General features: G+C 35.7%; 13 protein-coding genes, 1 long non-coding RNA gene and 3 pseudogenes across 16 annotated transcripts; 2 read left to right on the forward strand and 15 right to left on the reverse strand.

Annotated features, from left to right (window-relative positions):
* Window positions 1–158: 158 nt before the first annotated feature.
* On the reverse strand, window positions 159–7,622 carry LOC109186039 (annotated as a pseudogene).
* A 1,011-nt stretch (window positions 7,623–8,633) lies between these two features.
* Window positions 8,634–9,629, reverse strand: LOC109186048 (receptor protein kinase CLAVATA1-like). Its single transcript, XM_019335963.1, has 2 exons — window positions 9,041–9,629; window positions 8,634–8,959 (listed from the first exon to the last, which is right to left on the reverse strand). Exons 1-2 carry the CDS (start codon window positions 9,627–9,629, stop codon window positions 8,634–8,636), a joined length of 915 nt encoding a protein of 304 aa, XP_019191508.1.
* Window positions 9,630–9,798: 169 nt separating this feature from the next.
* On the reverse strand, window positions 9,799–10,896 carry LOC109186058 (probable LRR receptor-like serine/threonine-protein kinase At4g36180). The gene has a single exon (XM_019335967.1). The coding sequence runs from the start codon at window positions 10,894–10,896 to the stop codon at window positions 9,799–9,801; it is 1,098 nt and encodes a 365-aa protein (XP_019191512.1).
* Window positions 10,897–19,457: 8,561 nt separating this feature from the next.
* Window positions 19,458–24,178, forward strand: LOC109179866. Of its 2 annotated transcripts, none has more exons than XR_002054000.1 (3): window positions 19,458–19,819; window positions 24,037–24,042; window positions 24,169–24,178. It is a non-coding gene; the product is annotated as an uncharacterized LOC109179866 (long non-coding RNA). The 2 variants fall into 2 exon arrangements; XR_002053999.1 differs by lacking the exons at window positions 24,037–24,042; window positions 24,169–24,178 and adding exons at window positions 20,241–20,333; window positions 20,418–20,495.
* On the reverse strand, window positions 20,076–43,581 carry LOC109179819 (systemin receptor SR160-like). Its single transcript, XM_019329302.1, has 5 exons — window positions 43,211–43,581; window positions 37,025–37,319; window positions 36,292–36,337; window positions 20,614–22,571; window positions 20,076–20,530 (listed from the first exon to the last, which is right to left on the reverse strand). The coding sequence occupies exons 1-5, from the start codon at window positions 43,466–43,468 to the stop codon at window positions 20,139–20,141; spliced, it is 2,949 nt and encodes a 982-aa protein (XP_019184847.1). The 5' UTR covers window positions 43,469–43,581; the 3' UTR covers window positions 20,076–20,138.
* On the reverse strand, window positions 27,288–28,294 carry LOC109179848 (receptor-like protein kinase HSL1). Its single transcript, XM_019329327.1, has 2 exons — window positions 27,453–28,294; window positions 27,288–27,337 (listed from the first exon to the last, which is right to left on the reverse strand). The coding sequence occupies exons 1-2, from the start codon at window positions 28,192–28,194 to the stop codon at window positions 27,306–27,308; spliced, it is 774 nt and encodes a 257-aa protein (XP_019184872.1). The 5' UTR covers window positions 28,195–28,294; the 3' UTR covers window positions 27,288–27,305.
* LOC109179833 (receptor protein kinase CLAVATA1-like) lies at window positions 33,971–35,512 on the reverse strand. The gene is made up of 3 exons (XM_019329314.1): window positions 35,415–35,512; window positions 34,484–35,341; window positions 33,971–34,402 (listed from the first exon to the last, which is right to left on the reverse strand). Coding segments are annotated over exons 1-3 (1,197 nt in total). The 5' UTR covers window positions 35,416–35,512; the 3' UTR covers window positions 33,971–34,064.
* Window positions 43,582–54,840: 11,259 nt separating the features above from the next.
* On the reverse strand, window positions 54,841–57,924 carry LOC109186066 (annotated as a pseudogene).
* A 2,598-nt stretch (window positions 57,925–60,522) lies between these two features.
* Window positions 60,523–61,401, reverse strand: LOC109186077 (receptor protein kinase CLAVATA1-like). The gene is made up of 2 exons (XM_019335978.1): window positions 60,945–61,401; window positions 60,523–60,860 (listed from the first exon to the last, which is right to left on the reverse strand). The coding sequence occupies exons 1-2, from the start codon at window positions 61,240–61,242 to the stop codon at window positions 60,523–60,525; spliced, it is 636 nt and encodes a 211-aa protein (XP_019191523.1). The 5' UTR covers window positions 61,243–61,401.
* Window positions 61,402–61,416: 15 nt separating this feature from the next.
* Window positions 61,417–62,052, reverse strand: LOC109186087 (probable LRR receptor-like serine/threonine-protein kinase At1g34110). Its single transcript, XM_019335989.1, has one exon. The coding sequence runs from the start codon at window positions 62,050–62,052 to the stop codon at window positions 61,417–61,419; it is 636 nt and encodes a 211-aa protein (XP_019191534.1).
* A 2,924-nt stretch (window positions 62,053–64,976) lies between these two features.
* On the reverse strand, window positions 64,977–66,600 carry LOC109186095 (zinc finger BED domain-containing protein RICESLEEPER 2-like). The gene is made up of 3 exons (XM_019336001.1): window positions 65,187–66,600; window positions 65,039–65,097; window positions 64,977–64,991 (listed from the first exon to the last, which is right to left on the reverse strand). The coding sequence occupies exons 1-3, from the start codon at window positions 66,598–66,600 to the stop codon at window positions 64,977–64,979; spliced, it is 1,488 nt and encodes a 495-aa protein (XP_019191546.1).
* Window positions 66,601–70,344: 3,744 nt separating this feature from the next.
* LOC109179838 (receptor protein kinase CLAVATA1-like) lies at window positions 70,345–76,739 on the reverse strand. 2 transcript variants are annotated; one of them, XM_019329318.1, is made up of 3 exons: window positions 76,238–76,739; window positions 70,793–71,044; window positions 70,345–70,710 (listed from the first exon to the last, which is right to left on the reverse strand). In XM_019329318.1, exons 1-3 carry the CDS (start codon window positions 76,713–76,715, stop codon window positions 70,373–70,375), a joined length of 1,068 nt encoding a protein of 355 aa, XP_019184863.1. In that variant the 5' UTR covers window positions 76,716–76,739; the 3' UTR covers window positions 70,345–70,372. The 2 variants fall into 2 exon arrangements, with proteins under 2 accessions (XP_019184863.1, XP_019184867.1); XM_019329322.1 differs by lacking the exon at window positions 76,238–76,739 and having other exon boundaries at window positions 70,793–71,211.
* Window positions 76,740–76,744: 5 nt separating this feature from the next.
* Window positions 76,745–79,072, reverse strand: LOC109186104 (annotated as a pseudogene).
* A 2,315-nt stretch (window positions 79,073–81,387) lies between these two features.
* On the reverse strand, window positions 81,388–84,066 carry LOC109186113 (systemin receptor SR160-like). Its single transcript, XM_019336025.1, has 2 exons — window positions 81,813–84,066; window positions 81,388–81,725 (listed from the first exon to the last, which is right to left on the reverse strand). Exons 1-2 carry the CDS (start codon window positions 84,064–84,066, stop codon window positions 81,388–81,390), a joined length of 2,592 nt encoding a protein of 863 aa, XP_019191570.1.
* A 7,118-nt stretch (window positions 84,067–91,184) lies between these two features.
* On the forward strand, window positions 91,185–92,142 carry LOC109186123 (zinc finger MYM-type protein 1-like). Its single transcript, XM_019336035.1, has 2 exons — window positions 91,185–91,524; window positions 91,628–92,142. The coding sequence occupies exons 1-2, from the start codon at window positions 91,185–91,187 to the stop codon at window positions 92,140–92,142; spliced, it is 855 nt and encodes a 284-aa protein (XP_019191580.1).
* Window positions 92,143–95,235: 3,093 nt separating this feature from the next.
* On the reverse strand, window positions 95,236–101,673 carry LOC109186130 (systemin receptor SR160-like). Its single transcript, XM_019336047.1, has 3 exons — window positions 101,389–101,673; window positions 95,796–98,034; window positions 95,236–95,711 (listed from the first exon to the last, which is right to left on the reverse strand). Exons 1-3 carry the CDS (start codon window positions 101,638–101,640, stop codon window positions 95,377–95,379), a joined length of 2,826 nt encoding a protein of 941 aa, XP_019191592.1. The 5' UTR covers window positions 101,641–101,673; the 3' UTR covers window positions 95,236–95,376.
* A 3,037-nt stretch (window positions 101,674–104,710) lies between these two features.
* LOC109186138 (systemin receptor SR160-like) lies at window positions 104,711–111,412 on the reverse strand. Its single transcript, XM_019336060.1, has 3 exons — window positions 110,866–111,412; window positions 108,861–110,753; window positions 104,711–105,145 (listed from the first exon to the last, which is right to left on the reverse strand). Exons 1-3 carry the CDS (start codon window positions 111,410–111,412, stop codon window positions 104,808–104,810), a joined length of 2,778 nt encoding a protein of 925 aa, XP_019191605.1. The 3' UTR covers window positions 104,711–104,807.
* Between the last annotated feature and the right edge of the window lie 13,781 nt (window positions 111,413–125,193).

Genomic DNA, 125,193 nt, shown 5'->3' on the forward strand with positions numbered 1-125,193 from the left:
TTTGGAACTCCAATATAATTACTAATGCGCACCAGAGAGTTTAATTTTTCTCTTAACATCTAAGAAAATCAAGGAAAGTGGAGTTGCATTATGAATTATGAATTTATGATGGATCCTGCATAATTGCACTGTGAGTACAATAGTCACTTTAAACAAACCATTGCTAAGAATTTGTAATGGGACAAGTCCATTCAAAAGTAAAGTGGAAATATTATAATGTCTATTGGCACTCTGAGGATATGATTGTTGTCGCTGCATCTTTGAAGAATCTGAAATATCTTTCATGGATGGCCTGCTTGATGGGGAACTCAAAGTGCACGCAAGGCCTAATTTGAAAACAGTGATCATTGCCTCCATATAACTTAGGTCCTTGATCTCCTCATCTAGGACATCTGCAGCTGGTTTTCCTTCTCTTTGGTGTTTGTGTGCCCATTGTGCCAGGTTCATATCCTCATTTCCAGTCACTGCTTCTCTTCCCGTTGTCAATTCCAAGAGAACTACGCCAAAGCTGTAAATGTCGCTCTTCGCATCCACTTTTCTTGTACTGCTGTATTCTGCATTCCCATGATAAATATGTGATTCTGGAAGTTTTAAAAATAGTGGGAATTGAAATGATGAAGATATAAATGAAAATGTACCCGGGGCAATGTAACAAAGGTTCCCACAATAGCAGATGCTGTTTCTGGATCTCCTTCCTCACCATCATCTTTGCCAGTCCAAAGTCTGCGATCTTGGCATTGAAGTCAGAGTCGACAAGTATGTTACTGGACTTGATATCTCTATGAACAATGGGTGGATTGCAACTGTGGTGCATATAGCAAAGCCCTTGTGAAGCTCCAATGGCAATTTTTAGCCTCCTCCCACAGCAAGACTTGAGTAGTTAAGCCTCTTTTTTTCCATGCAACCATTTGTGAACACATTGTTTGTCCATGTATTCATACACAAGAAGCTTTGTAGTCTTTCCTCTGATGCAGCATAACAATTTCACTATGTTGTTGTGCCAAATTACTAAATTACTAATCGTTATGTTGTGGTACGCAAGCTAAGGTAGACACTGTTCTATGTTCATAATTACTAAATTATATGTTTATAATTATAAAGCTATATATTCATATTTTTGAATTTTTGAATTTCATATTCATAATTATTCAACTCTATGTTCACAATTACTGAACTATATGTTCATAATTATAAAGTTATATATTCATAATTTTTTAACTTCATATTCACAATTATTGAATCTTTATAGTCATAATTGCAAAACTATGTGTTCATAATTATGTTCAATTCTATGTTCATAATTTTTGAACTTATATTCATAATTATAAACAGTTTTAAAACTGTGTCCACTTTGTAAAGCCTGCAATCTTAGTATTGAATTCAGACTCTGGGACTTTAAGACTATGTTGCTAGAGTTGATATCTTGATGCAATCATGGTGTATATAATTGATCGTACGAGCTTGAAGACACAAGCGAGGCATGTGAACAGGTAAACATGCTTCATTAATTCCTCCAATGGTTAATTTCCCTGTTTCAATTCCTGTGAATATTATTAATTTTGGAACTCCAATGCAGTTACTATTGCGCTCCAGAAAGTTTATTTGTCACTTTAACATCTAAGAAAATCAAGGAAACAATGTGGAGTTGCATTATGAATTATGAAGGATCCAGCATAATTGCAATGTGAGTGCAATAGTCAAATTAAACTAAACAAACCATTGCAAAATATTTTGCATTCAAAAGTAAAATGGAAATATTATATTGTCTATTGGCTCTCTAAAGACAGATGAGTGTTCTCGCTGTATCTTTGAAGAATCTGTGAAATATCTTTCATGGACGGCCTGCTTGATGGGGAATTCAAAGTGCATGCAAGGCCTAATTTGAAAACAGCGATCATTGCCTCCAGATAACGGGTCCTTGATCTCCTCATCTAGGGCATCTGCAGCTGAGTTCCCTTCTCTTTGGTGTTTGTGTGCCCATTGTGCCAGGTTCATATCCTCATTTGCAAGCACGGCTTCTCTTCCAGTTGTCATTCCAAGAGAACTACGCCAAAGCTGTAGATGTCGCTCTTCGCATCCACTTTTCTTTGTACTGCCATATTCTGCATTCTCATGATATATGTGACTATGCAAGTATAAAAATAAGTGGGAATTTGAAGTGATGAAGATATAAAAAAAAAATGTACCCGGGCAATGTAACCAAAGGTTCCCACAATAGCAGATGCTGTTTCTGGATCTCCTTCGCTTGCCATCAACTTGCCAGTCCAAAGTCTGCAATCTTGGCATTGAAGTCAGAATCGACGAGTATGTTACTGGACTTGATATCTCTATGAATATATGGGTGGATTGCAACTGTGATGCATATAGCAAAGCCCTTGTGAAGCTCCAATGGCAATTTTTAGCCTCCTCTCCACTGCAAGACTTGAGTAGTTAAGCCTCTTTTCTTTCCATGCAACCATTTGTGAACACATTGTTTGTCCATGTATTCATACACAAGAAGCTTTGTAGTCTTTCCTCTGATGCAGGCATAACAATTTCACTATGTTGTTGTGCCAAATTCCCCCCAAGGATCTTAACCTCTGCTATAAACTGCTTCTCCAAAATGTGGCCTTCGTTTCTTTCATGCCTTATACTTTTAACAGCAACTTTTTTGCCTTTCTTGTGATCACTCTATATACATTTCCTGACCCTCCATTTCCAACCAAATTTTGATCCGTCAAACCACCCAAAATATCCCATTTATTGAATCCCAATCTTTGAAATGAAACCATACTCCATTCTTCTCCATCATTTTCCATTCTCCCTTTCCCTGCAAGTCTGATCACGAGTAACTGAGTTACTAACCAAATGAGTACCCCTCCAATTACACCACAACCTATAATGATGTAATGCTTTTTCTTTGATCTACTAGACTTTGAAATTGAACTTGGACTTGATTCTTGGCCATAATGAGGATGATGGCAATCATAAAGGCCAGAATTATTGGCAAATGATTTTTCAGGAATTAATAAAAATTGAGCTGCACAAGGTATCGCTCCAGAAAGTTGGTTATTAGACAGATCAATACCTGTAAGAAATATGAGATTGGTCAAAGTTTGTGGAATTGAGCCATTGAGTCGGTTGTATGATAGATAAAGGCTTTCAACATACTCCAAGCCTCCAAGTTCTTGAGGTATTGGACCAGAGAGATCATTATGCCCTAAATTCAGAATATTGAGATACTGCATGGAACCTAATTCCTTTGAATACTGCCTTCCAACTTATTGTATGAAAGGTCAAGGAAAATCATGGATCCATTGTGGTGAAATATTGGTATTGAAAAACTGTACTTGTAATGTTTATACTGTTGCAGGGGTTCCTGGTTAAAATCCTGTCCAGGCGATCCTCTGTAATCCCATCAAATTCGAAAAAACTTGTACTTTGACAATATTCACTTCCATCATACCAAATAAACCTAAATTGCTTCACAGGTAATATTGCAATATTGCCAGATTGTTTGAACAGAGCAGGGGGAATAGACCCATTCAAGAAATTGGTGTTCATATCCAACCAAATAAGCTTCTGCAATTCCCCAACTCAACAGGAATGCTCCCAGAGAGGGAGTTTTTTGCCAGCTCCAGAATACTTAGATTAGACAAGAGCCCTAATGAAGCTGGTATAGCACCACTCAACAAATTATCCAACAAAGAAATGAATTTCAAATTAGTACAGTTGCTGAGACTTTCAGGATTGACCCTGACAAGCCATTGAAAGCAAGAAGCAGTCTTTCCAAAGACTGCAAGTACCTCAACTCCAATGGGATTTCCCCTCAAGCTCATTCAACCAAATCAAACAAATCCTTGAGCTTCAACAAGGACCCGAGGCTAGATGGTAAATTCCCTTTAACGTAATTAACGCTAAGATCAAGAGATTCCAATTGGGAACAGTTACTTAGACTCTCAGGTATTGGACCAGTAAACAGGTTATTTTGAAGGTACAACACTTTCAAGCTATTCTTAGGGTCTTTACAAATCCCAGAGGGTATCAAACCAGAGATGTTATTAGAACTCAAATCTAAGGTCTCTAAGTTTACCATGCTAGACAATGACTCAGACAAGCCTCCAACGAAATTATTGAATGATAAAACCAGTATCTTCAAGCTAGTCAAATTTAGTAGGGTTTCAACAGGCAACTTACCAGAGAATCTATTTTTGGATAGATCTAGAAGTTCCAAGGTTGAGCAATCACCAAGGGTCTCAGGAACCACACCTACTAATCCGTTGGAAGACAAGTCCAATTCCACAAGAGTTGTACATAAATCTCCTGGTATATTTCCTGACAAATAATTTGCAGATAGATCCAACTCTTCAAGCTTTGAGCAGCTGGAGAGGTTAGCTGGTATAGTTCCAAAGAGACTATTGTTACTGAAATTGATTGAAATAAGTTTGTTGAGCTGGCATATAATAGTTGAGGTCGGGAATGATCCTCGGATGTTCATTCCAGTGAGAGATATCCGTGTGACACTTCCATTGAAGTTGCATGAAATTCCAGGCCAGTCACATGGGGAGGAAGTGGAGTTCCACTGCTCAAGTGAAGATGGATTTCCCCAGTATTGTTGTTTTAGGCTAAGTAAAATACCCTTTTCATCATCACCATGAGTGGTTAAAGATTGTGAATAATTTAAGGAGGAGAAAAGGAGGATGATGATGAAGAACATCAAGGCATGATGATGAGGATGCAGCATTTTCAAACAATTATAAGCTAATTAATAAGACCAGGTGTGCTTCTAAGCTCTTAATGTAATATAATGGTGATGAGAATTAGGACCCTTAGCTTAGCTGAATTGGTCTTCCTATTCTATTCTATTGCTTGCTGCTCATCACTCACTTCCTTTACTACTGAAAGAGTCTGACTTGGTCTATTGTTGTTGACTTGGACTTGGACTTGGAGTTAATCATATCTGAACTAAATTTTGGATTATCCTAAATATAATAATATTTAGCAACTCCATCTGCCCAGTCCATATCTACACCAAAATTCACTTTGGATACTTTTAATTTAGGTGTCAAATATTTAGACCGGCCTGGAACAATTCAAACTGAGTTTAATTAAACATACCTGAAACTCCGACTTTTTTCTTATTATGTTCTTGTATATTCAAATGAGGTGGCCGTCCAAAGGTAATTAGAGCTAAGATCAAGAGATTCCAATTAAGAACAGGTACTTAGACTCTCAGGTATTGGACCAGTGAACATGTTGTTCTGAAGGTACAGCACTTTCAACCTATTCTTAGGGTCTTTACAAATCCCAGAGGGTATCAAACCAGAGTCATTATTAGAACTCAAATCTAAGGTCTCTAAGTTTACCAAGCTAGAAAATGAGTGAGATAAGCCACCAACAAAATTATTGAATGATAAAACTGTTAGACATTATATGGTAGAAGAATATTTGATATGATCTCAGTATAATATCTTAGGATAGTGTGTATAATATCTTAGGGATATTATTGATCCTTACCATAGTTAGTGTGCATAGCCTAGTATAAATATGTGTATCCTCTTGACTCAATTGTATGGAATACAGAGATTAGAACATGGTATCAAGAGCCACATAAAGAAAAAAAACACAGAATTTTTTTTTTTTTTCCTCTTTCTGCTTCTGCGCACGGTGGAGGTTTGGGTCGGAATTGTCGCCGGCCGTTTGTCGTCACCACCATCAGGAGCAGAGTCGCCGGTCGCCGATAGGCCGGACTGCTGAATTCGACGTGATTTCGCCCGGCGAGTGGCCCTCACGCGCCACCTTCGTCCCTTGCCGGCTGTCCACGCGCCGGCGCGTGTGCGTCACTCCGGCGCCGGAATCCACTCCGGTCTACTTTCCCGAGGTCGCCCGGTCTTCTACGTCGCTGCTCTAGGCTCGGTTTTGGCATTGGAGGTCCCGGTAATATCCCTCTTATTTTTTGCTTTGCTAGACAGTGAAGTTGTGTGGCTGTTTGTGTGTTTGTTGTGGCTTAGAGGTCTGATTCTGGAAGTTTGGTTGTCTGATTTGAGATATCTTCTTGTTGGATAGCCTAATGTCTGAGCCTAAGTCTATAGTTGTGTCCGATATTCTTCCAGTTAATGCAAGAATCACAGAACACAAATTAAATGGCTCAAATCATTTGGATTGGAAATGAACCATTAAAATATATCTGCTAGTATTGACAAAGATGCCCATATGACTGCCACCCCCACCCGAGGAAACCAATGTCTTCAAGCTAGTCAAATTTAGTAGGGTTTCTACAGGCAACTCACCAGAGAAATTAATGTTGGAAAGATCTAGAAGTTCCAAGGCTGAGCAATCAACAAGTGTCTCAGGGACCATACGTCCATACCTGAAAAGTTGTTGGAAGACAAGTCCAATTCCACAAGAGTTGTACATAAATATCCAATATGCCCTGGAAGCTCCCCCTGAAAATCATTTCCCCATAGGTACAAATACTGCAAACTCCCACTAGGCAGCTTAGCAACACTACCCCAGAACATATTGTTGGAGAGATTGAGGAAACTGAGGTTGGAGCATGAAGAAAGGAAGGCACCAATATTACCAATGAACTTGCTGGATGATAAATCAAGATGTTGTAAACTAGAGCAGTCTTGAAATGGAGGAAAATTTTCAGAGAAATTATTGGCAGAAAGGTCCAAATATGACAAATTCCTAAAAACTCAATTCCGGAATTTTTCCTGATAATTTATTACCCTTCAGAGACAACAAGTCAAGATCGGGAAAATCACTGGGGGACAGCATAACAAATATGTTCTGCCCTTAAATTTTGTTGTAAGAAAGATCAAGACTTTGAAGTCTAATGGTTGCTCCACCTGCAGCAACCTCCCTCCCAGGAGGGTCCATGGAGTTGCTGGAAAGGTTGAGGGACTTGAGATTATTGCACCGACGACCAAGGCTATAGATATCAGAAACAGGCCCTGAGATGAAGTTTTCAGCTAGATCTATGTAGCTAAGAGAAGCAGAGCATTGGGATTTTAAGGCAGAAGTGAGAGAGCCGCTGAGATTGGTGTTCTTCAACACAAGGTTCTGCAAGTTTTCAAGACTAAGCAAGTAAGTAGGAACCAAGCCAAAATCTACGCTGAGCATAGTGTCTGTGAGATGTATAGAAGAGACCCTTTGAGCCCTTGCATGTAATACCAGTGAAGCTACAGGGATTTTTAGAGGATACCCAGTTTGAAGTGGGCTTTGGTTAAAAATGCTAGCTTTGAAGGATAATAGCAACTGCGAGTCCCTGTAAAGCCCATTGAGAGCAGTTGGTGAATATGAGCAACATAAGTGGAAGAAGAAAGATGGAGATTGAGTGCTGGTGTAAATAGAGAAAGAAAGCATTGTAGGGAAAACTAGTGTAATTAGGCCTCATCTTTGGTTTCTGCAAGTATATTATATATGGGTTTCTCAATCTTTTCATGGTCCTAGTTTTAGGCCAAGTGAAATAGCCCTTTCAGTGGTTGAAGAATGTGAATTTGGCAAGGAGAAATGGAGGAAGAAGAATACAAGGCATGATGAAGAGGCTCAGCTGCAGCATTTTCAAACAATTAATTAAGCTAAAAGGACTGAAAACCAAATCTATTGCTTAATGTGACCCAGAAATTAATTGGAAAATTATTGTGTGGACCATGAATGCAATATACATTTTTAATATACTAAAAGTACATTATTTATGTACTGAATGTACATTATTTGATAATATATAAAAAATCATGTACTTTCAAATAATGTATTTTATGTATACTACTTTCAAATAGATAAAAATGAGTTAAGTACGTGCGCCTTGTTTATGTTAATTATCTATTTCTTTTATTCATTTTTCTTCCTCAATTTTTTGCTCTTTAATTTAGAGAATAGATCTATCAATACTTTTTTTTTTTTTTTTCTTTCTTTTCTTTACTTGAGTTTGGCTTGATTTCTTACACGGAGTGACATTTGTTTGGGTTTGTTGGGTGAAATATTATTTGGGTGAAATTCTATATAATTATTGGAGGACTTATAGATGTTGATATTCACATTCACTTTTCTTGTGTTGCCACACTCTGCAGTATAGTGCTATGTGATTCTACTAGGTGTAGAACACATCAAAAAAATTTAAGTGTTAATTGAAGATATGAAAAACATACTTGGGACAATGTAACAAAAGGTTCCCACACTAGCATGTTTTTTGGATTTGTTTCAATTGCTGACATATTTGTTAATCCAAAGTCTGATTGAATTCAGACTCTGGGACTTTAAGAGTATGTTGCTAGAGTTGATATCTTGATGCAATCGTGGTGTATATAATTGATCGTACGCATGTGAGGCCTGTGAACAGGTAAACATGCTTCATTAATTCCTCCAATGGTTAAGTTGCCTGTTTCAATTCCTGTGAATATTATTCATTTTGGAACTCCAATATAATTACTATTGCGCTCCAGAAAGTTTATTTATCACTTTAACATCTAAGAAAATCAAGGAAACAAAGTGGAGTTGCATTATGAAATATGAATTATGATGGATCCTGCATAATTGCACTGTCAATGCAATAGTCAAATTAAATTAAACAAACCATTGCAAAATGTTTTCTAATGGGACAAGTCCATTCAAAAGTAAAGTGGAATATTATATTGTCTATTGGCTCTCTAGAGACAGATGATTGTTTTCGCTGTATCTTTGAAGAATCTGTGAAATATCTTCATGGACGGCCTGCTTGATGGGGAATTCAAAGTGCATGCAAGGCCTAATTTGAAAACAACGATCATTGCCTCCAGATAACATGGGTCCTTGATCTCCTCATCTATGGCATCTGCAGCCGAGTTCCCTTCTCTTTGGTATTTGTGTGCCCATTGTGCCAGGTTCATATCCTCATTTCCTGTCACTGCTTCTCTTCCCGTTGTCAATTCCGAGAGTACTACGCCAAAACTGTAGATGTCGCTCTTCGCGTCCACTTTTCTTGTTCTGCTGTATTCTGCATTCCCATGATATATGTGATTCTGCAGGTATAAAAAGCAGTGGGAATTGAAGTGATGAAGATATAAAAAAAATGTACCCGGGGCAATGTAACCAAAGGTTCCCACAATAGCAGATGCTGTTTCTGGATCTCCTTCACTCGCCATCATCTTTGCCAGTCCAAAGTCTGCAATCTTGACATTGAAGTCAGAGTCGACGAGTATGTTACTGGATTTGATATCTCGATGAACAATGGGTGGACTGCAATCATGATGCATATAGCAGAGGCCTTGTGCAGCTCCAATGGCAATTTTTAGTCTTGTCTCCCAGTTCAAGACTTGAGTAGTTAAGCCTTTCTTCTTTCCATGCAACCATTTATGAAGGCATTGTTTGTCCATGTATTCATACACAAGAAGCTTTGTCGTCTTTCCTCTGATGCAGCATAGCAATTTCACTATGTTGTTGTGCCAAATTCCCCCAAGGATCTTAACCTCTGCTATGAACTGTTTCTCCATTAATCCATGCCCTTGCTTTTGTTCATGCCTTATACTTTTAACAGCAACTCTTTGGCCTTTCTTGGTAATCACTCTATATACTTTTCCTGACCCTCCATTTCCAATCAAATTTTCATCTATCAAACCACTCAAAATATCCCATTTATTGAATTCCAACCTTTGAAATGAAATCATACTCCATTCTTCTCCATCACTTTGTTTTCTCCTTCCCACCCTAGGTCTGAACACCAGTATCAGAATTCCTATCCCAATGATGAGTACTACTGCCGCTGCAATCACGACACAAGTTACAATCCTCGTATGATTTGGTTTCGAAGGTTGGGTTTTGTTTGATTTACTTAGCTCATTGGAACTTCTGCAGTTTATGTGCAGTGGAATTGTATAATCCCGAAAAGCTTTGGGAAGGGCATGTTGGGAGTTCCATAACCATTTGTTCAGAGCTAGAAAACAGCTGTTCTGAACATAAATTCACATGATCAAGGCATGTGTCCACAAATTTTAGCTTTACTAGCTCGTAAGGTATTCTCCCAGAAAAGTGGTTCTTGCACATCCTAAGGGTTAGTCTCGCATCCCACATATGGCTAACAGATTCACATATGTCTCCGGAAAATTTGTTATATGATACATCAATATTCTGCAATTGATGTAGTTCTCCAAAGCCTCTTGGAATACTTCCACTCAGATGATTATGAGAAAGATCTATGCTACTCAGACTAAGCAAGTCAAATAATCTAGCAGGAATTTCACCAGTCAAATTGTTTGAGGCAAGTGAAAGATGAGAGAGTTGATGCAACCGCAACAATGTAGCAGGTATTGGACCACTCAAAGTATTCATGGACAAATTTAAGTAGCTAAGGTTGTAAAAATTTCCTATATCATCTGGTATTGATCCATTCAAATGGTTACTTGAAAGATCAAGAGACTCCAAACTATAAGCCACCATGGGTGTTGATATCTCACCGGAAAACATGTTGTGTTGAAGATTTAAACTACGCAGGGTTTTCATGGAAAACAACTCACCTGCTATTTTTCCTGCCAAATGATTTGTGGATAGATCCAAGGTTTCAAGCTTTGAGCAGCTGGAGAGGTTAGCTGGTATAGTTCCCCAGAGACTATTGGAACTGAAATTGATTGAAACAAGGTTGTTGAGCTGGCATATAATAGTTGAGGCCGGGAATGATCCTGGGATGCTCATTCCAGAGAGAGATATCCGTGTGACACTTGCATTGAAGTTGCATGAAATTCCAGGCCAGTCACATGGGGAGGAAATGGAGTTCCACTGCTCAAATAGTGAAAATGGATACCCCCAGTGTTGTTTTAGGATAAGTAAAATAGCCCTTTCATCGTCCCCATGAGTGGTTAAAGATTGTGAATAATTTGGGAAGGAGAAAAGGAGCATGAAGAAGAAGAAGGCATGATGAATAGGGTGGTGCACCACCATTTTCAGCTAATAATAATAAGATGGTGAGGATCGAAGGAGCTAGCAATTGCTCTCGTCTATTATGTTCTTGTATATCAAAGAAGTTTACTGTCCAAAGTCCAACTTTGACTTGAGAGTTTTTGAACAAGTTAGTGGTAGATAGTTTCATTAAACTCACAATTAAAAACAATAATGTATTTTCACAATTTCTTTTTTGGGAGATTAAAATTTTTAATTTTGGATTCTTCATTGGGGTTTTTTTTTTCTTTATTTTATTTATTTATTAGTTTTGTATAGATGTTATATAATATTAGATGAATGAATATGGAGAAGTGTTAGACCGTCGAGAACATGAGCCTTAGGATTTGCTTCAACCAATCATACTGCCCTCCCTACTCCAACTCCGACTTTGGACAGCTGCCACATTTGAATGATTTGATTATTCCATATTTGAAAATTTAAACAGAGTCTAATTTTTGGCTATGTTTTTTTTTTTTTTTTTTCCTTAAAACCAAAGAACAGAATTTATATTAAATCACCAAACAAACTGGAAATACAACTAGGCAATCAAGTTTGGTATTGTTTTGTTCCGAATATGAAAAAACTTTGAACATAAAAGTTGCAGGACACTCTCTTAGCTTTCCATAGTCACTTGAATCACCTTGATTGGACTTTATATTAAGGAGATATGATCAAAACACTATCAACTTGTTGCAAGACAAATTCCTCAGGACGTGTCCGAATTGAATGTTATGATATTCTGGTATGAATGCATCCGGAATCTCTCAAAATGTTCAATATTAAAGTTGTTGAGGACTTCCTTATCTTTCCTTTGACACTTGAATCATCTCATTTGGACTCCCTATGAGGACTACTCTTCTTATACTACTATTGAATTGAAATCGTTCATAAATCTTAAAACTCACTACCATTTTTGTTCCCTTACTTTTGAACAATGGAATAAAAAATGATGAAGAAAAAAATAAAAGAAATCATTCTTTTTTATTTTTTATTTTTGAAAATAAAGAACTAATTCATTAATCATAAGTTGAAACAGTTACAATAAAAATCGATAAAATGATAAAACATTCTTTACAGTCAAACATAGAAACAACTTTCCTAGCAATGCTAAAAGAAACTTGAATCGCAAACTGTGTTACAAAATTGAAGCTGAATTCAATGGAGTAACTTGAAGCTTCTTTGATGTTGTTAATGATCTGGCTATCCAACACTGACTCTATTTGAGAAGTCTTGCATACCACCTGAGTAACTATTGCAGCTCATCTGTCCGTAGACAATATCTTTATTAATCTGAACTGCATATCATGGTTCAGATCTTGTTCGTTGCTCAAGATGAGATAAACATACGCCTTGATAAATTAAATCGTTTCACATTAATGAAAAAAGAACTTGCCAAAGAAATGAGAGAGAATAAGTCGCCAAAGAAGCGAGAGGAAATAACTTGTCAAAATAACTAATACACACACTCACATATGTGCGTGTATTATATATTTTTATATATATATTTATTTATTATTAATTAATTAATTAATTTGATGGCAATATAATTTGCTACCAAATAAAAAAATAAAAAAAATCTTCTACTTAATTACAAAGTATTTAAAATTCAATTATAATTCGTGTTCTTGTTTATAATTTGTCCCTAAAAAATTAGTCCTGACTATGAGAATGACTTGATTGGTGTATTGCTCGGCAAATTATGCTGTGCATCCGTATGGAGACGCGCGTTTTATTAAAACGACGTCGTTTTAATAAAACGCGCGTCTCCCCTTAAAAAAGAAAATCAGGTTCGATTCCCAGCAACAACATATGAACTAAAATTCCATAATCGATGAACTATAATTCCATAATCGATGAATTATAATTCCATAATCTAATCTATGAACTAAAAATTCCAGAATTAATGAACTAAAATTCCATAATCTATAAACTAAAATTTCAGAATCGATGAACTACAATTCCATAATCGATGAACTATAATTCCATAATCAATGAACTATAATTCCATAATCTATGAACTAAAATTCCAGAATGAATGAACAATATAATGTTGTTGCTGGGAATCGAACCTGAATTTTTTTTAAAGGGGAGACGCGCGTTTTTTAATAAAACGACGTCGTTTTGGCATCCGTATGCACCATGCATGGTGCATACGGATGCACAGCATAACTATCTGTATTGCTCGATTTGAACCATAAATTACGTTGGGTGGACTTGGACTACCAGGCAATTTATATCCTGCACCATGGCGCGCGTTGCATTGTGCGCCCAGATGCAAAACGACGTCGTTTCAATTTTTTTATTTTTTTTTTGAAAATTCCCGCCCCAGTGTTTGGCAGTTAATTTTTCTTTAAATGTTCAAAAATGTACATAATGTTATACTAGAATACACATAATTGTATACATGAATGTACATAATTATATAACAAAACATACATACTCTTTTTTAAGAGATAATACACATAATCTAACATAATACATAATAAATATAAACTTTTAACATAATACACATCAACTCTTAACATAATACACATAAATTTCCTTATTCGGATGTACATAATTGTATAAAAAGAATGCACATAATTATATGAACAAATGTACATAATTGTATGAACAAATATACATAATCATAGCAATTTTCTACCGCACCTCCCAAAACGACGTTGTTTTGGGAGGCGCGCGGCGCACCGTGCTACGCACACCGTGGTGTAGGGTATAACGATTGCTTGGAGTCTACATACTCTGCTAACGGATTTCTAAACCAAAATTCAATTTAAATACTTGGATTTTAGTGTAACATATTTGGACCAGAATACATAGAATTGAGTTAATGACCCGGCGTTTACTTCAATCAATCGTTATGCTATGGAACCGCCTTGCAAGGTAGACACTGTTCTATGTTCATAATTATTGAATTATATGTTCATAATTATAAAGCTATATATTCATATTTTTGAATTTCATATTCATAATTATTCAACTATATTCACAATTACTGAACTATATGTTCATAATTATAAAGCTATATATTCATAATTTTTGAACTTCATATTCACAATTATTGAATCTCTATAGTTATAATCTCAAAATTATATGTTCATAATTATAAAACTATATGTTTATAATTTTTGAACTTATATTCATAATTATGAACAGTTTTAGAACTGTGTCCACCTTGCAAAGCCTGCAATCTTAGTATTGAATTCAGACTCTGGGACTTTAAGACTATGTTGCTAGAGTTGATATCTTGATGCAATCATGGTGTATATAATTGATCGTACGAGCTTGAAGACGCAAGCGAGGCCTGTGAACAGGTAAACATGCTTCATTAATTCCTCCAAATTGTTAAGTTGCCTGTTTCAATTCCTGTGAATATTATTAATTTTGGAACTCCAATGCAATTACGATTGCGCTCCAGAAAGTTTATTTATCACTTTAACATCTAAGAAAATCAAGGAAACAAAGTGGAGTTGCATTATGAAATATGAATTATGATGGATCCTGCATAATTGCATTGTGAGTGCAATAGTCAAATTAAATTAAACAAACCATTGCAAAATATTTTGTAATGGAACAAGTCCATTCAAAAGTAAAGTGTCAATATTATATTGTCTATTGGCTCTCTAGAGACAAATGATTGTTTTCGCTGTATCTTTGAAGAATCTGTGAAATATCTTTCATGGACGTTCTGCTTGATGAGGAATTCAAAGTGCATGCAAGGCCTAATTTGAAAACATCGATCATTGCCTCTAGATACCGTGGGTCCTTGATCTCCTCATCTAAGGCATCTACAGCTGAGTTCCCTTCTCTTTGGTGTTTGTGTGCCCATTGTGCCAGGTTCATATCTTCATTTCCAGTCACCGCTTCTCTTCCCGTTGTCAATTCCAAGATATCAATTCCAAGAGAACTATGCCAAAACTGTAGTATTGGATTAATAATGAAAAGGAATAATACAAGAGATATATAACAAGGAATGAGATTAATGAAAAGGAATAATACAAGAGATATATAACAAGGAATGAGATTAGAATCCTAGTTTGACATGTACAAGAATAGAATCCTAGGGGGTGTATTCAATCATGACTTTTGTAGAGTTTTAAAGACTTTTAAAATGATAGATTTTAATAAACTTTGATTGATATTCATAGAGTCGTTCAAAATTTTTTAAAACTTTATAAGACTCTATAAAAGTCTATATGAAAAACATTCATAGACTTTTATCAACTTTTTCTTTTAAAAAGTCTACAAAAGTTATTGAAATTCTAAATTGAATACATCCTTACAAACTTTCAATGATTTTGATTCTTATCATTTATAATTTTCTTACAAAACATTTATAATATATCATAAAATTCTTCTTATTATATAGTTTTTCACCTATATCAACATTCTCAACATTATTATTTTTATCCATAGTATGCTGAGACTTATAAGCTAATTATTTATATATATACATTATTAATAAACATCAACAACAAAAAAACCATTTCATTAGAAATTTATAACAATATTGAACAATAAAATTTATAATAAAAGAATTGATCAAATTAAATATTTAAAAATATAATTACAAGTTGCATAAAATAAAAAAAATAAAAATATAATATTAATAATATATATATATATATATATATATATATAATTATACTTATATATTGCTAGGCATCACGCAAATAACTATTATTTGCAATAGCAATTTGAGACTGCGAACAACAACAAAGTGCTACTGTTTGCAACCCCAAATTGTTGTTACAAACAGTAGCTCGCCATTCATAGTAGCCTATTGTTAATATATATATATATATATATATATATATATATATATATATAAACATAAAAAGAATAAAAATCATAATATATAAGTATTTATATGAATATTATGAAACATATACTAAAATTTGACGATGAAAATTTTGTTTTGTTCATGTATTTAGGGAGAACTAGAGAAAGTTAGGGATAAAAAATTAATAAAAAAATAAAATCAATATAAACAAGCAATAATGAAGTAAAAAATAATATTATTTCGAATTTGTAGAAGAAGATTGTAATGTTTAGGAGAGAGAGAAAAATTGGTATAGGTTAGGCATGAGGAAAATATAGGATAATGAAGAAAAAATAATTTTATTAAATTTAGATAGGTTTATAAAGTTTAAATAGGGAGAAAAAATAGAGTTTAAATAGAGAGAGAAAATATTCAAAGTTGTTAGAAAGAAAATTTTGAAATCTTGGAGTTGATGGTTGGATTTCAATACAAAAGTCCTAAAATTAAAAAGTCTACAAAAGTTCATAACTTTTTGAATACCACATGACTTTTAAAAACTCTTTAAAAGTCTTAATCGAATACCACACGACTTTTAAAAACTCTTTAAAAATCTTGATTGAATACCGCTTGACTTTTAAAAACTATCTAAAAGTTTGAATTGAATACCTCCAAACTTTTTATGTTCATAAAAGTCTTTAAAACTCTATGAAAGTCATGATTGAATACACCCCCTCTAGTCTACCACAAATAAAGAGTCCTAATAAGAGCCACTTAGGCCAACCCCGTTAGTGATTTTTGAGATTTTTCGCAAACTAAAAATACTTGAGGTGGTTTTTTGGCTAATAAGAGTGGATTTTTTAAAAAGTTTTTTTCTTGCAAATAATAGTTTTTTTGTGGGATCCACTAAGCAAGGTTGCAAAACTCGGCCGTCTAACCGCCTAGGCGCTAGGCGGCACCGAGCCTTAGAGTTTTGGCCTAAAGGCGGCCAAAACTCGGCCGGCCGCCTAGGCGGCCTGGGCGGCCAAACTCGGCCAATTCGGTCGAGTCGACCGATTTTGACCGATTTTGTCTGATTTTGATCGATTTTGTTCGATTTTGACCGATGTCGTCTTTCATTAATTATTGATTTTAATATTATTATGACATTATGACTTATAAATTATCATTATTTCATTTATTTAGATGTGTTATTTGAGTGAACGTTGAAAACAATCTCATTAAAATTGCCGAACTACAAGTCTGTCACTATTTTTTTTAATTTTTTTGGTGCCCGCCTAGCGACGCCTAGGCGCTGCCCGGCCGCCCGACTACTGCAACCTTGCCACTAAGTAGGGTAAATAGAAGCAACTATGGCCTAGGCGCTGCCCGGCCGCCCGACTACTGCAACCTAATTTTCTCTCTTCCTCTCTCTCCTAATTTTTTTTTTTTTTTTTTTTGAAAGTTACTGGTCCTATTACATTGTAGTATCTGTTCATATACTTTCTCAACCTGCTGAAACACAAAGAACCAATAACGCCTGCTGAAACACAAAGAACCAATAACGCCTCCACTGAGGCTCGAACTCATAATCTTCCAAATGGAAGTCCAACCCGGGTACCATTAGACCACATAGTCCTCTCTCTCCTAATTAGTTTGTTAAAATTACACAAAAAAACTAATATTATTGAGATTGCTCTTAAACCTTTCTCAATAGTCATTATCATCTGAGTGCAACTATTCCAAGAGAATTTGGAGCAGTACAACAATTGAGAATATATATGAAGAAGTGTTAGCCAGTTGAGGGAAAATTGAGCCTTATGATTTGCTTCAATCAATCATACTCCTCCCTAGTCCAACTCAGCCGCCTCATTTGATTCCATATTTCAAAATTAAAATCAAAGTCTGATGTTTATGTTTAGCAATTTAAGTTGATGTGTTTGTTAATGACAGGGTCAAATAGGCCACCAACTACACACCAAAATATAATTAGACAACTTAACTGCACACCAAAATGTAATTAGGTTATCAAACTCAAATTAAAAATAATGCAATTAGGTTCCTGAACATCACAAAATCATGCAATTAGATCCAAAATGACCTGTTTACCTGAAATGACGTTTACAAATTTTAAAAATAATATTTAAAAATAATTGTAAATAAAATAATTAATTAAAAAAAACTAAAACAGACCGACCGTCTTCGTCTCTGGCGACCACCGACCATAGAGGAGACGAAGAGACCATCGTCTTCATGGTCATGGAAACGAAGGAACTCTTGACGTTTGGTTAAGGAAGGATGAGTCCCTTTCACCCAACCACACACCTAAATTATTAGCGCAATCTCTATTTCAATCAAAGTGTGAACCTATAACTTTTCACATGAATATGTTTCTTATACTAAATAGAAAAATTAATTTCAGATTTCTTAACTATTAATATTTATCAATTTTTACATCGACTTTCAATTAGACCATAAATGATTCCTTTTTTTTTTTTTTTTTTGAAGGTCAATCAATGTGGTTGTATTTATAGATCAATTGAAATAGAGTCTAGTAGGACATCGTCCCAGTACATAGTTGTAGTCGAATTTAAAGCTAAAGTAGCTAAAGTATGTGCTAATAAATTCTGTAGTCTAGGAACAAAATTGACTGAGCAAAAACTTAAAGTATACATAAAATTCCTGCAACTATCGATAGCATATCCAACATATGACCTGGACGGGTATTCGGTGCGCATAGGTAGCGTTGTAGCGTTCGCAACAAATCAACTAAAGGCATGTATGTCTAATCACATCTTATTTATTTATCTTGCAGGAAATAGTTACAAAAAGCTTATCGGAAAGGAAGAATCACTTGAGATTCAGCCAGAAGGAGTTAATGACATGAAAGAAGACTCTTTATAGCCCTAAAGATTGCACTCATAGTTGTACTCTTTTCTCCTTAGTTAAGTTTTTTCCTACTGGATTTTTCATAGTCTAAGATTTTTAACGAGGCAACTAGTGTAATTTGGGCCCCCTACACTCAGCTCTGGCTTAGGGGCTTACCATGACCAGCGCAGTTTAACGGTTGCATTCAAAAGGACCACAACCTAAGGACCACAACCTAGAAGACTTGACTTTTAGAAGCAGAGAACAGATCAGAGAATATTTTTTAGATACTTTCCTGAGACATCGACTTCGCGAAATCTCAAGAAAGTGGGGGACTAGATGATTAGTTCTCAATAATAATTATAATTACAATTATAATTTTTATAATAATAATAATAAATAATTAATTAAAATATAGTTAATTTGAAAAGGTGGATCCATACAAAACTTATAAATAAAATAAAATTATTCCAAAGAATGATTTTTGAGATTGAGTGAGATAGTGAATGATGAAATGAATATTGGGGTCACAAAAAAACTGAAGAAAAAATCTCAATTATTGAGATTGGTCTAGTATCATCCTACCCAATTAAATCATTCATCCTAGGAAAATTTATAATTTATGTCTTTCCATAATATGCCAATTATCAATGTCATCCCTAAATTATTAGTGGTGTAAATGTTGCCCCTCAATTTTAAAACGGTACATATATTGCCTCTCACGTACGGTATGTGAGAGCAATATATGTACCGATTTAAAAATTAAGGGGCAATATTTATACTATTGAGGGGCAATATATATACCGTTTTGAAAATTAAATGGCAACATTTACACCACTAATAATTCATAAATAACATTAATAATTGAAATATTATGAATGAGCATAAATTACAATTTTCCCATCATCTTAGTCATAAATTACAATTTTCCCTTCATCTTAGTCCTAAATTACGAGGAAAAAACTAACCAATAAAAAGCCCTATTTTTCAAATTCTCCCACGAAGTGGTTGCCCAAACCATTTCCTTCACTACTCCCTCCACTAACACAAATTGCTGCCAACTCCGAGTAATACCAATTCAGGACAATCACATCCAATACACTTTTTAAGGATTTCTGGCCAATTAGCAGCTGGTGCAGCCTGAGTTACTGAAATTGGTGGTGACGGAGGAGGTGGTACAGTTGCCGGAATCGGTGCCGGAGGTGGACCATGACCACCACCTACTCCCCGAGTTGTCACAGCAGCAATGTGTAGAAGAGGTTTGAGATGAGGACATGATCGTACGAGCTTGAAGATGCAATCGAGGGCTGTGAACAGGTAAACATGCTTCATTAATTCATCCACTGCTTAAGTTGCCTGTTTCCTGTGAATATTTTTAATTTTGGAACTCCAATATACTTACTTAACATCAAAGAAAATCAAGGAAACAAATTGGAGGTTCATTATATATGATTATATTTAGGGGTTGAAGAGTTACGTAATACTAATTCAGGATAAGTTAATTGAATATTATTTATGAGGAAATCGTAATAATTACGAGGAAAATCAAATTGGCCATATTAAGTACAAAATTCACATTAAACATAGGATTTTGCAATGGGATAAGTCCATTCTAAAGGAAAAAGGGAAATATTGTCTATCCACTCCTTGAAGACAAATGGTTGTTCTCACTGTTGATTTGAGTTTCAGTCGCCCCATTCGGAACAGCTCTCTCAAAGGCATTGTTGCATCTTTGAAGAATCTGCAAAACATCTTTCATGGATGGCCTATTTGAAGGAGAACGCAAAGTACACGCAAGGCCTAATTTGAAAACAATGGTCGCGGCTTCCAGGTAACATGGATCCTTGATCTCTTCATCCAGGGCATCTACAGCCGAGTTTCCTTCTCTTTGGTGTTTATGTGCCCATTGTGCCAGGTTCATATCCTCATTTCCAGTCACTGCTTCTCTTCCCGTTGTCAATTCCAAGAGTACTACGCCAAAGCTGTAGATGTCGCTCTTCGCATCCACTTTTCTTGTGCTGCTGTATTCTGCATTCCCGTGCTATAAACATGTGATTCTGCGACAATAAAGCATTGCAGGAATTGAAGTGTTGAAGATATAAAAAACATACCTGGGGCAATGTAACCAAAAGTTCCCACAATAGCGGATGCTGTTTCTGGATCTCCTTCACTCGCCATCATCTTTGCCAGTCCAAAGTCTGCAATCTTGGCATTGAAGTCAGAGTCGACGAGTATGTTACTAGACTTGATATCTCTATGAACAATGGGTGGATTGCAACTGTGGTGCATATAGCAAAGCCCTTGTGAAGCTCCAATGGCAATTTTTAGCCTCCTCTCCCACTGCAAGACTTGAGTAGTTAAGCCTCTTTTCTTTCCATGCAACCATTTGTGAACACATTGTTTGTCCATGTATTCATACACAAGAAGCTTTGTAGTCTTTCCTCTGATGCAGCATAACAATTTCACTATGTTGTTGTGCCAAATTCCCCCAAGGATCTTAACCTCTGCTATAAACTGCTTCTCCAAAATGTGGCCTTCATTTCGTTCATGCCTTATACTTTTAAGAGCAACTTTTTTGCCTTTCTTTGTGATCACTCTATATACTTTTCCTGACCCTCCATCTCCAACCAAATTTTGATCGGTCAAACCACCCAAAATATCCCATTTATTGAATCCCAATCTTTGAAATGAAACCATACTCCATTCTTCTCCATCATTTTCCATTCTCCCTTTCCCTGCAAGTCTTATCACGAGTAACTGAGTTACTAACCAAATTAGTAGCCCTGCAATTACACCACACCCTATAATGATATAATGCTTTTTCTTTGATCTGCTAGACTTAGAAATTGAACTTAAACTTGGACTTGGTTCTAGGCCATCCTGAGGATGATAGCAATCATAAAGGCCAGAATTATTCGCAAATGATTCTCCAGTTAATGTTGCAAATTGACCTGAACAAGGTATCATTCCAGAAAGTTGGTTATTAGACAGATCAAGAACTGAAAGAGATATGAGATTTTTCAAAGTTTGTGGAATTGAGCCATTGAGTCGGTTGTGTGATATATAAAGGCGTTCAACATACTTCAAGCCTTCAAGTTCTTGGGGTATTGGTCCAGAGAGATCATTATGCCCTAAACTCAGAAAATTGAGATACCGCATGGAACCTAATTCCTTTGGAATACTGCCTTCCAACTTATTGTATGAAAGGTCAAGGAAAAAGATGGATCCGTTGTGGTGAAATGTTGGTTGTGCAATGCCCCAGTAGACTGCATTAATATTGCAGGGATACCTCATTGAAATCCTGTCAAGGCGATCCTGTGTAATCCCACCAAATTCGAGTATATTTCCTGCTCCGTGGCATTCACATCCATCATTCTTTATATACACATATTGCTTCTCAGTAAGTAATGGCGTTGCAATATTGCCAGATTGTAAGAACAGAGCAGGTGGGATAGTACCGTTCAAGAAATTGGTGTTGAGATCCAACCATAACAAGCTGCGGCAATTCCCCAACTCAGCAGGTATGCTCCCAGAGATGGTGTTGTTTCCCAACTTCAGAATGGATAGACTAGACAACTGCCCTAATGAAGCAAGTATAGCACCACTCAACAAATTATTCGACAAAGAAATCCAATTCAAATGAGTACAGTTGCTGAGACTTTCAGGCATTGACCCTGACAATTCATTGAAATCAAGAATCAGATTTTCCAAAGACTGCAAGTACATTAGCTCCCTCGGGATTTCCCCTTCAAGCCAATTCATCCAAATGATCAAATCCTTGAGCTTCAACAAGGACCTGAGGCTAGATGGTATCTTCCCTTTAAGGTAATTAAAGCTAAGATCAAGAGATTCCAATTGGGAACAGTTGCTTATACTCTCAGGTATTGGACCAGTAAACAGGTTATTCTGAAGGTACAACACTTTCAAGCTATTCTTAGGGTCTTTACAAATTTCAGAGGGAATCAAACCAGAGATGTTATTTGAACTCAAATCTAAAGTCTCTAAGCTTACCAAGCTAGACAATGACTCAGACAAGCCACCCACAAAATTATTGAATGATAAAACCAGTGTCTTCAAGCTAGTCAAACTAATTGACTCAGGCAACTCACCAGAGAATTTATTGTTGGATAGATCTAGAAGTTCCAAGGTTGAGCAATCACCAAGGGTCTCAGGGACCACACCTGATAATATGTTGGAAGACAAGTCCAATTCCACAAGAGTTGTACATAAATCTCCTGGTATTTTTCCTGTGAAATAATTTGCAGATAGATCCAACTCTTCAAGCTTTGAGCAGCTGGAGAGGTTAGCTGGTATAGTTCCCCAAAGATTATTGGAACTGAAATTGATTGAAACAAGGTTGTTGAGCTGGCATATAATAGTTGAGGCCGGGAATGATCCTGGGATGTTCATTCCGGAGAGAGATATCCGTGTGACACTTCCATTGAAGTTGCATGAAATTCCAGGCCAGTCACATGGGGAGGAAGTGGAGTTCCACTGCTCAAATAGTGAAAATGGATATCGCCAGTGTTGTTTTAGGATAAGTAAAATAGCCCTTTCATCATCCTCATAAGTGGTTAAAGATTGTGAATAATTTGGGAAGGAGAAAAGGAGCATGAAGAAGATGAAGACATGATGAATAGGGTGGTGCAACAGCATCGTCAAACAATTAATTAATTAAGCTAATAATAATAATAAGATGGTGAGGAGTGAGTGAGGATCATATCGGAGGAGCTAATAATAAGACCAGATGTGCTTCTAAGCTCTTAATGTAATATAATGGTGATGAGAATTAGGATCCTTAGCTTATTAGCTGAATTGGTCTTCCTATTCTATTATATTGCTTGCTGCTCATCACTCACTTCCTTTACTACTGAAAGAGGCTGACTTGGTCTATTGTTGCTTAATGTGAACCAGAAATTAAGTCGGGTGGACTTGGACTTGGAGTTAATCATATCTGAACTAAATTTTGGATTATCCTAAATATAATAATATTTAGAAACTCCATCTGCCCAATCCATATCTACACTAAAATTGACTTTGGATACTTTTAATTTAGGCGTCAAATATTTAGACTGGCCTGGAACAATTCAAACTGAGTTGAATTAAACATACATGAAAATCCGACTATATTCTTTTTATGTTCTTGTATATTCAAAGGAGGCGGCGGTCCAAAGGTAATTAAAGCTAAGATCAAGAGATTCCAATTGGGAACAGTTAAACTCTCAGGTATTGGACCAGTGAACATGTTGTTCTGAAGGTACAACACTTTCAAGCTATTCTTAGGGTCTTTACAAATCCTAGAGGGTATCAAATCAGAGACATTATTAGAACTCAAATCTAAGGTCTCTAAGTTTACCAAGCTAGAAAATGACTGAGATAAGCCACCAACAAAATTATTGAATGATAAAACCATAGAAATTATTGTTGGAAAGATCTGAAGTTCCAAGTGTCTCAGGGACCATTCCTGAAAAGTTGTTGGAAGACAAGTCCAATTCCACAAGAGTTGTACATAAATCTCCAATATGCCCTGGAAGCTCCCCGTGAAAATTATTCTCCCCAAGGTACAAATATGACAAATTCCTAAAACTCAATTTGGGAATTTTTCCTGATAATTTATTACCCTTCAGAGACAACAACTCAAGATCAGGAAAATCACTGGGGGACAGGATAACAAATATGTTCTGCCCTGAAATTTCGTTATAAGAAAGATCAAGACTTCGAAGTCTAATGGTTGCTCCACCCGCAGCAACCTCTCGCCCAGGACGGTCCATGGAGTTGCTGGAAAGGAGATTATAGCACCGACGACCAAGGCTATAGATATCAGAAACAGGCCCTAAGATGTAGTTTTCAGCTAGATCTATGTACCTCAAAGAAGCAGCGCATTGGGATTTTTTGGCAGAAGCGAGTGAGCCTTCGAGATCGGCATTCTTCAACACAAGGCTCTCCAGGTTTTCAAGACTGAGCAAGTAAGAAGAAACCATGCGAAAATCTATGATGAGCCTAGTGTCTGTGAGATTTATAGAAGAGACCCTTGATCCTTTGCATGTAATACCAGTGAAGCTACAGGGATTTTTGGAGGATACCCAGTTTTGAAGTGAGCTTTGGTTATCAATGGTAGCTTTGAAGGATAATAGCAACTGTGAGTCCTTGTAAAGTCCATTGAGAGGAGTTGGTGAAGATGGATGAAGAAAGAAGATGAGCAACATAAATGGAAGAAGAAAAACAGAGATTGAGTGCTGGTGGAAATAGGGAAAGAAAGCATTGTAGGGAAAACTAGTGTAATTAGGCATCATCTTTGGTTTCTGCAAGTATATTATGGGTTTCTCTATCTTTTCGTAGTCCTAGTTTTAGGCCAAGTGAAATAGCCCTTTCAGTGGTTGAAGATTGTGAATTTGTCAAGGAGAATTGGAGGAAGAAGAATACAAGGCATGATGAAGAGGCTCAACTGCAGCATTTTCAAACAATTAATTAAGCTAAGAAGACTTAAAACCAAAATGCATGGATGATCCATATATATAAAGATTGTGAGGAGCATTTTAGGATGACTTAATTGGTCTATTGCTTAATGTGACCCAAAAATTAAGTTGGGTGGACTTGGACTTGGACTCAATAATAATATCTGAATTATCAACTCAGCTACCTTATTTCTAAACCAAATTACAATTTTTATACTTTTAATTTGGGTGTAAAATATGTGGACCAGAATAGATAGAAATGAGATAAGTACGTGCACGTTGTTTATTTTAATTATCTGTTTTCTTTTATTTATTTTTCTTCCTCTATTTTTTGTTGTTTAATTTAGAGAATACATCTATCAATACCTGTTTTTCTTTTCTTTCTTTAGAACTTGAGAGTTTGGCTTGATTTCTTACAGGGGGTGACGTTTGTTTGGGTTTGTTGTGTGAAATATGTTTATGTTGAAATTCTATATAATTATTGGAAGGACTTAATTTATATATGGAGAGACCAATCAAGAAAAAGAAATTATTGGCATCTTTGAAGAATCTATAATATATCTTACATGGATGACTTGTTTGAAGAAGAGCTCAAAGTACATGTAGGGGCTAATTTAAAAATGGAGGTCACGACCTCCAAATAACGTGGATAGGGCGGTTAACGAACCGAACATAAACGAACGGAGGTTGTTCGTGTTCGTTTGTTAAGGAATTTGGACTGTTCGTGTTCGTGTTCGTTTGTTAAGGTTTTTGAAAATCCTGTTCGTGTTCGTTTGTTAAGCGTTCGTTAGTGTTTGTTAACGTTCGCGAACATGTTCACGAACGTGTTCGTTAACGTTAACGAACATGTTCGCGAACGTGTTTGTTAACGTTCGTGAACACGTTCGCAAACGTGTTCGTTAATGTTAACAAACACGTTCACAAACATGTTCATTAACAAGCACGTTCACAAACATATTCATTTACGTTCACGAATACTTAATAAACAAACACCTGCACATGTTCATGATCACAATTCGTTTGTGAATAATAAATAATATACGTTCACGAAGAATAATCAAACAAACAACACAACTAAAAAACTAATATAATATAATATAATATATGTTTGTGAACATGTTTGCGAACATTATTAAATGAACACAAACGAGCTTGTTCACGAACATTATTAAATGAACATAAACAAGCTTGTTCATGAACATTAGTAAACGAACACAAACGAGCTTGTTCACGATCTCTTAGCAAACGAGCTTACAACTGTTCAAGCTCTGTTCGTTTATTAACCGAGCTCTAAATTTTGTTTGTTAATGTTCGTTTACCTTAACAAACGAACATAAACGAACGCTTACCGAACACGAACACGAGTAGTTTGCCGAAAGCTCTGTTCGCTAACACCCCTAAACGTGGATCCTTATCTCCTCATCTAGGGTATTTATAGCTAAGTTTCTTTATATTTAGTATTTGTATGCTCATTTTGCTAGGTTCATCTCCTCATCTACATTCTCAACTTCTCTTCAAGTTGCCAATTTCAAGAATGCTATGCCAAAGCTGTAGATTGATGTTGATATCCACATTCACTTTTCTTGTGTTGCTACACTCTGCAGTATAGTGCTATGCATGTGATTCTACTAGGTGTAAAACACATCAAAAAAAATTGAAGTGTTAATTGAAGATATGAAAAACATACTTGGGACAATGTAACCAATTCAAAGGTTCCCACACAAGATGTTTTTGGATTTGCTTCAATTGCTGGCATATTTGTTAGTCCAAAGTCGTCTGCAATCTTAGTATTGAATTCAGACTCTAGGACTTTAAGAGTATGTTGCTAGAGTTGATATCTTGATGCAATCATGGTGTATATAATTGATTGTACGAGGTTGAAGATGCAAGCGAGGGCTGTGAACAGGTAAACATGCTTCATTAATTCCTTTAATGTTTAAGTTGCCTGTTTCCTGTGAATATGATTAAATTAAACAAACCATTGCAAAATATTTTGTAATGGGACAAGTCCATTCAAAAGTAAAGTGGAAATATTATATTGTCTATTGGCTCTCTAGAGACAGATGATTGTTTTTGCTGTATTTTTGAAGAATCTGTGAAATATCTTTCATGGACGGTCTGCTTGATGGGGAATTCAAAGTGCATGCAAGGCCTAATTTGAAAACAGCGATCATTGCCTCCAGATACCGTGGGTCCTTGATCTCCTCATCTAGGGCATTTGCAGCCGAGTTCCCTTCTCTTTGGTGTTTGTGTGCCCATTGTGCCAGGTTTATATCCTCATTTCTAGTCACTGCTTCTCTTCCCGTTGTCAATTCCAATAGAACTACGCGAGATGTCGCTCTTCGCATTCACTTTTCTTGTACTGCCGTATTCTGCATTCCTATGATATATATATATATATATATATATATATATATATATATATATATATATATGTGATTCTGCAAGTATAAAAAACAATGGGAATTGAAATGATGAAGACATAAAAAATGTACCCGGGGCAATGTAACCAAAGGTTCCCACAATAGCAGATGCTGTTTCTGGATCTTCTTCACTCTTCATCATCTTTGCCAGTCCAAAGTCTGCAATCTTGGCATTGAAGTCAGAGTCAACGAGTATGTTACTAGACTTGATATCTCTATGAATAATGGGTGGATTGCAACTGTGATGCATATAGCAAAGCCCTTGTGAAGCTCCAATGGCAATTCTTAGCCTCCTCTCCCACTGCAAGACTTGAGTAGTTAAGCCTCTCTTCTTTCCATGCAACCATTTATGAAGGCATTGTTTGTCCATGTATTCATACACAAGAAGCTTTGTTGTCTTTCCTCTGATGCAACATAACAATTTCACTATGTTGTTGTGCCAAATTCCCCCGAGGATCTTAACTTCTGCTAGGAACTGTTTCTCCATTAATCCCTGCCCTTGCTTTTGTTCATGCCTTATACTTTTGACAGCAACTCTTTGACCTTTCTTGGTGATCACTCTGTATACTTTTCCTGACCCTCCATTTCCAATCAAATTTTCATCTATCAAACCGCCCAAAATATCCCATTTATTGAATCCCAACCTTTGAAATGAAATCATACTCCATTCTTCTCCATCACTTTCTTTTCTGAGTTTTCTCCTTCCAACCCTAGGTCTGAACACCAGAATTCCTATCCCAATGATGACTACTGCTGCCGCTACAATCACGACACAAGTTACAATTGTTGCAAGGGTTAGTCTCGCATCCCACATATGGCTAACAGTTTCGCTTTTTTCTCCGGAAAATTTGTTGTATGATTCATCAATATTCTTCAATTGATGTAGTTCTCCAAAGCCTCTTGGAATGCTTCCACTCAGATGATTATGAGAAATATCTATGTTACTCAGACTAAGTAAGTCAAATAATCTAGCAGGAATTTCACCAGTCAAATTGTTAGAGACAAGTGAAAGATCAGACAGTTGATGCAACCGCATCAATGTAGCAGGTATTGGACCACTCAAACAATTCATGGACAAATTTAAGTAGCTAAGGTTGTAAAAATTTCCTATATCATCTGGTATTGATCCATTCAAATGGTTACTTGAAAGATCAAGAAACTCCAAACTATAAGCCACCATGGGTGTCGGTATCTCACCGAACAACATGTTGCTTCGAAGATTTAAACTACGCAGGGTTTTCATGGAAAAAAACTCACCTGCTATTTTTCCTGTCAAATCATTTGTGGATAGATCCAAGGTTTCAAGCTTTGAGCAGCTGGAGAGGTTAGCTGGTATAGTTCCCCAAAGACTATTGCAACTGAAATTGATTGAAACAAGGTTGTTGAGATGGCATATAATAGTTGAGGCCGGGAATGATCCTCGGATGCTCATTCTAGAGAGAGATATCCGTGTGACACTTGCATTGAAGTTGCATGAAATTCCAGGCCAGTCACATGGGGAGGAAGTGGAGTTCCACTGCTCAAATAGTGAAAATGGATACCCCCAGTGTTGTTTTAGGATAAGTAAAATAGCCCTTTCATCATCCCCATAAGTGGTTAAAGATTGTGAATAATTTGGGAAGGAGAAAAGGAGCATGAAGAAGAAGAAGGCATGATGAATAGGGTGGTGCACCACCATTTTCAGCTAATAATAATAAGATGGTGAGGATCGAAGGAGCTAGCAATTGCTCTCATCTATTATGTTCTTGTATATCAAAGAAGTTTACTGTCCAAAGTCCAACTTTGACTTGAGAGTTTTTGAACAAGTTAGTGGTAGATAGTTTCATTAAACTGACAATTAAAAACAATAATGTATTTTCACAATTTCTTTTTTGGGAGTTTAAAACTTTTTAATTTTGGATTCTTCATTGGGGTTTTTATTTATTTATTTATTTATTTATTAGTTTTGTATAGATGTAATATAATATTAGATGAATGAATATGGAGAAGTGTTAGACCATCGAGAGCAAAATTGAGCCTTAGGATTTGCTTCAACCAATCATACTTCCCTCCCTACTCCAACTCCGACTTTGGACAGCTGCCACATTTGAATGATTTGATTATTCCATATTTGAAAATTTAAACAGAGTCTAATTTTTGACTATGTTTTTTTTTTCCTTAAAACCAAAGAACATAATTTATATTAAATCACCAAACAAACTAGAAATACAACTAGGCAATCAAGTTTGGTATTGTTTTGTTCCGAATATGAAAAAACTTTGAACATAAAAGTTGTAGGACACTCTCTTAGCTTTCCATAGTCACTTGAATCACCTTGATTGGACTTTATATTAAGGAGATATGATCAAAACACTATCAACTTGTTGCAAGACAAATTCCCCAGGACGTGTCCGAATTGAATGTTCTGATATTCTGGTATGAATGCATCTGGAATCTCTCAAAATGTTCAATATTAAAGTTGTTGAGGACTTCCTTATCTTTCCTTTGACACTTGAATCATCTCATTTGGACTCCCTATGAGGACTACTCTTCTTATACTACTATTGAATTGAAATCGTTCATAAATGTTAAAACTCACTACCATTTTTGTTCCCTTACTTTTGAACAATGGAATAAAAAATGATGAAGAAAAAAATAAAAGAAATCATTATTTTTTTTTTTTTGAAAATAAAGAGCTAATTCATTAATCATAAGTTGAAACAGTTACAATAAAAATCGATAGAAGGGTGAATCAACGATTTGGTCCCTCACTTATTCGCGACTTGTCAATGTTGCCCCTGAATCACGTATTCATCGATTTAGTCCCTGAAAATAATTGTTTTTCGTCAAATCAGTCCCTATGGCCGTACTCCGTCAAGTCTCAGGCGAGAGCTCCGATTTGCCCTGGGTATTTTGGTCTTTTCACGCCTTCTTCTTCATTATATCTGACCAAGCTTCGCCGGAGAAGCTCAAGCTCGCCGGAGGGAGCTCCATCTCTTCTCTTCCCCACCCCAAAGCCTCCGGTGACCAAGTCTCACAACATGGGAGCTATGAACCTCTCCGCCGAGAAAATAGTCTATGGGTCCTCTCTATATTTTGTCTCCATTTGCCGTTCTTTTGATTTGAGGTTTCTGGGTGGGTTGCGTTTAACCATTTCGGGTTCTCCGCAATAATCAATCTCCTCGAGGTTATCTTTCTTGTCTGTCAAGTGTTAATGGAGAATCTTTGAACTTCTCTTCAAACGGTGCGTTTCAATACTTTTTCCGCAAAGGTATTTTGATTCGTTTCGAACATTGTTAAAAAGACTGGCTTTTGCTTTTTTTTTTTTTTTTTTTTTTTTCTCTGTTTCATCTTCTCTTCTGTTCATAGTAAGGCTTGATCAAATTCGTCGATCTAGAGTGAGTTAAGAGAGCAGTGGGTTAGCTAAGCTCAGGGTACTCTAGGGTTTAGCCTGCCTTTGATCATGGCAATGGTGGAGAATGCTTCTCAGGAAACGGTGGTTAACGGCGGTGGAGCTAACGGTGATCAGCCGAAGAGTAACAGCGGTAACAATCTGATGTCGGACTCCAATGGCTTGTACATGAAGGTCCATCCTTTCCAGGCGCATGATAGCAACAACCAGCTGCACAAGGAGCGGTTGGATGATCAGCCGCCGGTGAACGATGGCAGCAGCGGCGGAGAGGTCGAAGTGAACGGTAGTGAGACTTGGTCACCGGAGGCTTTGGGGTGGGGAAGAGAAGAGATAGAGCTCCCTCCGGCGAGCTTGAGCTTCTCCGGCGAAGCTTGGTCAGAATTAATGAAGAAGAAGGCGTGAAAAGACCAAAATGCCCATGGCAAATCGGAGCTCTCGCCTGAGACTTGACGGAATACGGCCATAGGGACTGATTTGACGAAAAACAATTATTTTCAGGGACTAAACCGATGAATACGTGATTCAGGGGCAACATTGACAAGTCGCGAATAAGTGAGGGACCAAATCGTTGATTCACCCTCGATAGAATGATAAAACATTCTTTACAGTCAAACATAGAAACAACTTTACTAGCAATGCTAAAAGAAACTTGAATCACAAAATGTGTTACAAAATTGAAGCTGAATTCAATGGAGGACCTGAAGCTTCTTTGATGTTGTTAATGATCTGGCTATCCAACATTGACTCTATTTGAGAAGTCTTGCATACCACCTGAGTAACTATTGCAGCTCTTCTGTCCGTAGACAATATCTTCATTAATCTGAACCGCATATCATGGTTCAGATTTTGTTCGTTGCTCAGGATGAGATAAACATACGCCATGATAAATTAAATCGTTTCACATTAATGGAAAAAGAACTCGCCAAAGAAATGAGATGGAATAACTCGCCAAAGAAGCGAGATGAAATAACTTGTCAAAATAACTAATACACACACTCACATATGTGCGTGTATTATATATTTTTATATATTTATTTATTTATTATTAATTAATTAATTTGATGGCAATATAATTTGCTACCAAAAAAAAAAAAGAAGATATTTCTTCTACTTAATTACAAAGTATTTAAAATTCAATTATAATTCGTGTTCTTGTTTATAATTTGTCCCTCAAAAATTAGTCCTGACTATGAGAATGACTTGATTGGTGTATTGCTCGATTTGAACCATAAATTACGTTGGGTGGACTTGGACTTGGAGTCTACATACTCTGCTAACGGATTTCTAAACCAAAATTCAATTTAAATACTTTTCTTTTAGTGTAACATATTTGGACCAGAATACCTAGAATTGAGTTAATGACCCGGCGTTTACTTCAATCAATCGTTATGCTGTGAAACCGCCTTGCAAAGTAGACAATGTTCTATGTTCATAATTACTGAATTATATGTTCATAATTATAAAGTTATATATTCATATTTTTGAATTTCATATTCATAATTATTCAACTCTATATTCACAATTACTGAACTATATGTTCATAATTATAAAACTATAATTCCCTCGCTTCCGAACTAGCCGACGAGGGCTAGGTTCAAGGGCGTGGGAGAGCCCCTTATTCTTTTGGCTTGATTGCTTTCACCAGGTCTAATTGACTTAATCCCGCCGATAAGGCCGAGTTCCTGACTCTTTACTTTAGAATTTTGAAGTAGGGCTTAGTTTAAGAGTTTGATTCAAGGCCATTTTCGACCGCTTAGGGAATGTGCTTTTCTCAAATCCTCTGCTCAATTCATCTGCTATTCCGAAAGCGGTATCGGCAGCATTCACAGCTGATTCGTGAACAGGGAATAGCAAATCCAAATCCAACTCTATCCTTTTCTCCGATTATAAGTTCTCGTTGACCACGACCTATAGGAACCAGGCTATCTACCGCTTTTAACCCTGTTTGCATAGGCTCGTGCACAGATTTACGTTCAATAATCCCAGGGGCTTTCACTTCGACACGTCTTCGCTCGTGATCGCTTAGACACTAACCCAATCTTTCAAGAAATCAAGCTAATCAAGGATCTTCATCACACGGGGACCGGCTTCGCGAGACCATTTCGGTCTACTCTTGGCTAAGCTCTACTGGGCGCAGATTACTCGATCGACTATCAGAAAATTCATAATTTTTGAACTTCATATTCACAATTATTGAATCTCTATAGTCATAATTGCAGAACTATATGTTCATAATTATGTTCACAATTCTATGTTCATAAGTATAGAACTATATGTTCATAATTTTTGAACTTATATTCATAATTATGAACAGTTTTAGAACTGTGTCCACCTTGCAAAGTCTGCAATCTTAGTATTGAATTCAAACTCTGGGACTTTAAGAGTATGTTGCTAGAGTTGATATCTTGATGCAATCATGGTGTATATAATTGATCGTACGAGCTTGAAGACGCAAGCGAGGCCTGTGAACTGGTAAACATGCTTCATTAATTCCTCCAAATAGTTAAGTTGTAGAGTGAATTCCATTTTTGGTCCTACTGTTATAGGGGCTTTTCCAATTTAAGTCCACTTTAATTTTTTTTGCCACTTTACAATCACTGTTATTGAATGTGTTCCACTTTTAGTCTACCGTTAATATTTCCGTCAAGAGGCCGTATAATCAAATGATATTTTGGTCTTTTTATGTTTGTCTCTTCTCTTTTAATCCAGACACTTCGTCCTCCTCCTCCAATATTCGAAGATGGTTCTTCGAACAACTAGAATGGGAAGCCAAAGCTACATTGTTTTGTTCGTTCCAACATGGGCCGGCGATGTTTCTTAGGTTTTAGGTTTAATGTTCTCATTTCTTTAGTCAAACATAGTCTTGGATGAGAAGAAAAGTCAAAATACCCCTAGATTACACGGCCTCTTGATGGAAATACTAACGGTGGGACTAAAAGTGGAACACATTCAATAATAGTGGTTATAAAGTGACAAAAAAAGATTAAGGTGAACTAAAATTGGAAACGCCCTATAACAATAGGATCAAAAATGGAATTCACTCTTAAGTTGCATGCATGTTTCAATTCCTGTGAATATTATTAATTTTGGAATTCCAATGCAATTACTATTGAGCTCCAAAAAGTTTATTTATCACTTTAACATCTAAGAAAATCAAGGAAACAAAGTGGAGTTGCATTATGAATTATAAAGGATCCAGCATAACTGCACTGTGAGTGCAATAGTGAAATTAAACTAAACAAACCATTGCAAAATATTTTGCATTCAAAAGTAAAGTGGAAATATTATATTGTCTATTGGTTCTCTAAAGACAGATGAGTGTTTTCGCTGTATCTTTGAAGAATCTGTGAAATATCTTTCATGGACGGCCTGCTTGATGGGGAATTCAAAGTGCATGCAAGGCCTAATTTGAAAACAGCGATCATTGCCTCCAGATAACGTGGGTCCTTGATCTCCTCATCTAGGGCATCTGCAGCTGAGTTCCCTTCTCTTTGGTGTTTGTGTGCCCATTGTGCCAGGTTCATATCCTCATTTGCAGGCACGGCTTCTCTTCCAGTTGTCAATTCCAAGAGAACTACACCAAAGCTGTAGATGTCGCTCTTCGCATCAACTTTTCTTGTACTGCCATATTCTGCATTCTCATGATATATGTGACTATGCAAGTATAAAAATAAGTGGGAATTGAAGTGATGAAGATATAAAAAAAATGTACCCGGGGCAATGTAACCAAAGGTTCCCACAATAGCAGATGCTGTTTCTGGATCTCCTTCACTCGCCATCAACTTTGCCAGTCCAAAGTCTGCAATCTTGACATTGAAGTCAGAGTCGACGAGTATGTTACTGGACTTGATATCCCTATGAAGAATGGGTGGATTGCAACCGTGATGCATATAGCAAAGCCCTTGTGAAGCTCCAATGGCAATTTTTAGCCTCCTCTCCCACTGCAAGACTTGAGTAGTTAAGCCTCTTTTCTTTCCATGCAACCATTTGTGAACACATTGTTTGTCCATGTATTCATACACAATAAGCTTTGTAGTGTTTCCTCTGATGCAGCATAACAATTTCACTATGTTGTTGTGCCAAATTCCCCCAAGAATCTTAACCTCTGCTAGGAACTGTTTCTCCATTAATCCCTGCCCTTGCTTTTGTTCATGCAATATGCTTTTAACAGCAACACTCTGACCCTTCTTGGTGATCACTCTATATACTTTTCCTGACCCTCCATTTCCAATCAAATTTTCCTCCTTCAGACCACCCAAAATTTCCCATTTATTGAAATCCAACCTTTGAAGTGAAATGATACTCCATTCTTCTCCATCATTTTCCCTTCTCCCTTTCCCTGCTAGTCTGATCACGAGTAACTGAGTTACTAACCAAATAAGTACCCCTGCAATTACACCACAACCTATAATGATGTAATGCTTTTTCTTTGATCTGCTAGACTTAGAAATTGAACTTAAACTTGGACTTGGTTCTTGGCAATCCTGAGGATGACGGCATTGAGAAAGGCCAGAATTATTCGCAAACGATTCTCTAGTAAATCTTGCAAATTGACATGAACAAGGTATCACTCCAGAAAGTTGGTTATTAGACAGATCAAGTTTCCAAAGAAATCCGAGATTGGTCAAATTTTGTGGAATCACTCCAGAAAGTTGGTTATTAGACAGATCAAGAACCGAAAGATATGTGAGATTGGTCAAAGTTTGTGGAATTGAGCCATTGAGTCGGTTGTGTGATAAATAAAGGCTGTCAGCATTCTCCAAGCCTCCAAGTTCTTGAGGTATTGGACCAGAGAGATGATTATGCCCTAAATTCAGAATATTGAGATACTGCATGGAACCTAATTCCTTTGGAATACTGCCTTCCAACTTATTGTATGAAAGGTTAAGGAAACTCAAGGATCCGATGTGGTGAAATATTGGTATTGCAATAGACCCATTCAAGAAATTGGTGTTCATACCCAACTCAGCAGGAATGCTCCCAGAGAGGGAGTTGTTTGCGAGCTCCAGAATAATTAGATTAGACAAGATCCCTAATGAAGCTGGTATAGCACCACTCAACAAATTATCCGACAAAGAAATCCATTTCAAATTAGTACAGTTGCTGAGAGTTTCAGGGATTGACCCTGACAAGTCATTGAAATCAAGAATCAGATTTTCCAAAGACTGCATGTACCTTAACTCCAATGGGATTTCCCCCTCAAGCTCATTCAACCAAATCATCAAATCCTTGAGCTTCAACAAGGACCCCAGGCTAGATGGTATCTTCCCTTTAAGGTAATTAAAGCTAAGATCAAGAGATTCCAATTGGGAACAGTTACTTAGACTCTCAGGTATTGGACCAGTAAATAGGTTATTCTGAAGGTACAACACTTTCAAGCTATTCTTAGGGTCTTTACAAATCCCAGAGGGTATCAAACCAGAGATGTTATTAGAACTCAAATCTAAGGTCTTTAAGTTTACCAAGCTAGAAAATGACTCAGACAAGCCACCAACAAAATAATTGAATGATAAAACCAATGTCTTCAAGCTAGTCAAATTTAGTAGGGTTTCAACAGGCAACTCACCAGAAAATTTATTGTTGGAGAGATGTAGAAGTTCCAAGGCTGAGCAATCACCAAGGGTCTCAGACCATAACAAGCTGCGGCAATTCCCCAACTCAGCAGGTATGCTCCCAGAGATGGTGTTGTTTCCCAACTTCAGAATGGATAGACTAGACAACTGCCCTAATGAAGCAAGTATAGCACCACTCAACAAATTATTCGACAAAGAAATCCAATTCAAATGAGTACAGTTGCTGAGACTTTCAGGCATTGACCCTGACAATTCATTGAAATCAAGAATCAGATTTTCCAAAGACTGCAAGTACATTAGCTCCCTCGGGATTTCCCCTTCAAGCCAATTCATCCAAATGATCAAATCCTTGAGCTTCAACAAGGACCTGAGGCTAGATGGTATCTTCCCTTTAAGGTAATTAAAGCTAAGATCAAGAGATTCCAATTGGGAACAGTTGCTTATACTCTCAGGTATTGGACCAGTAAACAGGTTATTCTGAAGGTACAACACTTTCAAGCTATTCTTAGGGTCTTTACAAATTTCAGAGGGAATCAAACCAGAGATGTTATTTGAACTCAAATCTAAAGTCTCTAAGCTTACCAAGCTAGACAATGACTCAGACAAGCCACCCACAAAATTATTGAATGATAAAACCAGTGTCTTCAAGCTAGTCAAACTAATTGACTCAGGCAACTCACCAGAGAATTTATTGTTGGATAGATCTAGAAGTTCCAAGGTTGAGCAATCACCAAGGGTCTCAGGGACCACACCTGATAATATGTTGGAAGACAAGTCCAATTCCACAAGAGTTGTACATAAATCTCCTGGTATTTTTCCTGTGAAATAATTTGCAGATAGATCCAACTCTTCAAGCTTTGAGCAGCTGGAGAGGTTAGCTGGTATAGTTCCCCAAAGATTATTGGAACTGAAATTGATTGAAACAAGGTTGTTGAGCTGGCATATAATAGTTGAGGCCGGGAATGATCCTGGGATGTTCATTCCGGAGAGAGATATCCGTGTGACACTTCCATTGAAGTTGCATGAAATTCCAGGCCAGTCACATGGGGAGGAAGTGGAGTTCCACTGCTCAAATAGTGAAAATGGATATCGCCAGTGTTGTTTTAGGATAAGTAAAATAGCCCTTTCATCATCCTCATAAGTGGTTAAAGATTGTGAATAATTTGGGAAGGAGAAAAGGAGCATGAAGAAGATGAAGACATGATGAATAGGGTGGTGCAACAGCATCGTCAAACAATTAATTAATTAAGCTAATAATAATAATAAGATGGTGAGGAGTGAGTGAGGATCATATCGGAGGAGCTAATAATAAGACCAGATGTGCTTCTAAGCTCTTAATGTAATATAATGGTGATGAGAATTAGGATCCTTAGCTTATTAGCTGAATTGGTCTTCCTATTCTATTATATTGCTTGCTGCTCATCACTCACTTCCTTTACTACTGAAAGAGGCTGACTTGGTCTATTGTTGCTTAATGTGAACCAGAAATTAAGTCGGGTGGACTTGGACTTGGAGTTAATCATATCTGAACTAAATTTTGGATTATCCTAAATATAATAATATTTAGAAACTCCATCTGCCCAATCCATATCTACACTAAAATTGACTTTGGATACTTTTAATTTAGGCGTCAAATATTTAGACTGGCCTGGAACAATTCAAACTGAGTTGAATTAAACATACATGAAAATCCGACTATATTCTTTTTATGTTCTTGTATATTCAAAGGAGGCGGCGGTCCAAAGGTAATTAAAGCTAAGATCAAGAGATTCCAATTGGGAACAGTTAAACTCTCAGGTATTGGACCAGTGAACATGTTGTTCTGAAGGTACAACACTTTCAAGCTATTCTTAGGGTCTTTACAAATCCTAGAGGGTATCAAATCAGAGACATTATTAGAACTCAAATCTAAGGTCTCTAAGTTTACCAAGCTAGAAAATGACTGAGATAAGCCACCAACAAAATTATTGAATGATAAAACCATAGAAATTATTGTTGGAAAGATCTGAAGTTCCAAGTGTCTCAGGGACCATTCCTGAAAAGTTGTTGGAAGACAAGTCCAATTCCACAAGAGTTGTACATAAATCTCCAATATGCCCTGGAAGCTCCCCGTGAAAATTATTTTCCCCAAGGTACAAATATGACAAATTCCTAAAACTCAATTTGGGAATTTTTCCTGATAATTCATTACCCTTCAGAGACAACAACTCAAGATCAGGAAAATCACTGGGGGGCAGCATAACAAATATGTTCTCCCCTGAAATTTTGTTGTAAGAAAGATCAAGACTTCGAAGTCTAATGGTTGCTCCACCCGCAGCAACCTCCCGCCCAGGAGGGTCCATGGAGTTGCCGGAAAGGTTGAGGGCCTTGAGATTATAGCACCGACGAGCAAGGCTATAGATATCAGAAACAGGCCCTGAGATGGAGTTTTCAGCTAGATCTATGTACCTCAAAGAAGCAGCGCATTGGGATTTTTTGGCAGAAACGAGTGAGCCTTCGAGATTGTCGTTCTTCAACACAAGGCTCTCCAGGTTTTCAAGACTGAGCAAGTAAGAAGAAACCATGCGAAAATCTATGATGAGCCTAGTGTCTGTGAGATTTATAGAAGAGACCCTTGATCCTTTGCATGTAATACCAGTGAAGCTACAGGGATTTTTGGAGGATACCCAGTTTTGAAGTGAGCTTCGGTTATAAATGGTAGCTTTGAAGGATAATAGCAACTGTGAGTCCTTGTAAAGCCCATTGAGAGGAGTTGGTGAAGATGGATGAAGAAAGAAGATGAGCAACATAAATGGAAGAAGAAAAACGGAGATTGAGTGGTGGTGGAAATAGAGAAAGAAAGCATTGTAGGGAAAACTAGTGTAGTTAGGCTTCATCTTTGGTTTCCGCAAGTATATTGTATATGGGGTTCTCAATCTTTTCATGGTCCTAGTTTTAGGCCAAGTGAAATAGCCCTTTCAGTGGTTGAAGAATGTGAATTTGGCAAGGAGAAATGGAGGAAGAAGAATACAAGGCATGATGAAGAGGCTCAACTGCAGCATTTTCAAACAATTAATTAAGCTAAAAAGACTGAAAACCAAAATGCATGGATGATCCATGTATATAAAGATGGTGAGGAGCATTTTAGGATGACTTAATTGGTCTATTGCTTAATGTGACCCAAAAATTAAGTTGGGTGGACTTGGACTTAATAGTAATATCTGAATTATCAACTCAGCTACCTTATTTCTAAACCAAATTTCAATTTTAATACTTTTAATTTGGGTGTAAAATATGTGGACCAGAATAGATAGAACTGAGTTAAGTACGTGACTACGTGTATGTTGTTTATTTTAATTATCTGTTTTCTTTTATTTATTTTTCTTCCTCTTTCTTTTTTTTTTTTTTTTTTTTTTCTTTATAACTTGAGAGTTTGGCTTGATTTCTAACACGGAGTGACATTTGTTTGGGTTTGTTGTGTGAAATATGTTTTGGGTGAAATTCTATATAATTATTGGAAGGACTTAATTTATATATGGAGAGACCAATCAAGAAAAAGAAATTATTGGCATCTTTGAAGAATCTATAATATATCTTACATGGATGACTTATTTGAAGAAGAGCTCAAAGTACATGCATGTAGGGGCTAATTTAAAAATGGAGGTCACGACCTCCAAATAAGGTGGATCCTTATCTCCTCATCTAGGGTATTAATAGTTAAGTTTCTTTATATTTAGTATTTGTATGCTCATTTTGCTAGGTTCATCTCCTCATCTACATTCTCAACTTCTCTTCTAGTTGCAAATTTCAAGAATGCTATTGCCAAAGCTGTAGATTGATGTTGATATCCACATTCACTTTTCTTGTGTTGCTACACTCTGCAGTATAGTGCTATGCATGTGATTCTACTAGGTGTAAAACACATCAAAAAAATTTTAAGTGTTAATTGAAGATATGAAAAACATACTTGGAGCAATGTATCCAAAGGTTCCCACACAAGCATGTTTTTGGATTTGCTTCAATTGCTGGCATATTTGTTAGTCCAAAGTCGTCTGCAATCTTAGTACTGAATTCAGATTCTAGGACTTTAAGAGTATGTTGCTAGAGTTGATATCTTGATGCAATCATGGTGTATATAATTGATTGTACGAGCTTGAAGACGCAAGCGAGGGCTGTGAACACTGAACAGGTAAACATGCTTCATTAATTCCTCCAATGGTTAAGTTGCCTGTTTCAATTCCTGTGAATATTATTAATTTTGGAACTCCAATGCAATTACTATTGCGCTCCAGAAAGTTTATTTATCACTTTAACATCTACGAAAATCAAGGAAACAAAGTGGAGTTGCATTGTGAAATATGAATTATGATGGATTCTGCATAATTGCACTGTGAGTGCAATAGTCAAATTAAACTAAACAAACCACTGCAAAATATTTTGTAATGGGACAAGTCCATTCAAAAGTAAAGTGGAAATATTATATTATCTATTGGCTCTCTAGGGATAGATGATTGTTTTCGCTGTATCTTTGAAGAATCTGTGAAATATCTTTCATGGATGGCCTGCTTGATGGGGAATTCAAAGTGCATGCAAGACCTAATTTGAAAACAGCGATCATTGCCTCCAGATAGCGTGGGTCCTTGATCTCCTCATCTAGGGCATTTGCAGCTGAGTTCCCTTCTCTTTGGTGTTTGTGTGCCCATTGTGCCAGGTTCATATCCTCATTTCCAGTCACTGCTTCTCTTCCCGTTGTCAATTCCAAGAGAACTACGCCAAAACTGTAGATGTCGCTCTTCGCATCCACTTTTCTTGTACTGCCGTATTCTGCATTCTCATGATATATGTGATTATGCAAGTATAAATATCAGTGGGAATTGAAATGATGAAGATATAAAAAATGTACCGGGGGCAATGTAACCAAAGGTTCCCACAATAGCAGATGCTGTTTCTGGATCTCCTTCACTCGCCATCATCTTTGCCAGTCCAAAATCTGCAATCTTGGCATTGAAATCTGAGTCGACGAGTATGTTACTGGACTTGATATCTCTATGAACAATGGGCGGACTGCAACTGTGATGCATATAGCATAGCCCTTGTGAAGCTCCAATTGCAATTTTTAGCCTCCTCTCCCACTGCAAGACTTGAGTAGTTAAGCCTCTCTTCTTTCCATGCAACCATTTATAGAGGCATTGTTTGTCCATGTATTCGTACACAAGAAGCTTTGTTGTCTTTCCTCTGATGCAGCATAGCAATTTCACTATGTTGTTGTGCCAAATTCTCCCAAGGATCTTAACCTCTGCTAGGAACTGTTTCTCCATTAATCCAAGCCCTTGCTTTTGTTCATGCCGTATACTTTTAACGGCAACACTCTGGCCTTTCTTGGTGATCACCCTATATACTTTTCCTGACCCTCCATTTCCAATCAAATTTTCATCAATCAAACCACCCAAAATATCCCATTTATTGAATTCCAACCTTTGAAATGAAATCATACTCCATTCTTCTCCATCACTTTCCTTTCTCCTTCCCACCCTAGGTCTGAACACCAGTATCAGAATTCCTAACCCAATAAGTACCCCTGCAATTGCACTGCAAGTAGTTATAATTTTGTATTTACTCTTTTTCTTTGATTTACTACTAGGCTTGGAACTGCAGTCTATGTAATCAGAACACCCGTCTGTAGAGCATGCTGGCAATCCATTTTCCTTTACATCTGAGCATAAATTGGGTCCATCAAAGCAGCTATGTTCAAACCTTTCCTTCAGTTGCTTATAAGGGATTCTCCCAGAAAGGTTGTTCGAACAAATATCAAGGATCAGTGCAATACTCAGATGGCTAGCACTCAGAGGGATAAAATTTACCCATATGTCTCCAGATAAGTGGTTATGAGATACATTGACGTACTCCAATTGCAGTAAATCTCCAAAACCTTTTGGAATAGTTCCACTTAGATGATTATGAGACAGATCAATGACATTCAATCTAAATAATTCCAGTTTTTCAGGTATTTCACCGGTCAATTTGTTAAAAGAAAGCGAAAGATGAGACAATTGATGCAACTGTGACAATCTATCAGGTATTGGACCAGTAAAAGAATTATTGGACAAATCTAAAGAGCTAAGGTGGTATAAATTTCCTATATCTTCTGGTATTGATCCATTCAAATGGTTATTTGAAAGATCAAGATCCTCCAAACTCTGAGCCACCATGGGTATCGTCGGTATCTCACCGGACAACATGTTGTATTGAAGATATAAACTGCGCAACCTTTTCATGGAAAACAATTCACTTGGTATTGATCCATTCAATAGGTTATATGCAAGATCAAGAGACTCCAAACTGGGAGCCACCATGGGTGTCGGTATCTCACCAGACAACATGTTTTGTTGAAGATATAAACTGCGCAACCTTTTCATGGAAAACAATTCACTTGGTATTGATCCATTCAATAGGTTATATGCAAGATCAAGAGACTCCAAACTGGGAGCCACCATGGGTGTCGGTATCTCACCAGACAACATGTTTTGTTGAAGATATAAACTGCGCAACCTTTTCATGGAAAACAATTCACTTGGTATTGATCCATTCAATAGGTTATATGCAAGATCAAGAGACTCCAAACTGGGAGCCACCATGGGTGTCGGTATCTCACCAGACAACATGTTTTGTTGAAGATTTAAACTCCGCAGTCTTTTCATAGAGAACAACTCACCTGGTATTTTTCTTGTGAAATAATTTCCGGATAGATCCAACACTTCAAGCTTTGAGCAAGTGGAGAGGCCAACTGGAATAGTTCCCCAGAGACGATTGAAACTGAAATCGATTGAAGAAAGGTTGTTGAGCTGGCATATAATAGCTGAGGCAGGGAATGATCCTCCCATGATCATTTCGGAGAGAGATATCCGTGTGACACTTCCATTGGAGTTGCATGAAATTCCAGGCCAGTCACATGGGGAGGAAGTGGAGTTCCATTGCTCAAGTGAAGATGGATTTCCCCAGTACTCTTGTTTTATGCGAAGTAAAATACCCCTTTCATCATCCTCATGAGTGGTTAAAGATTGTGAATAATTTGGTAAGGAGAAAAGGAGGATGATGATGATGAAGAAGAAGGAGGAGGCATGATGAAAAGGGTGGTGCAGCAGCATTTTCTAACAATTAATAAACTAATTAAGCTAATAATAATAATAAGATGGTGAGGAGTGATTGAGGATTGGAGGAGCTAGCAATTGCTCTTCCAGCTGCTCTAATCTATTATTGTATTGCTTAATGTGAAGTGTGAACAACAAAGTTACACGTTGTTGGGTGGACTTGGAGTCATAGTCAATGGATGTTATCAAATTAATTAAATATAGCTACATGTAATACGTTTCTTACTAGGACTATGTGGTCTAATGGTATTCAGGTTGGATTTTCATTTGGAAGGTTGTGAGTTCGAGCTTCAATGGAGGCGTTATTGGTTCTTTGTGTTTCAGTGTTCCAGTAGTACTTGGGAAAGTTTATGATACTACAATGTAATAGAGCCAGTAACATTCAACCGAAACATGAAAAATCAGGCTTTCTTCTTTCTATGTTCTTGTATATCAAAGAAGTTTTACTATCCAAAGTCCAACTTTGATATATCAAAGAAGTTTTACTATCCAAAGTCCAACTTTGACATAAGAGTTTTTTAACAAATTAGTCGTAGATAGTTTCATTAAACTGGCAATTAAAAACAATAATATTACATGTATTTTCATAATTTCTTTTTTTGTGAGTTTAAAATTTTAAATTTTGGATTCTCCATTGGGGTTTTTTTTTATTAGTTTTGTATAGATGTAATATAATATTAGATGAATGAATATAAAATATGGATATGGAGAAGTGTTAGACAGTTGATGCCAAAATTGAGCTTTAGGATTTGCTTCAACCAATCACACTCCCCTCCCTACTCCAACTCCTACTTTGGACAGCTGCCGCATTTGAATGATTTGATTATTCCATATTTGAAAATTTAAACAGAGTCTAATTTTTGACTATGTTTTTTTTTTTTTTTCTTAAAACCAAAGAAACAAATTTATATTAAATAACCAAACAAACTGGAAATACAACTAGGCAATTTTGGTATTGTTTTGTTCCGAATATGAAAAAATTTTGAATATAAAAGTTGTAGGACACTCTCTTAGCTTTCCATAGTCACTTGAATCACCTTGATTGGGCTTCATATTAAGGAGATATGATCAAAACACTATCAACTTGTTGCAGGACAAATTCCTCAGGACGTGTCCGAATGTTCTGATATGAATGCATATGGAATCTCTCAAAATGTTCAATATTAAAGTTGTTGAGGAATTCTTTATCTTTCCTTTGACACTTAAATCATCTCATTTGGACTCTCTATGAAGACTACTCTTTTTATATTACTATTGAATTCAAATCGTTTATAAATCTTAAAACTCACTACCATTTTTCCTCCCTATTCAAAAAATGATGAAGAAAAAAAATAAAAGAAATCCTTGTTTTTTTTTTTTGTTTTTTTTTTTTGTTTTGGAAAAAGAAATTATTGTTTATTCACTCAATATAGAACTTTAATACACACATATGTGCGTGTATTATATATTTTTATATATTTATATATTAATGAAATAATTAATTTGATGGCAATTATAATTTGCTACCTAGGAAAGAAATTTCTTTTACTTAAATCTATTACAATTACAAAGTATTTAAAATTCAATTAAGATTTTGATTCCAATATTTAAATCAAACGCTCCCTAGTTGTTACTGATTAACTAAAAATATATATTGATCTTATTAGGGCTGGAACCGATCAATTTTTTTTTTTTTAATTTTTTATAATGTATAATATATTAAATGTACAAGTTAAGATTTGAATCCTTGATCATCAAGTTACAAATCAAAAATTTTACCCATTAAGCTATACGCACATTTATGTTACTATTTACATTTGTATGCTAATAAAGGTATACATTTTTCAATAAATGTTGTACACTTCAATTATAATGGACAAAATTGTCCATACTACATTCTTGTTAAACAAAAATACCCTTACATCGTTATAACACCGTTACTATTTAATTCTAACTTTCATAGCTCTATCATTATTATCATACACCTATATCTATGATATTTTTTTCTATTCTTTAATTATTATTTTATTAAAATCATTATATAATTATTGTTGATTATATTTTAATTAATTTTTTATGAATGGTAAATTATATATGTGTGTGTATCTATATATATAGGCACACACAACGCACCAATATATGTGACCGGGTAGTCGGGTACTAGATTAGTATTATAAATATTTTATTTATTTATTGTAAAAATAAAGTATATATCATATCAAAATTGTTCACATTATTAATAAACAAAATATAATTTTTGTTCATCTCTGTAGTTTTCAATTACGATGATTAAAATTTACTACTTTAAGGAATTACGAAATATAATTTGAACTATAACTTGTAATTATTTGTATTTATCAATTTTTTTAATATTGGGCATAAATTTTCGCGCATCGTGCGTACAAAATGTTAGTATTATATATAAATATTATAATAATTAATAATTAATAATTTCTACTTCACAAGTCCTTAGACCTCAACTCTAAATCGTAAGTCCCAACATTTGGTGTTTTAATAATTCTTATTTTTCAAATATTAACTATGTAGATGGATGATTCTTCATATTGTCATCAACAAAACACTTCAAGTGGCACTCCAAGTGAGCAAACTGAACAATCGATCAGGCAAAAAAGAAAACGTTCAAATAGTTGATTTTTACCAAAACCGAACTTTTTCAAACTAAACCGAACTCTATTGTTAAACTGAATGGTTTAAATTTTAAAAAAAAAAAAAAAAAAAAAAAAAAAAAAAAAAAAAAACGAATCGAAACTCGAAAACCCACCCCTAGATTTTATAGTAAAAAATTAATTAATTATATAATAATTATTTAATAAATAATAAATATTTTATAATAATTCATGTGTTCTTCTTCATAATTTGTTACGCAAAAATTAACAAAACTGCATGTTACTTTATTGGTCCGACTATATTCACTAAAAGAGGATGACTTCATTGGCGTATTGCTTGGTTTAAACCATAAATTAAGTTGGGTGACTTGGACTTGGAGTCTACTCTGCTAACGGATTTCTAAACCAAAATTCAATTTAAATACTTTTATTTTAGTGTAAACATATTTTGACCGAAGAACATAGAATTGAGTTAAAGACCCGGCGTTTACTTCAATTAACGATTTTCCTTTATCTATTTTTCATTTTCAGTTAAGAGAATACAATTATCAACACTTATTTTTCAATAGTTATTGCGTGAAATGTACTTTACACAGCTGTGTGGATCTCGATCCAAAACACAACGTCACAATTTAAATGTTATTTTTTTGTGCACTTAATGTAATATATATTTTTATAACTCATAATGTACATTATTTTAAAAGCATAATGTATATTATTCTAACACGTAATGTATATTATTCTAATATATAATGTACATTATTTTTACTCATAATATTCACTGCGATATTTTAGACTGTGATCTACACAACTGTGTCAACCGTCACAATAATTTGGCCTTTTTTTTTGTTTCAGAAAATTTATTCAATTAGTAAACATATCAACATAAATTCTTAAACATGAAAATTTATAACCATGAAATTTCTTTGGGAAAAGGGTCAAATAGGCTATTGAACTTTACCTAAAAATCAATTAGTCTTTTAAACTTTTTAAAGTAGCAATTAAACTCATCAACATTGTATTTTGATGCAATGAGGTCCAAATACCTGTTAGTGACCTGCTATCAAAGGTCATTAGGATTCCGGTCAACTCCGGCAATATTTCCGACCAACTACGATCGCTAGTGAATCAACGGAGGAGAAGGCAACTTTATTGATTCACGGGTTGCCTTCTCCACTGCAAATGGCAGATCAGATCCAAGAATGTGAGACTTTTCAAGGCAGATGGAGCCTATATATCATCACAGGAGAGAGGTAAACTCCTTTGCATCATTATTGCTTAAACTCCATTCTTGTCTTATTCTTTGCTTGCTTAAAGATGGCAAAAATACGAACAACGTCACAGTCACCGTTTCGGACATCGCTGAGGTATCTGCTAACGTTGTTCCGGTGACGGAACAGAAAAATGCAATTCACGGCTACAGGATACCGGCTAACGACAGCTTTGTGCACTTGGAAGTGCAGTTCAAATTCTTCAGTTTGTCGCCTAAGGTTAACGGGATTCTCAGGCGGACTTACTAGTCGGATTTAATTTCCAAAATCCGGCCAAGCTTGGATTCGAAATGCCAGTTGTTGACGGCGAAGATAAGTTTATTGATTCACGGGTTGCCTTCTCCTCTATTGATTCACTGCGCGACCGTAGTTGGCCGAAAATATCATCGGAGTTGATCGGAATCCTAATGACCTGTGATGGCAGGTCAATAACAGGTTTTTGTACTTTATTGCATCAAAATACAATGTTGATAGGCTTAATTGTTACTTTAAAAAGTTTAGAAACCTAATTGACTTCTTAAGTAAAGTTTGACGACCTATTTGACCCTTTTCCCAATTTATTTTTGACACAATATCATTATTATGAAATTTATAACCATGTAAATTAATATATATTTTGTTCAAATTGGACACAATATCATTATGACCCAATTCCCAGCCCAAATATGAGCTAAACTTTGGACTAGCAAACTTAATTATGGACTTATGTAATCAATCAGCCCAATTAGTTTTTTTTTTTTTTTTGGAAGAGCCCAATTAGGGTTAAATTGACTACAACTCAACTCAACTCCAAATTAATAGTTTTTCACCGTTATTTATGTACACTTTTCTTTAGTGTGCAAAGTGCAAACTCATGTCCGACAAAAGATTTTTACAAGTCTGAAAGTTTAAATGGATACACTTTAAAAATTAATTTATCATCATTTAACTCATTATTTATTTTGTGTGCATATATATCAAATTAAATTTCTTACTTAAAATAATTTGAATTAACTTTGACATGACCCAAATTAAAAATTAACCCCACTAAAAATTATACCACAAAACACTCATTTTGAATGTCAATTTAAACTAATTTTTCTAATAATATATTCGACATACAAAATAAAAATTCAGTAAAAATGCAAATAATGCAACCAATATAATTGGTGGTTACGACTATCCAGAAGGCATATATTTTTTAGGGAAAATGATAAATGTATTACATAGAACATAATTTTCATAAAGTGCACAAGTTTATTTGATGAAAAAAATAAAAATAAAAATCATGAATCATCCCTTTTACATTAAGCAATCAAAGTATGACACATTATAAGGATATGATTAGTAAATAAGAATAGGAAATGTGAGTATATATAGAATTATTCATTTTTTAGAAGCTGAAAGATGAAGCCAAGAAGAAGATATGAAAAGGGATAAAGATGTATCAATCACATGGATGTTAATACTAAGTAATTTTTTCACTTTTGGTTCTACTATTATAAGAACATTTTCACATTTGATCCTCATGCCTAATTTTCGATCACTAATTATTAAATGTTTTAGTAAAAAATTATCAAAGAAAATGTCAATGTTATCATTAAGATAAATCACTTGACTATTATGCATTCATGGTCAATAACATAGCAATACAAATTTGGTTATCAATGATTGAAAATTTGGTCGGATGACCAAATGTAATAATATTTTTAAAATTATGGTTTTTTTTTTTTTAATAAAATCATGGAATTAGATGTGTAAAATTTAACCATCAAAAATTAGATATAACAATAACTAAAAGACTAATCTCTGAAGATTGAACCCTCAATCACTTATCCCAAAAAGACTGAATCCCCAACCCTAAGGGTCCCCACACTCCGACCCGACAGAGTATGTGGGAGGATGTAAAATGTCGGAACGCACAAAAAATCTGTCCACTTTAAACATAATTCCCACGGGTGCTGAACCACCACGCCAATATCGTATTATAAAAGTGAAAAAAGAAAAAAAAAAACTCAAATATTAAAGATTTATCTTCATCAATCAAGATAAGGATCAGAGAAGAAGCAACAATTATTGAAGAATGACGTCATGATAGATACAATAATGAGTAAATACCCAAAATGGTCCCTCGACTATAGCTAAGGGTGTGTTTGGAAACCCGGAAAATGACTTCTGGAAGTCATTTTCCGGGTTTTTGGTGTTTGGTTACATTGGAAAATGACTGGTCAAAGGAAAATGGGGTGGAAGTCAATGGAAAAGGAAGGCAATTTTATGGAAAATGACTTCCCCTTTTTTTTGGGGGAAGTCATTTTCCAACTTTTACACCAACATCATCAACATCATACCACCACCACCACCACTACCAACATACCACCATCGCCGCCATCACCACCATACCACCGCCACCACCACCACCATACCACCGTTGCCACACCACCACCATCACACCACCTTCGCCGCCGCCGCCACCACTACCACCATACCACCGCAACCACCGTCGCCACCACTATCGTCGCCGCCACTACCACCATACCACCGCAACCACCGTCGCCGCCATCACCACCATACCACCGCCACCACCACCACCATACCACCGCAACCACCGTCGCCGCCACCACTACCGTCATACCACCGCCGCCGCCACCACCACCATACCACCGCAACCACCGTCGCCGCCACCACTACCGTCATACCACCGCCGCCGCCACCACCACCACCGCCACCACCACCACACCACCGCCGCCACCGCCACCACCACCATACCACCGCCACCACCACTACACCACCGCCGCCACCACCACCATACCACCGCAACCACCACCACCAGTACCACCACCATACCACCGCAACCACCGCCGCCGCCACCACTACCACCATACCACCGCCGCCGCCACCACCATACCACCGTCGCCGCCACCACCACCACCACCACCACCACCAATTATTATTATTATTATTATTATTATTATTATTATTATTATTATTATTATTATTATATAACGAATAACACCACTACCACTACACCACCACCACCACCATAATATTTTTGATATATTATTAGTTTTTTTTTGTTGAAAAACTTAGCTATTTTTTATTATATTTAAAATTAATATTATATTATATTATTATATATTATTATACATGTTGTAATATTCTAAATAAAATAATTAAAATGTTTAATTATACAATTCTACTCATTTTCCAGAAAATGAACCAAACACACAAAAACAGTTTTCCAGAATGCAACCAAACACCGGAAAGGAAAATGTTTTCCGGAAAATGACTCATTTTCCAGAAAACATTTTCCAGAAGTCATTTTCCTGGGTTCCAAACGGACCCTAAATTCACAAATTGGTCTTCGACTTTCAATTTCTACCAATTAAGTCTTTAACTTTGTAATTTTAACACAATTTGGTTCTCTGTCTATTTGACCGTTTGTTGACTGTGATTTTTGAGGATATATATGTAATTTCATGGTCCATTGTCAATTTTTTAAGGTTCTGGTTGCATTTTCAGACCGCACTGTTACATTCGAATCCACTGTCGAAAGCAATCTACCAAATCCGGTCGCCTTTCTTTATCCTCCCTTTCGATTCAATGTAGTTGAGTTCGTACTAAAGCGAAGAAGACGACGTGTTTCCGAATCGGTGCAACGTCATCCTGGAGGCCTCCACGTGCTTCGACGAGAGCTGAAGATTCTTCTAGAGATCGTCGATCACAGTCACAAACAGTCAAATAGATGGAGGACCAAATCGTGTCAAAATTGTAAAGTTGAAGACTTAATTGGTTGAAATTGAAAATCGAAGACCAATTTGTAAATTTAGCTATAGTCGAGACCTCGAGGGACATTTTGAGTATTTACTCTACAATAATTGAATCAAGGCGTAAGCGATACGCCAAAATGAAAACATAGGGCCCTAGCAAGTGGGTTGAGTCATATCTCACAATCATAATGTGACGCGTGGATGAGAGAAAGCACAACCTACCTCTTTAAATATTTCAGTTTCAATAATACACCCACAAAGGCACAACCATAGTTTGAGTTACAAAAAAAGCTTTGAGGTTTGAAAGACAAATTCCTTACTTTAACGTCAACTTTTTTTCCAGTAAATTTAGATCGAATATGATATTAAGGAGGGAGTACGAGGTGGGTGGGATTCAAAGTCTTCGGACTTAAATTTCATTCAAAACTTCAGACTTGGAAGCCTTCCACTTCAGGTATTCATATGCTCTGCATCTCATCTTCTAAACATCAATACTTATTTGCAATTTCATATTCTAGAGTCTTGTTGAAAAGCAGGAAAATAACTTCTGAAAAATAAATTATTTTTCAGGAAATGTTTTCCTTTCCGTGTTTAGTTGCATTTTAGAAAATTTGGTGTGTTTAGTTTATTTTCTGAAAAAATGAGTAAAATTATATGTTTAAATATTTTGGCGGAAGTCATTTTCTACCAAAATGGTTTCATTTTTTCTCATCAACGAAAAATGTTTTTCGTTGACTAAATTTTCCTGTTGCATCCAAACATTTAAAACTAAAAAAATATTTTCTGAAGTCATTTTTCGGGTTTCCAAATAGACTTTAGTTAGGACTCATAAATACAAAACATGGTGCATGCTAATATAAGTGTTGTAAACTTAATCTAGGCGGCCGCTAGACACCCTTAGGCTATAGTGATTTCTCCAGACGGCACCTAACTCTGCCATGTTGGCGACGAATTTGGCCTTAACATAACTCTGCTATGTTGGCAACGAATTCGGCCGAGTTAGCCTAGTTAACTCGACCTCACACGTGCACTGCTTTTCTTTTGTTAGTCGCCTAAGTCGTACAGTCTAATTAGCGCCTAGCACCTACTGCAATCATACTAATGATGACTATGTTTTTAACCTTTGCAGGAAGCTTCAAACATCAAATTTCAGACATTTATCACAATTGGAAGACTAAACAACATTGGATCATGGCAAAAACATTCAGGTTTGACAAAACAAAATTGAAGACATCACCTGAAAATTATCAATTCAAAACTCCTCTAAAGGAAAAACTCCAAAAAGAGGAGCAATGTATTATTGACAATTCAAGAAAATTGTCCACTACTCCCCAGGCAAATGCTATCAAGGAGCATGCATCAATGCTCTTGTAAGCTACTTTCATGGGGGACAATCATTTGACTAGAAACCAAACACTTTTTATGTTTTGTATACTGGTCCCAAAGCGGGAGTATACTTAACATGTGAAGAAATTAAAACATCTCCGAGACATGAACAATTCTCATATAAGGGATTCCATGAAATCGGTAAAGCCATCGACTTCGCATTTGAAAAATGCCAAGGAGATATCATAATCTCTTCTGGTGTGGCCAAATATTTAAAGAAAACTGGAAATTCATCCAGTAATACACTTGTTTTAACACCTTCTTCCTCTATTCAAAAGGGGAATTTAGAAGAGAAGCCTTTATTGGTCAAAACTGAGAAACATGAAACTCCACAAACTTCTTCTTCAAAGGGGAAAGGAGTATTGGTTTTAGAAAAACCAAAACTTTCTACTATCATTCCTGGAAATACTCCTCCTGGGAATGAGACAACATTTCAGACATTTTGTCTTCTCCAAGAATTTCTATCCCAAGTTACTAACACTCAAGGGATTTCCACTTCCTGGGAATTTGAATTCTCTTACAACCCTTTCAAAACTTGTTCAAGGCAGTTTGAGAATTGCCCAGAAAACAAGGAAGGGCAGTGTTACTGTAAATTGGATTCTGCAATTAGAAAGGCCAATATTCTCATTCCTTCATTCAAGCCCTTCAAGTTCAGAGACTACCCAGTAACCATTGAGACTCTAATCCAATATGGATTAATTGAATCTATTTTCTACCCACCATCAATCCCTGATTTCTCAGAACATTTCCCAGAATTTTTAGCTGAGACATTAGAACAACTAGTCCTTGAAACCCAAAGAAACACCCAATTAAAATTTGTGTCTCTTTACCCAGATTTTGAACAAAACATTCCTTCATTCCATCTGATAGATGCCTCCTTCAAAGGCATAGATGATGAATATACAGACTTTCCAGTCCAAAACATTGGACCAAACACTATTAAAATTGAAGAACCATTACAGACACAATTGGATCTGGCTCGAGCTAAGATCATTGCCAATGAGTTTGGATGGACAGGAAACAAATTTGCTACTAAAAAACTCCTGAGAGAGGATAGATTTGCAAAAATTTATTGTGATTCAACCATCGCATCACGATGCTTTTATCCATTCGATGTTGAACATTCAAGTCCCCGGCTGGTAAACTTATACCGCAAACAATTACAAAGGCGAGCTAGCTCAGCATTTGGATCAAGACCGTCTTCTTTTGAATCATCCAAAAGGAGGAGATGTGAGTGAAAGAAAGAAGATAAGATTTGCTAAATTTTGATAATGAAAACTGGTGAGAAAAGCAACTGGGAATCTAGATCGCCAACTGAGAATGTATTACAAAGAAGCCCAGATCTGCAAGATGAAATTCATTATGGGTTAACAACTCAAGCTTATCAAGAAGGACAGCTGAAAGAGAAGAAGATAAGATGTGAGACAAGGTAGTGAAGGTACTATCTCTCTTTAGAAATATCCATGTAAAAACAAAATAAATTAATGTAGCCTCCGTAGCCTTTGTGAAAATTAATGTAGTCTTTATGACTTTGTAAAATATTTAAATATTATGTTGTTCTTGAGGTTATAGCCTTTATGTAGCTTTTATGTAGCTTGTAAGGGGATAAGGAAAAAAAAAAAAAGTAATCTAAATAAGTTTCTTTTGTATTTCTCATGGCTCGCTCAATTTTTCTTTCAATTCTCTCTATAACCAAATCTAAAATCTAAATACATATCACGAACAAATATAGTTATAGACTATTTTTGAGTAATTATTAAGATTTGATAACTATTTTGAGTAATTATTCTGATTTGATAAATATCAAAAATTATATCTTTAGAATTGAGAAGGGTCTGAAATGTGAGTACACGTAGAATTATTGATTTTTGAGAAGTTGTAAGATGAAGCCAAGAAGAAGATATGCAAGGGGATAAAGATGTATGAATCACATGGATGATAATATTGGGTAATGTTTTTCACTTTTGGTCCTATGATTATTGGACTATTTTTACATTTCATCCTCATGCCTAATTTTCGAAAACCAATGACCAAATGTTTTAGTTGAAAATTATAATAGAAAATGTCAATTTTGTCTTTCAAGATAAATTACTTGACTATTATACACTCATGACCTCCCCCAGCAATGTGTAGAAGAGGTTTGAGATGAGGGCATGATCGTACGAGCTTCAAGACGCAAGCGACGGCTGTGAACAGGTAAACATGCTTCATTAATTCCTCCACTGCTTTAAGTTGCCTGTTTCAATTCCTGTGAATATTTTTAATTTTGGAACTCCAATATAATTACTAATGTGCACCAGAAAGTCTTTCTCTTAACATCTAAGAAAATCAAGAAAACAAAGTGGAGTTGCATTATGAAATATGAATTATGATGGATCCTGCATAATTGCACTGTGAGTGCAATAGTCAAATTAAATTAAACAAACCATTGCTAAATATTTTGTAATGGGATAAGTCCATTCAAAAGTAAAGTGGAAATATTATATTGTCTATTGGCTCTCTAAGGACATATGATTGTTTTCGCTGTATCTTTGAAGAATCTGTGAAATGTCTTTCATGGACGGACTGCTTGATGGGGAATTCAAAGTGCAGGCAAGGCCTAATTTGAAAACAGCAACCATTGCCTCCAGATAACGTGGATCCTTGATCTCCTCATCTATGGCATTTGCAGGCGAGTTCCCTTCTCTTTGGTGTTTGTGTGCCCATTGTGCCAGGTTCATATCCTCATTTCCAGTCACTGCTTCTCTTCCCGTTGTCAATTCCAAGAGAACTACGCCAAAACTGTAGATGTCGCTCTTCGCGTCCACTTTTCTTGTACTGCTGTATTTTGCATTCCCATGATATATGTGATTATGCAAGTATAAAAATCAGTGGGAATTGAAATGATGAAGATATAAAAAATGTACCCGGGGCAATGTAACCAAAGGTTCCCACAATAGCAGATGCTGTTTCTGGATCTCCTTCACTCGCCATCATCTTTGCCAGCCCAAAGTCTGCAACCTTGGCATTGAAGTCAGAGTCGACAAGTATGTTACTGGACTTGATATCTCTATGAACAATGGGTGGATTGCAACTGTGGTGCATATAGCAAAGCCCTTGTGAAGCTCCAATGGCAATTTTTAGCCTCCTCTCCCACAGCAAGATTGAGTAGTTAAGCCTCTTTTCTTTCCATGCAACCATTTGTGAACACATTGTTTGTCCATGTATTCATACACAAGAAGCTTTGTAGTCTTTCCTCTGATGCAGCATAACAATTTCACTATGTTGTTGTGCCAAATTCCCCCAAGGATCTTAACCTCTGCTATAAACTGCTTCTCCAAAATGTGGCCTTCGTTTCTTTCATGCCTTATACTTTTAACAGCAACTTTTTTGCCTTTCTTTGTGATCGCTCTATATACTTTTCCTGACCCTCCATTTCCAACCAAATTTTGATCTGTCAAACCACCCAAAATATCCCATTTATTGAATCCCAATCTTTGAAATGAAACCATACTCCATTCTTCTCCATCATTTTCCATTCTCCCTTTCCCTGCAAGTCTGATCACGAGTAACTGAGTTACTAACCAAATAAGTACCCCTGCAATTACACCACAACCTATAATGATGTATTGCTTTTTCTTTGATCTACTAGACTTTGAAATTGAACTTGGACTTGATTCTTGGCCATAATGAGGATGATGGCAATCATAAAGGCCAGAATTATTGGCAAATGATTTTTCAGGAATTAATAAAAATTGAGCTGCACAAGGTATCGCTCCAGAAAGTTGGTTATTAGACAGATCAATACCCGTAAGAAATATGAGATTGGTCAAAGTTTGTGGAATTGAGCCATTGAGTCGGTTGTATGATAGATAAAGGCTTTCAACATACTCCAAGCCTCCAAGTTCTTGAGGTATTGGACCAGAGAGATGATTATGCCCTAAATTCAGAATATTGAGATACTGCATGGAACCTAATTCCTTTGGAATACTGCCTTCCAACTTATTGTATGAAAGGTCAAGGAAAATCATGGATCCATTGTGGTGAAATATTGGTATTGAAACACTGTACTTGTAATGTTTAGTACCGTTGCAGGGGTTCCTGGTTAAAATCCTGTCCAGGCGATCCTCTGTAATCCCATCAAATTCGAAAAAACTTGTACTTTGACAATATTCACTTCCATCATACCAAATAAACCTAAATTGCTTCACATGTAATATTGCAATATTGCCAAATTGTTTGAACAGAGCAGGGGGAATAGACCCATTCAAGAAATTGGTGTTCATATCCAACCATAACAAGCTGCTGCAATTCCCCAACTCTACAGGAATGCTCCCAGAGAGGGAGTTTTTTGCCAGCTCCAGAATAGTTAGATTAGACAAGAGCCCTAATGAAGCTGGTATAGCACCACTCAACAAATTATCCAACAAAGAAATGAATTTCAAATTAGTACAGTTGCTGAGACTTTCAGGGATTGACCCTGACAAGCCATTGAAAGCAAGAAGCAGTCTTTCCAAAGACTGCAAGTACCTCAACTCCAATGGGATTTCCCCCTCAAGCTCATTCAACCAAATCATCAAATCCTTGAGCTTCAACAAGGACCCGAGGCTAGATGGTAAAATCCCATTAACGTAATTAACGCTAAGATCAAGAGATTCCAATTGAGAACAGTTACTTAGACTCTCAGGTATTGGACCAGTAAACAGGTTCTTTTGAAGGTACAACACTTTCAAGCTATTCTTAGGGTCTTTACAAATCCCAGAGGGTATCAAACCAGAGATGTTATTAGAACTCAAATCTAAGGTCTCTAAGTTTACCATGCTAGACAATGACTCAGACAAGCCTCCAACGAAATTATTGAATGATAAAACCAGTATCTTCAAGCTAGTCAAATTTAGTAGGGTTTCAACAGGCAACTTACCAGAGAATCTATTGTTGGATAGATCTAGAAGTTCCAAGGTTGAGCAATCACCAAGGGTCTCAGGAACCGCACCTACTAATCCGTTGGAAGACAAGTCCAATTCCACAAGAGTTGTACATAAATCTCCTGGTATATTTCCTGACAAATAATTTGCAGATAGATCCAACTCTTCAAGCTTTGAGCAGCTGGAGAGGTTAGCTGGTATAGTTCCAAAGAGACTATTGTTACTGAAATTGATTGAAACAAGTTTGTTGAGCTGGCATATAATAGTTGAGGCCGGGAATGATCCTCGGATGTTCATTCCAGTGAGAGATATCCGTGTGACACTTGCATTGAAGTTGCATGAAATTCCAGGCCAGTCACATGGGGAGGAAGTGGAGTTCCACTGCTCAAGTGAAGATGGATTTCCCCAGTAGTGTTGTTTTAGGCGAAGTAAAATACCCCTTTCATCATCACCATGAGTGGTTAAAGATTGTGAATAATTTAGGGAGGAGAAAAGGAGGATGATGAAGAACATCAAGGCATGATGATGAGGATACAGCATTTTCAAATAATTATAAGCTAATTAATAAGACCAGATATGCTTCTAAGCTCTTAATGTAATATAATGGTGATGAGAATTAGGATCCTTAGCTTCGCTGAATTGGTCTTCCTATTCTATTATATTGCTTGCTGCTCATCACTCACTTCCTTTACTACTGAAAGAGCCTGACTTGGTCTATTGTTGTTGACTTGGACTTGAACTTGGAGTTAATCATATCTGAACTAAATTTTGGATTATCCTAAATATAATAGTATTTAGCAACTCCATCTGCCCAGTCCATATCTACACTAAAATTCACTTTGGGTACTTTTAATTTAGGTGTCAAATATTTAGACCGGCCTGGAACAATTCAAACTGAGTTTTAATTAAACATACATGAAAATCCGACTTTTTTCTTATTATGTTCTTGTATATTCAAAGGAGGCGGCCGTCCAAAGGTAATTAAAACTAAGATCAAGAGGTTCCAATTGGGAACAGTTACTTAAGACTCTCAGGTATTGGACCAGTGAACATGTTGTTCTGAAGGTACAACACTTTCAAGCTATTCTTAGGGTCTTTACAAATCCCAGAGGGTATCAAACCAGAGACATTATTAGAACTCAAGTCCAAGTCCACAAGAGTTGTACATAAATCTCCAATATGCCCGGGAAGCTCCCCCTGAAAATCATTTCCCCCTAGGTACAAATACTGGAAACTCGCTCCCACTAGGCAGCTTAGCAACACCACCCCTAAACTTATTGTTGGTGAGATTGAGGAAACTGAGGTTGGAGCATGAAGAAAGGGAGGCACCAATATTACCACTGAAGCTGTTTGATGATAAATCAAGATGTTGTAAACTAGTGCAGCCTTGAAATGAAGGAAATTTTTCAGAAAAATTGTTGGCAGAAAGGTCCAAATATGACAAAATTTTGAAACTCAATTCTGGAATATTTCCGCTGAGATTGGTGTTCTTCAACACAAGACTCTCCAAGTTTTCAAGATTGTGCAAGAAAGAAGAAACCAACCCAAAATCTATGCTGAGCATAGTGTTTGTGAGATTTATAGAATAGACCCTTGATCCTTTGCATGTAATGCCAGTTTTGAAATGGTGTTTGGTTAAAAATACTAGCTTTGAATGACAATAGCTGCTGCGAGTCCCTGAAATGCCCAGGGAGAGAAACTGGTGAACATGGAGCAGTAAAGAAGATGAGCAACACAAATGGAAGAAGAAAAACAGAGACTAATTGCAGATAGAAATAGAGAAAAAAACATTGTAGTAAAAACTAGTGTAATTAGGCTTCATCTTTTGTTTCTGCAAGTATATTATGGGTTTCTCTATCTTTCCATAGTCCTAGTTTTAGGCCAAGTGAAATAGCCCTTTCAGTGGTTGAAGAATGTGAATTTGGCAAGGAGAAATGGAGGAAGAAGAATATAAGGCATGGTGAAGAGGCTCAGCTGCAGCATTTTCAAACAATTAATTAAGCTAAAAAGACTTAAAACCAAAATGCATGGATGATCCATATATATAAAGATTGTGAGGAGCATTTTAGGATGACTTAATTGGTCTATTGCTTAATGTGACCCAAATTTCAATTTTAATACTGTTAATTTGGGTGTTAAATAAGTGGACCAGAATAGATAGAAATGAGTTAAGTACATGTTTGTTGTTTATTTTAATTATCTGTTTTCTTTTATTTATTTTTCTTCCTTTTTTTTTTTTCTTTAGAACTTGAGAGTTTGGCTTGATTTCTAACACGGAGTGACATTTGTTTGGGTTTGTTGTGTGAAATATGTTTTGGGTGAAATTCTATATAATTATTGGAAGGACTTAATTTATATATGGAGAGACCAATCAAGAAAAAGAAATTATTGGCATCTTTGAAGAATCTATAATATATCTTACATGGATGACTTATTTGAAGAAGAGCTCAAAGTACATGCATGTGGGGGCTAATTTAAAAATGGAGGTCACGACCTCCAAATAAGGTGGATCCTTATCTCCTCATCTAGGGTATTTATAGCTAAGTTTCTTTATATTTAGTATTTGTATGCTCATTTTGCTAGGTTCATCTCCTCATCTACATTCTCAACTTCTCTTCTAGTTGCAAATTTCAAGAATGCTATTGCCAAAGCTGTAGATTGATGTTGATATCCACATTCACTTTTCTTGTGCTGCTACACTCTGCAGTATAGTGCTATGCATGTGATTCTACTAGGTGTAAAACACATCAAAAAAAAAAAATTTAAGTGTTAATTGAAGATATGAAAAACATACTTGGAACAATGTATCCAAAGGTTCCCACACAAGCATGTTTTTGGATTTGCTTCAATTGCTGGCATATTTGTTAGTCCAAAGTCGTCTGCAATCTTAGTATTGAATTCAGACTCTAGGACTTTAAGAGTATGTTGCTAGAGTTGATATCTTGATGCAATCATGGGATATATAATTCATTGTACGAGCTTGAAGACGCAAGCAAGGGCTGTGAACAGGTCAACATGCTTCATTAATTTCTTTAATGTTTAAGTTGCCTGTTTCCTGTGTATGATTAAATTAAACAAACCATTGCAAAATATTTTGTAATGGGACAAGTCCATTCAAAAGTGGAAATATTATATTGTCTATTGGCTCTCTAGAGACAGATGATTGTTTTTGCTGTATTTTTGAAGAATATGTGAAATATCTTTCATGGACGGTCTACTTGATGGGGAATTCAAAGTGCATGCAAGGCCTAATTTGAAAACAGCGATCATTGCCTCCAGATACCGTGGGTCCTTGATCTCCTCATCTAGGGCATTTGCAGCCGAGTTCCCTTCTCTTTGGTGTTTGTGTGCCCATTGTGCCAGGTTTATATCCTCATTTCTAGTCACTGCTTCTCTTCCCGTTGTCAATTCCAAGAGAACTACGCCAAAGCTGTAGATGTCGCTCTTCGCGTCCACTTTTCTTGTACTGCTGTATTCTGCATTCCCATGATATATATGTGATTCTGCAAGTATAAAAAACAGTGGGAATTGAAATGATAAAGATATAAAAAAAAATGTACCCGGGGCAATGTAACCAAAGGTTCCCACAATAGCAGATGCTGTTTCTGGATCTCCTTCACTCTTCATCATCTTTGCCAGTCCAAAGTCTGCAATCTTCGCATTGAAGTCAGAGTCAACGAGTATGTTACTGGACTTGATATCTCTATGAATAATGGGTGGATTGCAACTGTGATGCATATAGCAAAGCCCTTGTGAAGCTCCAATGGCAATTCTTAGCCTCCTCTCCCACTGCAAGACTTGAGTAGTTAAGCCTCTCTTCTTTCCATGCAACCATTTATGAAGGCATTGTTTGTCCATGTATTCATACACAACAAGCTTTGTTGTCTTTCCTCTGATGCAACATAACAATTTCACTATGTTGTTGTGCCAAATTCCCCCGAGGATCTTAACCTCTGCTAGGAACTGTTTCTCCAGTAATCCCTGCCCTTGCTTTTGTTCATGCCTTATACTTTTAACAGCAACTTTTTGGCCTTACTTGGTGATCACTCCATATACTTTCCCTGACCCTCCATTTCCAATCAAATTTTCATCAATCAAACCACCCAAAATATCCCATTTATTGAATCCCAACCTTTGAAATGAAATCATACCCCATTCTTCTCCATCACTTTCTTTTCTGAGTTTTCTCCTTCCAACCCTAGGTCTGAACACCAGAATTCCTATCCCAATGATGACTACTGCTGCCGCTACAATCACGACACAAGTTACAATCGTCGCAAGGGTTAGTCTCGCATCCCACATATGGCTAACAGTTTCGCTTTTTTCTCCGGAAAATTTGTTGTATGATACATCAATATTCTGCAATCGCTGTAGTTCTCCAAAGCCTCTTGGAATACTTCCACTCAGATGATTATGAGAAATATCTATGTTACTCAGACTAAGTAAGTCAAATAATCTAGCAGGAATTTCACCAGTCAAATTGTTAGAGGCAAGTGAAAGATGAGAGAGTTGATGCAACCGCAAAAATGTAGCAGGTATTGGACCACTCAAAGAATTCATGGACAAATTTAAGTAGCTAAGGTTGTAAAAATTTCCTATATCATCTGGTATTGATCCATTCAAATGGTTACTTGAAAGATCAAGAAACTCCAAACTATAAGCCACCATGGGTGTCGGTATCTCACCGAACAACATGTTGCTTCGAAGATTTAAACTACGCAGGGTTTTCATGGAAAACAACTCACCTGCTATTTTTCCCGTCAAATCATTTATGGATATATCCAAGGTTTCAATCTTTGAGCAGCTGGAGAGGTTAGCTGGTATAGTTCCAAAGAGACTATTGGAACTGAAATTGATTGAAACAAGGTTGTTGAGCTGGCATATAATAGTTGAGGCCGGGAATGATCTTGGGATGTTCATTCCGGAGAGAGATATCCGTGTGACACTTCCATTGAAGTTGCATGAAATTCCAGGCCAGTCACATGGGGAGGAAGTGGAGTTCCACTGCTCAAATAGTGAAAATGGATACCCCCAGTGTTGTTTTAGGATAAGTAAAATAGCCCTTTCATCATCCCCATAAGTGGTTAAAGATTGTGAATAATTTGGAAAGGAGAAAAGGAGCATGAAGAAGATGAAGGCATGATGAATAGGGTGGTGCACCACCATTTTCAGCTAATAATAATAAGATGCTGAGGATCGAAGGAGGTAGCAATTGCTCTTCCAGCTGCTCTCATCTATTATATTATTGTATTGCTTAATGCTTAATGTGAACAACAAAGTTCCACGTTGTTGGGTGGACTTGGACTCATATTAATTAAATATGGTGAGTTGGATACGTTTCTTAAATTCCTAAAACATGAAAAATCAGGCTTTCTTCTTTTTATGTACGTTCTTGTATATCAAAGAAGTTTACTGTCCAAACTCCAACTTTGACTTGAGAGTTTTTGAACAAGTTAGTGGTAGATAGTTTCATTAAACTCACAATTAAAAACAATAATGTATTTTCACAATTTCTTTTTTGGGAGTTTAAAATTTTTAATTTTGGATTCTTCATTGGGGTTTTTTTTTTTTTAGTTTTGTATAGATGTAATATAATATTAGATGAATGAATATGGAAAAGTATTAGACAGTCGAGAGCAAAATTGAGCCTTAGGATTTGCTTCAACCAATCATACTCCCCTCCCTACTCCAACTCCGACTTTGGACAGCCACATTTGAATGATTTGATTATTCCATATTTGAAAATTTAAACAGAGTCTAATTTTTGGCTATGTTTTTTTTTTTTCCCCTTAAAATCAAAGAACCGAATTTATATTAAATCACCAAACAAACTGGAAATATAACTAGGCAATCAAGTTTGGTATTGTTTTATTCCGAATATGAAAAAACTTTGAACATAAAAGTTGTTGGACACTCTCTTAGCTTTCCATAGTCACTTGAATCACCTTTATTGGACTTCATATTAAGGAGATATGATCAAAACACTATCAACTTATTGCAAGACAAATTCCTCAGGACGTGGCCGAATTGAATGTTCTGATATTCTGGTATGAATGCATCTCGAATCTCTCAAAATGTTCAATATTAAAGTTGTTGAGGTCTTCCTTATCTTTCATTTGACACTTGAAGTATTATCTCATTATTTTGGACTCCCTACTACTACTGAATTGAAATTGTTCATAAATCTTAAAACTCACTACCATTTTTGTTCCCTTACTTTTGAACAATGGAATAAAAAATGATGAAGAAAAAAATAAAGGAAATCATTGTTTTTTTTTTTTTTTTTGAAAATAAAGAGCTAATTCATTAATCAAACAATTACAATAAAAATTGATAGAATGATAAAACATTCTTTACAGTACATAGAAACAACTTTCCTAGCAACGCTAAAAGAAACTTGAATCGCAAACTGTTTATTGAAGTTGAATTCATTGGAGGAACCTGAAGCTTCTTTGATGTTGTTAATGATCTGGCTATCCAACACTGACTCTATTTGAGAAGTCTTGCATACCACCTGAGTAACTATTGCAGCTCTTTTGTCCGTAGACAAATCTTCATTAATCTGAACTGCATATCATGGTTCAGATTAGGAGTGTGCATTCGGACGGTTCGGACGGATCGGGTGAGAGATAGGTGCATCCGATCGGATTTCGGTTATGTATTTTGACTACCCTATCCGTTTAAAAATGTTGACTTATCCGGTGGGTTATATCCTAGTTCGGTTTTGGTCGGGTCGGTCGGATATCCGAAATTATTTCGGTTATTAACAATTGTTGAAATCAAATCAAAAATTCATAAATTAAAATCAAAAGCAAAATAATAAGTAACTGAAAGTCTGAAATACTGAATAAATAAGTAAATAATTAATAGAATGATAGTGTAATAGACTAATACCAGTAATACTAAGTTACTAAGTTAGTAATTAGTATTACTAAGTAGTCTATTAACTAATATTAAGAGTCTTAACTCTTAAGTGGCTAAGAGTCTAACTGTCTAAGACTCCAAAAAAACTACAGAAGTACATACTAGCTTGTATACTACTTACTACATACAAATTTACATAACTGTTTAAACTTTAAACCGAAGCACCACAAAAACAAATTCACCCAAAATCAGCAACTCTTAGACTTTTAGAATTCAGACAATTAGAGTAGTTATTCTTCTTCCTGTGAATTGTGGCAAGTTAGTGTAGATAATTAGTACACAAGCAAGTAAACAAGTAAAGCAACTAAGCAAGCATTAGAAAATGAAAAACAGAGAAAGGATTATATAAATATTGGCTCAGTAAGCATTTTTACATATCATTTGGATTAAGGGCCTATTGCTTCAATATACCTTAAGTATAGAGCAACTGACCAACTTAATCCTTTCCTTTTCAGATTGAAGGTGGAAGCTTCATCATTGCCAAACTTGCCAACTTAAAGTGAACAGACAGAATAAAATAGTCCATACATTACCAAATGCCCAAGGTACTTGAGGCAGCAACTTAGTACAAGTTACCTGGCCTTCATACTTACAGAGTTACAGAGTTTGAGACTTACAGATGTCCAGTGGGCTCAAAAAATAGCAAGTGAGATTAGATTGCAATTTAGTTAAACAGTCAAATACTGTAAAAGATTGCAATAAAATCAAGTAATGTAAATAATAACATTACAGGAATTGTAGCAAGTGTAGAACCAAGAGACCTCCCACTTCTACCATCACCACTTAACTCTGCAAAATAAACAAGAAAAGTATTAACAATTTAAGCAATTTAAAATATAAGTATAAAGGATTATAATGTTCAAACTAAAAAGTCATACCTTTTTCAAACCTCTCCAACTCTTCCAGATTCTCCTCAATACATAAAGGAGTATTTTGCTTTCTAAGCCAATCTTGTGTACACACCAATGCTTCCACAATTTTTGGAGTTAAAGAACTCCTAAAAGGATCCAATACTCTTCCAGAAGTACTGAAGGCATATTCTGAGGCTATAGTGGAGATTGGAATGGCTAGGACATCCCTAGCAAGCTTAGACAGAACTAGAAACCTAGCAGAGTTGATCTTCCACCATCCAAGTATATCAAAAGATTCTTCCTCTTCAACTATTCCCTCACTCAAGTACATATCCAACTCAGTTTGTTTCTTACCCCCAGACTCCATTCTTTGATTTTTAATTTGGGACTTCAGAAAATGTTGTGGCTTCCCAACAGAAACAGAAGAGGCAGATGTAGGCTGTACAGACACAGACACAGAAGGGACAGGCACAGAAGGGACAGAAGAAGAGGCAGATGTAGAATAATCATCAAATAACTCAACAAGACCAGCAACTACTTTGTCATAGAATGTTTGACCCTTTTCCTCACCATACATATGATTAAACTGAGTAGGCATATACTCTAACTTGTCTCTAGGGTCTAGAATGTTTGCAAAAAATATCATTAGATTCATTTTTTCCACATCACCCCAATACTTCTCAAATTTTGCCTTCATATTTTTCCCCATCACACCAACTGGCCCACCAACTTCCACCATGCCTTTCAATAGGCAGTACAGATCAGAAATCTCAATAAAGAAAGTGTTTGAGGTGACATATAAAGAACCAGAAATTCTAATGGTCATGTCATAAAAACACTTCAGTAACTGAACCAAACTGCCAACAGATTCCCAGTCCATAAAATCAGGAATTGAATTACCCAAATCAGACTTGAAAGAGCAATCAGACTCCAAAGATTCAAACACTTTTTGGTAAGTTAATGCAGACTGCAACATTAAATAGGTAGAGTTCCATCTGGTTGGAACATCTAAACACAAAGAAGACCTTTGTTCAATACTCAACCAATCAGCCAAATCCCTGAACTTCTTGAGTCTAGCAGGAGAGTTTCTAACATATCTAACCACCTCCCTAACCTTCTTAACTGAACTATCACAATCCTTAAGACCATCTTGAACTACTAGGTTTAAGATATGGGCAATACATCTCATGTGAAGATACTTTGTCCTCACAGTAGATGATCCCCAAGACATCATTTTTTTCTTCAGAAAAACCATAGCAGTGTCATTTGATGATGCATTATCAACAGTCATAGAATACACATCTCTAAGCCCCCACTCAAGCAAACAATTTTCTAGGGCTTTGGCTAGATATTCACCTTTGTGAGAAGTAACAGGGACAAATGCAAGGATTTTCTTATGAAGCTTCCACTCATAATCAATGAAATGGGCAGTAACTACCATGTAGTTAATTCTTTGGATGGATGTCCAAGAATCTGTAGTGATACTAACCCTATGACTGCTTCCCCTTAAAAATTGCTTCAATTTCAGTCTCTCCTCATCATAGACAACTAGGATGTCCCTACTTATAGTTCACCTGGATGGAACTATAAACCTAGGGCAAGCAATAGCTATGAACCTCCTGAAACCTATTCCCTCCACGAACCTAAAGGGCAATTCATCTATGATTATCATTTCAACCAAGGCCCTCCTTATTGACTCTTGATTAAAAACCCAAGTCCCTATTTCTCCCACAGTAGGCTGACCATCTGTAAGTGATGTAACAGCCTGAAATGTTAACAGGGACTGCCTAGTTTCCTTGGAGTGAGGATTTTTCAAAAAGCTAAACATGTGATTTCTTAAGGAAGAAGTCCCATGTTTTTTTGTCTCACAGTGGTAAATTTTGGCACAATAAATGTATTTGTCTTTTACAACCACATTATTAGTGTCCTTTATTGCCTCAAAATGATCCCACACTGGTGATCTGGAAGCAACCTGTTTCCTCTTCTTGGCTGGAACAGCAGTAGGAGGTTGCTCATTCTGTTGATTCTCAACAGTTTGGGCTTCCACCCCTGAAGGTCCATCAATTGAGGAGCTGGGAGGTTGACTACCAGGAGTACCAGGCATACTGATATTATCCATCTAAAAATGGTGAACTATCAGTACACACAACAGGATTCAAAAGCATTCCATAATCAGACACATTTTGTGTCATCATTAAACAGGAATGCATAATTAATTAAAGGGCATTATTCAATACAAAATTACAAATATACAAATACAATTAAGGGAATACATCCATAAACTTACAAAGAAATCCAGATTCAGGGATATATTTAAAATATCCAGATGAATCAGAGACTGTTATAACATAAAAACAGCTCATTTCATCAACATCATTAACTGAATTTCTAAGGGGCTTCCACCAATTAAAGCCTTTAAGAGACATTATAAGTTTATAACACTCAAATTTATAAGACTCTTATAAGTTATAACAGTCAGTGCTTCCACCACAAGGGACAAGGGACAAGTGATATACACTCTGGAACTTCTCAACAGATTGACTTAATCACAGTCCACAATTCAAAGAATCATAGAAACCATAATCAAGTATCATAACATCACAAACAAGGGACAAGGGACAAGTGATATACAATCTGGAACTTCTCAACAGATTGACTTAATCACAGTCCACAATTCAGAGAATCATAGAAACCATAATCAAGTATCATAACATCACAAACAAGGGACAAGAGACAAGTGATATACAATCTGGAACTTCTCAACAGATTGACTTAATCACAGTCCACAATTCAGAGAATCATAAAAACCATAATCAAGTATCATAACATCACAAACAAGGGACAAGGGACAAGTGATATACAATCTGGAACTTCTCAACAGATTGACTTAATCATAGTCCACAATTCAAAGAATCATAGAAATCATAATCAGACACAGTCAGTGCTTCCACCAGAAATCCATAATGTCACACAACATATCACACATTTACAGATTCTGAAATCAAGTTTATAACACTAGGGTTTTCATTAAAAGTCAGTGCTTCCACCACATTATCACAGAGACACAAAATAGATCACAAATTCGCAATAAACTCAGAGCAATATGCCACTAACTTTAAGAAATAACTTTTACAAAACTAGGGTTTGCAGTAACAACTAACAAAGTCAGTGTTTCCACTACAATATCACAGAGACCACATAATACATCACAATAAATTTAAGAATAGGGTCAGCGAGTTACTTCTTTTCTCACAAATACCCTGGAGAACGAGGGCTTCAGGCCTTCAGTTTACTGGAAGTCGACGTCTCGACGACACCAGTAGTCCACCACAGCACCACATCCACGACCACCACAGCACCACTACACCAGTCAGGGCCTCAGGGCTTCCACCAGTGACAATGTTTCGTCGTCTATAACAGAACCAACCAGACAAGGAGAGTATAGACTACAAAGAAGGTAGTCTTTGTCTAGTACAGAAGAGACTAGAGAGAACTGAGGAGTGAGGACTAAAATCGCAAGGTGCGACTGCACAGAGAACCAGAGAGAACTGAGGAGTCTCAGAGAATGAGAGAAGAGAAGCTCTCGTCTGGAAACCCTAGCAAGAGAAGGGAATCAAGAGACTGACTGCGCAAGTGTGGAGTTAGGAGTAACAACATATATATATATATATATATATATATATATATATATATATATATATATATATATATATATATATATATATTAAGCCTAAACGACGTCGTATTGCTATCTACATACGCAACCCTAGCTTTTATCGGGTATTCGGACGGGTCGGGTGCATTTTTAAGCCACCCTACCCGAACTCCGTAAACCGACGTCGTTTTAGGCGTCGGTTCGGTTTTGCGACTCGGGTAGCGGTTCGGTTCGGTTGGTCTAGTTCGGTTCGCGGTTCGGTCGGTTTTTTCGGTTTCTTCGGATTCTGCTCAGCCCTAGTTCAGATCTTGTTCGTTGCTCAGAATGAGATAAACATACGCCTTGATCAATTAAATCGTTTCACAATGAAAAAAGAACTCGTCAAAGAAATGAGAGGGAATAACTCGCCAAAGAAGCGAGTGGAAATAACTTGTCAAAATAACTAATACAGACTCACATATGTGTGTGTATTATATATTTTTATATATTTATTTATTTATTATTAATTAATTAATTAATTTAATGGCAATATAATTTGCTACCAAACAAAAAAAAAAAAATCTTCTACTTAATTACAAAGTATTTAAAATTCAATTATAATTCGTGTTCTTGTTTATAATTTGTCTCTCAAAAATTAGTCCTGACTATGAGAATGACTTGATTGGTGTATTGCTCGATTTGAACCATAAATTACGTTGGGTGGACTTGGACTTGGAGTCTACATACTCTGCTAACGGATTTCTAAACCAAAATTCAATTTAAATACTTTTCTTTTAGTGTAACATATTTGGACCACAATACATAGAATTGAGTTAATGACCCGGCGTTTACTTCAATCAATCGTTATGCTGTGGAACGCAAGGTAGACATTGTTAATGTTCATAATTACTGAATTATATGTTCATAATTATAAAACTATATATTCATATTTTTGAATTTCATATTCATAATTATTCAACTCTATATTCACAATTACTGAACTATATGTTCATAATTATAAAATTATATATTAATAATTTTTTAACTTCATATTCAGAATTATTGAATCTCTATAGTCATAATTGCAAAATTATATGTTCATAATTATGTTCATAATTTTTAAACTTATATTCATAATTATGAACAGTTTTAGAACTGTGTCCACTTTCAAAGCCTGCAATCTTAGTATTGAATTCAGACTTTGGGACTTTAAGACTATGTTGCTAGAGTTGATATCTTGATGCAATCATGTTGTATATAATTGATCGTACGAGCTTGAAGACGCAAGCGAGGCATGTGAACAGATAAACATGCTTCATTAATTGCTCCAATGGTTAAGTTGCCTGTTTCAATTCCTGTGAATATTATTAATTTTGGAACTCCAATGCAATTACTATTGCCCTTCAGAAAGTTTATTTGTCACTTTAACATCTAAGAAAATCAAGGAAACAAAGTGGAGTTGCATTATGAATTATGAAGGATCCAGCATAATTGCACTGTGAGTGCAATAGTCAAATTAAACTAAACAAACCTTGCAAAATATTTTGCATTCAAAAGTAAAGTGGAAATATTATATTGTCTATTGGCTCTCTAGAGACATATGAGTGTTTTCACTGTATCTTTGAAGAATCTGTGAAATATCTTTCATGAACGGCCTGCTTGATGGAGAATTCAAAGTGCATGCAAGGCCTAATTTGAAAACAGCGATCATTGCCTCCAGATAACGTGGGTCCTTGATCTCCTCATCTAGGGCATCTGCAGCTGAGTTCCCTTCTGTTTGGTGTTTGTGTGCCCATTGCGCCAGGTTCATATCCTCATTTCCAGTCACTGCTTCTCTTCCCGTTGTCAATTCCAAGAGAACTACACCAAAGCTGTAGATGTCGCTCTTCACATCCACTTTTCCTGTACTGCCATATTCTGCATTCTCATGATATATGTGATTATGCAAGTATAAAAATTAGTGGGAATTGAAATGATGAAGATATAAAAAAAAATGTACCGGGGGCAATGTAACCAAAGGTTCCCACAATAGCAGATGCTGTTTCTGGATCTCCTTCGCTCGCCATCATCTTTGCCAGTCCAAAGTCTGCAATCTTGGCATTGAAGTTAGAATCGACGAGTATGTTACTGGACTTGATATCTCTATGAATAATGGGTGGATTGCAACTGTGATGCATATAGCAAAGCCCTTGTGAAGCTCCAATGGCAATTTTTAGCCTCCTCTCCCACTGCAAGACTTGAGTAGTTAAGCCTCTTTTCTTTCCATGCAACCATTTGTGAACACATTGTCTGTCCATGTATTCATACACAAGAAGCTTTGTAGTCTTTCCTCTGATGCAGCATAACAATTTCACTATGTTGTTGTGCCAAATTCCCCCAAGAATCTTAACCTCTACTAGGAACTGTTTCTCCATTAATTCCTGCCTTTGCTTTTGTCCATGCAATATACTTTTAACAGCAACTCTCTGGCCTTTCTTGGTGATCACTCCATATACTTTTCCTGACCCTCCATTTCCAATCAAATTTTCATCACTCAAACCACCCAAAATTTCCCATTTATTAAATTCCAACCTTTGAAACGGAACCATAATCCATTCTTCTCCACTGTATTCCCTTCTCCTTTCCCCTGAGTGTCTAAACACAAGTAACAGAATTACTAACCCAATAAGTACCCCTGCAATCGCACTGCAAGTAGTTATAATGATGTATTTTCTCTTTTTCTTTGATTTACTACTAGGCTTGGAACTACAGTCTATGTATTCAGAACACCAGTGTGTAGAGCATGCTGGCAATCCATTTTCAATTGCATCTGAACATAAATTGGCTTCATCAAAGCAGCTATCAGAAAATCTTTCCTGCGCTTGCGCATAAGGGAATCTCCCAGAAAAGTTGTTCCAACGAATATCAAGGATCATTGTAGCAGGAAGATGGCTAGCAGTTTCCCAGATGTCTCCTGATAAGTGGTTATGAGATACATTCATGTAGCCCAATTGTAGCAATTCTCGAAAATCTCTTGAAATAGTTCCACTTAGATGATTATGAGAAAGATCAATGTGATTCAAACTAAATAATTCCAGTTTTTCAGGTATTTCACCGGTCAAATTGTTACAAGAAAGTGAAAGATGAGAGAGTTGATGCAATTGGGACAATTTATCAGGTATTGGACCAGTAAAAGAATTCCTGGACAAATCTAAGTGGAGAAGGTTGTATAAATTTCCTATACCTTCTAGTATTGATCCAGTTAAAGAATTCCTGGACAAATCTAAGTGGAGAAGGTTGTATAAATTTTCTATACCTTCTAGTATTGATCCAGTTAAAGAATTCGAAGACAAATCTAAATATCTAAGGTTGTTAAGGTTTGCTATATCATCTGGTATTGTTCCACTCAAATGGTTACTTGAAAGATCAAGATACTCCAAACTGTAAGCCGCTATGGGTGTCGGTATCTCACCAGACAACATGTTCCATTGAATACGTAAAGTACGCAGGGTTTTCATGGAAAATAACTCACCTGATATTTTCCCTGTGAAATTATTTGCAGATAGATCCAACTCTTCAAGCTTTGAGCAACTGGAGATGCCAACTGGTATAGTTCCCCAGAGACTATTGTAACGGAAATCGATTGAAGAAAGGTTGTTGAGCTGGCATATAATTTTTGAGGGGAATGACCCTTCGAGTCCACTATCGTAGAGAGATATCCGAGTGACACTTCCATTGAAGTTGCATGAAATTCCAGGCCAGTCACATGGGGAGGAAGTGGAGTTCCACTGCTCAAATAGTGAAAATGGATACCCCCAGTGTTGTTTTAGGATAAGTAAAATAGCCCTTTCATCATCCCCATGAGTGGTTAAAGATTGTGAATAATTTGGGAAGGAGAAAAGGAGAGTTTTTGAACAAGTTAGTGGTAGATAGTTTCATTAAACTGACAATTAAAAACAATAATGTGTTTTCACAATTTCTTTTTTGGGAGTTTAAAAATTTTTAATTTTGGATTCTTCATTGGGGTTTTTATTTATTTATTTATTTATTTATTTATTTATTTATTAGTTTTGTATAGATGTAATATAATATTAGATGAATGAATATGGAGAAATGTTAGACCATTGAAAGCAAAATTGAGCCTTAGGATTTGCTTCAACCAATCATACTCTCCTCCCTACTTCAACTCCGACTTTGGACAGCTGCACATTTGAATGATTTGATTATTCCATATTGAAAATTTAAACAGGGTCTAATTTTTGGCTATGTTTTTTTTTTTTTTTTCCTTAAAACCAAAGAACGGAATTTATATTACATCACCAAACAAACTGGAAATACAACTAGGCAATCAAGTTTGGTATTGTTTTGTTCCGAATATGAAAAAACTTTGAATATAAAAGTTGTATGACACTCTCTTAGCTTTCCATAGTCACTGGAATCACCTTGATTGGACTTTATATTAAGGAGATATGATCAAAACACTATCAACTTGTTGCAAGACAAATTCCTCAGGATGTGTCCGAATTGAATGTTCTGATATTGTGGTATGAATGCATTTGGAATCTCTCAAAATGTTCAATATTAAAGTTGTTGAGGACTTCCTTATCTTTCCTGACACTTGAATCATCTCATTTGGACTCCCTATGAGGACTACTCTTCTTATACTACTATTGAATTGAAATCGTTCATAAATCTTAAAACTCACTACCATTTTTGTTCCCTTACTTTTGAACAATGGAATAAAAAATGATGAAGAAAAATATAAAAGAAATCATTATTTTTTATTTTTTATTTTTAAAAATAAAGAGCTAATTCATTAATCATAAGTTGAAACAGTTACAATAAAAATCGATAGAATGATAAAACATTCTTTACAGTCAAACATAGAAACAACTTTCCTATCAATGCTAAAAAAACTTGAATCGCAAACTGTGTTACAAAATTGAAGCTGAATTCAATGGAGGAACCTGAAGCTTCTTTGATGTTGTTAATGATCTGGCTATCCAACACTGACTCTATTTGAGAAGTCTTGCATACCACCTGAGTAACTATTGCAGCTCTTCTGTCCGTAGACAATATTTTCATTAATCTGAACTGCATATAATGGTTCAGATCTTGTTCGTTGCTCAGGATGAGATAAACATACGCCTTGATAAATTAAATCGTTTCACATTAATGGAAAAAGAACTTGCCAAAGAAATGAAAGAAAATAAGTCGCCAAAGAAGCGAGAGGAAATAACTTGTCAAAATAACTAATACACACACTCACATATGTGCGTGTATTATATATTTTTTTTATATTTATTTATTTATTATTAATTAATTAATTAATTTGATGGCAATATAATTTGCTACCAAAAAAAAAAAAAAAAAATCTTCTACTTAATTACAAAGTATTTAAAATTCAATTATAATTCGTGTTCTTGTTTATAATTTGTCCCTCAAAAATTAGTCCTGACTATGAGAATGACTTGATTGGTGTATTGCTCGATTTGAACCATAAATTACGTTGGGTGGACTTGGACTTGGAGTCTACATACTCTGCTAACGGATTTCTAAACCAAAATTCAATTTAAATACTTTTCTTTTAGTGTAACATATTTGGACCAGAATACCTAGAATTGAGTTAATGACCCGGCGTTTACTTCAATCAATCGTTATGCTGTGAAACCGTTGCAAAGTAGACAATGTTCTATGTTCATAATTATTGAATTATATGTTCATAATTATAAAGCTATATATTCATATTTTTGAATTTCATATTCATAATTATTCAACTCTATATTCATAATTACTGAACTATATGTTCATAATTATAAAGCTATATATTCATAATTTTTGAACTTCATATTCACAATTATTGAATCTCTATAGTCATAATTGCAGAACTATATGTTCATAATTATGTTCACAATTCTATGTTCATAAGTATAGAACTATATGTTCATAATTTTTTAACTTATATTCATAATTATGAACAGTTTTAGAACTGTGTCCACCTTGCAAAGTCTGCAATCTTAGTATTGAATTCAAACTCTGGGACTTTAAGAGTATGTTGCTAGAGTTGATATCTTGATGCAATCATGGTGTATATAATTGATCGTACAAGCTTGAAGACGCAAGCGAGGCCTGTGAACTGGTAAACATACTTCATTAATTCCTCCAAATAGTTAAGTTGCAGAGTGAATTCCATTTTTGGTCCTACTGTTATAGGGGCGTTTCTAATTTCAGTCCACTTTAATTTTTTTTGTCACTTTACAACCACTGTTATTGAATGTGTTTCACTTTTAGTCTACCGTTAATATTTTCGTCAAGAGCCGTATAATCAAAGAGTATTTTAGTCTTTTTATGTTTGTCTCTTCTCTTTTAATCCAGGCACTTCGTCCTCCTCCTCCGATATTCGAAGATGGCTTTTCGAACAACGAGAATGGGAAGCCAAACATACATTGTTTTGTTCGTTCCAACATGGGCCGGCGAGGTTTCTTAGGTTTTAGGTTTAATGTTCTCATTTCTTTAGTCAAACATAGTCTTGGATGAGAAGAAATGTTAAAATACCCCTAGATTACACGAGCTCTTGATGGAAATACTAACGGTGGGACTAAAAGTGGAACATATTCAATAATAGTGGTTATAAAGTGGCAAAAAAAAAATTAAAGTGGACTAAAATTGGAAACGCCCTATAACAGTAGGACCAAAAATGGAATTCACTCTTAAGTTGCATGCATGTTTCAATTCCTGTGAATATTATTAATTTTGGAATTCCAATAATGCAATTACTATTGAGCTCCAGAAAGTTTATTTATCACTTTAACATCTAAGAAAATCAAGGAAACAAAGTGGAGTTGCATTATGAATTATAAAGGATCCAGCATAACTGCACTGTGAGTGCAATAGTGAAATTAAACTAAACAAACCATTGCAAAATATTTTGCATTCAAAAGTAAAGTGGAAATATTATATTGTCTATTGGTTCTCTAAAGACAGATGAATGTTTTCGCTGTATCTTTGAAGAATCAGTGAAATATCTTTCATGGACGGCCTGCTTGATGGGGAATTCAAAGTGCATGCAAGGCCTAATTTGAAAACAGCGATCATTGCCTCCAGATAACGTGGGTCCTTGATCTCCTCATCTAGGGCATCTGCAGCTGAGTTCCCTTCTGTTTGGTTTTGTGTGCCCATTGTGCCAGGTTCATATCCTCATTTCCAGTCACTGCTTCTCTTCCCGTTGTCAATTCCAAGAGAACTACGCCAAAGCTATAGATGTCGCTCTTTCTGGATCTCCTTCACTCGCTAGCATCTTTGCTAGTCCAAAGTCTGCAATCTTGGCGTTGAAGTCGGAGTCCATGAGTATGTTACTGGACTTGATATCTCGATGAACAATGGGTGGATTGCAATTGTGATGCATATAGCAGAGGCCTTGTGCAGTTCATGAGTATGTTACTGTTCAAGACTTGTGTAGTTAAGCCTTTCTTCTTTCCATGCAACCATTTATGAAGACATTGTTTGTCCATGTATTCGTACACAATTAGCTTTGTTGTCTTTCCTCTGATGCAGCATAACAATTTCACTATGTTGTTGTGCCTAATTCCCCCAAGGATCTTAACCTCTGCTGTAAACTGCTTCTCCAAAATGTGGCCTTCGTTTCGTTCATGCCTTATACTTTTAACATCAACTTTTTTGCCTTTCTTTGTGATCACTCTATATACTTTTCCTGACCCTCCATTTCCAACCAAATTTTGATCTGTCAAACCACCCAAAATATCCCATTTATTGAATCCCAATCTTTGAAATGAAACCATACTCCATTCTTCTCCATCATTTTCCATTCTCCCTTTCCCTGCAAGTCTGATCACGAGTAACTGAGTTACTAACCAAATAAGTACCCCTGCAATTACACCACAACCTATAATGATGTAATGCTTTTCCTTTGATCTGCTAGGCATAGAAATTGAACTTAAACTTGGACTTGGTTCTAGGCCATCCTGAGGATGAGTGCAATAATCAGAAAGGCCAGAATTATTCTTAAACGATTCTCCATTAAGTGTTGCAAATTGAGGTGAACAAGGTATCATTCCAGAAAGTTGGTTATTAGACAGATCAATATGCGAAATAAATGGGAGGTTGGTCAAAGTTTGTGGAATTGAGCCTTTGAGTCGGTTGTGTGATAGATAAAGGTGTTCAACACTCCACAAGCCTCCAAGTTCTTGAGGTAATGGACCAGAGAGATGATTATGCCCTAAATTCAGAAAAAAGAGATACTGCATGGAACCTAATTCCTTTGGAATACTGCCTTCCAACTTATTGTATGAAAGGTCAAGGGAAATCATGGATCCGTAGTTGTCAAATATTAGTTTTGAAACTCTAGTAACTCTAGTATAATTGCAGGGGTTCCTGTTTAAAATCCTGTCCAGACGATCCTGTGTAATCCCTCCAAATTTGACTAAACTTCTTGTACTTTGGCACTGTTCACTTCCATAATACCAAATAAACCCAAATTGATTCACAGTAAGTAATGGCGTTGCAATATTGCCAGATTGTAAGAGCAGAGCAGGTGGGATAGTACCGTCAAGAAATTGGTGTTGAGATCCAACCATAACAAGCTGTGGCAATTTCCCAACTCAGCAGGTATGTTCCCAGAGATGGTGTTGTTTCCCAAATTCAGAATGGATAGACTAGACAACTGCCCTAATGAAGCTGGTATAGCACCACTCAACAAATTATTCGACAAAGAAATCCATTTCAAATTAGTACAGTTGCTGAGAGTTTCAGGGATTGACCCTGACAAGTCATTGAAATCAAGAATCAAAATTTCCAAAGACTGCAAGTACCTCAACTCCAATGGGATTTCCCCCTCAAGCTCATTCAACCAAATAATCAAATCCTTGAGCTTCAACAAGGACCCCAGGCTAGATGGTATCTTCCCTTTAAGGTAATTAAAGCTAAGATCAAGAGATTCCAATTGGGAACAGTTACTTAGACTCTCAGGTATTGGACCAGTGAACATGTTGTTCTGAAGGTACAACACTTTCAAGCTATTCTTAGGGTCTTTACAAATCCCAGAGGGTATCAAACCAGAGATGTTATTAGAACTCAAATCTAAGGTCTCTAAGTTTACCAAGCTTGAAAATGACTCAGACAAGCCACCAACAAAATAATTGAATGATAAAACCAATGTCTTCAAGTTAGTCAAATTTAGTAGGGTTTCAACAGTCAACTCACCAGAAAATTTATTGTTGGAGAGATCTAGAAGTTCCAAGGCTGAGCAATCACCAAGGGTCTCAGGGTCCATACCTGAAAAGTTGTTGGAAGACAAGTCCAATGCCACAAGAGTTGTACATAAATCTCCAATATGCCCTGGAAGCTCCCCCTGAAAATCATTTCCCCCTAGGTACAAATACTGCAAACTCCCACTAGGCAGCTTAGCAACACCACCCCTAAACTTATTGTTGGCGAGATTGAGGAAACTGAGGTTGGAGCATGAAGAAAGGAAGGCACCAATATTACCACTGAAGCTGTTTGATGATAAATCAAGATGTTGTAAACTAGAGCAGTCTTGAAATGAAGGAAAATTTTCAGAAAAATTGTTGGCAGAAAGGTCCAAATATGACAAATTCATAAAACTCAATTTGGGAATTTTTCCTGATAATTTATTACCCTTCAGAGACAACAACTCAAGATCAGGAAAATCACTGGGGGACAGCATAACAAATATGTTGTGCCCTGAAATATTGTTGTAAGAAAGGTCAAGACTTCGAAGTCTAATGGTTGCTCCACCCGCGGCAACCTGCCTCCCAGGAGGGTCCATGGAGTTGCTGGAAAGGTTGAGGGCCTTGAGATTATAGCACCGACGACCAAGGCTTTAGATATCAGAAACAGGCCCTGAGATGTAGTTTTCAGCTAGATCTGTGTACCTCAATGAAGCAGCGCATTGGGATTTTGAGGCAGAAGCCACTGAGATTGGCGTTCTTCAACACAAGGCTCTCCAGGTTTTCAAGACTGAGCAAGTAAGAAGAAACCATGCCAAAATCTACGCTGAGCATAGTGTCTGTGAGATTTATAGAAGAGACCCTTGATCCTTTGCATGTAATACCAGTGAAGCTACAGGGGCTTGTGGATAATACCCAGTTCTGAAATGGTATTTGGTTAGAAATGGTAGCTTGGAAGGATAATAGCAACTGCGAGTCCCTGTAAAGCCCATTGAGAGGAGTAGGTGAAGATGGATGAAGAAAGAAGATGAGCAACATAAATGGAAGAAGAAAAACAGAGATTGAGTGCTGGTGGAAATAGAGAAAGAAAGCATTGTAGGGAAAACTAGTATACTTTGGCTTCATCTTTGGTTTCTGCAAGTATATTATATATGGGTTTCTCAATCTTTTCATGGTCCTAGTTTTAGGCCAAGTGAAATAGCCCTTTCAGTGGTTGAAGAATGTGAATTTGGCAAGGAGAAATGTAGGAAGAAGAATACAAGGCATGATGAAGAGGCTAAACTGCAGCATTTTCAAACAATTAATTAAGCTAAAAAGACTTAAAACCAAAATGCATGGATGATCCATATATATAAAGATTGTGAGGAGCATTCTAGGATGACTTAATTGGTCTATTGCTTAATGTGACCCAAAAATTAAGTTGGGTGGACTTGGACTTGGAGTCAATAGTAATATCTGAATTATCAACTCAGCTACCTTATTTCTAAACCAAATTACAATTTTAATACTTTTAATTTGGGTGTAAAATATGTGGACCAGAATAGATAGAAATGAGTTAAGTACGTGCACGTTGTTTATTTTAATTATCTGTTTTCTTTTATTTATTTTTCTTCCTCTATTTTTTGTTCTTTAATTTAGAGAATACATCTATCAATTCCTTTTTTTTTTTTTTTTTTTTTTTTTTTTTTTTTTTTTTTTTTGTCTTTCTTTAGAACTTGAGAGTTTGGGTTGATTTCTTACATGGAGTGACATTTGTTTGGGTTTGTTGTGTGAAATATGTTTATGTTGAAATTCTATATAATTATTGGAAGGACTTAATTTATATATGGAGAGACCAATCAAGAAAAGGAAATGATGATGATAATAGATGATTTGATTCACTCAAAGTTTTACATTTACATTTGTAATAGTTAATGGCTCTGTTTGGCAGAGCTTATTTAGGAGCTTATAACTTATTTTAAGCTACTAATAAGCTATAAGCTCTGTTTGGTAATGCTCCCAAAATAAGCTCCTAGCTTAAAATAAGAGCTTCTTTTGGAACGCTATCATAGGTAGCGTTTCAAAATAAGCTCCTAGCTTCCTAACTTTTTTTTTCCATCTTTATCCTTATTATTTTAAAGAAATGACATAATTTACCCTTCCCAATTAAAACTCGTTTCTCTTCTCCTTTATCCGCAACTTTCACCGCAAATATTATTATTATTATTATTATTATTATTATTATTATTATTATTATTATTATTATTATTTTTGAAGAGATTATTATTATTATTATTATTATTATTATTATGAGGTTTGTAACAATATTGCTACTTCATTATAAGATGCTAGATCATGATTATGCTAATAGTTTTATTTCAAAATGTTAAATTTTAATATGTAAACAAACTAATTTAAATTTTATGAAGATGTCATTTTTAGCTTTTTACATTTATCAGCTTATCAAAAAGCTAATTTTACCAAACACTTTCAATCATTACAGCTAGCTTAACAGCTCTTCAGTTTTCAGCTCCTAGCTTATAGCTTTTCAGCTAGATTTGCCAAACAGAGCCAATGTGGTTTTATGTAATTACTATTTTTAGATGCAATATATTTATATATTATTTGATATAAATAGTGTTTTCTCTTTTGAAGTATAAACTATTCTCATTAAATAACTATGACAACAGTTTGTTTAATGAAAATATTGTACATCAGCTCCCTGAGAACAAATGGGCATTGGCATCTTTGAAGAATCTATAATATATCTTACATGGATGACTTGTTTGAAGAAGAGTTCAAAGTACATGCAAGGGCTAATTTATGAGGAAAACCGTAATAGAAAATCAAATTGGCCATTAAGTACAAAAGTCACATTAAACATAGGATTTTGCAATGGAATAAGTCCATTCTAAAGGAAAAAGGGAAATATTGTCTATCCACTCCTTGAAGACAAATGGTTGTTCTCACTGTTGATTTGAGTTTCCGTCGTCCCATTCGGAATAGCTCTCTCAAAGGTATTGTTGCATCTTTGAAGAATCTGCAAAACATCTTTCATGGATGACCTGCTCGAAGGAGAACTCAAAGTACACGCAAGGCCTAATTTGAAAAGGGTAGTTGCTGCTTCCAGGTAATGTGGATCCTATAACAGTAGGACCAAAAATGAAATTCACTCTCAAGTTGCATTCATGTTTCAATTCAATTCCTGTGAATATTATTAATTTTGGAATTCCAATGCAATTACTATTGAGCTCCAGAAAGTTTATTTATCACTTTAACATCTAAGAAAATCAAGGAAACAAAGTTGAGTTGCATTATGAATTATAAAGGATCCAGCATAACTGCACTGTGAGTGCAATAGTGAAATTAAACTAAACAAACCATTGCAAAATATTTTGCATTCAAAAGTAAAGTGGAAATATTATATTGTCTATTGGTTCTCTAAAGACAGATGAGTGTTTTCGCTGTATCTTTGAAGAATCTGTGCAATATCTTTCATGGACGGCCTGCTTGATGGGGAATTCAAAGTGCATGCAAGGCCTAATTTGAAAACAGCGATCATTGCCTCCAGATAACGTGGGTCCTTGATCTCCTCATCTAGGGCATCTACAGCTGAGTTCCCTTCTCTTTGGTGTTTGTGTGCCAATTGTGCCAGGTTCATATCCTCATTTGCAGGCACGGCTTCTCTTCCAGTTGTTAATTCCAAGAGAACTACGCCAAAGCTGTAGATATCGCTCTTCGCATCCACTTTTCTTGTACTGCCATATTCTGCATTCTCATGATATATGTGATTATGCAAGTATAAAAATAAGTGGGAATTGAAATGAAGATATAAAAAAAAAAAAAAAAATGTACCCGGGGCAATGTAACCAAAGGTTCCCACAATAGCAGATGCTGTTTCTGGATCTCCTTCACTCGCCATCATCTTTGCCAATCCAAAATCCGCAATCTTAGCATTGAAGTCTGAGTCGACGAGTATGTTACTAGACTTGATATCTCTATGAACAATGGGCGGACTGCAACTGTGATGCATATAGCATAGCCCTTGTGAAGCTCCAATGGCAATTTTTAGCCTCCTCTCCCACTGCAAGACTTGAGTAGTTAAGCCTCTCTTCTTTCCATGCAACCATTTGTGAACACATTGTTTGTCCATGTATTCATACACAAGAAGCTTTGTTGTCTTTCCTCTGATGCAACATAACAATTTCACTATGTTGTTGTGCCAAATTCCCCCAAGAATCTTAACCTCTGCTATAAACTGCTTCTCCAAAATGTGGCCTTCGTTTCGTTCATGCCGTATACTTTTAACAGCAACTCTATCGCCTTTCTTGGTGATCACTCTATATACTTTTCCTGACCCCCCATTTCCAACCAAATTTTGATCTGTCAAACCACTCAATATATCCCATTTATTAAATCCCAATCTTTGAAATGAAACCATACTCCATTCTTCTCCATCATTTTCCATTCTCCCTTTCCCTGTAAGTTTGGTCACGAGTAACTGAGTTACTAACCAAATAAGTACCCCTGCAATTACACCACAACCTATAATGATGTAATGCTTTTTCTTTGATCTGCTAGACTTAGGTTTTTGGCAATCCTGAGGATGACGGCATTGAGAAAGGCCAGAATTATTCGCAAACGATTCTCTAGTAAATCTTGGAAATTGACATGAACAAGGTATCATTCCAGAAAGTTGGTTATTAGACAGATCAAGATCCGAAAGATATATGAGATTGGTCAAAGTTTGTGGAATTGAGTCATTGAGTCGGTTGTGTGATAGATAAAGGCGTTCAACATTCTTCAAGCCTCCAAGTTGTTGAGGTATTGGACCAGAGAGATGATTATGCCCTAAATTCAGAAAATGGAGATACTGCATGGATCCTAATTCTTTTGGAATAGACCCATTCAAGAAATTGGTGTTCATATCCAACCCAAATAACCTGCTGCAATTCCCCAACTCGACAGGAATGCTCCCAGAGAGGGAGTTGTTTGCGAGCTCCAGAATAGTTAGATTAGACAAGAGCCCTAATGAAGCTGGTATAGCACCACTCAACAAATTATCCGACAAAAAAATGCTTTTCAAATTAGTACAGTTGCTGAGAGTTTCAGGGATTGACCCTGACAAGTCATTGAAATCAAGAATCAGATTTTCCAAAGACTGCAAGTACCTTAACTCCAATGGGATTTCCCCCTCAAGCTCATTAGACCAAATCATCAAATCCTTGAGCTTCAACAAGGACCCGAGGCTAGATGGTAAATTCCCTTTAAGGTAATTAAAGTCAAGATCAAGAGATTCCAATTGGGAACAGTTACTTAGACTCTCAGGTATTGGACCAGTGAACATGTTGTTCTGAAGGTACAACACTTTCAAGCTATTCTTAGGGTCTTTACAAATCCCAGAGGGTATCAAACCAGAGATGTTATTAGAACTCAAATCTAAGGTCTCTAAGTTTACCAAGCTAGAAAATGAGTGAGATAAGCTACCAACAAAATTATTGAACGATAAAACCAATGTCTTCAAGCTAGTCAAATTTAGTAGGGTTTCAACATGCAACTCACCAGAGAATGTATTGTTGGATAGATCTAGAAGTTCCAAGGATGAGCAACCACCAAGGGTCTCAGGGACCACACCTGATAATTCGTTGGAAGACAAGTCCAATTCCACAAGAGTTGTACATAAATCTGCTGGTATTTTTCCTGTCAAATCATTTGTGGATAGATCCAAGGTTTCAAGCTTTGAGCAGCTGGAGAGGTTAGCTGGTATAGTTCCAAAGAGAGTATTGGAACTGAAATTGATTGAAACAAGGTTGTTGAGCTGGCATATAATAGTTGAGGCTGGGAATGATCCTCCGATGTTCATTTCGGAGAGAGATATCCGTGTGACACTTCCATTGGAGTTGCATGAAATTCCAGGCCAGTCACATGGGGAGGAAGTGGAGTTCCATTGCTCAAGTGAAGATGGATTTCCCCAGTACTCTTGTTTTATGCTAAGTAAAATACCCCTTTCATCATCCTCATGATTGGTTAAAGATTGTGAATAATTTGGGAAGGAGAAAAGGAGCATGAAGAAGAAGAAGGTATGCTGAATAGGGTGGTGCACCACCATTATATTTTCAAACAATTAAGTAAGCTAATAATAAGATGGTGAGGATCGATCGAGCTCTCTATCTATTATATTATTGTATTGCTTAATGTGAACAACAAAGTTCCACGTTGTTGGGTGGACTTGGACTCAAAGTCAAAGTCAGTGTTATCATAAGTCATTGAACAACACAACATAAAATCCTACTGGTACTTTTACTATTAATTAATTAATTAATTTTATAAATAAACATATGATGATAACAACAACAACATCAATATGTTGGATTGGGTGAGCTAGGTTTTATGGAGTATTGTGTATAATTAAATTTTAAAAAGCATTAGGAAAGTTTCATTTAAATCAAATTTAGTATCCGTTTAAATATTAATTGGGAGTTTTTTTTTTGTTTTGTTTTTTGTTTTTTGTTTTTTTTTTTAAATACATATTATAAGTAAATATCATAAAGTTAATGAATCTATGAATAAGATGGCTAGCTACTCATATCAATTTTCTATTCACCATCACTTTATTTCAACCATTCTGCAAGGCTCACATAAATGCCATGCTTGATAATAGCGGTTAGTGATTTTGACTAGGTATTTAACAACTACTATAAAAAAAAATAACTCACTAACTTGAGCACGTCAAAATTCGGGCTCAGTTTTGGTATTGTTTTGCTCCGAATATAAAAAAAAAAAAAAAAAAAAAAAAAAAAAAAAAACTTTGCACAAAAAAGTTGTAGGACACTCTCTTAGTTTTTCATAACCACTTGAATCACTTGGATTGGGCATCATATTAAGGAAATATGATAAAAACACTATCAACATGTTGCACGACAAATTCCTCAGGACGTGTCTGAATGTTCTTTCGAATCTCTCAAAGTGTTCAATATTAAACCTTCCAAGCCAGCCAATAGTCGGGCTTTGGTTGGCCCCGCGAGGCTCTAGTTATAATTTTTGTTGGCTTTGTCTTCTTATCTGATCTTACTATTGAATTCAAATCGTTTATAAATCTTATAACTCACTACCATTATTCACTACTGGAAATTATGGAATTTCTGACCACCTGAAAGTGATCTTAAATCAAGTCGAAAATCTTGTTCCGACCACTTTTGGTATCCGGAAAAACCTTTGTTGCTATTTCCGACCACTTTTTGGACTTTTTGGTATCAACTTAATTTAAGATCATTTTCAGGTGGTCGGAAATTTCATAATTTCCAATAGTGATTGCTCCCTTCACTTTGAACAATAGAATAAAATATGATGAAGAAAAAAATAAAAGAAATCATTGTTTATTTCACTCAATATAGAACTCTAATACACACCTCACATATGTGCCAATGTTTGGCAAACCTAGCTGAAAGCTAAAAAGGAGCAGAAAGCGGAAAAACTATAAGCTATGAGCTGAAAATTGAAGAGCTGTTATGCTTGAAAGTGTTTGGTAAAATTAGCATTTTGATAAGCTGATAAACGTAAAAAGACTAAAAAGGACATCTCCATAAAATTTAAATTAGTTTGTTTACATATTAAAATGTAACATTTTGTCTTTAAAAAAATTACTATTTTGAAATAAAACTATTAGCATAATCATGATCAAGCATCTCATAATGACGTAGCAATATTGTTCTGAATCTCCATCATCTCATAATAATAATAATAATAATAATAATAATAATAATAATAATAATAATAATAATAATAATTGCAGATAAAGGAGAAGAGAAAAAAATTTTAATTTGAAAAGGTAAAGGATGCCATTTCTTTAAAATAATAAGGACAAAAATGGGAAAAAAAAAATTAAGAAGCTACTAGTTTATTTTGGAACGCTACCTAAGGTAACGTTCCAAAATAAGCTCTTATTTTAAGCTACGAGCTTATTTTAAAAATATTATCAAACAAAACTTATAGTTTATTAGTATCTTAAAATAAGCTATAAGCTCTGCCAAACAGAGCCTATATATATACATATGTATACATATACATATGTATACATATACATATGTATATATATATATATATATATATATATATATATATGTGTGTGTGTGTGTGTGTGTGTGTGTGTGTGTGTGTGTGTGTGTGTGTGTGTGTGTGTGTATAGTTAATACCATCTGAGGTTATCTGAGTATAGTGGTTTTGTCACGTTTAGTTCTAAACTTTCAAATTAATCATATATGGTCCTTCGACTTTCAAATTAAATTTAACCATTCGTGGTCAAAGTTAACCACCCATGGTCCTTCAAGTTTCAGAATTTAACCAGTCGTGGTCCTCTTGAAAGGACCATGGTTGGTTAAAATTTAATAGTTGAAGGACCATGAGTGGTTAACTTGGACCACGAATAGTTAAATTTGAAAGTCGAAGACCACAGATGATCAATTTGAAAGTTTAGGACTAAACGTGATAAAATTACTATATTCGGAAGACCTCGGATGATATTAACTCAACTGCAAGTTACTTTATTGGTCCGGCTATGTTCACTAAAAGAGGATGACTTGATTGGTGTATTGCTTGCTTGATTTAAACCATAAATTAAGTTGGTTGACTTGGACTTGGAGTCTACTCTGCTAACGGATTTCTAAACCAAAATTCAATTTAAATACTTTTATTTTCGGATAGATCCAACTCTTCAAGTTTTGAGCAAGTGGAGATGTCAATTGGAATAGTCCCCCTGAGATTATTCCTAGCCAGATAGATTGAAGAAAGGTTGTTGAGTTGGCATATAATTTTTTAGGGTAATGACCCTTCGAGGCCCATGTCGTTGAGATTTATCCATGTGACACTTCCTCCTAAGGTGCAAAAAATTTCAGGCCAGAAACATGGGGAGGAAGTGGAGTTCCATTGCTCAAGTGAAAATGGATTTCTCCAGTGTTGTTTTAGGATACTTAAAATAGCCCTCTCATCATCCTCATGATTGGTTACAGATGTGAATAATTTAGGAAGGAGAAAAGGAGAATAATGAAGATGAAGAAGAACAAGGCATGATGAGTAGGGTGGTGCTGCTGCATTTTCAATCAAGTAGTTAATTAACCTAATAATAATTATAATAATAAGATGGTGAGGAGTGTGAAGGTAGAAAACAATTGTATTGATTATAACTTTACAATGAAGGTATAAATAGAGCTTTACATGAGAAGTTGTAATAGAATCATAATAGTAGGCTAAAGAAAGAGTAAACAACAGAACTAGAGACTCATTCAAGCCACATGTTTAACATGCCCTGCAAGATGGAGGATCCGTCGGAGACTCCGATCTTGGACCGGAAAAGTTGAAAGGATGCACGACCCAGCGGCTTCGTGAGAATATCTCCGAGCTGTTCCTTAGAGGGAAGATGACGAACAACCAAAGCCCCAGAAACCACCAACTCACGAACGAAGAAATAGTCAAGGGCAAGATGCTTCATCCTAGAATGGAACACAGGATTTTTGCAGACATACGTAGCACTCAGATTATCACAAAGCAACACATGAGTGCCACTCAAAGGCACTCGTAGCTCCCGCAAAAGATGCTGAACCCATAGAACCTCAGCAGTAGCATTCGCAAGGGCACGATACTCCACCTCAGTGGAAGAACGAGAAACTGACTTCTGACGCGTCGACTTCCAAGAAACAATGTTACCACCAAGATACAAAACATATGCAGTGGTAGAACAGCCCAAGGTATTAGAACCACCCCAATCAGAATCCGAAAAGACGGTGAGCTGAAAGGTACTTTTAACTTTGAGTAGTAATCCATGAAACAACGTACCCTTGAGGTAGCGTAGAACACGCTTCGTAGCAGACCAATGGGCTGCAGATGGTGCATACATAAACTGTGACAAACGGTTCACGGCGAACGAGACAAAGTGGCTTGGATTTGACGTCTCCAAACTGAAAAGTTGGAGGAAGTAAGTTTAATGGGGAAATTTGCAGGAGCAGTAATTTGAATTATGGGGATTTCAGGTGTGTCAGTTGTGGTGGACATTATGTAGTCTAGGGAGAAGAGAGAAAAAAAAAAACTAAGAATTGTTGCTGGCTCTTGATACCATGTGAAGGTAGAAAATAATTGTATTGATTATAACTTTACAATGAAGGTATAAATAGAGCTTTACATGAGAAGTTGTAACAGAAGCATAACAGTAGGCTAAAGAAAGAGTAAACAACAGAACTAGAGACTCATTCAAGCCACATGTTTAACAAGGAGCGAGTGAGGAGGAGCTAGCAATAAGATGGTGAACAACAAAGTTACGTCGTTGGGTGGAGTTGGAGTCAAAGTCAATGTCAGTGTTATCATAATTCATTGAATTCAGGGCCGGATTTGGGGTTGTGCAAGCTGGGTTACCGCACAGGGCCCCCAGTTTTAGAGGGCCCCCAAATTTTAGAGGGCCAGTATAGTAGTATACCTAATATACCACACAAATTTAAAAAAAAAAATAAAAAATTCTGAGGATTAAACCGATCAGTTTTCTCCGTTAATTAAACGAAATTTTTTTTACAATTAAACCGATCAGTTTTCTCCAACGTTAATTAAAATTTATGAAAGAATTAATTGAGCAATCAATAATGTTGTTTCTCGATGTTTCTTTGTCTTCTTTGCCGATTAAAGATTGGCAGGGCCGCAGAGAATTGAGAGGAATAAGATCAGAGTTCAATTCATCTTAGTTTTCTACTCTTCTAGTCTTCTTCGACGTCCACAGTTCTGTGTTTCCGGCAAAGGCTGCACACTCCACGAATTTCATCTTAGTCTTCTACTCTTCTTATTCTTCTAGTCTTCTTCGACGTCCACAATTCTGCACGGATTCACGGAAATACGGAATCGGGAAGACTGGAAGCGGTGAAGTCTTCAATCTTGAACCTGGGCGTTTCCTCCTTATTTGCATCTTTGTTTTTGAACCATATATATCATTATCACTTATCACGCCGGCAAGCCAGCAAGCTACACATACATACACTCACTTCATCATCTTAATTATGTGAGATTTGAGAAGTTCAGCCTTCTGCGCTTTTCTGGACTCTGGACTCTGGACTCTGGAGTTCTGGCTTCTTGCCTTCTTCCTTCTGCCCCTTCTGGTCACGGGTAAGCAACTCAGCAATCATAATAAAATTTATTCTGCGTTTTGTTTTAATCAATTTTTTTTTTGAAAAATTGTTTTAATCAATTTTTTTTTGAAAAATTGTTTTAATCAATTTTTTTTTGAAAAATTGTTTTAATCAATTTTTTTTTTGAAAAATTGTTTTAATCAAATTTAGTATGCGTTTTGGCACTTTTTGCAGGTCTTGTTGTAGATATTATAGATTTTGTTGCGGTGTACTCGCTCGGTGTTGGCGTGTTACCGGGAGACGGGGAGAGGCGGGAGTGCTGCTGTGTTGGTCGGCGTGACGGCAGTAAGGCAGTAACAGACCAAGACAATAAACAAAAAATAAGGATTTTTCAATCAGGTTGTTTCAATCATTTTTAACTTTAAATTTTTAATTTTATATGTTATATGTGTAATGTGATTGCTCCTTGCCTCTTTGTTAGAATATTGTTGTTTGATAACTTTGATTTCAATTGCTGAATCTGTGAATTGCATATTTGCATATTATGGCTCCCGGCATTAGAAAACATGAATCTGGCTATGAAAAACGTAAGAAACAAAAAAAAATGAAGAGTTACAACGATTACAAAGAGGAGCATTAGATAAGTTTATAATTAAAACACCACAATTTTTTTCTGAAAATCCAAATGTTGGCGTTGATGTTGATAATGAAAATAATGTGGATAATCATGATACTAATGTTGAAAATGGTAACAATGTGCATATTAATATTGACAATATTGATCAAGTAGAGAATGAAAAAATGAATAATTCACCCAACAATGATGATGATGCTTTATATGAAACTAACAATTGTGATATTTTTTATCCAAGAAATTGGGATGGACTTGATTCGAAAATGATTGATTTATTAGTAATCAATGGTTCTAAGAGAGATAATTCTATTGTAAAAGGCCCTAAAGATAAGTTTTCTAGGTGATTTAATGCAAATTTGTATACTAGGGTCTTATCAAATGGCGAAAAATGTGATAGAGAATGGTTAGTTTACTCAAAAGAGCTTGATAGAGTTTTTTTTTTTTTTTTTTTTTTTGTTGCAAAATCTTTAAAAATGGTATTGGTAAAGGTCAATTAACAAATGGAGGTTTCAATGATTGGGCTCATATTGGTGAAAGACTTAGAGAACATGAGACATGTATGGAGCATATTAAAAATATGACGACTTGGTATGATTTGCGTCAAAGGTTTAAGACAAATCAAACCATTGACAAAGTCGCTCAAGGATTAATTAAGAAGGAGAAAGATCATTGGAAAAGAGTTTTGTTAAGAATTATTTCTTTTGTTAAGTTTCTTGGCAAACGTACTTTAGCCTTTCGGGGTACTAATGAAAAATTGTATCAAAATGACAATGGAAATTTTTTAGGCTTAGTTGAGATGGTGGCCGAATTTGACCATATTATCCAAGAACATGTTAGGCGTATTAAAAATGAAGAAATTTACTTTCAATATCTTGGTCATAGCATTCAAAATGAATTAATATTTTTGCTTGCTTCCTCGATGAAATCTGAAATATTAAAAAAAAATAAAGCAAGCAAAATACTTTCTGTAATACTTGATTGTACTCCTGATATTAGCCACAATGAACAAATGTCATTAATAATAAGATATGTTGATGTCTCTACACATCAAGTTAATATTGAGGAGTCTTTTTTAGGATTTTTGAATGTGAATGATTCAACTGGACTAGGTCTTTTTAGTACTTTGTAAAATGAATTGCACCTTCTTAATCTTAATATTTTTGATATACGTGGACAAAGTTATGATAATGAGTCAAATATGAAGGGTAAACATCAAGGTGTGCAAAAAAGACTTTTAGATGAAAATCCTAGAGCTTTTTATACTCCATGTGGTTGTCATAGTCTTAATTTAGTTTTATGTGATATGGAAAATGCTTGTAGTAAAGCAAAAGCAAAAGATTTTTTTGGAGTTATACAACGTATATATACAATTTTTGCAAAATATACCAAGAGATGGGGTATTTTGAAAGATAATGTACATGGTTTAACTCTTAAGTCATTGTCTCCACTCGTTGGGAGAGTCGTGTTGAGAGTGTTCAAGCCATAAGATTTCAAATGGTAGAAATACGAGAGGCTTTACTCCAAGTTGCTGATGTTGATAGTGATTCCTTAGTAAGAAGTGAAGCTAAATCTTTTTTAACAAATGAACTTGGTGATTTTGAATTTTTGTTGGATATAGTAATATGGTTCCATATATTGTATCGTATTAATTTTGTTAGCAAGTACTTGCAATCCAAAGACATGCTTATTGATGTTGCTTACGAAAAAATTGAGGAATTGGTTTCTTTTTTTGAGAAATATAGAGAAAGTGATTTTAATGATGCCTTGGATTCTGCTAAGGAAATTGCTATTAAAATGGATATAGATCCCCTTTTTCCTAAGAGACGTGAAATCCGTAGAAAAAAACAATTCATGAAAATTCAAATGCATCATTAGAAGTTTCATTATCTGCAGAAGATTCATTTAGAGTTAATTTTTTTTTTTCATTGTTGATCAAGCTGTTGTTTCTCTTAAAAGTAGGTTTGAGCAATTTCAAGAGTATGGGAAAATATTTGGTTTCTTGTTTAATTTTGACAGGTTAAGTTCTTTAGTTGATATGAGTTTGAAGTCTTCATGTAGTCGTCTTGAAAATTCTCTTAAGCATAATGGACATTCGGATATTAATGGAGATGAGTTGTATGTGGAGTTAAAACTAAGAAGAGAGTTGTATGTTAATGAAAAACTAGGACCCATTGAAATTTTGAAAGATTTGGAATTGTTTGATTGTTATCCTAATGCAGTTATTGCATATAGAATTTTATTAACTATTCCTGTTACTGTTGCATCTGCAGAAAGAAGTTTTTCCAAGTTGAAATTGTTGAAGTTCTACTTATGCTCTACAATGTCACAAGAACGACTTAACGGATTAGCAATGATATCTATTGAAAATGATCTTTTGGATAAAGTAGATTATGAAGAGTTGATTGATGAATTTGCATCAAAGAATGCTAGAAGAACATCTGTTTTTAAATAAAAGATCTCTAATTTGCATTATGTTAGAATTTTATTTATAATAAATAAAGTTGTTTGAACTTTTCTTCTTTATATTGAAAATCATATATAAATAAAAATCATATATTTAACGATATTGATTTTAAATATTGCGCTTATACTTTTGATAGAGACCGTAGGGCCTCATTTATTTAGGAGCACGGGGCCACAAAAAAACTAAAAAACGGCACTGATTGAATTGAACCAAAATTTATATCAACCATAGTTACAACACGTGCATTGCGCCAATAGTTTAATATCTAATGTGTATTTTAAATTAGTGTTTTAGAATTTATCAAAGTATCATTCCGTATCATAGCGTATATGCAAAATTATCATTTTTTTTTATAAAAGTAAATATTTCAAAAATGTATAACTATGACATGTGATAGAAATGTTGGATTAACTAGTGCAATAGCAGTTTTAAAAGGAAGCAACCTCACTTGATTGTATATACCCAAGTATAATTTTTACAACACAAAATCTTATTAATGGGCATGATCCATGCTTCCTCTTATTGTCACTTCCACCATAAATGAATTCTTGGTATGATCTAGTCCTCCCTGGTGTGCTTCAGTGCAATCTTAGTACCTTGACGCATTGCACCTTCAAAACATAACCAAATCCTTCTCCCCCTCCAAAAAATGATAATAGGCATAGTTTCTCATCCATGTTGAATATATACTGTTTCACCAATGTCATTAAGGTGGCGTTTAGTTGGGAACTATTATCATATTTAAAATTCATTATAATGTTTATTGGTTTACTCTTGTTATCTTATTATTAAATTCAAATCATTTAGAAATATTGAAACCCACTACCATTTTACTCCCTTACTTCTTTTGAGCAATGCAATCGTTATATCCTACACCACGGCGTACATAGCACTGTGCGCCGCGCGCCTCCCAAAACGACGTCGTTTTGGGGCGTGTTGGGAGGCGCGGTAGGAAGTTGCTGAGATTATGTGTATTTGTTCACAACGTTATGTGTATTTGTTCACAACGTTATGTGTATTGGTTCATACAGTTATGTGTATTTTTTATACAATTATGTACATCCGAATCAAAAAATTTGTGTGTATTATGTTAAGAGTTGATGTTTATTATGTTAAAAGTTTATGTTTATTATGTATTATGTTAGATTATGTGTATTATCTTTTAAAAAGAGTATGTATATTTTGTTATAACATTATGTGTATTCATGTATAACATTATGTGTATTCATGTATAACATTATGTGTATTCTTGAACAACGGGTTTTTTTTTAAAGAAAAGCCTACTGCCATTCACTGGGGCGGGAAATTTCAAAAAAAAAAATAATTAAAACGACGTCGTTTTGCATCTGGGCGCATAGTGCAATGTACGCCGTGGTGTAGGATATAAATTGCCTGAGCAATGGAATCCACAATAATGAAGAAAAAAATAAAAGAAATAATTGTTTATTTACTCAATATAGAACTTTAATACACACACCCACATATTTGATATATATTTATTAATTAATTAATAGTAATTAATTTATTAATTTGATTTCAATTCCAATTTACTACTCAACAAAGAAATTTCTTTTACTTAAATCTATTACAATTATTAAATATTTAATTTCAATTAAGATTTTAATTCCAATATTTGAATCAAATGCTCCCTAATTGTTACTGACTAACTAAAAATACATATAAAGAAATGTGTTGATTTTATAATAAAAAATTATTAATTTATAATAATTATATTTAATAAATAATAAATATAAATATTTTATAATAATAATTCATGTGTTTTTCATAATTTGTTACTCAAAAATCAAATGAATAGTATGTGACTTAATTGGACATGATGTAAACCATAAATTAAGTTGGGTGGACTTTGAATTAGAGTCAACTCTGCTAACAGATTTCTAAACCAAAATTCAATTTAAATACTTTTATTTTGGGTTTAACATATTTGGACCGGAATACATTGAAATATAGAATTGAGTGGAACACACGGCGTTTACTTCAATTAACGATTTTTCCTTTATCTATTTTTCATTTTTGCAGTTTAGAGAATACAAATATCAACATTTATTTATTTTTTCTTTTTTTTTTTCAGAAAATTTATTCAATTAGTAATCATATCAACATAAATTGTTAAACATGAAAATTTATAACCATGGAATTTCTTTTTATGTTTTATGTAGCTTGATTCGAAAGTTGGACTTGGAGTGTAGTAATCGGATGAATTGAGTTGTGAACATGAAAGCGTAAGAACTCAACGGGATTCTCCTCCTTTTTTTTGTCTGATTTGAGCTCCTTTTGGTTATAAGCTTGTTTAGCCGATCTTAGTATTGGGGTTTTTTTCTGGATCGCCGCTTCAAGTATTGCTCCCGTTGGACTTCTTAGGAGGTAAGTTGGAGATCTACTTGCTTTTACTTCATTTTTCGTCGAGTATTTAGTGTCAAACATCTTGTGCTCAGATGACACCTTTGTGGCTCTCATCGAGGGAAAGCCACAGGATCAAACTGATAGTACCTATTACTAGGTACCATGCTGAAAAGTTGTTTGTAGACAAGTCCAATTCCAAAAGAGGTGTACATAACTCTCCAATACCCTGGAAGCTCCTCTGAAAATAATTTCCCCCTAGGTACAAATACTGCAAATTCCCACTAGGCAGCTTTGAAACACCACCCCCAAACATTTTGTTGGAGAGATTTTGGAAACTGAGCTCTTAGCATGAAGAAAGGGAGCACTGAAGCTGTTTGATGATAAATCATAAATGAATATGTTGTAAACTAGACTAGCCTTGAAATGAAGGGAATTTTTCAGAAAAATTATTGGCAGAAAGCTTCAAATATAGCAAAATTTTGAAACTCAATTCTGGAATATTTTTGCTGAGACTAATGTTCTACAACACCAGAAATGATAACCAGTGATATTCAATAATATTCATGAGCTAAGATTTACAAACTTATATACAGGAGCTCAACACCAAAATAGGTGGAGTAGCTCAGGAAGTCTAAAGACTAACAGAAAAGATAACAAACCAATAATAATAATAATAGTTGGTCTAATACCAGACTCTCCAAATTTTCAAGACTGTGCAAGTAAGAAGAAAAACATTAAACAAGTAATATTGTTGCCCGTGGGTACAAAAGTCACATTAAATAAACCGCTATTGCCAACATTTCGTAATGGTACAAGTCCATTCAAAAGTAATGTGAAAATATTATATTATATTGTCTATCAGCTCTCTGGGGACATATGATTGTGTTCACTGCATCTTTGAAGAATCTGTGAAATATCTCTCATGGACGGTCTGCTTGATGGGGAACTCAAAGTGCACGCAACGCCTAATTTGAAAACAGTATTCATTGCCTCTAGATAACGTGGGTCCTTGATCTCCTCATCCAGGACATCTGCAGCTAATTTTCCTTCTCTTTGGTGTTTGTGTGCCCATTGTGCCAGGTTCATATCCTCATTTTTAGTCATCGCTTCTCTTCCAGTTGTCAATTCCAAGAGAACTACGCCAAAGCTGTAGATGTCGCTCTTCGCATCCACTTTTCTTGTACTGGCGTATTCTGCATTCCCATGATATATATGTGATTCTGGAAGTATAAAAAACAGTGGGAATTGAAATGATAAAGATATAAAAAGAAATGTACCCGGGGCAATGTAACCAAAGGTTCCCACAATAGCAGATGCTGTTTCTGGATCTCCTTCCCTCACCATCATCTTTGCCAGTCCAAAGTCTGCAATCTTGGCATTGAAGTCAGAGTCGACGAGTATGTTACTGGACTTGATATCTCTATGAACAATAGGTGGATTGCAACCGTGATGCATATAACAAAGCCCTTGTGAAGCTCCAATGGCAATTGGTAGCCTCCTCTCCCACTGCAAGACTTGAGTAGTTAAGCCTCTTTTCTTTCCATGCAACCATTTGTGAACACATTGTTTGTCCATGTACTCATACACAAGAAGCTTTGTAGTCTTTCCTCTGATGCAGCATAACAATTTCACTATGTTGTTGTGCAAAATTCCTCCAAGGATCTGAACCTCTGCTATAAACTGCTTCTCCAAAATGTGGCCTTCGTTTCGTTCATGCCTAATACTTTTAACAGCAACTTTTTTACCTTTCTTTGTGATCACTCTATATACTTTTCCTGACCCTCCATTTCCAACCAAATTTTGATCTGTCAAACCACCCAAAATATCCCATTTATTGAACCCCAATCTTTGAAATGAAACCATACTCCATTCTTCTCCATCATTTTCGATTCTCCCTTTCCCTGCTAGTCTGATCACGAGGAACTGAGTTACTAACCAAATAAGTACCCCTGCAATTACACCACAACCTATAATGATGTAATTCTTTTTCTTTGATCTACTAGGCTTAGAACTTGAACTTGAACTTGAATTTGATTTTGGAACGCACCGAGCAAGGGGGTATCCACAAAGGCCAGAATTATTAGCAAACCTATAATCTGGAAATGTGTTAAAAGGAGCTGATTGAGGTATCATTCCAGAAAGGTGGTTATTTGACAGATCAAGAACTTCAATATTCTTCAAGCGTCCAAGTTCTTGAGGTATTGGACCAGAGAGATCATTATGCCCCAAATTCAGAATAGAGAGATAGTACATGGAACTTAATTCCTTTGGAATACTGCCTTCCAACTTATTGTAAGAAAGGTCAAGGAAAATGATGAATCTGCTCATTCTGTTGTGGTTAAATGTTGGTTGTGTAAAGCCATTGAAGTCTCCAGTAATATTGCAGGGGTGCCTGATTGAAATCCTGTCAAGGCAACCCAGTGAAATCCCACCAAATTCGAGTATATTTCCTGCTCCGTGGCACTGCTCACTTCCATCATTCTTAATATACACATATTGCTTCTCAGTGAGTAATGCCATTGCAATATTGCCAGAATGTTTGAACAGAGCAGGGGGAATGGACCCATTCAAGGAATTGGTGTTCATATCCAACCATAACAAGCTGCGGCAATGTCCCAACTCAGCAGGTATGTTCCCAGAGATGGTGTTGTTTCCCAACTTTAGAATGGATAGATTAGACAAGGTCCCTAATGAAACTGGTATAACACCACTCAACAAATTATCCGACAAAGAAATCCATTTCAAATTAGTACAGTTGCTGAGAGTTTCAGGGATTGACCCTGACAAGTCATTGAAATCAAGAATCAGATTTTCCAAAGACTGCAAGTACCTTAACTCCAATGGGATTTCCCCCTCAAGCTCATTCAACCAAATCATCAAATCCTTGAGCTTCAACAAGGACCCCAGACTAGATGGTATCTTCCCTTTAAGGTAATTAAAGCTAAGATCAAGAGATTCCAATTGGGAACAGTTGCTTATACTCTCAGGTATTGGACCAGTAAACAGGTTATTCTGAAGGTACAACACTTTCAAGCTATTCTTATGGTCTTTACAAATTTCAGAGGGAATCAAACCAGAGATGTTATTTGAACTCAAATCTAAGGTCTCTAAGTTTACCAAGCTAGACAATGACTCAGACAAGCCACCCACAAAATTATTGAATGATAAATCCAGTGTCTTCAAGCTAGTCAAATTTAGTAGGGTTTCAACAGGCAACTTACCAGAGAATCTATTGCCGGATAGATCTAGATGTTCCAAGGTTGAGAAATCACAAAGGGTCTCAGGGACCACACCTGATAATTCGTTGGAAGACAAGTCCAATTCCACAAGAGTTGTACATAAATCTGCTGGTATTTTTCCTGTGAAATAATTTCCAAATAGATCCAACTCTTCAAGTTTTGAGCAGCTGGAGAGGTTAGCTGGTATAGTTCCAAAGAGACTATTGAAACTGAAATCTATTGAAACAAGGTTGTTGAGCTGGCATATAATAGTTGAGGCTGGGAATGATCCTTCGATGTTAATTTCGGAGAGAGATATCCGTGTGACACTTCCATTGCTCAAGTGAAGATGGATTTCCCCAGTACTCTTGTTTTATGCTAAGTAAAACAGCCCTTTCATCATCCTCATGAGTGGTTAAAGATTGTGAATAATTTGGGAAGGACAAAAGGAGGAGCATGAAGAAGATGAAGGCATGATGAATAGGGTGGTGCACCACCATTTTTCAAACTAAGCTAATAATAAGAATATAAGATGGTGAGGAGTGAGTGAGGATCATATCGGAGGAGCTAGCAATTGCTCTTCCAGCTGCTCTCATCTCATCTATTATTGTATTGCTTAATGTGAACAACAAAGTTACACGTTGTTGGGTGGACTTGGACTCATAGTCAATGTCAATGTTATCAAATTAATTAAATATAGTTACATGTAATACGTTTCTTAAATTGCTGAAATATGAAAAATCAGGCTTTCTTCTTTCTATGTTCTTGTATATCAAAGAAGTTTTACTATCCAAAGTCCAACTTTGACATGAGAGTTTTTTAACAAATTAGTCGTAGATAGTTTCATTAAACTGGCAAATTACATGTATTTTCATAATTTCTTTTTTGTGAGTTTAAAATTTTAAATTTTGGATTCTCCATTGGGGTTTTTTTTCTTATTAGTTTTGTATAGATGTAATATAATATTAGATGAATGAATTTAAAATATGGATATGGAGAAGTGTTACACAGTCGAGGGCAAAATTGAGCCTTAGGATTTGCTTCAACCAATCATACCCGCCTACCTATTCCAACTCCGACTTTAGACAGCTGCCACATTTGAATGATTTGATTATTCCATATTTGAAAATTAAACAGATCTAATTTTTGGCTATGTTTTTTTTTTTTTAAACCAAAAAACTAAATTTATATTAAATCATCACCAAACAAACGGGAAATACAACTAGGCAAGTTTGGTATTGTTTTGTTCCGAATCTGAAAAACTTTGAACATAAAAGTTGTAGTACACTCTCTTAGCTTTCCATAGTCACTTGAATCACCTTGATTGGACTTCATATTAAGGAGATATGATCAAAATACTATCACTGAGACTCAATCTCATGACCTTTCCAATATATATGCCCTGGAAGCTCCCCCTGAAAATCATTTCCCCCTAGGTACATATACTGCAAACTCCCACTAGAAAGCTTTGCAACACCACCCCCAAACATATTGTTGGACAGATTGAGGAAACTTAGCTTGTAGCATGAAGAAAGGGAGCACTGGAGCTGTTTGATGATAAATCATAAATGAATATGTTGTAAACTAGACTAGTCTTGAAATGAAGGGAATTTTTCAGAAAAATTATTGGCAAAAAGGTTTAAATAAGACAAAATTTTGAAACTCAATTTTTTAATATTTTCGCTGAGACTGGTGTTCTTGAACACCAGACATTCCAAGTTTTCAAAACTGAGCAAGTATAAATAAACACATTAAACAAGTAAGAATAATATTGTCCTGTGAGTACAATAGTCACATTAAATAAACCACCATTGTTTCAATATTTCGTAATGGTAAAGTCCATTCAAAAGTAAAGTGAAAATATTATATTATATTGTCTATTGGCTCTCTAGAGACAAATGATTGTTTTTGCGGTATCTTTGAAGAATCTTTGAAATATCTTTCATGGACGGTCTGCTTGATGGGGAATTCAAAGTGCATGCAAGGCCTAATTTGAAAACAGCGATCATTGCCTCCAGATACCGTGGGTCCTTGATCTCCTCATCTAGGGCATTTGCAGCCGAGTTCCCTTCTCTTTGGTGTTTGTGTGCCCATTGTGCCAGGTTTATATCCTCATTTCCAGTCACTGCTTCTCTTCCAGTTGTCAATTCCAAGAGAACTACGCCAAAACTGTAGATGTCGCTCTTCGCATTCACTTTTCTTGTACTGCTGTATTCTGCACTTCTATGATATATATATATGTGATTCTGCAAGTATAAAAAACAATGGGAATTGAAATGATGAAGATATAAAAAATGTACCCGGTGCAATGTAACCAAAGGTTCCCACAATAGCAGATGCTGTTTCTGAATCTCCTTCACTCTTCATCATCTTTGCCAGTCCAAAGTCTGCAATCTTGGCATTGAAGTCAGAGTCAACGAGTATGTTACTGGACTTGATATCTCTATGAATAATGGGTGGATTGCAACTGTGATGCATATAGCAAAGCCCTTGTGAAGTTCCAATGGCAATTCTTAGCCTCCTCTCCCACTGCAAGACTCGAGTAGTTAAGCCTCTCTTCTTTCCATGCAACCATTTATGAAGGCATTGTTTGTCCATGTATTCATACACAAGAAGCTTTGTTGTCTTTCCTCTTATGCAACATAACAATTTCACTATGTTGTTGTGCCAAATTCCTCCGAGGATCTTAACCTCTGCTAGGAACTGTTTCTCCATTAATCCCTGCCCTTGCTTTTGTTCATGCCTTATACTTTTAACAGCAACCTTTTGACCTTTCTTGGTGATCACTCCATATACTTTCCCTGACCCTCCATTTCCAATCAAATTTTCATCAATCAAACCGCCCAAAATATCCCATTTATTGAATCCCAACCTTTGAAATGAAATCATACTCCATTCTTCTCCATCACTTTCTTTTCTGAGTTTTCTCCTTCCAACCCTAGGTCTGAACACCAGAATTCCTATCCCAATGATGACTACTGCTGCCGCTACAATCACGACACAAGTTACAATTGTTGCAAGGGTTAGTCTCGCATCCCACATATGGCTAACAGTTTCGCTTTTTTCTCCGGAAAATTTGTTGTATGATTCATCAATATTCTTCAATTGATGTAGTTCTCCAAAGCCTCTTGGAATACTTCCACTCAGATGATTATGAGAAATATCTATGTTACTCAGACTAAGTAAGTCAAATAATCTAGCAGGAATTTCACCAGTCAAATTGTTAGAGGCAAGTGAAAGATGAGAGAGTTGATGCAACCGCAAAAATGTAGCAGGTATTGGACCACACAAAGAATTCATGGACAAATTTAAGTAGCTAAGGTTGTAAAAATTTCCTATATCATCTGGTATAGATCCATTCAAATCGTTACTTGAAACATCAAGAGACTCCAAACTATAAGCCACCATGGGTGTCGGTATCTCAGCGAACAACATGTTGCTTCGAAGATTTAAACTATGTAGGGTTTTCATGGAAAAAAACTCACCTGCTATTTTTCCTGTCAAATCATTTATGGATAGATCCAAGGTTTCAAGCTTTGAGCAGCTGGAGAGGTTAGCTGGTATAGTTCCCCAAAGACTATTGGAACTGAAATTGATTGAAACAAGGTTGTTGAGATGGCATTGAGGCCGGGAATGATCCTCGGATGCTCATTCCAGAGAGAGATATCCGTGTGACACTTCCATTGAAGTTGCATGAAATTCCAGGCCAGTCACATGGGGAGGAAGTGGAGTTCCACTGCTCAAATAGTGAAAATGGATACCCCCAGTGTTGTTTTAGGATAAGTAAAATAGCCCTTTCATCATCCCCATAAGTGGTTAAAGATTGTGAATAATTTGGGAAGGAGAAAAGGAGGAGCATGAAGAAGAAGAAGAAGGCATGATGAATAGGGTGGTGCACCACCATTTTCAGCTAATAATAATAAGATGGTGAGGATCGAAGGAGCTAGCAATTGCTCTTATCTATTATGTTCTTGTATATCAAAGAAGTTTACTGTCCAAAGTCCAACTTTGACTTGAGAGTTTTTGAACAAGTTAGTGGTAGATAGTTTCATTAAACTGACAATTAAAAACAATAATGTATTTTCACAATTTCTTTTTTGGGAGATTAAAATTTTTAATTTTGGATTCTTCATTGGGTTTTTTTTTTCTTTATTTTATTTATTTATTAGTTTTGTATAGATGTTATATAATATTAGATGAATGAATATGGAGAAGTGTTAGACCGTCGAGAGTAAAATTGAGCCTTAGGATTTGCTTCAACCAATCATACTGCCCTCCCTACTCCAACTCCGACTTTGGACAGCTGCCACATTTGAATGATTTGATTATTCCATATTTGAAAATTTAAACAGAGTCTAATTTTTGGCTATGTTTTTTTTTTTTCCTTAAAACCAAAGAACAGAATTTATATTAAATCACCAAACAAACTGGAAATACAACTAGGCAATCAAGTTTGGTATTGTTTTGTTCCGAATATGAAAAAACTTTGAACATAAAAGTTGCAGGACACTCTCTTAGCTTTCCATAGTCACTTGAATCACCTTGATTGGACTTTATATTAAGGAGATATGATCAAAACACTATCAACTTGTTGCAAGACAAATTCCTCAGGACGTGTCCGAATTGAATGTTATGATATTCTGGTATGAATGCATCTGGAATCTCTCAAAATGTTCAATATTAAAGTTGTTGAGGACTTCCTTATCTTTCCTTTGACACTTGAATCATCTCATTTGGACTCCCTATGAGGACTACTCTTCTTATACTACTATTGAATTGAAATCGTTCATAAATCTTAAAACTCACTACCATTTTTGTTCCCTTACTTTTGAACAATGGAATAAAAAATGATGAAGAAAAAAATAAAAGAAATCATTATTTTTTATTTTTTATTTTTGAAAATAAAGAGCTAATTCATTAATCATAAGTTGAAACAGTTACAATAAAAATCGATAAAATGATAAAACATACTTTACAGTCAAACATAGAAACAACTTTCCTAGCAATGCTAAAAGAAACTTGAATCGCAAACTGTGTTACAAAATTGAAGTTGAATTCAATGGAGTAACCTGAAGCTTCTTTGATGTTGTTAATGATCTGGCTATCCAACACTGACTCTATTTGAGAAGTCTTGCATACCACCTGAGTAACTATTGCAGCTCTTCTGTCCGTAGACAATATCTTTATTAATCTGAACTGCATATCATGGTTCAGATCTTGTTCGTTGCTCAGGATGAGATAAACATACACCTTGATAAATTAAATCGTTTCACATTAATGAAAAAAGAACTTGCCAAAGAAATGAGAGAGAATAAGTCGCCAAAGAAGCGAGAGGAAATAACTTGTCAAAATAACTAATACACACACTCACATATGTGCGTGTATTATATATTTTTATATATTTATTTATTTATTATTAATTAATTAATTAATTTGATGGCAATATAATTTGCTACCAAATAAAAAAAATAAAAAAAATCTTCTACTTAATTACAAAGTATTTAAAATTCAATTATAATTCGTGTTCTTGTTTATAATTATTTGTCCCTCAAAAATTAGTCCTGACTATGAGAATGACTTGATTGGTGTATTGCTCGATTTGAACCATAAATTGCGTTGGGTGGACTTGGACTTGGAGTCTACATACTCTGCTACCGGATTTCTAAACCAAAATTCAATTTAAATACTTTTCTTTTAGTGTAACATATTTGGACCAGAATACCTAGAATTGAGTTAATGACCCGGCGTTTACTTCAATCAATCGTTATGCTGTGAAACCGCCTTGCAAAGTAGACAATGTTCTATGTTCATAATTATTGAATTATATGTTTATAATTATAAAGCTATATATTCATATTTTTGAATTTCATATTCATAATTATTCAACTCTATATTCACAATTACTGAACTATATGTTCATAATTATAAAGTTATATATTCATAATTTTTGAACTTCATATTCACAATTATTGAATCTCTATAGTCATAATTGCAGAACTATATGTTCATAATTATGTTCACAATTCTATATTCATAATTATAGAACTTTATGTTCATAATTTTTGAACTTATATTCATAATTATGAACAATTTTAGAACTGTGTCCTCCTTGCAAAGTCTGCAATCTTAGTATTGAATTCAAACTCTGGGACTTTAAGAGTATGTTGCTAGAGTTGATATCTTGATGCAATCATGGTGTATATAATTGATCGTACGAGCTTGAAGACGCAAGCAAAGCCTGTGAACTAGTAAACATGCTTCATTAATTCCTCCAAATAGTTAAGTTGCAGAGTGAATTCCATTTTTGGTCCTACTGTTATAGGGGCGTTTCTAATTTTAGTCCACTTTAATTTTTTTTGTCACTTTACAACCACTGTTATTGAATGTGTTCCACTTTTAGTCTACCGTTAATATTTTCGTCAAGAGGCCGTATAATCAAAGGGTATTTTGGTCTTTTTATGTTTGTCTCTTCTCTTTTAATCCAGGCACTTCGTCCTCCTCCTTCGATATTCGAAGATGCTCTTCGAACAACGAGAATGGGAAGCCAAACCTACATTGTTTTGTTCGTTCCAACATGGGCAGACGAGGTTTCTTAGGTTTTAGGTTTAATGTTCTCATTTCTTTAGTCAAACATAGTCTTGGATGAGAAGAAAGGTCAAAATACCCCTAAATTACACGGCCTCTTGATGGAAATACTAACGATGGAACTAAAAGTGGAACACATTCAATAATAGTGGTTATAAAGTAGCAAAAAAAAATTAAGGTGGACTAAAATTGGACACGCCCTATAATAGTAGGACCAAAAATGAAATTCACTCTTAAGTTGCATGCATGTTTCAATTCCTCTGAATATTATTAATTTTGGAATTCCAATAATGCAATTACTATTGAGCTCCAGAAAGTTTATTTATCACTTTAACATCTAAGAAAATCAAGGAAACAAAGTGGAGTTGCATTATGAATTATAAAGGATCCAGCATAACTGCACTGTGAGTGCAATAGTGAAATTAAACTAAACAAACCATTGCAAAATATTTTGCATTCAAAAGTAAAGTGGAAATATTATATTGTCTATTGGTTCTCTAAAGACAGATGAGTGTTTTCGCTGTATCTTTGAAGAATCAGTGAAATATCTTTCATGGACGGCCTGCTTGATGAGGAATTCAAAGTGCATGCAAGGCCTAATTTGAAAACAGCGATCATTGCCTCCAGATAACGTGGGTCCTTGATCTCCTCATCTAGGGCATCTGCAGCTGAGTTCCCTTCTGTTTGGTGTTTGTGTGCCCATTGTGCCAGGTTCATATCCTCATTTCCAGTCACTGCTTCTCTTCCCGTTGTCAATTCCAAGAGAACTACGCCAAAACTGTAGATGTCGCTTTTCGCATCCACTTTTCTTGTACTGCCGTATTCTGCATTCTCATGATATATGTGATTATGCAAGTATAAATATCAATGAGAATTGAAATGATGAAGATAAAAAAATAAAATGTACCGGGGGCAATATAACCAAAGGTTCCCACAATAGCAGATGCTGTTTCCGGATCTCCTTCACTCGCCATCATCTTTGCCAGTCCAAAATCCGCAATCTTGGCATTGAAGTCTGAGTCGACAAGTATGTTACAAGACTTGATATCTGCAATTGCACCGCAAGTTATGATGATGTAATTACTCTTTTTCTTTGATTTACTATTAGCCTTGGAACTGCATGCTATGTAATCAGAACACCAGTAGTCTGTAGAGCATGCTGGCAATCCATTTTCCTTTTCATCTGAGCATAAATTGGCTCCATCAAAGCAGCTATGCTCAAAACTTTCCTTCAGTTGCTTATAAGGGATTCTCCCAGAAAGGTTGTTCGAACAAATATCAATTATCAGTGTAGCACTCAGATGGATAGCAGTCAGACGGCTAAAAATTACCCATATGTCTCCAGATAAGTTGTTATGCGACAGATCAATATCATTCAAACTAAATAATTCCAGTTTTCCAGGTATTTCACCAGTCATTTTGTTAAAAGAAAGCGAAAGATGAGACAATTGATGCAACTGTGACAATCTATCAGGTATTGGACCAGTAAAAGAATTTCTGGACAAATTTAAGTAGTTAAGGTTGTATAAATTTCCTATATCTTCTGGTATTGATCCATTCAAATGGTTACTTGAAAGATCAAGATACTCTAAACTGTGAACCACCATGGGTGTGGGTATCTCACCAGACAACATGTTGTGTTGAAGATTTAAACTGCCCAATCTTTTCATGGAAAATAATTCACTTGGTATTGATCCATTCAAAGAATTGTTGGACAAATTTAAGTAGCTAAGGTTGTATAAATTTCCTATATCTTCTCGTATTGATCCATTCAAATGGTTACTTGAAAGATCAAGATACTCCAACCTGTGAGCCACCATGGGTATCGTCGGTATCTCACCGGACAACATATTCTGTTGAAGATTTAAATTACGCAGTTCTTTCATGGAAAACAACTCACCTAGTATTTTTCCTGTGAAAGAATTTTCGGATAGATCCAACTCTTCAAGCTTTGAGCAACTAGAGAGGCCAACTGGTATAGTTCCCCATAGATAATTAGTTCTGAGATTGATTGAAGAAAGGCTATTGAGCTGGCATATAATTTTTGGGGGGAATGATCCTTTGAGGCCACTATCATAGAGATATATCTCAGTGACACTTCCATTGAAGTTGCATGAAATTCTAGGCCAGTCACATGGGGAGGAAGTGGAGTTCCACTGTTCAAGTGAAAATGGATTTCCCCAGTGTTGTTTTAGGCTAAGTAAAATAGCCCTTTCATCATTCTCATGAGTGATTAAAGATTGTGAATCATTTGGGAAGGACAAAAGGAGGATGAAGATGAAGAAGAAGGCATGATGAATAGGATGCTGCTGCAGCATTTTCAGACAATTCATTAGTTAATTATAAGGTAATAATATCAGAGTGAACATTAAACCAAAATGCAAGCATGGTTTAATGTAAAATGATGGTGAGGAGCATTATTAAGATCCAATCCTAGCTTGGTCTTCCCGGTCTATTATATTATATTGCTCATCCATCACTCCACTTCCTTTACGGTGTAGTGCTTAATGTGAAGTGTGAACAACAAAGTTGGGTGGACTTGGACTTTGACTAGGACTTGGACTTGGAGTCGATGTTATTGAAGTTCATTAGTGGGAATCAAAGTTCAACAAAATCCATTGAACAAAAATATGTAACCAAAAAGTTTTTTATTATTGGAGACGGATCAGGTAAAAACCAACTGCTCCTTTGAAGTGCAAATAAAATGTCTTAAAAGTGTATGTAACAATTTAATATAGTGCATCCAAGTGCAAGTAAAATGTATTAAAAGTGTAACAAATAATGTACACTGAGCATCAATATTAAGTGCACCTAATATGATCATTGAGTGCACCAATATGAAAGACATTATCATTAGTTGCATCAATGTTAAAAAGATAAATTACTTGCACTATTAAGTGAAAATGGTTGCACTCTTAAGTGATTTAACTTGCATTTTTTATTTGCATACTTGTACCAGTTACTCGCAATTTTAACACATGTTACTTGTACCAAAGTTCAATTTATTTACGAAAGTACCATCACGTTCTTTTTTAAAAAATTACACCTAATTCATTAAATCTAGACACGTGGACGACTGCGATTAATTTTCAATAATAATTATAATTACAATTATAATTTTTATAATGATAATAAATAAAGAGATAGTTAAAATATAGTTAATTTGAAAAGGTGGATCCATACAAAACTTATAAAAAATTAAAATTATAAGAAAGAATGGGATTTTTGAGATTTAGTGAGATAGTAAATGATGAAATGAATGTTGGGGTAAAAAAAAAAAAAAAAAAAAACTGAAGAAAAAATCTCAATTATTGGTCTAAGTATCATCCTACCCAATTAAATAATTCATCTTAATTTGTCGTCCTAAATTACAAGGAAAAAAACAAACAATATTTTTTCAAATTCTCCCACGAAGTGGTTGCCCAAACCATTTCCTTTACTACTCACTCCACAATTACTAATATAAATTGCTGCCAACTCCGAGTAATACCAATTCAGGACAATCGCATCCATTACACTTTTTAAGGATTTCTGGCCAATTAGCAGCTGGTGCAGCCTGAGTTACTGAAATTAGTGGTGACGGAGGAGGTGGTACAGTCGCCGGAATCGGTGCCGGAGGTGGAACATGACCACCACCTACTCCCGGAGTTGTCACAGCAGCAATGTGTAGAAGAGGTTTGAGATGAGGGCATGATCGTACGAGCTTGAAGACGCAAGCGACGGCTGTGAACAGGTAAACATGCTTCATTAATTCATCCACTGCTTAAGTTGCCTGTTTCCTGTGAATATTTTTATTTTTGGAACTCCAATATACTTACTAATCTGCACCAGAAAGTTTATCTTTCTCTTAACATCTAAGAAAATCAAGGAAATAAAGTGGAGTTGCATTTTATATGATTATATTTAGGGTTTGAAAAAAGTGTAATACTAATTCAGGATAAGTTAATTGATTATTATTTATGAGGAAAACGTAAGTATTACGAGTAAAATCAAATTGGCCATTAAGTACAAAAGTCACATTAAACATATGATTTTGCAATGGGATAAGTCCATTCTAAAGGAAAAAGGGAAATATTGTCTATCCACTCCTTGAAGACAAATGGTTGTTCTCACTGTTGATTTGAGTTTCCGTCGCTCCATTTGGAATAGCTCTCTCAAAGGCATTGTTGCATCTTTGAAGAATCTGTGAAATATCTTTCATAGACGATCTGCTTGATGGGGAATTCAAAGTGCACGCAAGGCCTAATTTGAAAACAATGATCATTGCCTCCATATAATGTGGATCCTTGATCTCTTCATCCAGGGCATCTGCAGCCGAGTTTCCTTCTCTTTGGTGTTTGTGTGACCATTGTGCCAGGTTTATATCCTCATTTCCAGTCACTGCTTCTCTTCCCGTTGTCAATTCCAAGAGTACTACGTCAAAGCTGTAGATGTCGCTCTTCGCATCCACTTTTCTTGTGCTGCTGTATTCTGCATTCCCGTAAAGCATTGCAATAAAGCATTGCAGGAATTGAAGTGTTGAAGATATAAAAAACATACCTGGGGCAATGTAACCAAAAGTTCCCACAATAGCGGATGCTGTTTCTGGATCTCCTTCACTCGCCATCATCTTTGCCAGTCCAAAGTCTGCAATCTTGGCATTGAAGTCAGAGTCGACGAGTATGTTACTAGACTTGATATCTCTATGAACAATGGGTGGATTGCAACTGTGGTGCATATAGCAAAGCCCTTGTGAAGCCCCGATGGCAATTTTTAGCCTCCTCTCCCACTGCAAGACTTGAGTAGTTAAGCCTCTTTTATTTCCATGCAACCATTTGTGAGCACATTGTTTGTCCATGTATTCATACACAAGAAGCTTTGTAGTCTTTCCTCTGATGCAGCATAACAATTTCACTATGTTGTTGTGCCAAATTCCCCCAAGGATCTTAACCTCTGCTATAAACTGCTTCTCCAAAATGTGGCCTTCATTTCGTTCATGCCTTATACTTTTAACAGCAACTTTTTTGCCTTTCTTTGTGATCACTCTATATACTTTTCCTGACCCTCCATCTCCAACCAAATTTTGATCGGTCAAACCACCCAAAATATCCCATTTATTGAATCCCAATCTTTGAAATGAAACCATACTCCATTCTTCTCCATCATTTTCCATTCTCCCTTTCCTTGCAAGTCTGATCACGAGTAACTGAGTTACTAACCAAATTAGTAGCCCTGCAATTACACCACACCCTATAATGATATAATGCTTTTTCTTTGATCTGCTAGACTTAGAAATTGAACTTAAACTTGGACTTGGTTCTAGGCCATACTGAGGATGATAGCAATCATAAAGGCCAGAATTAGTCGCAAATGATTCTCCAGTTAATGTTGCAAATTGACCTGAACAAGGTATCATTCCAGAAAGTTGGTTATTAGACAGATCTAGAACCGAAAGAGATATGAGATTGGTCAATGTTTGTGGAATTGAGCCATTGAGTCGGTTGTGTGATAGATAAAGGCGTTCAACATACTTCAAGCCTTCAAGTTTTTGAGGTATTGGACCAGAGAGATCATTATGCCCTAAATTCAGAAAAAAGAGATAGTGCATGGAACCTAATTCCTTTGGAATACTGCCTTCCAACTTATTGTATGAAAGGTCAAGGAAAAAGATGGATCCGTTGTGGTGAAATGTTGGTTGTGCAATGTCCCAGTAGCCTGCATTAATATTGCAGGGACACCTCATTGAAATCCTGTCAAGGCGATCCTGTGTAATCCCACCAAATTCGAGTATATTTCCTGCTCCGTGGCACTGCTCACTTCCATCATTCTTAATATACACATATTGCTTCTCAGTAAGTAATGTCGTTCCAATATTGCCAGATTGTAAGAACAGAGCAGGTGGGATAGTACCGTTCAAGAAATTGGTGTTGAGATCCAACCATAACAAGCTGCGGCAATTCCCCAACTCAGCAGGTATGTTCCCAGAGATGGTGTTGTTTCCCAACTTCAGAATGGATAGACTAGACAAGTGCCCTAATGAAGCTGGTATAGCACCACTCAACAAATTATTCGACAAAGAAATCCATTTCAAATTAGTACAGTTGCTGAGACTTTCAGGCATTGGCCCAGACAATTCATTGAAATCAAGAATCAGATTTTCCAAAGACTGCAAGTACGTTAGCTCCCTCGGGATTTCCCCTTCAAGCCAATTCATCCAAATGATCAAATCCTTGAGCTTCAACAAGGATCTGAGGCTAGATGGTATCTTCCCTTTAAGGTAATTAAAGCTAAGATCAAGAGATTCCAATTGGGAACAGTTGCTTATACTCTCAGGTATTGGACCAGTAAACAGGTTATTCTGAAGGTACAACACTTTCAAGCTATTCTTAGGGTCGTTAAAAATTTCAGAGGGAATCAAACCAGAGATGTTATTTGAACTCAAATCTAAGGTCTCTAAGCTTACCCACAAAATTAGACAATGACTCAGACAAGCCACCCACAAAATTATTGAATGATAAAACCAGTGTCTTCAAGCTAGTCAAACTAATTGACTCAGGCAACTCACCAGAGAATTTATTGTTGGATAGATCTAGAAGTTCCAAGGTTGAGCAATCACCAAGGGTCTCAGGGACCACACCTGATAATATGTTGGAAGACAAGTCCAATTCCACAAGAGTTGTACATAAATCTCCTGGTATTTTTCCTGTGAAATAATTTGCAGATAGATCCAACTCTTCAAGCTTTGAGCAGCTGGAGAGGTTAGCTGGTTTAGTTCCCCAAAGATTATTGGAACTCAAATTGATTGAAACAAGGTTGTTGAGCTGGCATATAATAGTTGAGGCCGGGAATGATCCTGGGATGTTCATTCCGGAGAGAGATATCCATGTGACACTTGCATTGAAGTTGCATGAAATTCCAGGCCAGTCACATGGGGAGGAAGTGGAGTTCCACTGCTCAAATAGTGAAAATGGATATCGCCAGTGTTGTTTTAGGATAAGTAAAATAGCCCTTTCATCATCCTCATAAGTGGTTAAAGATTGTGAATAATTTGGGAAGGAGAAAAGGAGCATGAAGAAGATGAAGACATGATGAATAGGGTGGTGCAGCAGCATCTTCAAACAATTAATTAATTAAGCTAATAATAATAATAAGATGGTGAGGAGTGAGTGAGGATCATATCGGAGGAGCTAGCAATTGCTCTTCCAGCTGTTCTCATCTATTATATTATTGTATTGCTTAATGTGGACTTGGTCACTTGGACTCAAAGTCAAAGTCAGTGTTATCATAAGTCATTGAACAACACAACATAAAATCCTGCTGGTATTATTTTACTATTAATTAAATAATTAATTTTATAAATAAACATATGATAACAACAACAACAATATGTTCGGAGCTGTGGGGCCTAAGGGAGGATCTACGGCTGGCAAGGGCTAAGGGTTGGGGGAGAGGGATTCTAGAATTTGACTCTGAAGCGGTTATTGCTGTCATGAAAGAGACCGAGGAAACGCAGGAACCAACGTCAACTATCGTCAAGGATTGTAAATTCCTTGCGAAAGCTTTCAGCACGATTCGGTTCCATCATACCTTGAGAGAAGGCAACAAGTGTGCAGATCACCTTGCTAACATCGGTCAACAAGGAGATTGGGGTACCACGGAGTGTGCAGATCACCTTCTCTTTGGTGTTTGTGTGCCCATTGTGCCAGGTTCATATCCTCATTTGCAGGCACGGCTTCTCTTCCAGTTCTCAATTCCAAGAGAATTACGCCAAAACTGTACATGTCGCTCTTCGTATCCACTTTTCTTGTACTGCCATATTCTGCATTCTCATGATATATGTGATTATGCAAGTATAAAAATCAGTGGGAATTGAAGTGATGAAGATATAAAAAAAAAATGTACCTGGGGCAATGTAACCAAAGGTTCCCACAATAGCAGATGCTGTTTCTAGATCTCCTTCACTCGCCATCATCTTTGCAAGTCCAAAGTCTGCAATCTTGGCATTGAAGTCAGAGTCGATGAGTATATTACTGGACTTGATATCTCTATGAACAATAGGTGGATTGCAACCGTGATGTGTAAGATTTCCCCTAATAATATATATTATATATTATATATTAGGGCCTTAATTAAGTGGTGCAAGTTGACTAGGCTTATTAAGTGGTCTGGTTGGACTTAATAACTAGTAGTTGTTAGTCAACCAAACTCTGTGCCTAATATAACCTGGATTGATGGGATACAGGATTATGGATTAGTTACCACATTCAGTTACGGTACTCAGATCGCTCAGTAGATACCAATACACCATCTAGGATTCTGAGTCAGGTCTGAGGCAAAACATGGCTGACGGTCTACCGTTAAGAGGCAACACAACAGGAACATCAACTATGGCTAGAGATCAACACGGCTACGCTTCCGCTATCATACGAGGTTAGGTTTCTCGTATATTATGGTTCATATAGTTAGACTATTGTATATCTAACATTTGGTATCAGAGCCTTTATCAATCTCTACCTGGTTGATTGTTTTGCTTCAATCAACATTAATTTGTTTCATATACATAAGATTTTGTATATGATTTTTGTAACTGCTGAATTTTTATTATTTTTTGGCATTAAGAAATTTAATTTCGTTTTTTTTTTTTCTCGAAATTATGATCTTTTTTTTTTTTCTCCTGCCGGCGACCGTTGGGTGCCTGTTACGAGTCTCTGCTGTTGACGACGGTGGGAGGCGACGGTGGCTGCAACCAACGTCATTGGGCGCTGCGTGGGTGACTGAGGTTTCGTCTATGCTTTCCGAGCGACGACAAAAAAAAAAAAAAAAAAAAAAAAGAATCCGAGCGCACCTCGAAGCTGGGTTGCCGCGACGTTCTGCTTCGTCTCATCCTTCAGGCGATGCTGGCGCCGGCCTGGTTGCTGCCCCTCAAGCTTTGGGCAGCGCTAGGTCTGGTTTTAGACGACGGCGAGAAGTTGCGGGTGGAGATCGACGGCGGCGAAGTGGCGTTACAACGAGATGAGATGGTGGAGACCGGATGGACTTTCCGGCGAATCGTCACTGTTCCATCTCCCCTACTTCAGTCGGCTGCTGCTGCTTCTTCATCGACGGCGGTTGGCGTTGATGTTTGGCGTTGCGGTCAGGCGAGAAGGCGGAGCGGGCTGGCTTCCGGCGACCGCCGCTTCTCTCTCTCTCTTCCGGAGACGTTTGGTCTGGTCCGACGATGCAGCTTCTGTTTCTCGGCGCCGCATTAGTGGAGGAAGTCAGCGCTCCTTATTTGAGAAAGGAGGAAAAGGAAATGGTAATAAATGCGCCTACACTAAAATATGTTTACTTTCATTTACCATATATATTTATTTGCCTTATTTTATTTTATACATATTAATTATGATAAATGATAAATGGTAATTATTAGGTTTTAATTTGCCATATTAATATTATCTTAATTAATATTGTATATTATTTTGGCAAATGGTAAATATAAAGTAATTGCATAATTTTGGAATATTGATGCCCTTTAGTTTTCTTAATTTTGGCATTAAATTCATAATTAAATTATTATTCAACTTTTGGCAAATATTAAGATTTAAATTTGCTATTTGAATTTTAATTTAATATTGAGGTTATATTTAATTGCCTGAAGTATTGCAATTTATTTAGTATATATGGGTTAATGATGTATTAATTTGCACATCCAAGCATGCTACGTATATTTATAAATTATTGTTATAATTATACATTCATAATAGCATGCATTAAAGTTAGATTTAGCATATTATTAACTCATAAATTTATTATTAAATACCATTCAATTTTTGGATCCTTAGGTCAATTTTAGATATTATGACCTACTAAAGTAGCTTGTTTTGGTTTCCCCTTAATTTTTGAGCACATTCTAGTTTTATGTGTCTTTGGGACTTTAGAACCTATTTTTGAACAAGCTATTTGGGACCTATCTTGGGTCATATTAAAGTATGGATCTCACCATTTTGATTGATATTTTAATAATAATTATAGCTCCTTATAACATGTTTATTAAGTTTTAATTATTACTAACGACCATATTTTGGTATTCATCGTTGGTAATAATATTAAGTTTTGGGTCTATTTCAGTACTTAGACCATTTTTATTCATGTTATAATTCGCTTGGGCCATTGAGGTTTATGAGCCTAATTTGAGTGATTAAATGCTATAATTATTGTCTTGGCCTGTTTAAAGACATTAAGGAGTTAATTGTTATTTTGGCCATTAAGAACTATAACTATTGTTTAAGTTGATTAATTCTTTAATCTATCAATAGTTTCAGGGCCTTAATAATAATATTAAGTCTTTAATTTCATGGCAAAAGTAATATAGTTGGTATATTGTCTGTATAATGGTAATTTGGTTATTACTTTAATTTCAGTCTCCCTAAGTATCATAATAGTCATAATTAATTATTATGTGGTAAAATTGGAGATTAGTATTTGGCATCCCTTAATTACAGTTTTACCATTTATTAAGTTAAAATTTGGCATTATTAATTACTGTTATTAAGTTTAGGGACTACTCTTATTTTATTACCTTTCATAATAATTATTATTTCATGGTAATATGCTATATTTGGTACATTGGCATGATTACCACTTCATTTCACATGACTATTAATGTTGGTAATTAAGTCCTACCAATAAATTTTTTAAATGTACCATTGGATGCTGCATCGGGTATACTGACACCGACAGTGAAGATGGGAGAATTCAAGAGTTTTCTTCTGTTGTGGATCATCATCGTTGTTAGCGCAATGGAGAGATGCGGTTTGCTTCATTAAGGTTAGTCATTAATTATCTTTTATGATTATTATTGATAATTAGTGCTACAGTTACAGTTAACCGCTAATTTGGACTAGTCGCATATTTTATCTTTAGAAAAATTTAAACATTAAAAGTGCATTACCATACTTTAGTTTGTCATTACTAATGTTAATAGTGATTATAATGTTACTTATTGCTATTAATAATTAGTTAATTAATGATGACATTAATATTGCTATGGTATTCAGTTATGCATCTTGAACTGTTTCCAAATAAATTTATGTGACAATACTCCAGTTCAGAAAATAATTTTCTGGACATTAATATTTTTCGGACTTCAAATTTTATTAAGTTTTCAAAATTTTATCCGAAAACATTTATAAGTGTTAGCGATTTTAACCATTGTTTTTCCATATTTAGTCTCCTACATACATAATGTGATAATATTATTATGGCTATTTATTGCTATTTTGGTTATTTGCAATTTTGTCATTAATAATAATAATATTATTATTAACTGAGTTATGGAGAGTGATTTTGAATCAATTTAGTAATCATGGAAAAACATATTTGCTAGGCAATTGACTTTTGCCATTAATTCCATAATTCATTTAGTTCTCGGAATTATGATTTAAGTTCTGATTGCCCATATTTGGTTAAGTATGAATAAATGAATATTTGGTTTAAATTCATATTTTTTAGTTGATTCATACTCTTTAGATTGTTTTATGCATTCGATCACATTAAGTGCATAATATTAAGTTTAATTATGCAATTAGGGTTTGTGAGATTTTGATTTACAAATGCTAGCATATCCTTTTGGTTTGATATTGTTTGAATTTGTAAATTCAGTTATTTCTCATAAATTTGATCATTATGCATTAAAACTTTTTGCCATGAGCTTACAGTTTAAAAATTTTGTAAAGTATATATTCAATACATTATTATTCAAAATGTTGGGTCTCTTTTGGTTTGGACTCATTGGTGTTTGAATAGTAAATTTATATTTTAAAATCTCATATTGTAAATTGCTTTAAGTTATGCAATTTATTTGGAAAATATGAGTTTAATGTTTAATCTTATGCACATTTGTCCTAAGCATAATATTATGTTTTAAATTATGCAATTTTATTATGCCTTTAGCAATGCATACTTTGAGATGGAATTATATTAGTTCCTATTTAAGTTGGACTTATGCATAAACTTTAGTCGCGGTAGTGCCTGAATTTAAGCACGTTTAGTCCGCTAATTTAGTTCACCATTTAAGCTTTAATCATAGGTGAACCATACAGTTTTTGGTGTATACCCTACAGTTTTAGGTTCATATCCCCAAACAGTTATACATTAAGTATATATGAATCGGGGAGACATACTATTTTTAATGGCCATGACTTAAGAACATCTTGTGCCACTAGTCTCCTTAAATTGATACTCTATTTAAGGAATTGGTTTTCAGTGAGACTTAGTCTCTAACCACCTTTCCTTGGAGTATATTCAGTTTTTCCCATCACAATTTGGTATAATCTGTTTGTCAAATTTTTAAGTATTCATTGCCAATGTGATTTTATTTCGGTTTATTAAAGAATAGCCAAAGCATCTTTAATTTACTGAAATATCTTGAGTTTTCAATCTTGGTTAATTAAGGAATAGCTACAGCATATTCAGCTACCTAAGATTATTAAGTTTTAATCACATAAAGTTTAGGCAATGAATTGATAATTGTCTAGTGATCTTATAATTTTAATTTGGTTTTGGAGTAGCCACAGCATCCTTAATCTGTTAAAATTATATATTAAGCGGTTTATTTTGATCACATAAAGTTTTGGACATATCATTTGTGATTAATTGTATGTCATATGATGGAATTTAGCCCACAGGCAATTTCGTTATATTTGTATAATTAATCAGGATGAAATACTGGACTACGGTCATAATTTAGCCCACAGGCAATTATGTATCGGAATGTAGTTTAGTAGTTTTATCAGTGACGATAGAAATAAATCAATTTATTTACTTTATGGTTATTTGTAAATAATTTCCAATTCTATCATGAAGTTTAATTTTATGATGTAAACTTTAGATCATATTTCTTAATTTGCTCACAGGGATTAAGAAAAGGAACATGATCTCTTAAGTTTTTTATCGTAATGATAGCAATGAATCTTATTGACTAAAACTTTAGCCTACAGGCAAGTTTTATGTCATTTGATTCTTCAACTCATTTGATAGTTGTTTCATCATAAATAAAATTTTTCAGTTCGATCTAATTGAGTAAAACTTTAGCCCACAGGCAAGTTTTATGTCACTAGATTCTTCTGGGTCTTTAGCAATTGTGAAAAATATTATCATAAGGATTTCTTAATTGGATTTAATAGAATTAAAACTTTAGCCCACAGGCAAGTTTTATGTCAATAAATCCCTCAACCCTATTAGATAATAATTTTATCACAATTTCTTAGAATTTATAAATTTAGCTCAATTATAATTCTAAGGTTCATGGTTTGCATTGGCAAAACATGTTTTCAGTCACTTCCCAAAATTTAGCGACTTCTATTAATTAATCCACGAATCTTGCTCGGTTCTTCGGACTAACTGTAGTAAGTTACGTGATTTGACATACCTCTTGGATTCCAATAATGTTAAAATGCATCTTTTGAGCCAAATTCTAACTTGGTTTTGGAAGATGTATTTTGTTTTTATTTTAGTATGTCCAACTATGGTGGGGAAACACATCTTCATTATTTAGTTGGACTTTAATTGGAACCAAAAATTGATTATTTAGTATGTCCAACTAATGGTGGGGAATTATGTCTTCATTTGTTAGTTGGTCAATAAATCAATTATGAGTATGTATATTATTAAGTTCACTTTATTAATTTCGCTGAAGAATATTTTAATCAGTGGGAGCGATCATTTAGCAAAAGATCATTAAGATACTCCACTAAAGTTTTTGGATTTAATTATTTTATTCATACATTCCAAATTGGGTTGTATGTTAGACAATAAGTCCAAAAGATTCCACAAATATTAATCCTGTATTTGTTCATATAAATTCATAAATTCAAATTATTGAACATTTGGTTGTGCAACATATTTATGAAAATGTTGTAACAATATTGAGGAATTTATTAGAACAAAAGCATTTAACTTGTGGTACACTGTCATTTAATAAATTCTTCAGTGATGAATAGAGTCTTTAGTTTCTTCAAAATTGATCCTGGGCCATTTCAGTTGTAAGGCTCAAAACAATTTTGTGGGACGTATAAGTAAGACTCATTATGTTCAGTTCATTTAAAGTGGACATTGAAGTTATTTGGGAAGTTATGGTGTATGATTAAGATTCCAAATTCATGGACTTAAGACGTTTGGTTTATTGTCTAAGTTATTGGAATGCTTCTGTGACTTGACTATCTTTTGGCTATTTTTGATGAGTGGGAGTGACAGACGTGTCAACTCTAAACTCTTAGCTGTTAGAGGTAGTACTTAAAGTTAACTTATAAAGAAGTCATGGAATATAGTTAGCATTATGCTAACATTAAGAGATCTCTACTTAAGGCATGCTTATAAAGTTTTAGAGATCATACAGTGTACTCTTTTGTACAATTTGGATGCGTTTTCTCCTTCAGTTGTGCACATAATGTATTTTGAGAAACATCCCTTAAGGTACCGAGAATAAACATAGGGTTTGTTCATTAAGGACCTAAGTTGGAGAATTAAAATGCATGTGACCATAATGGACACTACTCTGATTAAATAGAGGACATATCACTATGATTCGTGTGTTTTGTTCTTTGATGAAGGTTGTTCTGGTACTTGCACCAAGTGGGAGAATGTAAGATTTTCCCTAATAATATATATTATATATTATATATTAGGGCCTTAATTAAGTGGTGCAAGTTGACTAGGCTTATTAAGTGGTCTGGTTGGACTTAATAACTAGTAGTTGTTAGTCAACCAAACTCTGTGCCTAATATAACCTGGATTGATGGGATACAGGATTATGGATTAGTTAGCACATTCAGTTACGGTACTCTCAGATCGCTCAGTAGATACCAATACACCATCTAGGGTTCTGAGTCAGGTCTGAGGCAAAACATGGCTGACGGTCTACCGTTTAGAGGCAACACAACAGGAACATCAACTATGGTTGGAGATCAACACGGCTACGCTTCCGCTATCATACGAGGTTAGGTTTCTCGTATACTATGGTTCATATAGTTAGACTATTGTATATCTAACATGATGCATATAACAAAGCCCTTGTGAAGCTCCAATTGCAATTTTTAGCCTCCTCTCTCACTGCAAGACTTGAGTAGTTAAGCCTCTTTTCTTTCCATGCAACCATTTGTGAACACATTGTTTGTCCATGTACTCATACACAAGAAGCTTTGTAGTCTTTCCTCTGATGCAGCATAACAATTTCACTATGTTGTTGTGCCAAATTCCCCCAAGAATCTTAACCTCTGCTAGGAACTGTTTCTCCATTAATCCCTCCCTTTGGTTTTGTCCGTGCCATATACTTTTAACAGCAACACTCTGGCCTTTCTTGGTGATCACCCTATATACTTTTCCTGACCCTCCATTTCCAATCAAATTTTCATCTATCAAACCACCCAAAATATCCCATTTATTGAATTCCAACCTTTGAAATGAAATCATACTCCATTCTTCTCCATCACTTTCCTTTCTCCTTCCCACCCTAGGTCTGAACACCAGTATCAGAATTCCTAACCCAATAAGTACCCCTGCAATTGCACTGCAAGTAGTTATAATTTTGCATTTACTCTTTTTCTTTGATTTACTACTAGGCTTGGAACTGCAGTCTATGTAATCAGAACACCCGTCTGTAGAGCATGCTGGCAATCCATTTTCCTTTACATCTGAGCATAAATTGGCTCCATCAAAGCAGCTATGTTCAAACCTTTCCTTCAGTTGCTTATAAGGGATTCTCCCAGAAAGGTTGTTCGAACAAATATCAAGGATCAGTGCAATACTCAGATGGCTAGCACTCAGAGGGATAAAATTTACCCATATGTCTCCAGATAAGTGGTTATGAGATACATTGATGTATATCCAATTGCAGTAAATCTCCAAAACCTTTTGGAATAGTTCCACTTAGATGATTATGAGACAGATCAATGTCATTCAATATATAATGTCTACAAATGTTATTATCATTAAAGAATATAAGAAAATATATGGTAAATGCATGTGCATGGTAACAATGATGGAAAAGATAACGGAAGTTATAACGGTAGGGGTATTTTTGTCCAACTAATTATATAGTGCAACTCTAAAAGCACAATGTACAAAATGATTAGCATTAAAATATGGACATAAATGAGGGATATAACTTTGATTGAGACTTATTATGTTTTTAGATATAACTATTACTTTGAATTCTAATATATGTGAGATTTCAATATCTGATATCTAGACCGAACTTGTATTATGATGTAACATAATTAAAAATATTCAAACTAATAATCTATTGAGTTCAATCAAAATCTAAAACATTATATAGAGTTTAATTCTTAATTTTGATAATGTAAATAATGTCTAACTTTAAAGTGTAAGCAAATAAATTATGTTTAAATAAGGTAAGTAGAAAAGATAGAAGATAGTGATAAGTAAAATAAGATGATAATGAATGTAATCATAGTAATGTGGTTATAGTGACATATAACTAAATAGATGATAGATGATTCTGTTTTCTATTTTGAAAACAGTTTTGAAGTGTGTTTCAGTTTTTCAGAAATTTACAGAAATTATTTCCAGTTTTGAAAATGGAAACTGTGTTAGTAAACATGTTTTTTGTTTTCTATTTTCCAGTTTCCGAAAATTTCCAAAAATTTCCAGTTAGTAAACAGCTCCGATGCTTCTTTTTATGTTCTTGTATATTCCAACAAGTTTACTGTCCAAAGTCCAACTTTGACTTGAGAGTTTTTGAGTGGTACTGTGGTAGATAGTTTCATTAAACTAACAATTAAAAACAATAATATTACATGTATTTTCACAAATTTTTTTTTGAGTTTAAAATTTTTAATTTTGGATTCTTCATTGGGGTTTTTTCTATTAGTTTTGTATAGATGTAATATAATATTAGATGAATGAATATGGAGAATTGTTAGACAATCGAGGGCAAAATTGAGCCTTAGGGTTTGCTTCAACCAATCATACTCCCCTTCCTACTCCAACTCCGACTTTGGACAACTGCCACATTTGAATGATTTGATTATTCCATATTTGAAAATTTAAACAGAGTCTAATTTTTGGCAATGTTTTTTTTTTTTCGAACCACATTTATATTAAATCACCAAACAAACTTGAAATACAGCTAGGCAAGTTTGGTATTGTTTTGTTTCGAATATGAAAAAACTTTGAACATAAAAGTTGTAGGACACTCTCATAGCTTTTCATAGTCACTTGATTCACTTTGATTGGACTTCATATTAAGGAGATATGATCAAAACACTATCAACTTATTGCAGGACAAATTCTTCAGGACGTATCCGAATGTTATGATATTTTGGTATGAATGCATCTGGAATCTCTCAAAATGTTCAATATTAAAGTTGTTGAGGACTTTCTTATCTTTCCTTTGACACTTGAATCATCTCATTTGGACTCCCTATGAGGACTACTCTTCTTATACTATTATTGAATTGAAATCGTTCATAAATCTTAAAACTCACTACCATTTATGTTCCCTCACTTTTGAACAATGGAATAAAAAATGATGAAGAAAAAAATAAAAGAAATCATTATTATTATTTTTTAAATAAAGAGTTAATTCATTAATCATAAGTTGAAACAGTTACAATAAAAATTGATAGAATGATAAAACATTCTTTATAGTCAGACATAGAAACAACTTTTCTAGCAATGCTAAAAGAAACTTGAATCGCAAACTGTGTTACAAGATTGAAGCTGAATTCATTGGAGGAACCTGAAGCTTCTTTGATGTTGTTAATGATCTGGCTATCTTGACTCTATTTGAGAAGTCTTGCATACCACCTGAGTAATTATTGCAGTTCTTCTGTCCGTAGATAATATCTTCATTAATCTGAATTGCATATCATGGTTTAGATCTTGTTCGTTGCTCAGGATGAGATAAACATACACCATGATCAATTAAATCGTTTCACATTAATGAAAAAAGAACTCGCCAAAGAAATGAGAGGGAATAACTCGTCAAAGAAGCGAGAGGAAATAACTTATCAAAATAAGGAATACACACACTCACATATGTGCGTGTATTATATATTTTTATATATTTATTATTAATTAATTAATTAATTAATTTGATGGCAATATAATTTGCTACAAAAAAAAAAAAAGAAGAAGATATTTCTTCTACTTAATTACAAAGTATTTAAAATTCAATTATAATTCGTGTTCTTGTTTATAATTTGTCCCTCAAAAATTAGTCCTGACTATGAGAATGACTTGATTGGTGTATTGCTCGATTTGAACTAGAGCCGTCGAAACGGTCTCGCGGGGCGGGACGGGCCAAAACACACCAAAGCCCGTCCTCGTAGCGGGACGGGCTAAAAAGCCCGCCTCTTAGCGGGCTTGGAATGTGGCCGGCCTGCCCCGCCATGCCAAAGCCCGCTGGCGGGGCGGGCTAGCCCGCCAATCAATTTTACTGTGTTAATTTAAAAAGAAAAAATCATTGTACAATATCCTTAAAAAAAAAAAAAAAAAAAAGAATCACTGTATAGACGTACAGTAACGATGAGAAGAGGAAATTCAAAACTGTATTCATCTTATCAGATTACAATGCTAAAGAGGTAGAGATTACATAAACTTCTCCTACATACTAGGCTAGTCTAAGTCAAAACAACTAGCACCACATAACTTAATCCCTATTACAATATAAGAAATAACATATTAAATAATAACATTATTCACACGCCCCCACAAGCTCAAGGTGGGTGAGCTACAACATTGAGCTTGTCCCGAAGAGTCGCGAAGCGTGGGCCCGGGAGAGGTTTGGTGAAAACATCTGCAACCTGATCTTTAGTGGATACGAAGTTGACTATGAACTCACCGGAAGCGACCTTGTCACGGACAAAGTGAAAATCAATCTCCACGTGCTTCGTTCGAGCATGGAACACAGGATTAGCACATAGATAGGTGGCGCCAAGATTGTCACACCACAGAGTGGATGGTGCACCAGTATGAAGCCCTAGCTCACGAAGAAGTGAGACTATCCAAGTGACTTCCGCAGACACATCAGCAAGGGCTTTGTACTCAGCCTCAGTTGAGGATCGTGCGACTGTCCGCTGTTTCCTAGAAAGCCAGGATATAAGATTAGCCCCTAAATAGACCGCATAACCACTGGTGCTCTTTCCATCAATGGGACACCCAGCCCAGTCCGAGTCAGAGTAGGCATGAATATCCGAGGACGTAGATGGTGACAGACGCAAGCCATAGTCGAGGGTGCCTTTGACATAACGTAGGACCCGTTTGACTAAACCCCAGTGATCGTCTGTTGGAGTATGCATGAATTGACACAACCGGTTGACAGCAAAAGATAGATCCGGCCGAGTGATGGTGAGATACTGTAAGGCGCCGACAATGCGTCGGTACTGAGTGGGATTATCATAAAGACTCGTAGTGGCAGTGGACGAAGACTTGGAGACGGCTGCTGGCGTGCCAAGTGATTTACAGTCAATCATTCCTGCCCGAGTGAGAATATCCCCCATGTATCGCTTCTGTGACAGAAAGACCCCACCATCGCGAAACACTGTTTCTATGCCGAGGAAGAACCCTGGAGTACCAAGATCCCGGATCTTAAAAGCTGTCGAAAGTCGCTGTAACACTTGATCTATGAGTGCCGCATCAGTCCCCATCATGATGATGTCGTCAACATATACTAGCAAAAACACTCGAGATGACCCTGATGTATAGTGAAACAGGGATACATCTGTTTTCGACGACAGAAATCCTGCAGACAATAAAAAGTCATGTAGTCTCTTGAACCAAGCTCGGGGAGCTTGTTTGAGACCGTATAGTGAGCGCTGGAGATGACAAACATAATCAGGATGTGTGGGGTCTTCGTACCCCGGAGGCTGCTTCATGTACACAGTCTCGGCTAAACGGCCATTGAGAAACGCATTGTGTACGTCCAGCTGGCGCAGGATCCAACCATTGGATACCGCTAGAGAAAATAATAACCGGACTGTGGTAGGCTTGACCACAGGGCTGAAGGTGTCAAAGAAATCTTCACCAGCTACCTGGTTGAAACCTTTGGCTATTAAGCGAGCCTTGTAGCGTTCTATTGACCCGTCTGCAGTGCGTTTGGTACGAAAGACCCACTTGCACCCTATGATATTCATACCAGGCTGCGGTGGCACGAGCCGCCAGGTATTGTTATGCAACAGAGCATTAAACTCCTGATCCATGGCATCACGCCATTCCGAGTGCCCAACGGCCTGGGAATAACACGATGGATCAACGGTAGTTGTGAGGGCATGAAACTGCTCGTCCTTTCCCCGAGTCATAGTGCGAAGCCGCATAACATGAGTATGTCCCTCTGTCCCAGTAGGCCGCCGAGCTCGTTTTCTAGCCGGGGGAGCCGTAGTGGGCCCTTCAATGGCTCTAGGCACGAGTTCTGTGGGAGCCGGTGTAGGATTCGCTATGGGCGGTGCCATAGCTATAGGAACAGCCGGAGGCATAGGAGTAATCACGGGTCCAACTGCCCAAGGTACAGTAGTAGTGGACTGTTTCTGGGAGTCCTGAACCTGCAAGTCTGCAAAGGGAAATGTAGCTTCGTCAAACCGGACATGGCGACAGATATATACTTTTCCACTAGTTAGGTCCAGACATCTGTAACCCCTAAAAGACGGAGAGTAACCTAGGAATACACATGGACTGGAGCGGTACTCAATCTTGTGCCTATTATAAGGCCGAAGATGAGGATAGCACCGACATCCGAAAACTCGAAGAAACGTGTATGGGGGTGACACTTTGTATAGACGAAAATATGGGCTTTCAAATTGTAAGGCCGATGAGGGTAGGTAATTAATAACACACGTTGCTGTTTCAAACGCATAGTCCCAATACTGCATAGGGACCGACCCTTCGGCTAACAAGGCTA

The sequence above is a fragment of the Ipomoea nil genome, unplaced genomic scaffold (genome assembly GCF_001879475.1).
Source record: "Ipomoea nil cultivar Tokyo-kokei standard unplaced genomic scaffold, Asagao_1.1 scaffold0188, whole genome shotgun sequence".
In the NCBI taxonomy this organism is placed as follows: domain Eukaryota; kingdom Viridiplantae; phylum Streptophyta; class Magnoliopsida; order Solanales; family Convolvulaceae; genus Ipomoea; species Ipomoea nil.

Bases quoted from the DNA above. Each gene is read 5' to 3' on its own strand.
- LOC109186058 (XM_019335967.1), bottom strand. From the start codon at position 10,896: ATGGTGGTGCACCACCCTATTCATCATGCCTTCTTCTTCTTCATGCTC.
- LOC109186048 (XM_019335963.1), bottom strand. From the start codon at position 9,629: ATGATTTCATTTCAAAGGTTGGAATTCAATAAATGGGATATTTTGAGT. The intron at 8,960-9,040 runs GTACATTTTTTT...ATGGGAATGCAG, and splicing joins CTTTGGTTACATTGCCCCGG to AATACAGCAGAACAAGAAAA.
- LOC109179833 (XM_019329314.1), bottom strand. The intron at 34,403-34,483 runs GTACATTTTTTT...ATGAGAATGCAG, and splicing joins CTTTGGTTACATTGCCCCGG to AATATGGCAGTACAAGAAAA.
- LOC109179819 (XM_019329302.1), bottom strand. From the start codon at position 43,468: ATGCTGCTGCACCACCCTTTTCATCATGCCTCCTCCTTCTTCTTCATC. The intron at 36,338-37,024 runs GTGAGTTGCCTG...ATAAATTTTCTG, and splicing joins ATCCAACAATAAATTCTCTG to GTGAGTTGCCTGTTGAAACC. The intron at 20,531-20,613 runs GTATGTTTTTTA...ACGGGAATGCAG, and splicing joins TTTTGGTTACATTGCCCCAG to AATACAGCAGCACAAGAAAA.
- LOC109186123 (XM_019336035.1), top strand. From the start codon at position 91,185: ATGGTAGAAATACGAGAGGCTTTACTCCAAGTTGCTGATGTTGATAGT. The intron at 91,525-91,627 runs GTAGAAAAAAAC...TTGTTGATCAAG, and splicing joins TCCTAAGAGACGTGAAATCC to CTGTTGTTTCTCTTAAAAGT.
- LOC109186113 (XM_019336025.1), bottom strand. From the start codon at position 84,066: ATGGTGGTGCACCACCCTATTCAGCATACCTTCTTCTTCTTCATGCTC. The intron at 81,726-81,812 runs GTACATTTTTTT...ATGAGAATGCAG, and splicing joins CTTTGGTTACATTGCCCCGG to AATATGGCAGTACAAGAAAA.
- LOC109186130 (XM_019336047.1), bottom strand. From the start codon at position 101,640: ATGGTGGTGCACCACCCTATTCATCATGCCTTCTTCTTCTTCTTCATG. The intron at 98,035-101,388 runs ATGAGCATCCGA...TCCGAAATTAAC, and splicing joins CACGGATATCTCTCTCTGGA to ATCGAAGGATCATTCCCAGC. The intron at 95,712-95,795 runs GTACATTTCTTT...ATGGGAATGCAG, and splicing joins CTTTGGTTACATTGCCCCGG to AATACGCCAGTACAAGAAAA.
- LOC109186095 (XM_019336001.1), bottom strand. From the start codon at position 66,600: ATGGTAGTTACTGCCCATTTCATTGATTATGAGTGGAAGCTTCATAAG. The intron at 65,098-65,186 runs GTATGACTTTTT...TTTATTTTGCAG, and splicing joins GTTGGAGAGGTTTGAAAAAG to AGTTAAGTGGTGATGGTAGA.
- LOC109179838 (XM_019329318.1), bottom strand. From the start codon at position 76,715: ATGCCTAGCAGATCAAAGGAAAAGCATTACATCATTATAGGTTGTGGT. The intron at 71,045-76,237 runs GCTTAACTACAC...GAAAGAAAAGAG, and splicing joins GTTGCATGGAAAGAAGAAAG to GCTTAACTACTCAAGTCTTG. The intron at 70,711-70,792 runs GTACATTTTTTT...ATGAGAATGCAG, and splicing joins CTTTGGTTACATTGCCCCCG to AATATGGCAGTACAGGAAAA.
- LOC109186077 (XM_019335978.1), bottom strand. From the start codon at position 61,242: ATGGACAAACAATGCCTTCATAAATGGTTGCATGGAAAGAAGAGAGGC. The intron at 60,861-60,944 runs GTACATTTTTTT...ATGGGAATGCAG, and splicing joins CTTTGGTTACATTGCCCCGG to AATACAGCAGTACAAGAAAA.
- LOC109179848 (XM_019329327.1), bottom strand. From the start codon at position 28,194: ATGTGGGATGCGAGACTAACCCTTGCAACAATTGTAACTTGTGTCGTG. The intron at 27,338-27,452 runs GTACATTTTTTA...TATATATCATAG, and splicing joins CTTTGGTTACATTGCCCCGG to GAATGCAGAATACGGCAGTA.
- LOC109186138 (XM_019336060.1), bottom strand. From the start codon at position 111,412: ATGCTGCTGCACCACCCTATTCATCATGTCTTCATCTTCTTCATGCTC. The intron at 110,754-110,865 runs GTGAGTTGCCTG...GGGTAAGCTTAG, and splicing joins ATCCAACAATAAATTCTCTG to AGACCTTAGATTTGAGTTCA. The intron at 105,146-108,860 runs GTATGTTTTTTA...ATGAGAATGCAG, and splicing joins TTTTGGTTACATTGCCCCAG to AATACGGCAGTACAAGAAAA.
- LOC109186087 (XM_019335989.1), bottom strand. From the start codon at position 62,052: ATGGTGGCTTATAGTTTGGAGTTTCTTGATCTTTCAAGTAACCATTTG.